The 127,561-nt window shown below is 32.3% G+C and overlaps 1 protein-coding gene across 1 annotated transcript; it reads left to right on the top strand.

Moving 5' to 3' along the window:
- The first annotated feature begins 14,444 nt into the window (after positions 1-14,444).
- Positions 14,445-117,266, top strand: LOC132733039 (dedicator of cytokinesis protein 9-like). The gene is made up of 53 exons (XM_060719617.1): positions 14,445-14,912; positions 28,018-28,140; positions 28,648-28,820; positions 29,906-29,978; positions 30,521-30,637; positions 31,203-31,334; positions 31,906-32,068; positions 34,368-34,438; positions 35,011-35,094; positions 36,114-36,269; positions 36,710-36,928; positions 37,583-37,785; positions 39,294-39,401; positions 42,549-42,634; positions 43,136-43,323; positions 44,787-44,852; positions 45,281-45,373; positions 49,874-50,034; positions 51,078-51,165; positions 51,547-51,720; positions 52,688-52,753; positions 58,077-58,192; positions 58,930-58,999; positions 59,272-59,475; positions 61,212-61,358; positions 61,620-61,703; positions 62,479-62,587; positions 65,880-65,894; positions 67,513-67,581; positions 70,331-70,509; positions 70,918-71,212; positions 72,051-72,084; positions 75,773-75,910; positions 76,764-76,832; positions 78,601-78,803; positions 83,114-83,229; positions 83,598-83,735; positions 84,385-84,441; positions 85,245-85,370; positions 86,075-86,188; positions 87,094-87,126; positions 91,957-92,172; positions 92,828-92,885; positions 93,301-93,315; positions 96,102-96,211; positions 101,005-101,127; positions 101,572-101,685; positions 103,557-103,703; positions 104,116-104,326; positions 105,258-105,448; positions 107,270-107,370; positions 107,917-108,055; positions 114,673-117,266. The coding sequence occupies exons 1-53, from the start codon at positions 14,628-14,630 to the stop codon at positions 114,763-114,765; spliced, it is 6,663 nt and encodes a 2,220-aa protein (XP_060575600.1). The 5' UTR covers positions 14,445-14,627; the 3' UTR covers positions 114,766-117,266.
- Positions 117,267-127,561: the final 10,295 nt, after the last annotated feature.

Below are 127,561 nucleotides of genomic sequence, written 5' to 3'. Positions count from 1 at the left end.
GGGAAAACTTAATTTTCAAGATGCGTTTCATGAATTGCAAATTGCAGACCAAGATCAAATGGCACAGAGTAATGGACCCCTGATCCTGATCTGCACTGGTCACATAGGTAGCCTCACTGCCAGCAGGCTTAAGGTTAACCAGTAATGATTTATGATTTTGGACTGGGCGTGTTCATTTAGAGCTAAGAGACAAAAGCAACAAATTCCGAAACAAGATAATATCACACAAAACATACAGATATTAAAAACATGATGTAGTTCCATGTTGATTATTTTATACTATCATCATAATAAATCTAAATACTGTGACGTATATTTGCTATTTCATTAAAAACATTAGATTTCTCTTTCGATAATTCCAGTCTACAGCAGAACAGCATGTCTGCCTATCCTAATGTTTATCATTGACTGTTTCCTGTCAATATTGATGGATGATACTGTATCTGTAAGGCCGCACCAAAATAGTATTTTATACAATTCAATTGGTTGATACATTTTATTTTTTCCAAGTTTTACTTTGTTTATTCATTAGACAGTAGATCAATGAGTGTCTTGTACAACAGTTTAATTTTTATTGTTTAGGAAACAACATGCACTTTTATTGTATACTATAATAATTGGATATTGAGAAATATTGATGAAATAAAATGTGTATTTTCATTTTCCGTATTTTCACTGTAAAAAATATTTTTCACTGCAGTGAAACATAATTTCCATTTTTCACTGGTGTCTTGCCAGACTATTTTCTTCTTAATTAATTCAGCCAATACACAAATTGAAAGGAGAAATCTTTAGAATTGTAAGGTCAAAAAAGAGAAAAGGTATATGATAAACGGAAAATTTGTGTTTTTTTATAAAAGAAAAATTCCAGCGACAACCCTGTGTGCTAGAAGTTATATTTGGTACTAAAACATAATTTTCCTTCGTGGAAGTCATTAGAAGGTTTGTGACCTTAAAAACTGTTTTAAATGATTGTTTTAAAGTGCATTGCAGTTTGATAAATTTTAAGATAATTTCTTTGAAAACTATAAATTATTTTTCCTTAATTAAACAGGTCCTGAAAAAAGTACTTTAGCAGACATTTTGGCCTGACTTTAATCATTGATGCCAAAAATATTTAGGAGTTTTTTGTCTGTGAATGGAAAACAAATACAAATTAATTCTGATTACTGCACGTAAGGCCAATGAACTTTTAGAGATATTCACTTGACACTTAGAATACGTCACTTGTTCACACTAAAAATTGGATTGCATATAACCATAAATGGCATTTTCTGTAAATTATCTCCCTTCTTATTTTATTTTTTATATTTTCATAATTTTTCTCTTAAACTATCTCATATATATCCATTTCAAACTTTAAGTACTTGTTGAAAATCTAGGCAAAAGTACTTTTTGAACAGTTTATCAGAATTATGCCCCCTTTTGTACTTTTCTTTAGCACAGAGAAAATTGGTGTACTGTTCCTTGGACAGCTCTTGTTAAATTATAGGTTTGTGTCCATTAGAAGGCTAAGGTAATGTCAATATTGGCATTAAAATTTGATTGAATTTTCCCAGAGGCATGTGCCACTTTGATGTATCTGTACTGTCCAATTTACTGCAGCTGGAGATACAGGTATTAGTGATGCTCCTGTATGGAAATACAAGTTAAAGAAAAAACGTTCTTTGTACATTGGTTTTTTTTTACGGAAATGTTACAAGTTTTGAAAAAAAGGAGGGGATGTTATGTGTGTTTCTTTTGATGGAAATTTTCCTACTTATTTGATGTTTATTTAAACATTAAATTATAAAATGAGACTGTAATTGACTGGTGGTTATGGGATGATATGGTGAATGCAAGAACAGGTGACTTTGTAGGAAAGAACAAGGGTTGAAATGTGGAAAATTATTATTCTAGATTAAAGAAAAATGTGATTTTATCTCATTGAAAAATAAAAATATTTGGAGTTTTAGACTTTATGATCTATGATGTTGAATTAAAAAATCATGAAATTATAAAAAAGGAGGTTTGTTTTTGCTGAAATATTCATATACACAAAGGATATTCATGTTGGTGCTTTAAATAAGATTGGATATCTTACAAAATGAATGGAAAACAAAGCCAAGTTACGACTGATGTAATATGATAAAGAGGATGTGTTAATTGTATTTATTTTTATGTTATTTGGTAAAAGAATAAAGGAATGTGTGTAAAAGTCATATTAGATGGTGAAATAAGAGTTCCTAAGGAGTTAATTTATGATTTTACTTTCAAGAAGTTAAAATGATCAGATTTTCTTATTGAAGCATAGTTGTTCAGTTGTGATTGAAAATCAACTATAGAAAGAAAAGATTTAATTTTTACAAACTCTGGCTCTACAATCAATACATATTTGTATGTGGCATGTCATTATGAAAGCTCATCTTTGATATTTCATAATACTTCATAATATTATACTTATTAAATTGACAGTAAAGGGTCTGACAAATTGAATTCAATTGCATTAATATAATTACTTCAATTTATTGATGATTTCATTTAAAGGATTTAAGATTGAAAAGATTCCTGTAAGTAATTCCTACATGTAGTACCATAACATGTGTAAGAATATATTGGACTCTCAACTGGGAAAACCCTACCCACTGTCATGATCCATTCTATGGAGAACCATTTAATAGGGTCTAAAATAAAATTTAACATTTACTATATATAGATAAATCTTGGTAATAAATTAATACATACTATGTAAATTATGGCAATATTTACAAATTTAAGGTAATTGTCTAATAGCACCTGCTTATCATTGAGTGTTTGATTATAAAAATCATACTTGATTTCTGTATCTGTTTACAACCTATTCATCTCAATATTTGTGAACAATGTAAATTGTTTGTTTATAAGTGTTCTAAAATCAGTTATTCTCTGCTTATACATTTGGCTGCAGGCACAACAATATATTTATAGCACAGATGAGAGCAAATATTCAAAGTTTCCATAGTAAGTGTTTGTGAGTAATCAAGATAAAATGAAACAGTATAAAAGGATTGATTGAACTATGAAATAATTTTGTTTGTTACAATTGAACAAATAATTAGCAACAAATGTTAATATTTTATCATTCTCATTCGTTATTTTAGATGATAAAATTGAATTATTGCATTAGAGATATGACTTGAAAACTGATGCAGCACCAGAGTCTTGGAAGATTGAAATGTAAATTAGGGGAGAATTGTAGTCAAGTGATTAAAGTGTCAGTCTCTCAAGCCAAAGATTTTAGGTTTGAACCCTACTCCTTGGGCCAAATGACCATGTCTCCTCATATGTTCCTTCAGCTAAGATAAGTTTTTTTCAATGATTTTCTTTGCTAAAAATGTACAACTCCAAACCCCAATACAATCACCTGGCATTTTAATTATCTTCATTGATCACATCATGTGAAATACCTTTTCATTGTTTATGAGAAGAAGTTGATTGTCACTTGTGGAGATAACCTGAATTTTAAGTTGGCAGGGTATTAATCTGTGTTAATTGATTTTTAATTGAATTCTGTAATTAGTCAGGCTTTTGATGGTAAAAGTCATATAGTGAGGTTTTTTTTGCATTTCAAAGAGTCCTTCAATTCATGATTATAAATAATTGACCCCTAGAGAGACACCCTTTAAATGTCCAGCCATAAACACCCAGATATTAATGGATTTTCCAACATAGATAGCCAATCCCTGTGTATATTTTCTCCCTGTACATCAGTGGCCTGATAAATTGCAATTTGGTTATGATTTGATGTTCCAGGAATATTTGTATTTCTGATAATTAAGTAATATTTATATGTAAACATCAAGAGGTTTGTAGAATCAATGAAAACTGTTTGCAAAATGTCAGAATTTAGAATCATGATTTTTCTATTTTTCGCCAGTCAGTTGCTGTGTATCTCATACATTAATATTTCAGATACTGCATTGATCTAGTATATTATGGATGTTATAGCCAGAAATGTCCAAAAATGTGATTTTTTTGTTGTTGCCTATTCTTCTTATGAATAGACTTTTCCTTCCTGTTTATTGTTTTCAAAAACAGTTAGGGTTTTTAAAGTGTTGATACTGTTTACGACTGTTTATATTGGTTTAATATGATCTTACTGGATTTTTAAAATGAAAAAGGAATTAATGTTTTTCTGTGATTTTTAAGAGAAAATGGTGAAAATTATGCATATTTAAATGGATTCTAGTCAAAAAATAAATGACATGAAAATGTGACTTTTTTCTGGAAGATAAAAGTTAAAGGTCATGGCATCTTTGAAAAGAAGGAAAGATGAAAAGAAAAAGAAGAAACTTTGTGATGCGGTAAGATTGTTTTAATGACTTATAATAGATTATTTCCACATGATTTTTGATGAAATTTTTGGTTTTATTTGGAGCAAAAGATGTACATGTACCAAGTGTTCATTATATAAGAAAGTTGCACCATTCTTTGATTGATATGAAAATTTCAATATTCTTTGATATGAAAGTTGTGCCATTCTTTGATTGATAAGAAATTGCCCCATTCCTTGATTGATATGAAAGTTAATTGCAACATTCTTTGATTGATAAGAAATTGCCCCATTCTTTGATTGATATGAAAATTGCCCCATTCTTTGATTGATATGAAAGTTAATTGCGACATTCTTTGATTGATATGAAAGTTGCAACATTCTTTGAAATGAAAAATGCTTGGGTATGCTCTGGATGGAAGACACCCAAAGGGCCAAAAGCATTGTTTTCTGGGACTTTACTGAAACTGTCTTGTTCAGCTTTCTCTTTCATTTTGTATTCACCAATATCAAATACAGGTTGATTATTGTTGTTTTTTTTCTTTAAAACTCTGTAGAAAATAGCAATCTTCTGTCTGGCAGAAGCAAAAAAAAGGCTCTAATTTCATTCTGCATTAGATGATTAATTCAAGATGGCAAAACTTTATGATTCCTAGCTGGCTGCTCAGTGTTTTTTTATTTCCTTCATTGTAAATTGATTAAATTATGCCATGTTTGTGCATATATGAAATTTGTCTGGTTCACATGGCTTTGGAGGCTTTCAGTTCAAGTTGTAACTTTATATGTTATTCAATAATCATGCATCTTTAAAAACCTGGATATTGTATGAATAAGGGGATATACAATTTATTTATAAATGTGTCAATGTGGAAGTTCCTTCTCAAAGGAATGGTATGTCTTTGAAATATGTTCTTCTTCTCTCTCTTACATTGTATATGAAATTGTTTTTGAATATTGTCTTAAAATGCGAGTTTAAAGAAAAATCATCTTCCTATCTGATGAAGATATGGTAGCATTTTGCAAAAATAGTTTTCTTTTCTAGGTCTTTGCAATGGTGTTATACATATAAATGTTTTCAAGAATTCACAGCAAAGTTATTTAGTTATGCTGTGCATAATTGTTGTTATTGCAATTAACCAAGTTACTTTTAAATGTCATTGCATCAACTAATGTGAATATTATGATATCAAATGTATACATATGGGAGCTCAGTCTAATATATCTATTTTTGTATGCACAGTCTACATGTAGTAACTTATATTTAATACTAAAGCTAAAGCATGAACATAATAGTGAGGCTGCATACTATACACAAAATTGTTGCCAGTATAGAACGAGCACCCCTACACACCCACCCCTGCACCCCCAAGCTACATGTAGCTTGCCAATTTCTTTAGACTTATAGCAAGCCTTACTAAAGTTTTTATTTTAAGGCTTTTGTATTTTGTTCGGGACAAAACCATTAAATTGAAAGAGACATCCACTTTCAACATCCAATGAGACAATTCTACAATATAGGTAGTTCGGAAAAATTATTTTGTGTCCATATAATCAGTGAAAATACATGTACAAAGGGTTCATGGTACATGTTTATAAAAGACAGTACAAATGTATTATCTCAAATGCAATTTGACTGTAGAGAGTTGTATATTATAATGAAAGGCCAAGGCACCATCTGTTATTTCAGGACCACTTAAATGATTCTGTATATATAAATAAATTGACCCTTGGATTAAACAAATATTGACTCAGTTTGCTTAGATGGTATACTTGAAATAGTGTGAAACATAGGTTGTAGTTCCATGCTTTTATACAAATGTTTTTGTCTGACATAGATTATTGTTGCTTTCATTAGAAATAGATAATTGCTACATTTCATTGTAGTAGTACAAAGCAGCATTATTAAGTTAAAAGAAAATGATAATGTTTTGAAATTTTTATTGGTTTAAACATATTTATTTAAGCTCTATTGCAAAACAAGTTCTTACAACTTTCTTACAACTTTATATACATTAATAATTTTTGAGTGTGCTTCCTGGAACCAACCCCTACTGATGTCATAAGAAGAAACATGGTCTTGAACCCTGGGTTTAGAGGTATACACCTTATCCAGTAGGCCACTGCTCCCCTTTTTTATTGCCTCTATGGATTCATCTTTTATTGAGAAATTTGATTACTCTCTGGTAATTTATTATATCCGTTCGGTTGCATGACTCTCTTCAAGAAGTAAGCATTTTGCTCTGATTTACAATCTTTTTGTCTGATACATAGATCAATAGTGTGTTATTATCATCATAAAATCGTCATACATATGAAGAAGATCTATTAGATCCTCACCCAAAAATCACGGAGGACAGTCTTTACAGCACTATGATTAGGTGATAGATTTTACTATATCTTCAAAGTCTGTGTTGTTGTGAAATGTCTGCACATTCTGACTTAATAATGAATTAATAATAGATTTGCATCATAATAGCAACATGTATATTTTCCAGTCATCCGCCCTCTACATTATGTCCCAGGGGTAAAAGTCTCATGAAAATGTTGTACTGCTTTATCAAGAAATTTTCCTATAGTTCCATATTATAGTTATTCTACATTGCAAAATTATTCAGAATTGGATGTATTACAGTTGTACATGGTTTTTATATGATAATAAATAGCTCCTGAAGTATTATTTTATATTAAATCAATTGTTGCAACTCTATGTAGCTTGACTTTTGGAGGAATTTTTTACTCATGCTGATGTGGTCTCTGGCATTTAATTACTGATTTGTTTAATGTAATATGGTTTTGTTTGTTTGTTTGAGTTGGTTTTACGTCACACTGACACAGTATAGGTCATTTGGTGACGTTCCAGCTTTACTGGTGGAGGAAGACCTCGGGTGCCCATCCGTGCATTATTTCAGGCACGAACGGGCACCTGAGTAGAACCACCGACATTCCATAAGCTAGCTGGATAGCTTCCTCACATGAAAGAATTCCAAAGTCCCTGTCGGGATTTGAACCCACAGCGGTGAGGGGCAAGTCGTTTGAAGTCAACAACCTTAACCACTTGGCCACTGACGCCCCATAGGTAATATGGTAGTTTAACTTGGTAATTTAACTTTTATCCTGCTGATGACAACTGAATTTATACCCAGAATGTGACCAGTACAGACCAATTAGATCAGCTGTCATTTGTCGGATCATGGTCTGCTCTGCTCACTACTTATTTTGAAATTTTACCTTAAAGTAATGAATAGTTTTGTCCTGAATTATCCATTTAAATTTTTTTAGCTTGGTAAGGGTTATAACTGAATAGTTTTACATAATGTATGCTCAACTCACAACAATAAATAATATAAATAAGTATTACAAGATACTGTATAAGTGGATATTTCTGTGTGTCGAAAAGTTTAAAATTTGAAATTCCAGATATTTTGCTTGAGGAAATATAAGCGAATCTTGCCAGGGTAGAATAAATGACAATGTTGGTTGATATTTTAGCTATAGGAAATTTTTGTGATTTTTGTCAATTCGCGAAATTTGCAAATATTTCCATGTCGCATTTAACGTAACCACTTATACAGTACTCAAAATAATTATGATACATAATATTAATAACAATAAAGAGCTATTGACCCTCGTTTTGAAAAAATGGATGAGAGTAATCTGTTATCTTATGACAAATGCAATTCATGTGATAAATGATGAAATATATAAATACTATTGTTATAGACTATTGGACATTGGTCATTAATATTCTACACAGTAAGATACTCTATATATTGTATGACATGACTAATTAATGGACAGATATCAGAAACAATGTTGCTGATTCAATTTCCTTTTTTGTTCATATTGATCCTTTATGTTAGTTAAGAAATCTTTATTAAATTATCTTCAATTGTAACAAATGGAAATGCCTCTATTTCTTTAGTGTTAGAAAAGTCCAAATAGTTGTATTATTAGTCTGTTTTGTTTGTAGACAGGTCTGTTTTGGTTGTAGACAGGTCTGTTTTGGTTGTAGATAGGTCTGTTTTTGTTGTAGATAGGTCTGTTTTGGTTGTAGATAGGTTTGTTTTTGTTGTAGATAGGTCTGTTTTGGTTGTAGGCAGGTCTGTTTTGGTTGAAGATAGGTCTGTTTTGGTTGTAGACAAGTCTGTTTTGGTTGTAGGTAGGTCTGTGCCCCTCACCGCTGTGGGTTCGAATCCCGACAGGGACTTTGGATTCTTTCATGTGAGGAAGCTATCCAGCTAGCTTACGGAACGTCGGTGGTTCTACTCAGGTGCCCGTTCGTGCCTGAAATAATGCACGGAAGGGCACCTGAGGTCTTCCTCCACCAGTAAAGCTGGAACGTCGCGATTATAATGACCTATACTGTGTCGATGTGACGTAAAACCCAAAACAAAAACACAAAAAAGGTAAGGTCTGTTTTGGTTGTAGAAGGTCTGTTTTGGTTGTTGAAGGTCTGTTTTGGTTGTAGAAAGTGTCTTAAATCAGATGCCGTTGTGAATCTGAACTCATTCCCTTTGCAGTTTTATAAAAGTCATAGGTTTCAGTAACAAGTTCATGTACATCCACAGATGCAAGAAACAATTCAAAGTAGCCATACACAATGTCATGCTGTTAATGTTACATTGTATAACCTTTTTCAACCCTTTAAAAATTTAAGTTTAAAAAAAAATAAAACTTAAGCAGGTATGAAATTGATGGGCATATTCACAGTAATTTATTTCTGGGAGTTTTGCCACCTCTGTATAGCAGACTTTGTTAGCAATTTCAAACTATTTATTTTGTTACCAGGTTGCAATTCATCTGTTAGCATGATATCTAGAGATTTACAGCTGAGGTATATATTATATTATAGTGAAAAAACTAAAACTTGTGCAGAAATTGATTGATTAGATTATTGAATGATTTAGAACACCTTTGAAAATAATAATTGTAGAATGGGTACCATGCATTGGATCAAAAGGAGAAAGCGTGCAAGCTGTGCTTCTGGTTCAGATAAACCTAATTTACAGTTTAAATGAAGCCAAAGAAAGTTAAAATAAACCTAATTTACAGTTTAAATGAAGCCAAAGAAAATTATATGTTTTAATGGACAATATGGTATGATTATATAGTGCAATTGTGTATGTGTGTGGGAGACTTCTAAGTTTGCCATTTATAAACTAGGTTAAAAAAATTGTACAACATTTTTTTTTCTTCCAGATCTGTCAAACAATTATATCATAATTCTTGAATGAATTTATTTTATTTTTCTTGAATTATTAAGACTGCATGTTGTTTTAAAGTCAGTGTCAAGTAAAAATATCCATAATGCACATTGATATGTGCTTAATTTTAAGATTCATGCATTTTCTTTCTAAATATATTAGGGTCTTAAAAATACAAGGTCTACAGTAGTGATATTTTTAGATGTACATAACTTAAAGTGACATAATAATGCCCATCCTTTCAATTTCATAATTTAATTTGCATGAACAATAAATAGGAAATTTCTTTATTAAATATTCATCTTATTTGCCTGTTACATTCAATTTATAAAAAGAGTGGGGCAGACTTTTAATATTTTAGGCAGATTTGAAATCTATCCTTTTTCAATATCAACTGTTGGTCAATCACTGGTATAACAGTCAATCTGAAATATATTGTTAATTCAGCTCAGTTTAATGACTGTATATAGAGGATATTCAAGTTTTTTCTATAAATACATGATTTATTTTCATCGAGTGGTATGAAAATAAATATTTCATGAGTGGCGGTAGCCACGAGTGAAATATGGTAATTTTCATGACACAAGATGAAAATAAATCATGTATTTATAGAAAAAACTTGAATTTTCTGTTTATTATATACATTTTTCTCTTTCTGGACATTAAAATTTGAAAGAATTTCCCTTGAATTTTGCGTACTGGCAGAATTTTAAAGAAAGTAGTCCGGCAAGACACCAGTGAAAATACGGAAAATATGTTTCACTGCAGTGAAAAATAAATTTTTACAGTGAAAATACGGAAAATGAAAATACGCATTTTATTTCATCAATATTTCTCAATATTTCATTTAAAAGTATATAATAAATATAAATATATGAGCATAAGTCACTTTAATAACTACCATAAAACATTGTTTAATTTGTCAGAGTTCTAGTCAGAGGATTAAAGCCTAGAATTACTTCCCATAGTTGGCAGCAGTTTTTTTGTCTCCGTTATAAGACTGAGGTTGGTTAGTAGAGTGATAGTTGCATGTCTGGAAATTCCATTGATCTCCCCCGAGCTGTTTGCTGTTTTCTGTGAGAAGTATCGTATGATGTTGGTACAAGTCCAAAACACTGTTTGAAATGATGCTAAATTATTGTTGCTAAATACATCAGTATACCAACAAAATATATCACAGTATAAGAACACGGTAATAATTGTGTTATATGTTTATTTATAGATTTGTTTATAGATTACATAATCTCTGAAAATAAAATATTATAAGGAAAAGAAAAAAATGCTTAAAAATTTTGGAATGTTTGGAAAACAAAATTTAATATCAGGGTAATATCATGGTACAAACTTAATGATCTTAAAAGTAAAATAAGAATTATGATATCTTCATTTACATGTTCATAGAGTTTTATATACATGTATACATTTCTGAAGACATGGAAATTAAGACATTAAAAAAATTCTGTTTCTCTTGTTTTTCAATCTCAGTATGTATCAGAATAGTGGGGAAAAAAAGGTAATTTTAATGTTTGACTACTGGAAAATTTTTACTTGGAAATGCAATTTTTTTGTAAAAGAGATTTTTTTTGACATATAGCCTGGCTAAAAAAAATATTTAAAGATTATATGTGGAAAATATCAGATCTTTGTTCACTCTGTTTATCAAGAATAATTATCTTAATTGTGAAAAATTAACCAAAATTGAAAAGCATTTAAATGCTATTTACCTCAATTTGAGCCTTATTATTAGCAAAAACACAAAAATCAATTAAATTCTTAATACCGGGTATATTTTATTATTATCTTTTGCCTATAATTCAGTCTTAGGTGCTGCAATTGACTGAATTACAAGAAATTCAAATAACATATCTTTAGGCTTTTGGACACAATGGATTGATACTGTTTGAGAATGTCAAAATTGCAAGTGTTTAAAATTGATTGCAATTCTATAAAATCATTTCCTCAAGGAAATCAGCAAATTATTATAGTATAATCTGTGCATGTTGTTAAATTAATATGCCGGTATATACATGTAATGTTATGAAACATGAAATTGAGATAATAAATGTTGAAAGCTTTCTTTTAAACACTGCAGGGTTTTTGATAAGGAACAAAACACACATTGTTGTAAATATGTTTTTACATTGTAATAGTAGTGGTTTCAAAATTTTCTTTGCAATTTGTTCTCTATTTTTTTATCTAAACCGTTTCATGAGAAGAATAATAATTTCTTTGTGCTGCTGTTGGCTTTATTATCATGTGTATTAGAGAGAATTATCTTAAAATTGTTGCAGTCGTAAAAAAATGCATGACACTGAAAGTCATTTATGTTTTTACAGTTATATTGTATTTATAATGAAAATGTTTGAAAGTCTGTGAAAAGATTTGAGCCGCGTCACAACAAAACCAGCATAATGGGTTTGCAACCAGTATGGATCAGGACCAGCCTGCGCATCTGTGCAGTCTGATCAGGATCCATGCTGTTTGCTATCAGTTTCTCTAGTTGTTATATTGTTTGTAAGCGAAGAGCATGGATCCTGATAAGACTGCGCGGATGCACAGGCTGGTCTGGATCCATGCTGGTCGCAAACACATTACGTTGGATTTGTCGTGACACGGCTCATTTAATAGATGGCTTTAATAATCTGTTTTAAACAGTACTGTCATTCAATCTGTTTTAATTTTTGCATCAAGAACAATTTTGCTTAATACCTTCTTCTACCATTACAATAATAATTCTTATAACAATGAATAAAATGCTGTTGCTTCACTGAAATTAATATAACCTTTTCAAGGGACACATGAACATACATGTAGTTGGTTAAGGCATCTGTACAAATTGAAAATAAAAGCAACAAAGTAAAGAAGGTTCAGGTAAGTGGCCAATGTGAAAGTGTTTGGAAACTATAACTAAACACCAGAAATAAACAGGTTGTGAGAAAATTAAAAGCATTTCTGGGGCATAATGGCCAAATCAAAAAAAGAAAAAAATATCATTCACATAAAATAGTTTCTTGTAGAAATGTTTTATCTAGGATGTTAAGAGAGTGTTCTTATACTTACTTAACATTGTTGTACTTGATTTATTTGTAAATAAAAAATCTTCTTTTTAGTCCCCTACCGGTTTACCGGAGGGGACTTTAGGTTTACCCTCCGTCCGTCTGTCCGTCCGTCAGTCCGTCTGTCCGTCCGTCAGTCCGTCCGTCAGTCCGTCCGTCCACAAAACTGGATCCCGCGATAATGCAAAAAGTACTGAAAATATTTTAATGAAACTTGATATATGGATAGATAGCAGTATGGAGATTATGCACGTCTTTTTCTTTTCTTCCTATGTTGAAAATTCTGGTTGCTATGGCAACAAATAGACTGAAAATATGGCAAATTTTACACATAACCTGGATCCCGCGATAACGCAAAAAGTACTGAAAATATTTTTATGAAACTTGATATATGGATAGATGGCAGTATGGAAATTATGCACGTCTTTTTCTTTTCTTCCTATGTTGAAAATTCTGGTTGCTATGGCAACAAATAGACTGAAAATATGGCAAATTTTACACATAACCTGGATCCCGCGATAACGCAAAAGTACTGAAAATATTTTTATGAAACTTGATATATGGATAGATGGCAGTATGGAGATTATGCACGTCTTTTTCTTTTCTTCCTATGTTGAAAATTCTGGTTGCTATGGCAACAAATAGACTGAAATTATGGCAAATTTTACACATAACCTGGATCCAGTGATAACATGAAAAGTACTGAAAATATGTTTATGAAACTTGACATATGGGTAGATGGCAGTATGGAAATTATGCACATCCTTTTTTTATCTTCCTATGTTGAAAATTCTGGTTGCTATGGCAACAAATAGACTGAATTTCGAGATTTCTGATTCTTGTTTTTAAGTTTTTTCACTATAAGTTCTTTATTTCTTAAGGTATTTTCTTCAAACTTTAAATATAAGTTGCTTGTCATCAACCACATCATATGTGACAAGCTTTACAACTCTAGCACAAAATTTATCAGAATTACCTCCCTTGAACTTAAAATTTTCATGAAAAAAACATTGTTTTTTTTCATAACTTCTTTTTCTGAATAGTATCTACTTCAAACTTCATATAAATGTTTCTTATTGTCACTCAACATTTGTGAGTGTTCAATACTCTAGCAAGACTATTTCCAGAATTATGCCCCTTTTGAACTTAGATTTTTTTTTGAGAAATTGGTAATTTTTACTCCAACTTCTTCAATCATGATAGGATTTTAAAAATGTTATATTTTGATAACATGGAATGTTTAAAAAATAACTTTAGAGTGTCCTTCAGTCTGTCTGTCTCACAGTACATAAAAACTGTTTCCTGTGATCACTTTTAAAGTACTTTTTCAACAAATTTACTTAAAATAGGAACCTAAGTGAATGGCCAATGGCCCTTCAGAATGTTGCTTGGGCTCTTACCGGTAGGGGACTTATGGATTGCTTGCAATACTATGTTAATTGCTTGTTTTTTCTGAAACCACTGCTTGGTAATATACAAAAAAAATATGTTTTAAGAATGAGAAGGGCAATATGAATTTTGTTTAGGTATAACCACTACCAGAAGCCGTCTTATCTGATAAATTGTATATGAAATAACAGGTCTTATTGTTCTCAAGGTAAAATTGATGATATTTCATGATGACTGCCACATAAATAAAGGAGTTGAACTACTTAATCTTTCTGGAATTTCTTTTCTGAAGAGCCACCCACCTTCTCTGGTTTCCTAATTGAAGAGCAACTATTTTTTTTGAAAAATGAAAATGGAGTGAATAGTTTTTATTTATGTTCATACAAAAGTAATCAGTGAAATTTGTATGATGTAATTAAATATCTGGTCTATAAAGGATAAAAAACAAAACAACATACAATTGGCAGGGATTCAGAGACTATGAAATTTGGGCGGTATGAACATTCAACACTTGTTTACCATTGTACGATGTTAATATTTCAAAGGTATATACTTCAACAAAACAGCTCGATGCTGGAAGGAAAATTAGATGCAATTTTCGACTAATTTATATATGTGATTGGATATGTAACAAGCCAGCTACTGTTATTAATAAGTGGGTAATAAATCAGCAGGAGAGAGAAAAAAATGAGGACGAAAATGGCTCTTGGTGATATAAACGAGCAGTCGATGAATAGATTGAATATTGGACCAGTGCATGGTTCTGATCTTGTTCCTTTGAAAAGGATTTATCAGTCGAGTATGACAAGTTATAATAAAAAACGGGAACGTAGGGAGCGACATATTAAACAAATGTTGAAACAGCGAGTACGTCAGGATACAGGTTTGAGTGGGATGACCTCAGCACTTTTCGAGCTTGCCGTAAACAGCACGGATATTATTGACTTTACTTTAGTGGAACTTTGGAGACAGGTAAAATACTAGTTCCTTAGTATAGTTTAAGCAATATAGTTAATCATGTTGGTATATAGTGGAGAAATAGGCAATATATTTTTAGTATGTAGATGGTGCCAAGATAAACATTTCAGAGTCTATAGAAACTTTAAGTGGTTGTATGATTTCAACAAATGCTTTGTTTACTGAAAATTTTCCTTATTTTCCCAAACAAGTAAAATGAAAAATTTCTTTTGTACATAAATATCTGAATGTATATTGTAAAAAATACAGCATGATGTACACTTTTGATATGTTAGGAAGAACATGTACGTATATTGGCATCTAGGGGTTTCATTTCTCTGTCCGTATAGGTTGGAGGTTACTCTATGTTCCATTACTCCAGTGATTGGAACCCCGATTTAGTAAACTCTTATGATCATGATGGGTTAAACAGTGGATGCAATACTCATGATGTCTCGACCCATAAAGGCAACCTCTGTGCCACAAGGGGCTCTTTATCATAAACATGAACAGCAGTATATAAATGTAATATAAAAACATTATTTCAGTGTAAGATATTAAAAGCTTCAAAATATCTTATTTATTTTTTGGTGTTTTACATAATTATGCTTTTGAAACCATTAGTTCTGACCTAATTGGTTAATTAATCATCTGCCCCTTTGGTATTAACTTAATTAGCTCTCCAGAACCGAGGCTGCTGGGCAGATTTACTTTATTTGGTATGTTATGCGTCCTTGTGAAAGTCACACTTGAATTTGCTCATGTTAAATTGTCTATTTCTACAGAACTTATTTATGGGTGATCACCAAACTTTGTCTGTAGCATTCTTGTGTAGTCTTTTATCAATTGCTTATATTAATTTGATTGGCCCCTTTTAGGGGTCTCTAGAGCTAAAAATAAAAACAAACCTTTAGACATCTTCTTCTACAGAACTAATTGATGGATGATCACCAAACTTTGTCTGTAGCATTCTTGTGTAGTCTTTTATCGAGTTTGCTCATATTAATTTGATTAGCCCCTTTTCGGAGCTGCTAAAGCCAAAAAATGAAAAACCTTTGAACATCATTAATTTTCCTACTGAAATAATTGATAGGTGATCACCAAATTTTGTAGCATTATTACATGTAGGTAGTCTTTTATCAAGTTTGCTCATATTGATTTCATTAGCCCCATTTAAGCTTAAGCTTAAATGTCCCCAGGTCATGGCATTTCTTCAAATTATTGTTTAAACATATTCTATGCTCAAATTTAATATTAGAAAATATTGACAATGGATAATTTCCAACACTGAAAAGCAGTTGTTTCTGGTGAGCGACTCAGGGCCATCATGGCCCTCTTGTTTAAATGTTGTTATCCAATTTTTATATCAAACTGCTCTTTAAGTAATGTCAGTTGTGAGTAAAATGTTTAAGTGCCTTTATAATATTTACACACTTGAAAAAGTGGTTCACTTATAAAATGCAAACAAAGAATTATATCAGTTTTGCTTAACATGAAGTGTTTACGATTTTGATTTTTAGTGTACAAGTTTTCTTCCTTTTCACATTTTTTGTAATTTTACAGTATATCAAAGCAACTTTAAATAAATGCATAAATGAATTTTACCACTAAGTCTTTTTCATTAATAAATGACATGCATGTTAGTTTTTGTAGTTGAAAATTTTTCAGTAAAGGTTTAAGTTTATTAGTATGCATTTAAAAACTTAAATTGGTCACGGGTGCAGCGCAGCCGCGCAACCAATTTAATTTTGTGAAAATGTACTAATAAATTTTAACCAGCTTAGTGTTTTTAATCATTTTTATAAACAGTCAGTTTACTAGAGTGATTAACAGTTTGCCGTTTTACCAAACTAAATGTGTTACGATTCATTTGAAATAATGCAATCCTATTGGACGAAAAATAATTTCAAACACTAATTAAGTTTAAAGACAATTATTTTCTCATTTTGTTTGCTTAAATAATAAATGTAAATGGACTTCTTTGAATATAATAGATCCGCCCAATCTTTATAACGGATGTGAAGGCTTACCTAGCTTTACGCTATTGATAAGGGTTACTGTTTTCTCAAACAAGGATTTGAGAAAAAAAAGAAATTATAAGATAAACATGTTACATATATCTTTTAAGAGTGTTGCTCAAACGCTTAATTCTTTAAAGAATGTGCATTGCTCTTACTAAGATTATTGAAGCAGCTATAAATAAATGTATATTTTTTGCTCACACATGCTGCCTATTTTATTTTTTTATATCAATTGTAAAGAGAATTTAAGAACTGAAAGTATCAATGAAATGTATATTTTGTATGATACAAGCCTGATAGATTGCAGTCTATTATGACTTGTTACATGGCAGTGATGTCAGTCAGTTATTCATCAAGATTAAGCACATTAAACAGGCTGTTGTTTTTCATCAACAGTTGGTTTTATTCATGATTTGAGATGATAGATAAATCAGACATAATTATGAAAAGAGGGAGTAAAGCTGCAAAAAGGAAGTGAGTGGAAAAAACAAGTGGCGTTCTTGTTTTAACCACTCACCTGTGAGAATCACTTTCATTCATAATTCTTGTGACAAGTGCTTTGTTGCTGATTGTTTCATAATTGTATAATTATGATACAAGAGATATGAGATGCTATAGTTTCTTACAGTGTTGTCAGTCATGATTATGTAAAACATATTTCTTTGTTTCTATGAGATTGCACTAAAATAGTTAACAATGGAAACTGTTTATTATGCCCCCCTTTGAAGAAGAGGGGGTATATTGTTTTGCTAATGTCGGTCTGTCTGTCGGTCCGTCGGTCTGTCCGTCGGTAGACCACATGGTTTCCGCTGATTATCTTGAAAAGTATTTATCACAAAGTCTTCATATTTCACATAGTGATTGGTCATAACTAGTAGATGACCCCTAATAATTTATGGGTCACTAGGTCAAAGGTCAAGGTCACAGGGACCTTAAATGTCAAAATGGTTTCCGCTGATTATTTTGAAAAGTATTTATCACAAAGTCTTCATATTTCACATAGTGATTGGTCATAACTAGTAGATGACCCCTATTGATTTTGGGGTCACTAGGTTAAAGGTCAAGGTCACAGGGACCTTAAATGTCAAAATGGTTTCCGCTGATTATCTTGAAAAGTATTTATCACAAAGTCTTCATATTTCACACAGTGATTGGTCATCACTAGTAGATGACCCCTAACGATTTAAGGGTCACTAGGTCAAAGGTCAAGGTCACTTGGGCCTTAAATGTCAAAATGGTTTCCGCTGATTATCTTGAAAAGTATGTATCACAAAGTCTTCATATTTCATACAGTGATTGGTCATAACTAGTAGATGACCCCTATTGATTTTGGGGTCACTAGGTCAAAGGTCAAGGTCACATGGTTAAATGTCAAGATGGTTTCCGCTGATTATCTTGAAAAGTATGTATCTCAAAGTCTTCATATTTCACATAGTGATTGGTCATCACTAGTAGATGACCCCTATTGATTTTGGAGTCACTAGGTCAAAGGTCAACCTTCGAAGAAGAGGGGGTATATTGTTTTGCTAATGTCGGTCTGTCTGTCGGTCCATCGGTCTGTCCGTCGGTAGACCACATGGTTTCCGCTGATTATCTTGAAAAGTATGTATCACAAAGTCTTCATATTTCACATAGTGATTGGTCATAACTATTAGATGACCCCTACTGATTTCGGGGTCACTAGGTCAAAGGTCAAGGTCACAGGGGCCTAAAATGTCAAAATGGTTTCCGCTGATTATCTTGAAAACTATTAATCACAAAGTCTTCATATTTCACACAGTGATTGGTCATAACTAGTAAATGACCCCTATTGATTTTGGGGTCACTAGGTCAAAGGTCAAGGTCACAGGGGCCTTAAATGTCAGAATGGTTTCCGCTGATTATCTTGAAAACTATTCATCACAAAGTCTTCATATTTCACATAGTGATTGGTCATAACTAGTAGATGACCCCTATTGATTTTGGGGTCACTATGTCAAAGGTCAAGGTCACAGGGGCCTTAAATGTCAGAATGGTTTCCGCTGATTATCTTGAAAAGTATTCATCACAAAGTCTTCATATTTCACATATTGATTGGTCATAACTAGTAGATGACCCCTATTGATTTTGGGGTCACTAGGTCAAAGGTCAAGGTCACAGGGGCCTTAAATGTCAAAATGGTTTCCGCTGATTATCTTGAAAAGTATTTATCACAAAGTCTTCATATTTCACACAGTGATTGGCCATCACTAGTAGATGACCCCTATTGATTTAAGGGTCACTAGGTCAAAGGTCAAGGTCACAGGGGCCTTAAATGTCAAAATGGTTTCCGCTGATTATCTTGAAAAGTATGTATCACAAAGTCTTCATATTTCACACAGTGATTGGTCATAACTAGTAGATGACCCCTATTGATTTTGGGGTCACTATGTCAAAGGTCAAGGTCACAGGGGCCTTAAAATGTCAAAATGGTTTCCGCTGATTATCTTGAAAAGTATTCATCACAAAGTCTTCATATTTCACATAGTGATTGGTCATAACTAGTAGATGACCCCTATTGATTTTGGGGTCACTAGGTCAAAGGTCAAGGTCACAGGGGCCTTGAATGTCAAAATGGTTTCCGCTGATTATCTTGAAAAGTATTCATCACAAAGTCTTCATATTTCACCTAGTTATTGGTCATAAGTAGTAGATGACCTCTATTGATTTAGGGTTCATTAGGTCAAAGGTAAATGTCACATGGGCCTTAAATGTCAATATGGTTTCTGTTGATTTTTCCATAATTGAACACTTCCATGTACCCTTTTTTGGCAAGTTTCTGTAATAAAAGTACCAATTATGTGAGTCAATGGCTAGAAAGGGGGGTATATGTGTCGTTCAACATTCTTGTTAATGTGGTGGTGGTGGTGTTTATTTTCAAAGAGTATCACAGCCGTAATCCACATTGAATTTACCAGAGCACTGTGAGTTCAGCCAAAGCATCCTTCCTTGGCAGGCTGGCAAGTAGTTTCCCAGTACAAGTTGCCTTCACTTTCACAAGGAACTGATTACTTTTGTTTGTTTAATTGGGTTTTACGTCACACCAACACATTATAGGTCATATGGCGATGTTCCAGCTTTACTGGTGGAGGAAGACCTCAGGTGCCCTTCCGTGCATTATTTCAGGCACGAACGGGAACCTGAGTAGAACCACCGATGTTCCGTAAGCTAGCTGAATAGCTTCCTCACATGAAAGAATCCAAAGTCCCTGTCAGGACTCGAACCCACAGCGGTGAGGGGCAAGTGGTTTGAAGTCAACGACCTTAACCATTTGGCCAGTCGGACGCCCACAACTGATTAATTCTGTACATAACAGAGCACTCAGGTACAGTGCAAATGACTGTAGAAAGGATTTCATGATTAATCACAAGGAAAGTGACATACACTGTCTGGGAATCAAACCCAGTTCTCCCGATACACTGAGTCCAATGCTTTACCTATTGAGCTACCAGACTGCAGAAGAAAAGTTTATTGTATTTATCAGGACTTTCAATAGTACTATAACATGTCTTATCTTCACCAAATAGATTTTGAATGCATTAATATACATTGTATATAACTGGCATAATATCGAAACAGTCAGTTCAGGTGCAATGTGTAGAAGATTTAAAATGCTGATTATTGGCATATAATAGCTGCGCCATAAAGTAAATTGCAGTGACCAATTATTAATACAATTTGTACAGTCTGTTCAGACATTTTTTTGGCTTCCTGATTTAACAAAACGTTGAAATCCAAGAAAACATACAAACACTGATGTATGATAAGTCCATGACATGAAAATTGGTTGACCATGATTGCCCGAATGGTAAAGGTTAATGCCCTTGATGGCAGCATCTCATGTGGTTCTACAGAAAGAGGATAATTTGATTATACTGGTATATCAAAATAAACTTGATTAATTTACAATCTCCTACTATCAAATATAAACAAGCGTAGACATTCCAGGTGTCATGATATAGGTAAATTAATACCTGAATGTATGTAGGAAATCACTCAAGGTTGTAATGTAAGACAACTTCTGTATTGTACAAGATCTTTTCCTGTGATAAATGACCATCATGTAATGTGATTAAATGTTTATAGGGACACTGTATTATCATTACATTATCATCAGCATCAATGAATCTTTAAAGTGAATTGGTCTATATTATAAACAGACAAGCCACACAAACACCAACATTCAGTATTTATTGCATATGTTTCGGCTATATGCCTTCGTCAGTGCAAAACATAATCATAACATAATTTTTTTTTTTTTTATGCCCCCGGGCATATAGTAATTGAACCATCCATCCGTCTGTCCGTACGAGGTTAACCTAGAACGGCAAGTTTGATTTTTCTTAAGTTCTACATGTACCAATGGCTTCTAAGTTTACACACTTACTAATCAATACAAAGTACATGATCTTGGCAAGTTACATTACTCTGGCTTTCATATTTACCAAGTTATTGCCCTTTTCAGCACTTAGAAAATGAAAAATGGTTAACCTAAAACGGCAAGTTGGAAATATCTTAAGTTCTATCCATACTAATGGCTTTATAATTTCCACACTTACTTAGCAATACAAAGTACATGATATTGCCAAGTTTTATAACTGTGTCATCCATATTTCCAGGTTATTTCCTTTTTTTCACTTTGAAAATAGGGCCTAATGTCTGGTTAACCTATTTCAGCATGTTGGATTTATCTTAAATTTCTCCTAATTGCTTAATTTCTTTAATGATATCTTTCATATTAAGTAGGTGGATACCTTTGATGGTCCTTCTAATTTTTTGTGGAGTAAGCTGTCTCTAGGGTCAAGGTCACTGGTTTAAAAAATAAGTATAAACATTTTTGCTCATACAGCCTTTATTTTTTAGTTGATGTCTTAGTTTAATACAAACATGCCAAGGGAGGTCCTCCTTCTTTGGGTGTAGTAAGGGGTGATTTGGGTCAAGGTCAATTTTACCAATGTCAAGGTCACCAATGTCAAGGTCACCAATGTTACAAATAGATTTTTACATTTTTACAGGTGTATTGACCTTATTCTATAGACAGATGTTATTTATAATTGATAGAAACATAAACTTTGATGGAGTTAGTGGTCAGTTGGGTCAAGGTCACCAGTGCTAAAAATAGATTTTTACACATTTGCTCATACAGCCTTTATTAAGTGACAGATATATTTTATATTTGGTAGGAAGATAACTTGCATGGTATTCATCCTTTTGATTGGGGTAGGGATCAGTGGGTCAAGGTCACTTGTGCTAAAAATAGTTTATACACTTTTGCCCATACAGCTTTTATTTATTGACAGATGTTATTTCATATTTGGTAGGAAGATAACTTGCATGGTATTCTTCCTTTGGATGGAGTAAGGGATCAGTTGGGTCAAGGTCACTTGTGCTAAAAATAAATTTTTACACTTTTGCCCATACAGCCTTTATTTATTGACAGATGTATTTCATATTTGGTAGGAAGATAACTTACATGGTATTCTTCTTTTGGATAGAGTTAGGGGTCAGTTTGGTCAAGGTCACCAGTGCTCAAAGTAGATTTTTACACTTTTGCCCATACAGCCTTTATTTAATGACAGATGTATTTCATATTTGGTAGGAATATTTTTCAACTTCACAAGTCAGAGCAATGACTTGGCAACTTAATTTTTTCACAATTACAAAATGCCATGACTTTGTCATAAGCTGATATATAACTTGTGTTTACAATTTTTTGGCAATTTTTCTGTCAATAACTGAGTGAATGGGTAAACATTTTTTTGAAATATTGCTACTGACAAGAATCTGAGCCGGGGGCATTTGTGTTTAACAAACACATTCTTGTTTTTGGTCTATTTTATGGAAGATCTGTTATACAATAAATAATTATGTTGATAATATTTACTATTTAGTATCATACCTTAAAACAAATCATGAAAGAATAATATATGAATGTTAATTAGTGCGAGATACATGATCTGATATGACATATCCATATATATATTGCAGGTGATAAACTGTTCTAGAGTAAAATATTATTATTTGTCATATAAATATTCATTAAAACTCTATTCATCACTTTGTTTCCAAGAAATGTTTCATAAGAGTATCCAAATGATATAATTTTTATCATTTTATCAATATTTGAAAATACTTGGAAAATGTGCCCATTGTAGACCAATCCACTTTAAGCTATATATTGATGGAATGTAACTATTACCTATCAATCAAGCGGCCATTTTTGTTCTGTCAGAATAATTTTAGCTTCTTTCTTTTTTTGAAACTTTTACTTCTGTTCCTGAAACAGCCTTGCAAAATTGCCAGTTTTAGACAATATGCCAGTCATGTGATTTTTTTTGTCTTTAGTAAAAAAAATGATCACTTGAATCTGGTTTATAGAATCATTTCATAGATAAATGTTATGAAAGGTAAAAAAAGATCGTTAAAATTTCATTGAACAAATTCAATAAAGAATTACAGTTGACAAATACATTAATTTTATGGATTTATAAATTATTTACCTGGAATTAAATTTTTACATGCCAGAATAAATTGGTGTTGCAGGAAGACAAAATTAATTTGAATAAAGAATGTTTAATAATAATAATAATAATACATTTTTAATAATAATAATTATAATTATAATGATTATAATAATAATAATCTAGTTTATATTGGCACTGTAAAATATTTATTCTTAGACAAATAAGCATAATGGTATAGGCCCTCTTGAATCCAAAACAATGAACATTTTCAAAAAACAGCAACAAAAAACAAAAACAAAAACAAAAAAAGTAAACTAAAAGTTGATTAATTCTTTGCTACAGGCAATTCAGTTTAAATGTTAGGATTCTGTCATCAAATTTAATTGTTAGTCAGTTGAAATATTTCCTTTAGGCAATGGTATTATGTCTGTTTCTTTATAAATGTAATTCAATGGTCAGAGTCTATGTTGGATTTAGAATAAATTGACATTGCATCATTCATGCCTGTACACCTACATCGGCTAGTCCTTACCTCTTCAGAAACTGCTTTTCTGTGTTGTCCTGTTGGCCCTGCCCATTGCTGTTTGTTTTAAAACATTAAACTGTCATATTTTAATTGGTGATGCTATCTTCTCTTCTGCTCCTTAATTCACCTGATTCATCTTTAATGTAATTTTCTTTTGTCCTAAATATTTACTGTTGTGTAGTCCCTCCAATTCTTCCTGCTGTACTTGACTTATTTTTTTACTTTTATGTATTCCTGTCATTTATTTTCTTGTCCAGTGCTGTCCTGTCCTGTTGCCCTATTCCTTTACCCAGTTCTGTTGTTTAGTCCAGTTGTCCAGGCCTGTTGTTTAGTCTACTTGTTTAGTCCTGTTGTCTTGACCTGTCCTGTTCTTTAATCTTTTTGCCCTGGGTCCTGGTGTCCAGTCCTGTTGTTTAATCTTTTTGCCCAGTCTTGGTGTCAGATCCGGTCCAGATGTCCTGCCCTGTCCTAACCTGTGGTCTGATCTGATTTGACCTGACCTATTCAATAACTAAGCTGTGTATCTTTTATAACACACAATTTTTCAAGTCAAGGCATTAAGAATTGTTATTACATTAACCACTATGGGTTAAAGCATGCTGTCTGCGTTTCTTGACACTTTCATGGTTCCCAGAAAAGCCTTTATAAAATATTGAATACACTACATTGAAATGCTCTGAAAATGGCAGTAAAATGTGGAGAGGTTGTAGAAAAGAGCGCTTCAGCTCTTGTAGATTCTAATTTTCTGAATTTTATGATGCGTTGACATTTCCTTTATTGGTTAAAATGTATTGACTTATTTTATAGAAAGATATAGATTAGATCCTAGTTAACATGAAACTATATACCTGTTTTACATCGTGAGTTTCATAGAGGAGTCTATTTTGAAATTTGTTGGTAGCAAATGTTATATGGTGTTAAAATTTCTATTTGTCATTCTTTTAAAGGGACTCCACTGAGTTTTTTTTTGACATGGAAATTGACTGGAAATAATCTTTCAAGAATAATGTTCCATTTGATGATAACTTTTTTTGTGCAAAATTTCATCATTCTCTCACTCATTCCATTTTTCCTGAATAATTATTCTTATTTTGTAAAATGACCCAAAACTCAAAAGCGTTGCAACGTTTTCATTCAAATCAGGATAAAAATAGCACAAAAATACAATTTTTTAATTTAACCTGGATATATATTTCTTAATTATCTTTTTCATATCTTTTTGTTTTAAGTGCCCCAGCTGATCTTTGTAGGAAATTAAAATTTATGTTTTTTGGCCTTTGGACCTGAGTGGAGTTCCTTTAAGAAAAATTTCAGCATATTTGCTAACTGAAGAGTGGACAGTGCAGACTGTGATCAAACAGCATGGATATGAAGGCTGATCTTGGTGTGCACTGATTGCATGGGTATATTCAGTTTCCGCCAGCAATCGACAAGCTTATTTTGGCCACACCCTGATCTTTAAAGTCACATACTAGTTCATGTGATCTGTGTAGTGTTAGTAAGTACTAAAGCCAATAGTAAAATTTGATACAGCAATTTGATATGTAAAACTGTATTAGATTGTAGTATAAGTATTTACCTATATAACTAGCCTAAAGTGGGCCAGTTTCAGCAATTTTACTGTAGTTATTTTTATATTAAGCTGATGATAAAAATGTCAAAAATGCTGGCTTTTTTCATACACTAGCAAATGTATAAGTCTAAATAGGTTTTAGTTCTAAATACAATGGATTATAAAAATCTTGATAATTTCTTTTAAAAATATTTTCTATTTATAATGTTTTTTCCAGGCATTTACACTATTGTGTTGTAAAAATTTTCTGTCTTGTTTAGTAAATTAATCATAAAAGTTTGGATATAAATTGTGGAGATATTTTGAAATAGGAAAAATGTTACAGGAAAATTATGGGGATATATTTATTATAACAGTAGGTATTTTAGTGAAAATATTTGCTGAGTTTATTTTAATGGAATGTTAATATGTATAATATATGTGTTATAATATATGTGTTATATGGGATAGAAGTGATGAAGTTGACCGCTAGCCAGTGACCTTATTAAATTCATCTCAAAATCATTTCTTTGGCTAATATTATACTCAGTTGAAATTGCACACAAAATTAACAATTTAATGACATCACTTAGGTGGCAGTTGCCTAGGGTGCGGACTTGGCAGCAAAAACTTAACAGGCTAACGGAGCCTCATTTACCATTGACTACATACGGTAATGGGGTGAAAGAATAAGATTGCGAACTCTGTAAGGTTGGGTAAAGGATATTCCAACTACCACAATGACCTTTCAACCAGCTACTTTTATGCATTAACAACTAAGCTGATTTGACAGAAACAGTTTTAAATATTTCTTAAAACACAAAAGTCATAATTGCTTTTATTTTTGTTGTGTTATTTACGTTTTATAAAGATTAAAACTAAGTACAAAACAGCGAATTTGTCTAATTTACTCATTTATGAGAGTTACTGTACGAACATGGAAATTGTACATTAATAATGTAAACATTAATATGAGTGATGCATAAATAAATATGAAAAATATGCAATTCAAATAAATGTCAAATTCATCTTTAAAGAACATATGTGACTCACATATTTCCTATGATGATTTTCAATGCAGAAATATTTGTTTATATAAATATTCAGCGATTTAGAGTTGCTGTTGAAGGAAACAGGTAATTGGTGTCCATCACCAGGGTCTGATTTTTGTATGAAGGAGAGACTCACATTGCTTCAGGTGTATGATGTTCACTGGTTCATGGCTGTGAGCCACAGCTGTAAGTTCAATCCCGACTAGTAAATATTTCCATGTCTCCCACTTGACTGCCCTCCGGTTTTTATGTGTCATATGTCTATAATGCTACAATATGTACAAAGATAAAACTTTCATCTAAAAAATGCTGCAGAGAAATATAATTGAGCCGTGTCATGACAAAACCAACATAATGGCTTTGCGACCAGCATGGATCCAGACCAGCCTGCGCATCCGCGCAGTCTGATCAGGATCCATGCTGTTCGCTTACAAACCCTATAGCAAGTAAGGAAACTGATAGCGAACAGCATGGATCCTGATCAGACTGCGCGGATGCGCAGGCTGGTCTGGATCCATGCTGGTCGCAAAGCCATTATGTTGGTTTTGTCATGACGCGGCTCATATTATGACATTTATGTGTAAAGAAACAAATTATGTGATAAAAATGTTTTATATAGTTTATGTCAGGTTCATGCCCTACCATTATTTAAGGATGTGAAAAGTCAGAGTTACTGTGACATGCTTAAGTGACTTGAGAGTATGAAAATTGTACTGAAATAAAATTGCAAAAATTGTAAATATGAAATGTTCTTTTTATGATTTATTTTGCATTGTGGTGTTCCAGGGGGTTTAACTTGTTGAGTTATGATTATCTCCCCTGACAGATGAATAATGTCCAGAGTTAGTATATTAATACATACTGAAGATGAAATCAGGATAATTACTTTAGAAAAAAAAACAACAACAACAAAACAACATGAAGATGAGTGACTATTGTCTATCCTCTAGGGTTTTCATTATTAACCGATTGGCGATCCAAACCATTGGTTAAAATGCTGCAGTTGTATATTTAAGTATCAACCTTGACCCTTGGCAAAATCGGTTGTTTTTTTTTTGAGCATCTGTTGCCTGAAAACCCTCTCCTTACAAAACAAAGTTAGTGCCTTTCAGAGCCCTTGTTAATTTAAAGTGGTCTTTGGCCTGATTCCCTCAGCTGGTAGGGAAATTCTACATCGTTTTGAAGAAAAATTAACATTTTGTTAATAACAATACTTATAAATACTTTTTGGAAATACAGGGGCGGGGAGGGTGGTATATTTTATTTAGGGAGGGAATGGGGCCGAATCTGAGCTGGAAATAATAACAAAAAAAAACACATGGAATGTCCGTCAGGGCCCAGACTTTAAAATTCAAAGTGCCATAAAAACATTTTAGAGCTACATTAAACTCACTTGAGGTTCTTCTAGAATAAGTTAGAAAAAAGAAAATTTAATGTTTGTTTATTGACATGGTTATATAACTTTTCCTCTGTTTATCTATTTTCAGAACCGTCCAAAACCAGTTGATCCGATAGATTATGAGACATATGTATTGAAGAACAAAGTACTCCTTCATAATGACCCGCATCGTGAATTGCTCATGTTCCCCTATGATGATGTACAAATTCCTGTAAGTATAAAATAAAATCCTAATTTGTGTACTACAGCAAAAGTCAGACATTTTATGAATACCTCTTTGAGAATACAGTGGAGCATCAAGTTGTCTGTGTACAGCAACATTATTGTCCTTCTGCCACAAATATAGCATTTTATTAAAGGATTTCAGAGATTAGATTTTTAGTAAGGAGGCTTTAATATGTCTTAACCTCAGCCTTTAAGGGTATACTTTGCTCATCCTTGAGTAAAATATTTTAATCACAGAAAATTGAAATCTTTAAAATTCATACTCAATAAATTGTCTAATTTGAATAAAAGAATGAATCAAAATAAGTATTGACAGCTGCGTTCCCTATTACAGGTCATGTTATGTTGGTCCTTTCTTAAAAAAATTGCCAGTTGTTTTAATGACACTATAATTATATTCATATTCTGACCACCTATAGTGTATAGAGTTTTTCTCAAATTTGATTTTTCTCAGAATATTAAAAATGTATCTTTTATTTTATTTTATTGACAGGCCCCGACTCCTGCCAAGAAGATCCGTACCGTTCATTCCACCGTCCCCAAACTGTCCAATGAGAAGTCAGGAAATCTTCTGGTTGACGAGTGTCTACATACGTACACAGACACTTGTCACATGGTCCAGTTTAAATATAGTAAATACTCTGGCGGTTACCAACAATTACCCAAGTAAGTGTAAAATTTAATGATGCCTGATAAATTAATTTAGCTTTCATATTTGCATGAAATTAAAATTTTATGTATTTTGGCTGTTGGACCACAATGCAGTTCCTTCAAGGTCAGTTCAGATAATGTGTTTAAAGCATGTGTATTGGCTTTGCACGGTTTTCGTGATTTAAAAGGAGTATTCTGGCAAACTAGACTAAAGTTCAAAATGCAATATTGACTTAATGCTTTCATTGTTTTTCAACATCTAAAATATCACTCACAGTCTTGCTTTATTATATCATAGCTTAATTGTACATAAACATCTCATATAATATAATTATGATTTAAATATATATATATAAATATAAATATTAGTATAAATATAATGCAAAATGAAAATCTGCCACATAAAAAACCACATCAGTAATAGTTTGTTTACATCTGTTTTCCATGAGATTTCATCATGAATAAATTGTGAAATCACAAATTGAGATTCAGAACTGAAGTTGTATTGTAACATGCAGTAGGCGTTTTCAACATCTTGATAAAGATTATAGAATAATATCTAACTTATATAATACAATACAGTCAAACCTTTGTTTAAATCTTATCATGCTGTATTTGTAATATGGACTTTGAATTGTAGAGTAGTCCATTAACTATTTAAAGAGATCTTGGTATCAAAATAATATCTAATAAAACTGTGTAGTCAGTAGTAAATGTCTCTCTGAACCTAAATTTGGTTTTCATCAAGTTTACCCAGTCAAAGGCAGACATCACTCCATGGTCTTTTAGTGTATAAAGCTACAAAATGTGCATACATTTATTCTAAAATTTATGTTGCAAGATCAAAATTGTGATAATTAGCAGGCACTGTATATGTATAGCGTTCAGTCTGTCCTGGCTCTAAAATGGCCATGCACATTATTGCCGATGTTTTTCAGAAAAATACATGAAATGAGAGCAAATGTGGTTCAGAACAGTTGAATATAAAGTCAGTTTACCTGTGAATAGCAAATATTTGATAATTTTAATGTTATTGTGTATTTAGTTGTTTGTTTATTTTTTTATGTTTTTATGTCAATTAATGTATTTGACTGTTTCAGCATAAGAAAACCAACCAATTTACCAGACCAGGTATTTGAGATAGACACAGAGATGGATGAGAGAGATGTTGAGGTATGTTGAGATATAAACTTTATTATTTTTCAGAATAGAGAGATTGATTTTACTCACCCACCGGTAGTATTGTCATCACACTTTGGTGAAGTTTTTGCGTGCAAGTTTGTATCTTCTAAACAATTAAAAGATTGGTTTGGTTTTCATACTCTTATTTAAGAGCATAATTGGAGGTCTTTATCCAAGGCCCATAACTCTATCACAAATTTTGATAGAATTATTGCCCTTTTGAACTTCAAAAATTGTACAATATCCAGGTTTTTGTTTTACTATCAAACACTTACAATAGTCAAGCACTCTGTGTTACTGACAGCTCTAATTTTGCTTTAGAAATTCTACAAACTCTAATGGAATCAGGGGAAAATGCAAATTTTGCTATAAAGAAATCTATGAAAATTGATGATCATATTATATAATCAAAGATATACATGTATTGAATTCTATTGGAGTATAACAAGAATGGTTTTCTATGTCTAAAACTATTTTTAAGAGTTATTTAAAAAACTTTAAAATTTTGTCTGTAATATAAATTTTATTTTCAGGACTCACTGAGTAGAAGTTATTCAAGTGCATCAGTAACTCAACCAATAATAACAAAGGCTGGTTGGTTATACAAAGGTCCTGAAAGTGGGAAAGATACTGTGATAAGTTTTACTAGGGTAAGAATAGGAGTTTTATCAATTCAAATTATAGTAGGGCTATGTGACAGCGTATATACTTATATGTTTTGCATGTATTTTCTTATTTAATGTCATATCTCATGAACCATTAAAGATATTTGCTTGTAACTTCACACACATGTCTTTGAGTTTATGATAGGAGGTGTCTAAGATCATAAACATAACATGAATTTTTACAAAATTATAGCCCTTTGTGAAAAAAAACTTAGTGGAAGTTTTACATGCAACATCAATCTTCAAAACTATTGAAGGTATTCACTTGATACTTAATACATGTATTTGAAATCATAGATAAAGGTCACTTACCAAGGCCAATAACTATGGCATGGAATTTGTCTGACTTATGAATGAAATATGGCTTTTTCTTAAATTACAAAATTATTTGGTCAATATCAATGAGTCAGAACTTTTTTTATATATTGCGTATGAAATGTTCTTGTTTGTTCATTTCTACATTAAACAAGGCTATTGTTGACTATTAAGCACGCAGACCCATTATGTTGGTTTTGTTGTGACGCGGCTCAATTATGATTTTAATTTGCAGCAATTTAAGAGAAGATATTTCTGCATCAAACAGCAAGGTGACCAGACTTATAGTTTAGAATTCTTCAAAGATGACAGGAAAAGTGAGGCAAAGGGTGTCATATTCCTTGACTGTGTCAACGAGATTGGCAAGGTATGATGATATTATCTTAACCTACCGTTTCAGGGGATGGGTAATTTTTGGGAAGCTTTTATTTTCTAGTCATTTTTTTTATTTCATAAAGCTTATTGGCCATTTTAGTCATCTTCATTTATTATTTTCTGCAGACCAGAATTTGTTACCACATAAGTTCATGCAGCCTGTGATTCGCCAGTTTAATATAAGGCACCTGTTGAATTTTGAAAGGAAACAAAAACTTTGTAAAACTATATTGTCTGTGTGTCATTGTTGAACAGGGAGTAGTGTTTTCATTAAAAAAAATTTCAAGACAGTCAAATTTTAATCCAAAACTGTCATTTTTGGTTTTATGACATACACTGTACAACAAATAATGTTTTGAGGCAACCAAAAGTCTACCGGTTATCTCATTTGAGCCTCTAAACCACCTCTTACTGCCCAACCTGAGAGAGTAACTTTATTATAATCAAACACCTGCTGTCAGCCTGTGTTTCTTTTATATAGGAAACAACAACAACAATACTGCAGCAGTGCTTGATTACTTTTAAAGGCATTATAAAATTACACTGTTGTCTCTTTGTTTCAGAATTCCAAGAAAGGGAAGCATACATTTGAGATAAAGACACCAGACAAGACGTACCTGTTTGCTGCGGAAAGTGAGGCCGAGATGGAAGACTGGATAAAAACTCTCGATAAAGTTCGAACGGCCGCTGAAACTCTCTCACAAGTCTCACTAGAGAGAGGAAGAGGTGCGGTCCTATTGGTTTATATAAAATCTGCATGGTGTGCGACAATAATCAGAATTTCATGATTATTTTTTAAAGATCCTGTATGTTTTGTGACTGATATTGTTACTGTGTGAATACCACACTTAAATATGTTATATAAAGTATTATATAGTATATAATAATGCAAATTAAACAATTTTCGAACATCGAAGAATATGTAAAATGTGTACTGCAAATATTTGTGCACATTATATTGAATCAATTAATTACATGCATTCTTTTCTTATTGGAAAGTTTGACCTAGAATTTTTAGAAAATAAATTTCAAATTACCTCCCTTTATTTACATGAAATGTTAACTTGGGTAATATCTTTATAAATAATGCGTATTGGAACTTACAAAATTGAGAAATCTTAATTTGAGCATCATATTTATGAAATAAAACCATGAATACATTGTGTTACAGGATCTTTAAATATCATATGATATAAATAAAGGAATATTTTCATTAATAAGCTGCAAGTGTATGTATATAGATAATCATGTTTCATACTAAGTAAGCAATGATTTAAGAATAATGATTTTAGAATAATGAATACTTGCAAAAAGTATAAATATGTAGTAGATCTTTTAGATATTTAGGAGATTTAATGATAAACAGCAATCTGCTTGCTTTTTTAGCTCACCTTGCACAAAGTGCAGGTGAGCTTTTAGGATGGCCAACCAAATGGCGTCCGTCGTCCGTCCACATTTTAAATATTCTAAGGACATCTTCTATGATACCGCAAGGCCAATGTTAATGAAACTTGGCAGGAATACTCTTTGTATGAAGCTCTATCAAGATTGTTCAAAGAATTCCATTTCATGCAGAACTCTGGTTGCCATGGCAACCGAAAGAAAAATCTTTAAATATCTTCTTTTAAAGAACCGTAAGAGCTAGAGCTTAGATATTTGGCATGAAACATCTTCTAATGAGTGTCTACCAAGTTTGTTCAAATAAAAGCCCTAGGGTCAAAATTGGCCCCGCCCCAGGGGGTCATTGATTTTCCCTTTATGCATATAGTAAAAACTTAAAAAATCTTCTTTTAAAGAACCCAAAGAGCTAGAGCTAAGATATTTGGCATGAAACATCTTCTAGTGAGTGTCTACCAAGTTTGTTCAAATAAAAGCCCTGGGGTCAAAATTGGCCCCGGCCCGGGGGGTCATTGATTTTCCCTATATGCATATAGTAAAAACTTAAAAAATCTTCTTTTAAAGAACCGTAAGAGCTAGAGCTTAGATATTTGGCATGAAACATCTTCTAGTGAATGTCTACCAAGTTTGTTCAAATAAAAGCCCTGGGGTCAAAATTGGCCCCGTCCCAGGGGGTCATAGATTTTCCCTATATGCATATAGTAAAAACTTAAAAAATCTTCTTTTAAAGAACCCAAAGAGCTAGAGCTAAGATATTTAGCATGAAACATCTTCTAATGAGTGTCTACCAAGTTTGTTCAAATAAAAGCCCTGGGGTCAAAATTGGCCCCGCCCCAGGGTCATTGATTTTCCCTATATGCATATAGTAAAAACTTAAAAAATCTTCTTTTAAAGAACTCAAAGAGCTAGAGCTAAGATATTTAGCATGAAACATGTTCTAATGGGTGTCTACCAAGTATGTTCAAATAAAAGCCCTGGGGTCAAAACTGGCCCGCCCCGGGGGTCATTGATTTTCCTTATATGTGTATAGCAAAAACTTAAAAAATCTTCTTTGAAAAAACCCAAATAGCTTGAGTTTAGATATTATACATGAAACATCTATATGTAAATATCTACAAAGTTTGTTCAAATAAAAGCCCGGGGTCAAAACTGGCCCTGCCCCAGGGGTGTCATTGTTTTTAAGTATATGTGTATAGTAAAAACTTAAAAAATCTTCTTTTAAAAAACCCAATGAGCTAGAACTTAGATGTTTAGCATGAAACATCTTATTGGTGTCTACCAAGTCTGTTCAAATAAAAGCCCTTGGGTAAAAATTGGCCGAGGGGGGGGGGCTATATACAGGTGAGCGACCTCAGGGCCATCATGGCCCTCTTGTTTTCTCATTCATCTATTTTAATATGATATTTTGTCACAAACTATTTTGTAAAGATAAATTCCATATTAAATTGATTTGGTTGAATGGATCCTATAGTGAGATTGAGGTAGCCTTCAGAATTGTCCCCCTACTATAAAGTTTTCAAATTAACTTATATTGTATTCCAAAAATAGATATAAAATATCTCAATACAAAAATGGCCAATAATCTTTTATAGTAGGTATAATAGATATATTTTTTTCTGTGTTTTAGATGAGATTTTCTCCCCTGGCAAAATAGATGATAAAGCAATAGAAAATATGGTTCATCCTGAATTAACAAAGGTAATGGCTGTTTTCATTAAACTATATTATTTATAGCTTGTCTATTTGAAGAATAGGGAGAGCTATTGTCATCAACCAGGCGTAAGTGTAGCAGTCACTCTTTAGTTTAGTTTTGGTCTGAAGTTGGTATCTCCAAAACTACTGAAGTGAATGATTGAAAATTTCACACATATGTTCTCTGTGACTATCTAACATGCTGAGCATAGGTCCCATAACTCTGAGTTACCTATTTACAGACTGTCAGAGTTATGCGCCTTTCCTTTTTGTCATGCATTGAGAATAGTCAAGTATGGCTTTTTTTTTATCAGGCCCACTTTTTAAGCTTTACCAAGCATCTTAGTTTATCATGCAATTATTTTTATTCCTCCAAATAGCCATGCAGTCATGTTCAGGCTTTATTCTGACACCAATGTGTAAATGTATAAGCTTGTCATGAAGCCTATTGTTATTTTATAGTGAGGTTATATATTATTTAGATTATTTACAATTTACTGTTAGATAATAAAAGAAAAGTGTTGATATAATTCTGCATGTTGTTTCTTTATAAACTTGAAGTTTTGGATTTGTTACAGTATGCCAAAGAATCAGAGTCCATGTTGTATAAGGCTAGACAAGATGGACGACAGAATCTCTTTAATCTATATGCCAACATGGCTGTAAGTATTTTAAACCTTTCCTTTTTGTTAAGAAATGATAGAGTATCTTAGTAAGTATAGTGACGTACTAGGATATAGGTGGAGATTCTGAGCAGTAAAGTAAGAGGAGCAACTGAGCAGGTTAGTGGGTGGAGCAACTGAGCAGGTTAGTGGGTGGAACAACTTAGCAGGTTAGTGGGCGGAGCAACTGAGCAGGTTAGTGGGTGGAGTAATTGAGCAGGTAAGAGGGTGGAGCAACTGAGCACTTAAGCAGGTAAATCAACTGAGCAGGTAAGTGGGTGGAGCTACTGAGCAGGTTAGTGGGTGGAGTAATTGAGCAGGTTAGAGGGTGGAGCAACTGTGTTTGTTAGTGGGTAGAGCAACTGAGCAGTTAAGTAGGTGAATCAGCTGAGCAGGTAAGTGGGTGGAGCAACTGAGCAAGTAAGTGGGTGGAGTTAATTAGTAGGTTACAGGGTGGAGCAATTTAGCAGGTTAGTTTGTGGAGCATCATTGTAGGTTTGTCTGAGGAGCATTAGAGTAGGTTAGTGGGAGGAGCATCATTGTAGGTTAGTTGGTGGAGCATTAGAGTCGGTTAGTGGGAGGAGCATTAGAGTAGGTTAGTGGGAGGAGCATTAGAGTAGGTTAGTGGGTGGAGCATTAGAGTAGGTTAGTGGGTGGAGCATTAGAGTAGGTTAGTGGGAGGAGCATTAAAGTAGGCTAATGGGTGGAGCATTATAACAGCATAGTAGTTGTAGCAGCAGTGTAAGTTGAAAGAGCAAATACAAATGTATGTTAAAAGAGTATTAAATTTTTTCCATTTGCAGAAAAAAAAAGTTAAAATAAGTAATTTTCAAAAAGATAAATGACATTTTTTTGTCACAATTATAAAACAATTCACAGAGAAAAGATGTTATCAAAGTTTACAGAGGAAATGTTTTTACCTACCTCTGCTAATTTTTGTCATTCTATTAGAAATCAGTGATATATATTTTTGTGTGCTGTATTCTGATTCAGATAAGCACTGATATTTTGTATTTCAGAAATATATAGATGATGAGGAAGAAGATGATATAGGGCCAGAGGTTGATGTTTATCCGAAACAGTTTGGCGAGAGATTTATGTTACGACTTTTAGATTTCCACCTCAAGTTACAGGTCAACCTCGCAGATGAAGGTCAAGGCAATAAACACTGTAATGTAAGTATGCTTTATAACATGACAAATATTTATAACCCCACCATATAAATGCTCTATGATTTTATATTCTTGAAGGACTTTCTTCTTAACATGTCCACCTGAACAAGGCAGTGTTTGAGATACTATGCCACCAAGAAGAGGAAGTTTGCTGTATTATTAATTTGTTATAAATATTCCTGACAAGTTATATGACTGTATATAAATGGTTATTTTCAATATAACCATCGCATAGCGGTTATATTCCAAACAACCATTTATATAGGGCCATATAACCTGTCAAAACTTTTATTTGTAATAAAAAAAGTATTGCTGTTTGCAATGTTGTATATTTAAAGTTATGCCCCTGGTTAAGCACTATTACTATAAAAGTCTATTTATCTTGATCTGGTTTATTTATTTAGCAGCATTTGTCAATATTATGTCTTTTATCATTATTATAGCCTGAACCATTTTTCCTGACCTTCACCTTGTATGATGCCAAAGATGGTAGGAAAATATCAGAAGACTTCCACATGGATCTCAATGAACCGGAGATAGAGAACATGGTACCTGCTGATATTGTGTCTGCTTCAGACAGACTACATACTGTCGAGGGAAAATCCTCAACACCGGAACTAAATGGCTTAGATGAAAAATGGCTACTTTCAAAGAAAAAACTGGTGATAATTTATATACAATAGATTTTATTCTGTGTGCTTTGTAATTTAATTACATGCTTTTTCTTATGACAATTTTCCATGATGTTTCATTACTCATTGCTATGGTTTTAAATCCAGCATTGGTGGCCTTAAACCTCTTGCACCTAACTGCTGTGAGGTCAAATCGCGACAGGTTCTTTGGATTCTTTCATGTGTGGAAGCTATCCAGCTGGCTTACAGAACATTAGTGGTTCTACTCATGTGCCCGTTCATTCCTGAAATAATGCACAGAAGGGCACTTGAGGTCTTCCTCCACAAATAAAACTGGAAAGTGGCCATATGACTTATACTGTGCTGGTGTGACATTAAACCAAAGATCAAGGAATTTATCCAACTGTCTGTGACTCCTTTAGTCTTCCCCCATGATTAAAGATGGAAAATCTCCATATGTCTCACACTTAACTTACTATTCTATGTAGATTTCTAACACAATTTTGCGAACTATTTCTTGATATTTTATTATTAGTTTTTATTTACTCATATTATATTGAACTCATTTTATTTCTTGTATTTACCTGAACTATTTTATGGATGCATAACTATTTGATTTATATTAAACAAGGGACTACTTTATTTAATTAATACTCGTTATGATATTTCATGTATTTTTTACAGGGACTATTTTCTGTGATACGACGACATTCAGAGATATACCTGTATGTGAAGATAGAGAAAGTCCTACAGGGCCCTATATCACAGTCGGTTGAGCCGTACTTGAAGGGTTCTGACCCTAAAACTGGCAGCAAAGTGTACAGGCAGATGAAACAGTTCTGTTCTCATATAGGACATCATAAAATGCCCTTTGCCTGGTCAGCCAGGTTAGTTACATATGCATATACTGTTGTAGGTTATATTAAATCTGTTGATAAAGTGATTTAATGAATGTTTCAATGGCAATGAACAAGGTAACTGTTAAATGGACAACATTTTTAAATTCAATGGATTTATTAGATAAGACAGTTTTCCTTGGAATTCTTTTGATTGGAGTGTAATAATTGAAATATTTAAAAAAAAAATCAAGCAAACAAACCAAAAAAAACTCAGAAAAAATGGAAATCATGTGTCAGTATTGAAAAGAAATATGGAAGAAAAATTCATTGGTGTTCTTTATACATAACATGCATTAAGTGAGCATTATTTTCATTTGTCAAAAAAAATACAGTTATGTACGAAATTATCATATGTTTTAATATGTTTCAGACGTCTTTTTTCAAATGCAGGTTCAACCAAACATAAACAGTAAAACAGTTTCTTCAGCCCAGCAATATCTATCCTACCTGATTTAAAGCAATACAAAAAAGCACTAAGTAATCCCTCATTGCACACAAACTTATATTTTTATATTTGTTGTTAGCCTAGTATTTTCCTTTTAAAGTTTTATACTATTACAAAGATACCTGTATATCATAGTTATCAGCAGTGTGTTATAAATAACGAGATATTAAATAAAATCCAAAAATATATGAGTTTATTTGTACTTCAGATGCTTGTGGCTGAAGGGGTCTTTGACTTGTTGATGCATTAGAATTTCAGCCATCCTTTAACCCTGCGTGATCGTAAGAGGCAACTAAAGGGTTTGAATTACTGGAGTCTATGCATCTCTTAGCTCGAGCATGTGTGATAAGGTTTTGACTCCCTGGTGTTGCTTAAAGTTTGTAACACCCAAGGTTAGCCAAACAAAAGCCAAAAAAAGTTGTCCTGTTATATTTGGTCAGTTTACCATAACCATTGTTGCAATATCAACATTCCATATCCCTGTATTTGAAGAATTTTCCCTCTGCTATTGCCATCAATAGTAAGGGTTTTAAATGATGTTGATTTCTCAGTTATCACTTTTCTTGATCAAAAAATAATTCATGAATCTAAAGTTTTTGTACAAAATTTGTTGTTATTGCCTTAGACTGATTTTGTTTTGCTCCAAAACCATTGCCCAATTAAATAATTATACCAACAACTATTACCTTGTATCCTTCATACTTTTGTTTCCATATAGAAAGAAACATCTTTTGTAAAACAAAATGAAAAATTGATCATGTGGAATAATTTACCCGAATTAAAAGACAAAGTGTTCCTATCCTAAAGAAATACATTACATGTTGGCTTGTTGTTCCATGGATCAAGGACATTCTTATTCTTTTCTCCATGAGAACAATATAATTTTTTCCAGGAAAGCAGTTGGGAAAGTGAACTGAATATATATTATATATTTCTTCCGTCATATAATAGCAGCAATGAATGGCTATTAACAAATCGTTGTACTTTAATTTAATAGACTTAACAACAGATTGTAGTAATTGTCTTATTAAGTGATTATTTATTGTTTCAGACCTCTAGCTACCAGCAGTTATGGCCCCTGTGAGTTACCAATTTACAAACAAGAAAGTTCTAAAATGTCAGAAGATGAGATTATTAAACATCTGCAAGATTTAAGAAGGTACTTTTTGTGATATTTTGACATTTCATGTAATCGAGACATTTATTTAGATATATGATATATAGTAGTAATTTGCCTGTTTATATAAATACTGTAGCATAGATAGATAGCTAACTGTGATTGAGAAATTACTCACCATGATTGAGTGTGTTTGAGAATTAACTCACCATGATTTAGTGTGCTTGAGAAATATCTAACCATGATTGAGAAATTACTCACCATGATTTATTGGATAGAGAAATTACTCACCATGATTTATTGGATAGAGAAATTACTCACCATGATTTATTGGATAGAGAAATTACTCACCATGATTTATTGGATAGAGAAATAACTAACCATGATTGAGATATTACCCACCATGATTGAGTGTAATCGAGAAATAGCTGTGATTGAGAAATTACTCACAATGATTTGAAATAACTGACTGTGATTCAGAAATATTTATAATTTATAGAATAATATTTTTCACTTCCTTTTCATTTTAAGTCAGTAAATATAAGATGAAACAGAATGAAACACATTGGTGTTACTTTCTGAAAATAAAAGAATTTTCAAGGAAATTAACATTCATTACATTGTTTATTAATGACCTTTTTCGGGTGTTTAACTAAAATGTTCACGTAGAGTTTTAGAAATTTACAAAAGCTGTTTATTTGACCGTAGTCTTAGGTACAAGTCACCTCCTGTGACACTACGACATAGGAAGACTACCGACGAATTCTTTTCTTTGAAGTAAGTTACCATGGCAACAGATATATAATTTCTAACTTTAACCCTTACAGCGCCCCCAGTGTCTAGAATGTTAAACTTTTTAATGTCAGTGTATGGCCGTGTCAGGCTGCACATTCTTTACAGTCTGTCCTGACACTATACAATACATTGATTAAAGTGACATTTTGCCCATTCAAGGCTATATAGTGATTAACAGATGAAAGTCAAAATAAGTTTTCATTTTTGCCATAATTCCTTATAATTGAATAATTTACTTTGCATAAACAATAAATAACTCACATATCTTAAGGAAATTTCTGTAAATATCCATTGGAACTCAACTGTAACGTTCAGTTAATAAGAAGAGTGGGCGGTCTTTATATTATATTATATATTTTTGGTTAATATTTTATCATAAAGCCTCTCCAATATCAGCCAATCTTTAAAATATATTAGTCAGTTCAGCTCAACTTGACAATGAAAAAATGAGCATAATGTCACTTTAAAAGCATCCAAATAATATAATGCTAAAACCCCTTTTTTAATCAAATTAAAATGTCTGTAACGTAATTAATGAAGTAAATTCAATAACAATCAGTGGTGAAAGGGTTATCTTGCTGTTCTTTCTCAAACATTTTGTGAAATTTTTATTATTTGGAGATATAATGCTACATGTATGGCATGTCTTGTATATTTTATAATCCCAAAATATTGCGACTTCATGTATATATGAGCTGCGTCACGACAAAACCAAAATATAATGCTACAACCTGTTTTTTAATCAAATTAAAATGTCTATTATGTAATTAATGAAGTCAGTTTAATAACAATCAGTGGTGAAAGGGTTTATCTTGCTGTTCTTTCTCAAACATTTTGTGAAATTTTTATTATTGGAGATATAATGCTACATGTATGGCATGTCTTGTATATTTTATAATCCCAAAATATTGCGACTTCATGTATATATGAGCTGCGTCACGACAAAACCATGCGACCAGCATGGATCCGGACCAGCCTGCGCATCCGCGCAGTCTGATCAGGATCCATGCTGTTTGCCATCAGTTTCTCTACTTGTAATAGGGTTTGTAAGCGAACAGCATGGATCTTGATCAGACTGCGGTGATGCGCTGGCTGGTCTGGCTCCATGCTGGTCGCAAATGTATTACGTTAGTTTTGTCGTGACGCGACTTCATGTATATAAATTGATATGCATGCTCTTTCAGATATTATATGTAAACATTTAAATTCTGTCTAAAACTTTTTGCTACATGATTTTTTGTTTAAATGGTTTTGTAATATGCAGTTCTTAGTCTTTTGAAATTTTAACAATGTTTAACAAAAAGAATCATTGTTTTAACATACATGTATAACTTGAAATGTTACTTGCATGGATAAAGTTTTTCTTTTCCTGATTTTTATGTATTTTCTCTTTAATTCATTCTTATTTGATTTAAGTAATACATAATCAATGGTTTTGTTTATGAATGAATAATTATGCATTGCATGTTATTAATTAAATTATAACATAAACCACAGCGCAGAATTGTAATAAAGCCATTTATCGCACACCCGTGCCGATTTTGCGACTTCGTAAATATGGTATTGCACGGCTGTGCATATATTTTGATGTGACGTCATTAGCGTTATACAAACATAGTGTAAAGACGCGCTAAATGTTAGCATTGTACTATAGGCGTGTCAATGAAAAATGACTCTTATTTCACTTTAAACGGTCTTTATTTTGGGTATGTGATAATTAGAATATTTAATTTGTGTAAGTTCATTACTGAATTTATTGCACTATCGCCAGAGGCTCGCATATTATAATTTTCTTCAACTCGTGCAATAAATTCAGTATTGAACTTACACTCATTCAATATCCTCTATTTAATAAAAGTTGATGTAACATCATTTATGCATTACAAAAAATAGCGTATAAGCATGCTTATGTTAACATTACACTATATGCGCAGCAATGAAAAATTACTCTTTTTTTCTGTAAACTGTTCTTATATTGGATATGTGGTAAATAAAATATTATATTTGTGAAGATTTGATACTAAATTGATTGAACTATTGAACTTATTATTGAACTTGTTGAATAAAACAAAATTTTGCTATCCAGAGGCTCGCATAATATGATTTTATTCAACTTGTTCAATAAATTCAGTATCAAATCTACACTCATTATTATTCTCTATATAATTGCAGGTGTTATTTTTTTATTGGTTTTTTTTAACTTTTTTTGCGTAAGAAAGTCAATTGCACAATTGTTACCAACTTATTTTTAGATGACATGTTACTGTAAACAGTGATTATTTGACATGTGATACCATTATTTTTTTCAAGACTTCTAGACCAATAATATATGTCCAAAATCATACACTCACACAGTTTTTATATATACATATATGATTTATTTTTTATTTTTAGACCAGAGAAACAGAGTAAATGGCAGACAATTCCTGGTGTATTGAAGATTAGTCTTACACCTTTAAAAGCTGATCAACCTTTAGAGAGTAAGTGTGCTGTCTTGTTTTATATATATTTGATGATCTCTTACTATTGTATGTTTGAATAGGGTACATGTATATTTTGTATCAAGAATTTGCAGAATTCACTAATCATGCTATGGGTTGAAATCATAAATTCAATACTGAAAGTTGTTTTAGAATAGTTTTTTTTTTGCCCAGTTGATTTTATCAATAGGCCACTCTGGTTGAGATCATAAATTTTGTACTGAAAGTTGTTTTAGAATAGTATTTTTGCCCAGTTTCTTTTATCAATAGGCCACTTTAATATTCCTTTATTTGCTTTCTTAATAAGAAAAAAAAATACAAAAACATTTCATTACCTAAAATATATGTGGTATGAAAAAAAGATATTTTCAAATTATCAACATTGTTATGATCTACAGTACTGAAGTAAGTACTTTTGATGAAGTTTTACATTGCTTGATGTATTTCCAGTATTTAGCAATTATTACCTTATTGAATTGTTTATTCCAAATTTTATTTCAGATACTGTGACATCATCTTATGTCCCTGTAAAACCATTCCCCAGTCCACCTATCCAGCCACCAGCTGTTGAGATAGAGGAGTTTATACCAGAGAAAGGACAGTTCAACAATCCACATAATTCTTATGTTAACAACATATATGTGTACCCTATCAGCCTTAAATATGGCAGTCAAAAAACGTTCACAAAGGTAAATATTCTAGTCCCGTGAGGTCATTTGTGAGCGAAAAACAGTCTTAGAAAGTGTTTCTGAAAGTAATATACTTTACATTGGAGAATCGAACCACCACAAACATTTATGTGAAGCTTTTAACTATCTGTGGGTATTTAAAACAGAAAGTGTGAGCAGCAGTTGTATGTTATAGTGTCTGCATTTCAGGGATTTAACTCACTAGTGTGTTGGAGCGTTAACGCTTGCAGAAATCATGATTACAATGTAGGAAAATATCGCTTTTTAGCTCGACTTTTCTATGAAAAGGGGAGCTATCCTACTCGCCCCGGCGTCGGCGTCACACCTTGGTTAAGTTTTTCGTACCACCCCACTTTATTTCAGAAGTATTACAAGTATGGCTTTGAAACTTACCATACTTGTTCACCATCATAACCTCCATCTACAGACAAGAGTACATAACTCTGTCAAGGTTTTTGACAGAATTATGGCCCTTTTTTGACTTAGAAAGTGTATTGAGCTTGGTTAAGTTTTTTGTACCACCTCACTTTATTTCAAAACCATTGGAGGTATTGCTTTGAAACTGACCATACTTGTTTACCATCACGACCTTCATCAACAGACAAGAGGACATAACTCTGTCAAGGTTTTTGACAGAATTATGCCCCTTTTTGACTTAGAAAATACATTGAATATGGGTAAAATCCACTTATTGCCTTAACCCTTTGAGATATTGCTTTGAAACTTTTAATGCTATTTCACATCATTACCCCCATCTGTACGCAAGAGAAGGTAACTCTGTCAAGGATTTGTTTTAAAAATTAAGGCCTTTTATCGACTTAGAATCTTGGTTAAGTTTTTAGTACCAGTCCACTTTTTGACTGAACTGTTTGAGATATTAATTTGAAAGTTGGAATACTTGTTTACAATCATGATTCCCAAACATGTCCAGGAGAAGGTAATTCTGTCAAAGATTTTATTTGAATTATGGCCCTTAACTGTCAATGTTTTGTATTATAGGCAAGCACTAAAAAACTTAAAAAATCTAAAAAAATTCATTCCTATCCACTTGTTCACTTTACCATAAATTATGTCATAATAAAATAATTCTTCACTAAATATCTTAATGCTCATGGCCATTGTTCACTTTAAAAATACAGAGATTCTTGTATTGCCTTTTACTGCAAAAACTTTTTTTATTGGCAAGCAATAAAAAAGTCGAGCGCGCTGTCTTACGGACAGCTCTTGTTTTCGCCAGTTCTTACATTTTTGTTTCATGATCATATATAAATCTGTGTGAAGAGATAATGAATTACACGTCTAAAAGTGCCTTTTTGTAGGTGAAAAGACAATGTATTAGAATTTATCATCCAAGCTTTTTGTCCGGTAAATACCAGAAGACAGTATTTAGTGTAGTGCTCATTCTCCAGACTTGAAAGTCAGATGACTGATTTTGCCTGATGTTTTACTTTATTTTATTACAGGCTAGAAATATAGCATGCTGTGTAGAGATAAGAGACTCTGATGATGACCATGTTGTTCCACTCAAGGTATGATTGTAAAATTGTAGAAATTATTGGACATTGTCTATAGTCCTTTTTTTTAAATTTATAAAATAATATAGCATTGAAATATACTCTTTATTCAAAAAGTAAAAATATATATTTCTGTTTAAGAAATTACTTGTTTGTTTAAAGAAATAACAGAACAGAATTTGATATATATAATTTAAGCAGTTTTTAGGTTATACTTTATTAAAAGATTAACCAAAGTATAATCAAATCACAATGATAAACCTTACTTGAAAATATTAAGCAGTTAGTTAATTAGCAATGAATTAGTTTATAAGCATTATAAGAATTACTTGTTTGTGTGTAATGGACATGAATCACCAGTATTGTTCCTTCATTTCTGTGAAGTGAAATCCTTGATACCTAGGAACTTTTAGAAAATGTTATTGTTTTTCAAATTATTTCAGAGCATTTATAGTAATAATGGGTCATCTGTGTTCACCAGTATAGCCAGCACAACTGTTCTACATCATAACCAAACACCAGAGTACCTGGAAGAGGTAGGAAACTTAATTCACATTCTAAGATTACAGACCATTATGAGCATGTGCACAACTTGAAATGTTGGTATTTTCTTCTCAAATTATGATTTCACAATGGAAACAGAAATCAGGCTGTCAACCAATTCCTATATTCCTATAAAACTTCTATATTTTGGGTCGGAATCCTATATTTTAAAAAGCCTCCTATTTTTCCTATATTCTCCTATATTTTGAATATTTTTCCTATATTTTTATGCCACCGCAGCATCTGCGATGCGGTGGCATATAGCGATTCACCTGTGTGTGTGTTTGTTTGTGTGTGTGTGTGTTATATAGATTATATAGTGAACTTAAAAAATCTTCTTGTGAAAAACCACTAGTCCAATTTCAACCAAACTTGGCAGGATTGATCCTTGGGTGAAGGGGTTCCAAAGTTGTTCAAAGAATTTCATTCCATGCAGAAATCTGGTTGCCATGGCAACCAAAAGGAATTATAAGAATAAATTAAAAAAATCTTCTTGTAAAGACCCAAAAGGCCTAGAGCTTAGATATTTTGCATAAGGCATTGTCTGGTAGACCTCTACCAAGATTGTTCAAATTAAAGCCCTGGGGTCAAAATCGGCCCCGCCCCGGGGGTCATTGATTTTCACTATATGACATATAGTAAAAACTTAAAAAACCTTCCTGTAAAGACCAAAAAGGCCTAGAGCTTAGATTTTTTGCATAAGGCATTGTCTGGTAGACCTTTACCAAGATTGTTCAAATTATAGCCCTGGGGTTATAATCGGCCCCGCCCCGTGGCAACCAAAAGGAATTATAAGAATAAATTTAAAAAATCTTCTTGTAAAGACCCAAAAGGCCTAGAGCTTAGATATTTTGCATAAGGCATTGTCTGGTAGACCTCTACCAAGATTGTTCAAATTATAGCCCTGGGGTCAAAATCGGCCCCGCCCCGGGGGTCATTGCTTTTCACTATATGTACATATAGTAAAAACTTAAAATACCTTCTTGCAAAGACCCAAAAGGCCTAGAGCTTAGATATTTTGCATAAGGCATTGTCTGGTAGACCTCTACCCAGATTATTCAAATTATAGCCCTTGGGTCAAAATCGGCCCCGCCGGGGGGTCATTAGTTTTCCTTATATGTATCTTCAATATATACTTATAGTAAAAAATCTTATTGTCTTTATTAGAGCTTTAATATTTTTTAAATGATATCATCTATAGGAACTCTACCAAAGTTGTTCAAATTTTGCCTCTAGTGTCAAAATTAGCCCCGCCCAGGGGGCCATAGGTTTTCCTTATATGTATATTATCCTGATGAAGGTCATTATATGACCGAAACCGGTAGATAAATAAATTTACGTAAACTCACTCTGGTGTTCCTGACGTGTTGTTCTTCATCCTCTCCTTGATTACTTAGTTTATATATATATATAGTAAAAAAATAAAAAAATATATTTTTATCTGAAGGTACAAGGCATAGAGCTTTGATGTTTGCTATATAATATCATCTATAGGTCCTCTTCCAAAGTTGTTCAATTATTCCCCTGGTGTCAAAATTGGCCCTGCCCGGGGGCAGTGATTCTCATTATGTACACATAGTAAAAACAGAAAATTAAACAAATGTTTTCTTAATGGGAGAAAGCTACAGCTTAGATATTTGACTTGAAATGTTGTTCGGTGGACCTGTATCAAGATTGTTTTGAATGAAACCCTTGGGTCCAAAATTTTGCCTTGCCCAAGGGGACAGTGACCTACTTTCTTGTCCTTTGATGTACAGCAATGAAATTTTGACCATGTGCACAGTTTTAGTTGTAAAATTGAATTTTGATATCAGGTGACCTAGATTTTGATGATGTGACCTACTTTCTTGTCCTTTGATGTACAGCTATGAAATTTGAACCATGTGCACAGATTAAGACGTAAAGTGAACTTTGATTTCAGCTGACCTAGATTTTGACAAAGTGTCTTACTGTTCTTTGATGTAGTCATGAAATTTAGGCTGTGTGAAATATGACCTTCACCACCAAATTCACTAGACTCGAGTGCATTGATATATTCCTACTCTGATCTTTTATTGAGTTAACAACAGATTTAACCACTAATCTGATTATAAGAATAAGATAGGTCAGGGATCTATGCATTATGACAATCTTCAAAATTGTATAGAAACAAAAAAAAAATCTGTTCCAACACTTCTATTTAGTGTTGTATTAATGCGGTGGCATAGCATTTTTCTCAAATGCAATCTTGTTTTAAAAATATATTGCCGAGGAATTCAAAGAGATTTAAATTTTGGTACTGCTTTTGGCCTTTTGTATTTTACAGGTAAGAGAATGTGTATGCCTGCATCAGCATCACATTACTATGCTCAAGGCTGTTGTGCTCCACATAGCAATCTGCATGGTCACCATGAAAAGCAGTGCATCAGTATGTCAACTTTATTTCAGGTGACCATTCAAATGATGGTCATGCATTGCTGTTACTTTCTGCCGGGATGCTGATGCTGTGGTTCAAAGCTAATGCAGGCTGTCCACTGTGTCCCTAAGATTCCTAAAAAAATCCTAATTTTTTCAGTTTGGCTAAAATTCCTAAAATATGAAAAATTCAAAGGGAATTCCTTAAGAAGCCCTATTTATTCACTGAAATTCCTCATTTTTTTATCTTTTGTTATAAACATACTTATAACTTGTAACCCTGTCAAAATAATCACGGACATAACTAAGTCAACCATATTTTGAACATGGTCAAAAATGATTTGGCCATGATTTGCCAACACAAAATTGATGACATTGAAATGGTTTCGTTTTAACTAAAAGTTACTTTGACTATGTCAGTAACATTGCTATTTCATAATCAAAGCAGTTGTTGATAATCATGTTGACAGCAAAAATACTACCATATCATGGTCCTGAAACTCAAATCATAACCATAAGAGTCCACTTATTCTGGAATATTTTGACACTTTTTTGCCAACTCCAGATATCTTGAATTTTATGTTTGTTCATTTTATCCAAATTTCTGAAGTGGTCCATTTATATCATATCATATTGAAAAGTGATCATTATGAAGCTGTTGTAACACAATCTTAATTAAAAACATGTATAGATAGTGGTCAAAAATTAATGTACAATTTGTTTACTCACAACTCTTTTATTTAAATCTGCATTATATCAAAACAACATTGTAAAGTACTGAATGGGTTAACATAGACTTTGAAAAATTAATTCTTTCCCTCATACTTATTTATCCTTTTCTATGTCTTTGTAGTAGAAATTGCTTATTTTGCCACAAAGTTTTCAATTTCATTCAATTCTTGTTCTTTCATTCATCTGGTACAATTTAGGAAAATGTAGACTCATATAATTTATTACACTCAAAAATAATTTGGCAGTTCAGTAATATAATGCTCATTTCCAATTACAATGTACACACATTTTGCAATTATGTGATCTAGATAAACTGCAATTGAATGGTCTGTGTGATGAACTTTTTTGTTGTGCAATTCTTTGTGTTGATTATAGATGCTTCCCATTTATTCAAATGACTGTACTAAGGCAAATGCCTTTTTACTTCATACTTGTACAAAAAAATTCATTTGTCCATATTCGAAAGCTGCATTGTGCAAGAATTTCACTGTATAAGAATTCCTTTTAGACACTTGTGGTTATAACATTGCCAAAACAAAGGTAAAACATGTTCTTTTTGACATGTTCAGCTAGTTTAAAAAATATGGTTTGAACATGATTTGACTAAGACCATTTCGGCAGGGGAGGCCACACTGGTAGCACCTTTGCTCTAACTAAACTAGAACATTATTTGTGAGTTACTTTTGTGTCAAATATGCAGAGATTAGCCCTCATCATGGTCCTTTGGGACCTGAGTTTATTTAGTTATAAAATTGCAAATTTTAGCCCTAAAATTTCTATTATGTATCCTAACATTCCTAATTTTAGCCCTAAAATTTCTGAAATATTACCGTAAAATTTGCCCTAATTTTATGTTGGAAGGTGCTGGACAGTCTGCTAATGATGTCCTTCACTTATACGGTAGACATTTTATTGTAGAAACAGCATGTGTAAAAGTAAGAATAATTTACATTTATATAAGCATTGGTAAGTTAAACAATTTAAGTTGAAAACTCCTATTTTTTGCCTCAAAATGGTCCAAAAACTCCTATATTTCCTGCAAAAATATTCCTATATTCCTCCTTTATTTTGGATAAGACCTGGTTGACAGCCTGAGAAATGCACTAGAATTTTTTTATTTTGAAACTGGCAAACAACCCGGACTAACTTCAGGTGTATTTCGATATGTCCCAAAATCTGTTAGTATTTTTTATTATGGTTTCTAGTCCTTAAAGCAGCATGTCTCCAGATTCATGTTAATTTTTATGACTCATTTAGAGGCATGCAGCTTTAAGGCAAGTGGATAACTTTCTTGAAATATTCTGGTTCATCTGGAAGCATGCAGCTTTAAGACAAGATAACTACAGTACGTATGTATTCCCTTACAGGTGAAGATTGCATTACCACCATTGATAAATGAGAAACATCATATCTTATTCCGGTTTTACCACGTTAGTTGTGAGGGGTCAAAAGGTTCTACGAAGAAGAAGGATGGTATTGAGATGCCAGTAGGGTATGCCTGGATTCCACTGCTTCATTCCAGTGGAAGGTAGGTGTCTGTCCATGTATATGTCGAAGTTTGACTGCAAAATTGCAGTAACTTCAATGAAATAAAGAAAGACTTAAAACAGTTTTGCAGTCAACCCTAGATTTATATTATTAAGAGCTATTTTAGTTATGGATGATGTTTGATATCAGTAATAAAGAAATAAATCTATGGTTTTGACCAAATGGTGAACATTTTGGGATGAGAATGTTAGACTTACTGACAGCATTGGTTAAAACCCACCAGGGGTTAACCACTTTTACCTTGACCAAGAAATATTAACACTTCTTGCTAAGTACTGATAAGTTAAAGGAACAGATACAAAATCATGTCTATAGGCTTATAACTTCATACACAAACTTAAAAAATTGATGTAAACAAAGAAATCTATTCAGTTAAAGAATCATAGAGGATCATGCATGTTGTCTGTGAATTAGGAAGTCTGACCTTAAAATGTAATGTCACCTCAAAATGTAACTTGACCTCAAAATGTTGTTTATTTCCATTTGATAGAAAGACTAGGAATGCTATATTTGTCTTAAAGAACCTTTATGTTGTAATTAAATTGATTTACAGGAATATTTAAAACAGTTATCCCCCTTACCCTGCTGAGTTTATGCAATGGACTGTCCCCTTTGAAATTTGGAAGTACTTATTATAGGTTTTTAGGGGTTTTAGTATTGAAATGATAAAACATCAGTATAGAACTAGGTAGGATGATACTGACCACAGGAGCTTGAAATTCTATCAATAATTGCTCTAAAGTCCTGTTAAAAAAATCCATCAATTAATATTTAAAAAAAAAAACACTTTTTTTACTACATGTATATAGGTATGGATTTTTTTAATCAGGCTTTAGAGCTATCATTGATAGAATTTCAAGCTCCTGTGCACTGACACAGACAGGCTAGGCCAGTCCTTATTCCTGCTAGCAATTAAAGGGTTACGGTTGGTAGGTGTTCAAAATATAAATATATTTACAGCTTTTGTTAAGCTACTAGTATACATCTTGTGTTTAACTAAGAAAATCATTTTGATTGTTTCAGAGTTGAGGTAGGGGAGAAGACTCTGTCAGTGGCAGCAAATCTTCCAGCGAGATATTTATCACTTGATCATCATGGTGGTGGTAGAAGTGTAAGATATTATTTTATATATGCTACCAATTTTCATAAGTCAAATTTGAAACTGCACACCTCATGAAGGGGGAATCATGTTTATAAAAATTGAAGACTTAAGAAAAAATGTATAAAACATATTTAAATATTCACTTAAAGTTTAATATTTAATAACTTAATCTTTTTATCACAAGTCATCTATAACAGGCTACATACTTCACTGCTCTCCACTTTGTATATTCATTGAATTGTTTTCCTTCACTTGCATTATTGCCAAAGTTAAATTTTAATGAACAGACTTTATTTTGGTGGTATGTCTCTTCATATATAAAGCTTTCTCATTTGTGAGTTACAATGCTATAAGTTGTATATAAAATTTCTATCTGTTTTCTTTACCCAGAGTTCTTCAACAGATGTAAAGATGGTTGACAGTGGTAAACCATTGTTCAAGATAAAGTTACAGCTCAACTCTACAATCTACACAACAGACCAGCATTTACATACATTCTTCTTTCACTGTCAGAAAATGCTGGGGTCGCCATCACCAGGCCATGACAGTTTGAATAAACTAAAGGTACAAATATACATTTTAATGTAATACTTTAATGTAATACTTTATTCTAGAAAGAAAAACAAGTGTAAGAATTCGCAAGTATATGATTGGTAGATTTTGAAAAATTTCAATTCAATCTGGCCAGTAGGAAAACTGCATTCAAAGACTGGTTTCAAATTATGGTTCTGAAATTTCCAAAAATTGACTGTGTAACTAATTGATCTTATATACTTTGTACACAAGGTTTTAAAAGATTGATTTATAATAAAGCTGGTGTAACACTCTTGTGGTTTAATGCAGAAAGTAAATTAAATGAACTTGATTTCTTTTAATCTTTTAAAAAGGATATGTTGTTACAGTATCACAAGATACAATAGAAGTATAGAGTATTGTTTGCTTATATAACTTCTCATAACTTGAACCCTCTTTATAAATTGTCTTGTTTAGTTAGTCTATAAAAAGATGCTTCTTGAGGGCATATACTAATAATCAAATAACAAGCTATATAAATCTACATTTCTGTCTTCCAACATTTATGTAACAGTTCTTTAGTTAACAGGTAAAGTTGTGTTTAATTTCGGTTAAAATAAGTTCTTTTTTTATTCAATATGAGTAAAGGACATGTTACATTAAGCTTTGAAAATTATCTGTTAATTAAGCTTGAAAAAGCTTGTATTATAATTTGGGCAAGGGCATTGCACATTTAAGGCACTAATAACATTGCTACATGAACAATGTATGGAATACAGTCACTTGATTAATTCTGTAAAGAAACCATAAGTTTTAATGACTTGATTTTGTCTACATTTATGTATAGAATTTAGCAAGATATGGTTATATCAATACTTGGATAAAGAAAAAAGGAATACTATAAAGTGTCTAGACCTCCAATATATCACTTAAATACTGTTTAAAATGTATTCGGTTTTAAATCAAATTATGCCTATTGTTCAGTATTTTATACAATATTATCAAATTAAACATTTAGGTGTTTGAAAAAGTTGCCAATGTAGCAGACACTGTGGAGCAAACTTACGTTCTTAATGCTGTAAAGGTATAACATAGGTGTAACATGTAGTTTTATACAGCCAGGAATATTTATACACCAGAAAATATATTTACCTATAGACCCAGTCATAAGTCAAGTGGGTCTCAATGTAAAAGGTTTTGAAGACTTTCCCCATTCTAGGTCCTTTTCCTAGAATGGCATTGATTAGATGTATGTAGATGTTATGGAACCATGGTTGGAAGCACTTGTGGCCGAGGGGTTGCCTTAAAGGTCATTGTGCATTTTAATCAGAATGAATCAGAATTGCAGCCACCGTTTATCTCTCCATGATGTAAGAGGCAACTAAAATGGGTTTGAATAATGCCTAGGTCACAAATAAAACGGGCGCCGTCCGATTAAACGATTTTTATAAAATCGGCAGATTTTTTGTTGTCGTGGACGCCGGGCGATTTTAAATCTGATACCTTGCGTGGTCATGAATGAAACAGTCGTCGGGCGATTTTTGCCGAGTAGATTTTACAGAAAGAATTGAACGGATCAGGCGGTCGCCGCCCGATGTCCGTACGGAGCCTGTGCGATTTAAAAGTGAATCGGACGGTTGCCGCGCGGGCGCCGGGCGACAATGACTTTACATTTAATGACATTCTAGATAAATCAGCTAGTTGTAATTATGCCAGCAAAGACGTCAGCTGCCAAAGCCAAGGGGAAGGCCAAGGAGTTGGTCCGTGTTGTTGACAACGAGTCACCAACGACCAGTATCGAGGCCGTAGAAGGCGAAATTCAATCAGACATTCGCATGGACATTGAAGAAAGAATTCATGTTTACTAGTATTCAAAAGAAATTCACAAATATATTTTTGAGGCAATTACAACTTCTTCAAGTTGAAATTACAACAAACACAAGCAGCCCGGTCGCCGGATGACAAAACGATGACCGCCCGGTGCCTGTACATCAATCGTCCGGGTACCGGGCAATAATCGTTTGACTACTTGTCTCTATTCAGGCACCGGGCGGGGCCCGGCCGATGTCCGCCCGGACTTCTCTTAAATTGGACGCTGTTTTAGTAGAACAAAAAATCGCCCGATCAAAAAAATCATCGACCGGTCGCCGCCCGGCGATCGAACGATGTCCGCTCGATGATATTTATACTCAGTGACCCCAAAAATTATCGTCCGGCCGCCGTTAGCTTTTAAGTATTACTTAAAACTCGAAGGCGCCCGCCCGATGAGCAAAATTTTCAGCTGCTGCCGTCCGATAGTCACTGCCGCCAGACGGACGCCGGCCGATATTGCGATTTTTTGGAGAAACAGACGCCGCCCGGCGGCATTTTCTTATTTGTGACCTAGGCTTAACTGGAGTCTATGAATCTCATAGCTCCAGCAGGTGAGGTGGTTTAACCCCTGATGTTGCTTTATGTTTTGTAACATCTGAGGTTAGCCATGTATCTAGGAAATGGGTAGCTTTGTCATGTTGTGAAAGAATGGGGTAATTTATTGTTCAATCAATAAATACATTGACTTGGTGTAAACAATATTTATTTCTTCTATCATATTTACAAAAAATATTACAATATATAAATTGCATCCAGGATACATTGACTTATGGCTGGGTAATGAGCAAATTTCATCATGGCAGTTATCATCATCATGATCATGATCACCATCATCATCATCATCATCATCATTTTTGTGCCCCCACTATAGGTGGCATTTAGATTTACCCTTGTCCATTCGTCTGTCCGTCCGTCCATCCATCCATCTGTCCGTCCATTCTCTTTTGTGTCGCACGTAGCTCAAAAAGTAATTGACCTAGAGTCATGAAACCTTCCAGGAATGTTAATCAGCATGTGAAGTTGTGCACCTGGGTATTTTCATGTGGACATATTTAGTATTTTTAGAGTTATTGCCCTTGAATTAGTAAAAATTTCCAATTTTCAACTTGTGTCGAATGTAACTTAAAAAGTATTTGACCTAGAATCATGAAACCTATAAAGAATGTTGCTCAGCATGTGTAGTTGTGCACCTGGGTATTTTCATGTGGATATTTTTTGTATTTTTAATGTTTTTGCCCTTGACCGCCTCCGTGGTCGAGGGGTTAGACTCGATGACTTCTAATCCAGTTACCTCTCTGGCGTGGGTTCGAACCCCGGGAGATGCTTTGGTTTAACGCTGAAAAAGGTAGTCTAGAACTGGTGTTACTCTCAAGGAACGATGGGTAGGAAACTACCCGCTTATATGACTGAAATACTGTTTGGAAAAGGCCTAAAATGAAACAAACAAACAAAACTTAGTAAAAATTTCCAATTTTCATCTTGTGTCGCACGTAACTAAAAAAGTATTTGACCAATAGTCATGAAACCTTACAAGAATGTTGCTCAGCATGTGTAGTTGTGCACCTGGGTATTTTGGTGTGGATATTATTAGTATTTTTAGAGTTATTGCCCTTGACTTAGTAAATATTTCCAATTTTCATCTTGTGTCGCACATAACTGAAAAAGTATTTGACCTAGAGTCATGAAACCTTACAAGATTGTTGCTCAGCATGTGTAGTTGTGCACCTGGGTATTTTCATGTGGATATTATTAGTATCTTTAGAGTTATTGCCCTTGACTTAGTAAAAATTTACAATATTCAACTTGTGTTGCGCGTAACTCAAAAAGTATTTTCCTGTAGGCCTGAAAGTTTACAAGAATGTTGGTCAGCATGTGTACTTATGCACCTTGGGGATTTCTTTTGGATTTATTCAGTATTTGTAGTATTTGTCCTTTACTTGATAAAATATTTTTAGTTTTCAACTTGAGCACATGTAGCCAAAAAAAACAAAAATTGACCTAGAGACATAAGATTGACAAATTGGTGAGGTGTGAGGGCACCCGTGTCCTATGGACACATTTCTAGTTATGATCATCATCAATATCATTATCATTTTTATTATTCTAATTTTTCATAAAATTTATAGGTGAAGGGAATAATTGCCTCTGGTATAATAAATAAGTAGTGATGTACATGTAGTATTGTTTTAATACTCAAAATAGAATATTACTTTTGAAATTATGTATGCTTTACTTAGATTGCTAGAATTTGATCTATTTTGATACAAGTTTCGGATTTGCTTTAATCTGTACACAATTTATAAATTTTCTCCATATTAATTTCCTAAATAAATTTTGGATCAACCATAGGTTGGGTGTTGAATGTTGATGATGTTGAATTTAATTATAATATTTTAGATACAACTAGACATTTGAAGTTGTTCTAAATTACATTTGCTATTATTACAATGACAAAAAGTTATCATTATGAAAACAGTGCGTGGAACAAGCTTTGTTAAACATTTTAAGCTCATCTAATTAAAAGAAAAATTTGAGCTATTATGATTGCTGTGTAGTTGTTGACATGGTCGTTGTTGTCGGAATGATTATGAAAGCTATATTCAAAGTTATGACCTTTCTTAATCAAAATGATCTATTAAGAAAAAAGATTTCAAAATAATCAAAGTTTAACATGAAACTTGTAATTCTTCATTATCAGAACAAAAGTTGTAAGACAAGGGGCATAATTCTGAAATTAAAATATTTAGGAGTTATGCCCCTTTTTAACTAAGAATACTTTTGATACTCATTGCCCTAAAAGTATGAGTGTTAGCACTGCATGTGGTGCTCTTGTTTAAGAATTTAATGATTGAAAATTTTGGATTTTTTGTGTGCTTTATTTAATAAAAGTGAAATGGTATTAATAATAAAAGTTGGAAATATTATTAATTAGGCTAAAAGAGGGAATTTTTCATTTTTTCCTTGAGTAAAATAAAAAACAGAAAAAAAACAAACAAATAAAACTAACTGAATTTTACTCCTTGAAATAATGTATTTAAACATTCACCATGCTGTTATACATGAAACATTATTCACCTGGCTTGGTTAGTAAAAGGCTTAAGCTTTCTTATTCAGGAGCTTATTAATGAATTTCACAGTAAAAAAAACACAACAGAAATGGTGCATAAGTATTTGCTTCTGGGTATTTATGCTTGCATTGAAAATACTGCATACCAAAATTGTCCTCTTTAGAGCTAGCTTTTAAGAAGACAGGCTTAAGTCACAAGAATAGAGCCATATCAGCCAAGCCTTCTTTAATCTGATCTATCTATAAACTGTTTTGTACTCTATTTGAGTATTTCCATATTGAAATCCATAGAAATAACAAATTTCTAAAATATTAAACAGGGCAAGTTCATTTTACAACTTTAGGGGGGTAAAAATTTAAATCATAGATATTGAACTTACATACTTGGTCAGTACTATGCCATGTACATATGTATGTGTATTGTTAATATAAAGATGGTTTAATTTGAAAGGAGTTCAGTGGTTACAGCTATGCTACTGTTTAAAAATTTGCTTCTTTTCGAAATGATTGAAAATGAAGGATATTACATATAATTTTCATATACATGTAAAATTGTATCAATAATTCACCTGTGGTAAACTCTTTCTCACAATATATATTACATATATTTAAGTTTATCATCTTCTAATAGTATTTTTGTACTTTCCCTCCTTTCCTTGAATAAATTACACTATTAACATGTATTTGCCAACAATGACACATATTTTGTGGAAAAATGGGATTATTTTTGTATATATTTTACAAATTTTGTCTTGCACATCCTAAGATTTGCCTAAAGTATTACAATGATATTTTTTCTATGGTCATTTGATAAATTATGTTGAGGGTAATTGAAGTTTAAGTTGATTACCAATTATTGACATACAACTCAAATATTACCACATTATTTGAAATGTTACCACACTCTTTCAAACATTTTCCCACCATTTCAAATATCATCTACCAATTCACTTCATGATTTACTACTCTGTTTCAAATATCACCATATCACTTTTAACTTTACCACATTATTTGAAATATCTTAATATTAATTCAATTTTTACATCACTATATCAGATATTATAACATCTCATCAAATATGATCACACTATATCATATATTTCTACATCACTTCAGAATTTAACCATACTGTATCAAATATAATAAAATCCCTTTAAAGTTTTACAACACTATTTCAAATATTATATCTTTGTTCAACTTTTACCACACCATTTTAAATTTTACAATATCATTTAAATTGTACCATACTATTTCAAATGTTACCACATCATTTCAAGATATTACCACACAATATCAAAATTTACCACATCACTTTAAAAATTTTGCCACATTACTGTAAGATTATCACATCATTCAGAATATAACCAAATTATTTAAAATATTACCACATCCCTACAATGCCTGCTAAACTATCTTATATTTTACCATCCATTATATAATAAGGTAAATTATATAATATATATTACAGTCCCTTCATGCAGTAGATGTCAGTGCATATATACAGTTCCTACCCACCATTCTGAACATGCTGTTTAAACTTGTAGCCAATACACAAAGTGAAGACATTTCCATGAATGCTGTCAGGTAAAATTTATACTTACTAATACCATTATCTGTACCTTTTCAACTTCTTCACATTCATGCAAATCAATATTATTCCTAAAATGGATGCTATGTTTAAAAACTTGGCACATAGCTTTACATTTTGCTGTTTAAGATCAGTTTATAATTACAGCAACTGATTGGTTGATTCTCATTTAAAATTGTCCAATAGTAGTGTTCTGTATTTTAACCAATCACATTTTAGAAGTTTTTCAAATATTTATTTACCTACTTTTGAATTGTCCAACAGCAGTGCAACATTTTTTTAACCTGCCACATGCATGCATTTGAGAGGACGTATGTCCTAAATTACTGCTTAATTAAGTATAATAATACTGAAATTCCTTTAACTCTAGATGAACTATTCCAAATTTCATATAAAAATTAGGCAAGTCCATTGTACAAGATATGCAGGGGTAAGATCTTGTCTAAATATTGTATTTCACATTGTATATCATAGTTTTAGTATCATATGAGCCGCGTCACGACAAAACCAACATATTGCGTATCCGCGCAGTCTGATCAAGATCCATGCTGTTCGCTTACCAACTCTATTACAAGTAGAGAAACTGATAGCGAACAGCATGGATCCTGATCAGACTGCCCAGATGCGCAGGCTGGTCTGGATCCATGCTGGTAGCAAACGCACTATGTTGGTTTTGTCGCGACGTGGCTCAATTATGATGTCTTAATGTGATATATGAATGTCTATATTTCAGGGTTGTTATCCACATCGTGTCAGAAGTACAGGATGCTGAGAAGTTAGAAATGTTGGAAAAATATGTGAAGGTAAGTTACTACTATTTTACATAAAGAAATCATGAAAATAGTTTAAAACACAAAATGTGTTTGCAGAAAAAAACATTTGAACATTAGAAAGTAACAGAAGTATATCCTGCACAAACTGTTGAATTGTAAAATTATTACGAAGCATTTTTTTTCACAGCCATGATGTCAATCTTAGTTAGTTCTGAATTTAGGCTAAATCATCCCTTCATATAATTATAATATAGCAAATTTGACAGACGTCAAACATTTTTACTGTATTGTGTCATTTTCAGTTCATATTCCGTGCAGAGCCTGTTCCAAAAGGCAGTAAACATAAGACAGTACACGAGGAGCTGGCAAAAAGTCTGACAATGATTTTACGGCCTGCCAACGCAGATCAGGTGGTGGTGGTGAAGTTCCTGAACAACTCGTGGTTCTTCTTTGAAATACTTATCAAGAGTATGACCCAGTATCTAATTGATGGTGAGAGAGTCAAGGTAAATAACATGATAACTATAGTCTGTTTCTTTGTATTGTGTATAAAGGGTATAAATCTATATCTTATGAAATATTTTGATAAAATGTATCAACAGTAAAGTTATATTGGTTCCATTATTATATGGTTGATTCCCAAAAAAGTTGCAACATAAAATGTCTCTTTCATTTAATACACATGAATAATGTATGTAAACAGAATAAAATGTTATTTTGCTGTTTTAAGTAGGGTTTTATCCGTTTAGCAAAGATTTTTGTGCATGCGCCATTCGCCTTTAAAGCAATAAATTACCATATTTATTTCATACAAGCATTTTGGAAGTATACTTTTTAAAATTCAAACAATAATTTTTGCATCAGATATATAGCTTTATATACTTTAATCATTAGGAAATGTCCATGAGGTAGCTTGCAACATTTAATCTAAACTAAGCTGATTACTGACATTATATGAAAGTTTATTGAAGAAATGAAAATGAATGGGAAAAAAAATAGGAGAATCTCTTGTGTGATAAATGAAACCATATTTTCTGTAAATATTTCAGATATTGATAAAAATAGTAGGAATGTTTCATTTGATAATTCTTAATAAAATGTTCCTTCAAAAAAAAAAATTGATAAGAGTTTTAAAGTGATTTAGTATGAACATTTATATGATGAATAAAAATATTAGCAGCGTCATGACAAAACCACCATAATGTGTTTGCGACCAGCATGGATCCAGACCAGCCTGCGCATCCACGCAGTCTGATCAGGATCCATGCTGTTCGCTAACCAACCCTTTTACAAGTAGAGAAACTGATAGCGAACAGCATGGATCCTGATCAGACTGCGCGGATGCGCAGGCTGGTCTGGATCCATGCTGGTCGCAAACCCATTATGTTGGTTTTGTCGTGACGCGGCTCATATTTTGTTCTTGAACAATTTATTATTTGCTATATAAAGATTAGCCACATTAGATAATGTATCTAACTTTTACAACAATATGCATGTATGATTCTTTCATTTTAAATTTTAACCTTGTAACAAGTTCAGACCAAGATCAGCCTGTGATGGTGTGACCGAGTGGTTAACATGTCAGATAAGTAATCTAAGGATTGCTGACCAAGTGGGTTCAAACCCTGTCAGGGGCAAGCTGTTGTTTCCTTAACCCTTTCGCTGCCAGAGGGTTATTGTTTTATTGATCACCTATTTGCCAGAGGGTTTTCTAAGAAATTACTATATCATTAATTAATATAATTATTATTATCTATTATTAGTATTATATTTATTATATATGTTTCCAAATCTGTGAGTTTAATAATAATCATTGTCGATGGTATAATTTTCTTTATATTTATTATTATTTTTATTATAATTATTATTAATTTATTATTATTACTATTATTATAATAGAAACGGCTAAAGCCGTCCATATGGCAAATACGCCGAAAATAACAGGGACGGCATGAGCCGTCCCTATGGCAGTGAAAGGGTTAAGCAAGAAATTCTACATTCACTGTTTAGTACCGGTTGGTTCCAGGAACAGATTCGAAAGTGTTTCAAAAGGCATATTGCTTCCAATGCAATCTAACTAAAATAAAATAAGATCAGCCAGTGCATTCATTCCATCTGATTATGGTGGGCACTTTTTGCTATTATGTACCCCCTAAAATAATAATTAAGATTGAAAGATTGTTAGGTCTATTGAAGATCTTTATTGTGTTAAGGGTTTGATATAACCTTTTTTTCTCTTCAGATGCCGAGAAATGAGAGATTTTCCAGTGATTACCAGTTTAAGTTACAAACTTTGATACAGACTATAACACCATACATAACCAGTAAATACAAGGAGGCTCATAGGGAGACAAGAAATGCAAACTTCAGTCTTGCTTACTTTGTCAAAGTATGTTGAAATAGAGTATAACAAAAATTAGAAGACAATTTTTTTCCAATTTTAGAAATTTTCAAATTTAGCCTTTTTGATCATAGAAAATAAAAAGAAGAACCAAAAAGAAAGCTAGTGTTATGAAAAATAGTTAATACAAAAAAAACATAAGATGGCAAAACAATTACACATACATTTGTTTTACCAAAAAATGAACATGAATGTCAAGATTACAGTTTTGGTCAAATGATTTTAACTGATATGTTTTGTGTATTACAGATGTGTTTCACATTGATGGACAGAGGTGTTGTGTTCCAACTCATTTCTCATCATTTACTTAGCTTTGCTGTAGTTGAACATAGGGTAAATATTTAAACTCATACCTGTATCATGTTCATTAACCCTTTGAATTATTTGTACCTTAGTTACAGGAATGATTTATATGTCACCAGTTTATAACCAGAAATGCTTGCACATTCTAACCTGACTTTATACTGTACCTTAATTTAACAAGGACATAACAAAATCATGCCCGAGATTTTTGTCTATACAGTCAAACCTGTGTTAAAGACCATGTGTAAGTAAAGACCACCCTGTTAATTAAAGCCACTGCTCAACAACACTTTGTGTGAGTCACCTGCAAAATAAAGACCACTTGTCTAGAAAGGCCATGCTTGGTATCTCCTTTAGGTGACCTTTGTCAACAGTTTTGATTGTATATGGGATGGTAAAAGCTAAATGCTTAATATATATTTTTATCATAAAGTTTCTGGTATCTTCCTTAATTCAAAAAAGAACAAATCCATTTTACAATATTACAAGTAACAGAGCTAAAACCTTACTACTGAGGTTTGATTTTTACAAGGGACTTTGGATTCTTTTTATGAAAAAATGCATAATTGAAAACCTAAGATCTTTCTTTTTCAGGAAAGCTGGAAAGTCACCATCTTACCTTTTACAGTATTACAAAATGTACTTCAAACCCAACAAATGAAAAGTGTTAGCTGACTCTCATATATGTTTTTAAGTTTTTATATGTAATTCTTTTACATTCAGAGAAATAATGTTTCTGAGTTGTAGATGACTGAATATTCATTTTAAACAATGCTCACACTGAATTTTCTATTTTTATTTTCAGATGCTACATGAATTTAAGTTTGAGTTTCTACGAATCATCAGCAGTCATGAACATTACATTCCTTTATCATTACCACTAATGAGGAGGGGCCTTATTAAATCATACAAAGGTAAATATCTCTTCTCTCATTTGTCAGTACAAAAAAAAGTTAAAAAGTTCATAGTAAACAAGAGTTTTAGAATAACAAATGTTTTGGGTAATTTTTTGGGGCTTGGCAGTAGAAGTGTTAAATTATTTGCTACTGACAAAATGGTTTTGGAAAAATTAAACAACAGGTTGATGTTTTATTTTTGGTATTAACTCTTAAATATGAAAATGATATTGAAATAGGAGGTATGACTTTAACAGGTTATTTGGCACATAATTTTACCAGGTTATTTGACACATGATTTTGTCAGGGTATTTGGCACATGATTCTTCCAGATTATTTGGCACATGATTTTAACAGGTTATTTGGCACATGATTTTCAAGGTTATTTGGCATTACTTGGCACACAATTTGCTAGGTTATTTGGCACATGATTTTACCAGGTTATTTGACACATGTTTTTACCAGGTTATTTGACACATGATTTTGCCATGTCATTTGGCACATGATTTTGCCAGGTTATTTGGCACATGATTTTACCAGGTTATTTGGCACATGATTTTGCCATGTCATTTGGCACATGATTTTGCCAGGTTATTTGGCACATGATTTTACCAGGTTATTTGACACATGGTTTTGCCATGTCATTTGGCACATGATTTTACCAGGTTATTTGGCACATAATTTTGCCAAGTCATTTGGCATATAATTTTTGCCAGGTCATTTGGCACATAATTTTTGCCAGGTTATTTGGCACATAATTTTTGCCAGGTTATTTTCATCTTTGCTGCCTAATACAATTCTGTACATTGTGCTGCTAAACCTGAGTCTTCAAAGCTCTATTATAGTTAAGAATCATAAGTTCACGATATTCAAACTAGGACATTTTTATTATGTTAATAGTATGGTAATGGTTGTCATTAATTAGGCCGGAGAAATAAGTATTAAAGATGCTCCACTGAGGTCAAAAGGGCTAAGAATATAATGTTTGAAATTCTTACAAAGTTCAAGTGGGTTATTTAGAATGGAGATTTCTTTTCTTAAAAGATATACTCAGAATTCAATTGAAAATCAATTTTGTGTTTGATTCACAGCCTTATTTGAGGTAAAAGCATTTAAAGGCCTTTCAAGTTTTGGTCATTTTGCAAAATTACAATGATTTTTCTTGAAAAATAGAAAAATAGGTTGAGCAAATGATCTAGAATTTTGCACACAGGTTATTGGTCCAAACTTTCATCAAAAGTACACAAATCTTAAAAAACATTTCCAATCTTGTCATGTCAAAATACCTCAGGGAGTTTCTTTAATACAATATAAAGAGTAGGGAAAAAGTTAATGAATTTTAAATTGTTACAATATATTTTGTTCGAATAAATTTTACTATGAAAACTATACTTGTATATTTCCATTATTATGCATATTTTTTATGATTGCATTTAACATTTAAACATACCAAATATTCATATATTTATTTACTTACAAATGTATAAATAACTTCATATGAAAATGCACATAATTAATTAACATGCATTAAAAGTGTAATAAACGGCTGCCACAGAATTATTGCTATATCAAATTTATATACTTCTTGTTTACAAACAACATGACTAGAATGTTAACACATCAGCAGCATTACTAAATTGTTAGCATATCTCTGATAAAACAATATAACATCATAGGTTCAAATATTTTCGAAGTTGTCATTTGTTTGAGTTTTTTAATCCTTGCTTTTTTCTCATACATACTAAATGTGACTGATATTATTAACTGTAAGTTAATTGTACCATAAGTCAATTGTACCATAAGTCATTTCCAGACTGTGTCTCTTTATTCTACCTTACTGATTTTTAATGGAAATTTTTATTCTCAGACTGTGTCTTTATATTTAAACACATTGTGACATAAAAATTAATTCTATATTTTTCAGAAAAACTGTATTTAATTTGTTTACAAGTTATTTTGACTTCTTCCTTTGGAACTTGCACTTTGCTACATGCTTATGTTGTTAAAAAATAATTTGTTGCTTTAAAACTGCTTTTACTCTAAAGTTTGAAACTATTTTAGCTGTCCAGCTATTTCATAAGCAATTAAAGATTGTGATACATGTTAATATATAGTAATACTGGTTTGATTGAAAATAATGTTGACCTTTGGCATGTGAGAAGGTCAAGATTATTTTTGGAATCATTAAGACTACATAATGACATAACACATGTATTTTGATGTTGAATTATATACCCTTAATTTTGTTAAAATTGATAGCTTTGTGTTTAATATTTCATAATACTGAAAACATTGACAAAAAAAATCAATATGTGGCGACATGGCCAAGTGGTTAACGCATCAGACTAGTAATCTAATGATCGCTAGCCGCATGGGTTCAAACCCCGTCAAGGACAAGTCGTTGTTTCCTTAGGCAAGAAACTTTACACTCATTGTTCAGTACTGGTTGGTTACAGGAACAGATTCGAAAGTGTTTCTATAAGCTTATAGCTTCCTACACAATCGAACTAAAATAAATTCTGTATTAACCAAATAAAAATCAGTGAGTTTGATTATGATATGTTTACATCCTGCCTAACCAGTAGCCGCCCACATCTATAACCTTGAATCCAGGGACTTCTGATTTTTTCATGTGAGGAAGCTATCCATCTGGCTTACAAAACCTTGGTGGTTCTTCTCAGGTGCCTGTTTGTGCCTGAAGTAATACACGGAAGGGCACCTGAGTTTTTCCTCCACCAAACCTTAACTGTGTTGGGTGTGAAGTAAAACCAAAGACTCAAATAGGTTTCACCTTTTGACTTTGTGTCTAGTATTTTGTAGGCCATATATCTTCCGTATTTCTTTGGAGTGTTTCATGTTGAGGTATTGTGTTACAAAATAGGTCATTACTTTTGGGAGTAAATGATCATTAATTAAATTACCAATTAAAGAAATTCATTCAAACATATATATTTTGATGTCAAGTTCATATATAATTCGATATATATATTGTATATATAATTATTTTTTACTGTGTTAAATGAAGAATAAGGGTATATAATTCAGCACCTTGATTTTTCTTTTATTTCCCCTTGCAATTATTGTCGAATGCGGTTATTAAAATTCATTAACACTGTTACATGAAAGGAATTTAATACACCCTTTTCATTAATCATCTTTATTTTTTTCCAGCTTTTGTAACTCAATATCATTATATTTTAGGCTTTTCATTATTTCTCTCTTTCTTGCATTCATATTTTTTGTCTTGAATGTTATAATCATGAAAAATGTGAACACTTTGCCTACTTGTTTTATACACACTGTTCAACAGACATCAAGCTTGAAGGTAAAATGTTTTATGCACTTTTTTTCCTGACAATTTAAGTTTTGTCGTCTGCTTGGAAAGCTTAATTTCTTGGTAGCACTTCCTGTTTCTAATTTCTTTATCTCCATCTGTGGAGAGCTTGTTACTGTAAAATGGTTGTGACTTGATGAAGAATGGGACACAACCAGTTTTTGATACCAAGCTTTCAGCCTTGTTTCCTTGGAAACTCTTTTTTTGTTTCCCTCTTCTTATTTTGACAAGCTTTAAATCTGCAAGTGCTTGGTGTGAAATGGTTTGTAGCTCTTAACAGTAAAACATACAGCAGTTTTGCACCAACTCTTTCAGACATTTTTATTTTATTAATTCTTAAATTCTTTTTTGTTGTTTCTAGCATTTTGTTAACTTTTATTTCCAGATGTCTTGTCTTGAAAATGCCTTAAGCACTGTTGCATTTCTGCATATTTCTTACACTTTGAATATTGTGATTTAGTAAGGCACATAGGTTAGGTATATATTGTTCTAATACCCTATACATGTATTTTGTTTATTACAAAATTAGTTGTTTGAGGGGGGAACACACATAAATCAGAGTTTATTTCACAAAGACAACATACATATTATATATAAACAGTTAAGCAGTTATTATAATGTAGTGATATTATATATAACATTTGCCTTTGTAATCAGTTTTGTGTTATGCATTATTATTTTATCATGATTACATTGTATTATGCTTTTTAATATGCTTTAACTACTATCATCATCACTATCATCATCATCATCATCATCAAGATCACCATCACTTTCAATAACATTTTTGTGAATATAATTATCATCAACATATCATAAGCATAATATGTTCATTACCATTGCCCATCATAATCATCATCATCATCATCATCATCATCATCATCATGGCAGAGTGGTTAAGGTCTTTGACTTCAAACCATTGCTGTGGGTTTAGATCCCACAAAAGTCTTTTAATTATTCCATGTGAGGAAGCTATCCAGCTAGCTTATCTAAATGCATGAAATAAGGTCTTCCTTCACCAGTTAAGCTGGAAAGTCTTCATATGACCTTCACAGTGTTGGTGTGACCAAAAAAAAATCATAAAAATTAAACTTCATTGCTCCACTTGACAATATATGTGATAGAAATATAGATTTTTAATTAGTTCTTAGCTGGACTATTCAAAGAAAAGGGAGGAGAGTTGTTGTCAGCGTCACACTTCAGTAAAGTTTTTGCGTGCAAGTTTAATATTAGTTGGTATCTCCAAAACTACTGAAGGGAATTTAAACTTCACATACTTGTTTTCTGCGATCATCCAATATATTAGGTTATGCCCTTAAATTCTTACTGTCAAGCACTGAGAATAGTTGAGGGTACTGTTTATGGACAGCTCTTGCTAAATATGTGTAGTAATTTTATTATCACAAGTGCATGTCCACACCATTGCTTTGCATGGAATTTGCCATTTTGAATGATTTTCCATCAAATTTACTAATTGATTATAAATTGATGATAAATGCTGATTGTTAATTACATTGCATTCTTTTGATTGTTAACTAAATTGCATTCTTTGACATTCTAGAAATGGCAAAAGATATACATGTACATGTAGTATGCTTTTATTAAATAGATCCTTCTAAGAATGACCAATCAGAATTTGTTATTCAACCAGATGTAGAACTAATATTCAATTGCTATGGTGATAAATTGTTTTGTTGCTATTTAACTTTATGCTGATTTATTATTAGTTCTTTCATGAAGTCATTATCATGTGTGTAATGAATCTCATTTTCTGTATAAAGAATATGTTTGATTTAAATGTAATTCTGTTTCATTCTATAAATAGATATAATGAAATTTTTGTTCTATAAATAGATATAATGAAATTTTTGTTCTATAAATAGATATAATGAAATTTTTGTTCTATAAATAGATATATTAGTGAAGTACATTTCCTATAATTAGAAAAATACTAAAGGACTTTTTCCTTTTGCATATATTTGCATAAAAATCAACAATATTTCACAATACAACAGAATGATAATGATTTCAACAATTAATGCATTTTGATGTGATTTTGCTTTTTAGCTGCATGGCTTGTTTTGGCCGATTTTATCTAAAGGGGATACTTTATCAAATATTAAAGTAACCAGTCAGGTTTTAGTATGTAATTACATTGTAATTGCATTAATATTGAAAATTAGTTATATTTACACATTTGAGGAACATTTACTCATGTTTAGTTATTTTTGAGACCTCAACTTGTAATTTTGACATCATTTGCCTGATTTCTTTCAAATGGTCATGTTCAAACATACAAGATGAGAGAGAAAAAAACCAATTTTAATTGAAGCCAATAATTTCAGAGTTTCAAGTTCCTGATTTTAGAAATACTCATATTTCCTGACAAATTGATTTTGTTTTTATTAGAACTAACCAATAAAGTGTCCCCTTGAGATATATAATTTTTTTTGTATGTTTTAATACAGTCATTGTTTGCATAAGGTTATTTGATTTATATTTATGTTTTATTTGCATAATATAGATAGTATTAGCTAATTTAAATTAATATCGAAATTTTAATTAATGTTTATTGAAATTTATCCGTGTTTGATATTAAATAGGGTCATTCAAAAGCCTAGGAAAAATTAATTTAATACTTTGTGGAAAAGACAAAGTATGCTTTCTTAGTGTATTTATTAATTTCCTTTGATATTTTTAAACTTAAAAGTCATTTAAAATCAAAGCTATATTTAGATTTTCATTGATGGACATGAACAGTGAAATAGCTTTCGATTTGCTAGAGTTCTGCTTGAAATAAGATATGGAAGGATAACTTAGAGTCAATGTACACTTAATAAAGCTAGCAACTTTGTAACATTAAAGTGGCGGCATGGCCAAGTGGTTAACGCTTCGGACTAGTAATCTAATGATCGCTAGCCGCATTGGTTCAAACCCTGACAGGGGCAAGTGGTTGTTTCCTTGAGCAAGAAAATTTACACTCATTGCTCAGTACTGGTTGGTCCCAGGAACGGATTCGAAAGTGCGTTTATAAGCTTATAGCTTCCTGCACAATCGAACTGAAATAAATTCTGTATAAACCAACATTGTAGCAACAAATTTTATAGTATAGCTAAATCAGACAAATGAATGCCTTACATTTTCATGAATGCCTTGTAATTGATTGAGAAAGAAGTGAACTTACATTTTGTATGGTAGATTTGGTATGATTTTAAAATTCAGATATCTATCGAATATTTTACTAAAGTTGGAGTGAACATAGGAAAAAATAAATCATTACACATTTCTAGATAAGAACTTTAGTTTACACCTGTAAGAACTTTAGTTTACACCAGTCCTGTAAGTTACTTATAGTGTGATTTCAGTTCCTACATTCTTAAATTGTTAAGTGCACTTAACAATTATACCGGTAGTTATTTTTTTTTTTAGTAATTATACAGTTTTATTTAGGATACAGGGTGATTTAACCCTTCACCTGCTGTAACTGTTTAGCCCTACCTAGGCCCTAAGCATGCATATCTGAGCAATCTGAACAGGCTCTATACTGTTCGCTTACAAACTTAAAATTTTAAAGCAACTTTTAGTTTTTATTTTCTATCGGAAAAACAATTCTGTGTTGTTTCAAAGTAAATATTTCAATAAAATAATATCTTGGAAATGTACCTCATATCAAAGTTAAGCCCTATTCAAAACAGCATCCTGAGAGCTATTTAAAACGCGCCAGGGATGTTAACTTTGTTTCTAAAAATAGCAGATCAGGGAACAAATTGTCTGCTTTACTAATTTAAATACAGAGAGTGGACAGGTAGATTAGAGGTATCGAGGGATTTCTTCATTGTTTATGTATTTTGTCATCGGCAAGATTCATTTTCCACCTTAATTCTTTTGATTTGACAATTATATGAAATGATTTATCCAAAAATAACATATTTAACCATAAGAAAAGCTGAAGGGCGATTTAGATAATTAAAAAAAATATTGATAATGGACAGGTACAAAAATGGATGATGAGCAAGTCTATTTTATGAAATTCACCAGGTTAAGGGTTATGATATTATAATGGTTGAGATATGAGTTGTTTATTATCACCTAAACACAATAAAGCCATTTATTAAAAACGAAATTACACTAATGTAATAACACTTTGATGTGACATCATTTGCGTTATATACAAACATAGTGTTAAAGTGCACTAATGTTAGCGTTACACTATAGGCGTGTCATTGAAAACTGACTCTTTTTAACTGTAAACCGTTCCTATTTTAGATATGTGATAAAAAGATATATCTGTGTAGATTTAATACTAAATTTATTGAACTCGTTAAAATAAAAAGAATATGATTTTATTCAACTCGTCCAATAAATTTAGTATTAAATCTACACTCATTTAATATCCTGTATGTTATAATATGATGTGATATTTACAGATCTGAAGAGTGACTACACACTATCAGAGGAATATCGTAAAACTCATTACCTGCCAGGTCTGATTCTACAAGAGCTTAAAATGGCGCTAAATGAGTCAAAAGAAACACGTAGATGTGCAATAAATGTTCTCAGAGACCAGTTTGCGAAACATGCCTTTGATGACAGATACTCCAAACCTGTAAGTGTTTAGTCAGAATACTAAGCAGATTCATTAAAATAAATTTTGTAAAGCTTATTTGCTGTCGACTGTTATTTTAACTTCTAAATTTGTTACAGGAATATTGAAGTTTGGTAAGATCTTCAGGCAAATTGTACATGTGCTTGATCTGTTTAATGTATACATGTTGTTATTATCAGATTGTTTAGATTTAATTTCAACAAATATAAGGGCTGTTTTGACAATGGATTCAAATCTCATTTTCCACTACATGTGTAGGTGCTTGAAAGTTTTGACTGTGTTAATTTGCGTGCTTTTTATTCAACATGCTAGTATGATTCATTCATTAATTAATTCATTCATTCATTCATTCATTTATTCATTCATTCACTCATTCATTCATTCATTCATTCTTAATAAAAATTACAGGCCCTTCAAGGTCGTATCGCCGCCCTTTACCTACCATTGATATCAGTACTCCTGGAGAACAAACATCGTCTTATTAAGTCAGATGACAACAAATCTCCGAAACATGCAGCACCGTCTGCACCGGGTTCAGTGGTGAACGGAGACGTCGGTTCCAGTAAAAGCGAAAGCAAACCGTCATCGGTATCAGCCGGACACACGCCTCAAAGCAAGCATCGCAGCGTGATATCAATGCCACAACCCACAGAACCTTCCAAACGTGACTCTTCTGTTTTTGATATGATCGCAGGCACTAAAAGTGAGTTTTGTGGAAATTTATTATGCGTGGTTTTTAATTTTGCTGTTTTAATTGCAGTGACTTTGTGACATTCTATTGATATTTCACTGTAAGAGAAAAATGTTATAGAAAGCATGTTGATGTATGTATATATAGTAAATTTTCAAAATTTTGGGATATACTTAATTTTTGGTTATACAGCATGGTTAAGTTTATTTAGAGCAGTAAACTGTATGATTGTTGTTTTCATACTGTACAGTTTAGTAGAGAATGTCATGTGTGGATTTTAAGCTTTAAAATTTAAAAAACAAACAAACAAAAAACGAAGAATAAAAATATATGATCAGTTTTGTTAAAAGACTGGATTTAAATGGTAATCATTTAATGGGAGCAGCTTTAGTAATTTACCTGTGGTGATTTATGACTATTAGAAATGACTTAGATTTCAGGATTTTGGATGGAGAATGTTGTAAATTATGTATAATACTTTATAAATATAATGGAACCATTTCTTTCAAACATTTATTATTATCAAAAACCACTAAAGATATTCTTATGAAACTTCACATGTGTCTTGAGGTTTAATTGTACAACATTTACCAAGAACCATAACTCTAGCATTGATTTTCACTGAATTTTTCCCCTTTGAGAATTTCACACTGTCAAGCACTCAAGAGAAGTTTAATATGCTGTCAGCCGATGATGGAGAATTTTGAATTGTTCTTATATTCAAGCAGGTGATGCTTTACGGATACATAGCCTATGTAGGGTGTAATCCTAATTTTATATATGAAATTTGGACATCATATATATTTGCTATGTATATTATATCATAGAAAAATGTTTAATTATTTTGCAGTACCTTATGGAAAAGGTAGAATACATCATAGTCAGTATTTCTTTTGCTACTTTAAATCTATCCTTTATAATTCTGTATTGATATAACCAAGTCACAAACTAGCGTATTAATTCGGGCTTTTGGTACTCGGCTGTCTGTACTGTGTTGTGTTTTGAATGAGAGAGATTGGAATGTTTTTACTTGTGTTCTCTTGTAAATTTGTTTGAACGATTAAACATTGCAGAATGAGTTTAGAAAAATTTATAAATATAGATTTATCACAATTTTGCTAAATATGGAATTCTAAAACAGTTTAATATATTATCATGATTCATGTTTACAGGTTACTGCAAAATCATTATTATTTGTGGGGAACTAATTTACGTGATTTTTCATGGCTAGGTCAATCCACTAGCACAAGATCTAACAAAATTTCATTTTGACTGCTATAAAATTATTTTTCATCACATTATTTACATTTTGGAAAAATAAACAGCCGATGAATTTTAGAACTCACAAAAATGTTCTTGATGACAAAACCACGAAAATTTAATGACCATGAATTTAAGCAAATTCTCAGTATTTAAGACAATGTGATCTTTTTCCTGATGTCAGCAAGCAGCTGTATGTAAATTAAATGTAAATCTGAATGTTTAAATATTTTTTTATAAACAGAAAATTTAAAATTAGTAAAATGACCATTGAAAGCTTAAGTTAAAAAAATGTAATTTTAATTGAATTGTTATCAAGAGAATACAGTTTAACATTTTAATCTCTCTTTCAACTTTTCTTATATCATAAAACACATTGTATGTCATCTATACAGTCAGATCTGTGAAATTCTTTGATATGTGCTATGATAAAGAAAGAAAATATTAACCATGGTGGTCTCGGTGGCTGAGTAGTGTTGCTGAATTTGAATCATTTGCTCTTCACAGCAGCGGGTCTGAACCCTGACATTTTAAAAGTCTATCTACTGATGTTATTAAATGAGCCGTGTCACGTCAAAACCAACATAGTGCGTTTGCAACCAGCATGGATCCAGACCAGCCTGCGCATCCGCGCAGTCTGATCAGGATCCATGCTGTTTGCTTACCAACTCTATTACAAGTAGAGAAACTGATAACGAACAGCATGGATCCTGATCAGACTGCGCGGAAGGGCCAGGCTGGTCTGTATCCATGCTGGTTGCAAACGCACTATGTTAGTTTTGTCATGGCGCGGCTCAAATGTACTTGTTGCTTGCTTGTGCCTGCAGCTCAAAAGAACTTTGGATGTGGCGATGTGACCAAGTGTTTAAAGAGTCACATTAGTAATGTAAGGATTGCTGGCCACTTTTGTTCAAATGTGGTCTGAGGCAAGCCATTGTTTTCGTGAGCAAGAAACTATACAAATTTTGCTTATTACTGGTTGTTTCCAGGAACAGATTGTTTCAATAAGCTTATAGCTTCCAACACAATTAAACTAAAATAGATTTAGTATAAACTAAAAGAACTTTGCAGTGTTGACTTTCTGAGGTTCTTTGATTTACAGTAAAAGAGAGCAGTCAATGCAACCTGCCAGTAATTAAACACAAATTACATTTAGATTTTATATAGACCTGAATTCCTAGAGATCTGACTGTACAGTGATATATTTTTCATATTTTTCATTAATAAAGATGATATATTCACATGGATATCACATTTGTGTATTGTAAAATGTACAATTTATAGCTATATCACATTTTATTTAACTTCTTATATAAGCAGTAACCACGTATTATTTCACTATGTATCGAAGTTAGCTATTTCACTATGTATGGAAGTTACCTGACAATTTTTACTGGAATTATGAAATAAATTTATGTATAGATAATTAATCAATAACAACACAATAACATACTGGAAATGGAGAAATTTTTAAAATTAATGGTTGTATAAAAAACATAAACTATAGTTGCATAATTATGTACATGCATTTTGATACTTATGCATGATCGATGCTATGATATTGTAAGATTTTTTTCAATCTTTGAAATAAACTAATGCAATTTCTTTGAATCTTTGAAAATGAACTGATAATTTATTCTTTAATCTTATATTGAACTAAATATTTTAAATGAACTCTTGAAAAAAATTAGATTCTTACCTAAATTGATCCGATTCTTCTTGTTTATTTATAGATTTAGTTTTAATTTTGGTTTTGGGATATAATTATATGTAAGGACTTGTATGAAATAAATTATAGATATATAGTTGGAGATAGACTAGTTTCATGGTAAGTCATATAATTATGGTGCTAAGTGGTTAATAAAGTCACTACATGCTTTGGCAAGACAGGTGTCTTAGTCTGTATGCTTAAACTAGAACCAACGGTAGGCTTTTAGTATTTAGCAATGTTTATTATCTTTTTTTCCTTTAAAAGTTAGTTTAATTTGAAATAGATGTAACAAGAGTATTTGAAATAGATATTAGCAGCACAGTATTATTCGAAATGATATATTTTGGAAATTATATTTATATAATTTTATGTTTAGATTCCTATATATATATATGTTTTTTTTTTGGTGTGCGATAAGGTTTAACATAAATGAATAATTATACATACAGGTGCATGTAAACAGACTTATTATTTTAGAATTTAGATGTTAAATCGATTGTTTAGTGTCTTAAAATATAATATCTAAAATATTGTGTTTAGGTCATCTTGTAGAAATTTGAAGTCTAAAGGACCAGGTTCGTCCTCCTCACTGGCTAGCTAGGGTCATCAACAGACACAAAGACAGACACTAGTAAAGAGAAAGACAAAGGTCACTCAAGGTCAGTACAGTTTAAAGAAGTTTACATCTTTCATTTTATTGTCTAATGCAAGCATTCTTGTAAGATTATAATAATCAAGTTTAATTTGATATTATTTGGTTTTAAATAATTGGATAAATCACAAATTTTGGTGTTGGAAGTTTTCACTCCGGATCACAGCAGTAAGCCACATTGGCTTTACGAGGGCACAATTGAGTAACCACATCATTCCTGGGCTACCAGTACACCTACTAACTTCTAGTTGCCTTCTTTTTCACAAGGAACTGATACCTTCTGTACATACTAGAGCAAAGGTTCGGTGCAAATGACCATAGAAAGGATTTCATGATCAATCACAACAAATTGACCTGCACCGTCTAGGAATCAAACCAGGATCGCCCAATTCACAGTCCAACACTATTGAGTTTTGTTGTTTATTGTGTGATCAAATGATACCAAGGTCAAGGACAGACTTTATGGGAATTTATCACAAATATGTTATTCTGAGTGATTGAAGATGATAAATATGTAATGTATTGCACAATAAACAACATAAATGTATTTGTGTTTTATATGAATTGGGACACCATTATAGAATAATATATAAAAATATAAAACCAGAATTATATCAATTGGTCGACAGTTATAAAATTTAAGATAAATATTTAAAGAACCAAATCATGTTAAATTGGTTAATAAGTGATTAAGTTCTAATTGACTGATACCTAATATTAGTAACTATAAATCCCTTTGTCTGCTTTTCATTCTTTTGCTCTAATGTGGTTAGAAAAATTTTTGCACAGCTTGAAGGGAAGTCAGAGTGCGTCATCATTTAGTGATGTCATATTGGTGTATCAGTATTGCTTTTTCTTAAACATGATATTAAATTTATCTGTGAAACAAATGTTATCATGTTAGATTATATTTAATACATGTATCAAACTGACTTTTGTTTATTTACAGACAAAGTTCCATCACCACCCTTACACCAGGTGTCACGCAGTCATCACCTAAAGTTTACCAGTATCAAAAACTCGATGTCACAGAAATCAAAGATCTCCTAGTGTGCTTCCTACATATTCTCAATATCTACCTGTGGAGATTTTTTTTATACAGTTTGTAAATCCCTTGAAAAAATAACCCCTGCAAATAAAACCACTCTTGTAACCTTCTTGATAAAATTTTTCCCAAAATAGTGGGGAGCCGAATAAACCATTTTCTTTCCACAAGTGACTGTATAAACTTCTCAATGAAAAATCAAAATTCCTGGGAGGGTTTTAACACAAGTTGAGGGGGGTGTTATTCAAGCCACCCCCCTTAACCATGGCCCAAAGGAGGGACAAGACATAATAGGTAAATATTTAGTATTAACAGCTACGGACGACTAAATTCACCCATCAACTGTCAGACGAAAAAAAAAACACTGCTTTTCTGTCGGTCCAATCATGGTCTGCATTCTTTTATTAGTCGTACAATGTTTAAAATTTTCAAGAGATGGGGGGATTTTGTCTGAATTGAAAAAGGTCAATCCATTAATACTAGAATGGTGGGGGGTAAATCTGTGAAAGATACAGCTAATATCTCAGGTTTTTGCCATCATTTAAACCAGGGTCAGGTTTTACTCTGAACAAGACCTTTACTAAAGACAACTTGGGGGACCCTTTGATAAAAACTCTTAACCCAAACCCTTAAATATCTTAAAAGGGCTTCCATCTTTCAAACCGGACATAACCATTTTTCTTTTTGGAAAAATTTTTTTTGAGTACAGACTGAAAGGAAGACGCAGCCCTGATGGATAAACATAAAAATCCGTTGATATTTGGGCGGGAGGGGAGAATTTTTGTTTCTGCAGCCCAAAGGTTAACTTTACAAACTTTCAAGATTTCAAACTTCTTTTCTGTGTGGAATTTAATTAAATGAGTGCATCACATGTTTACAAAATAATTTGAATTACAGATATACTGCTGGGATGGTTCAACAACTCGTCAGAATATGATATAGTGGACTTCTTCTCATTATTAGAGTAAGTTTTTACATTTCTTGTTGAGGTTTTGTGACAATATTTACTCAGAAGTTAGTAAGTAAGTAAGACTATGAAAGCAAGTAAGGAAGCAAGGAAACAAGCAAAGTCTTTATTTACTGAGGGTATACATTTGGTTACCCAATTTTACATGTAGGCCTCAAAAACATAATTTACAAATATACAAAAAAAATAGAAATTGATTTAACTGTTATTGGAAATGCAAATGTGATGTTTAAAAGGACAGAAAAAATGTCTAACCTGTCATGTGTCTGTATAAAATGCTTTTTTTGCTGACATATGATTTTCATACTTCTTAATTTTTTTTATAAATGAATTATGACATTTTCAACTTTTTTGATGTTTACCAGGTTTATTGGTTTTTCATGTAGTATGTGTTTATTTCTAGTTTTAATTACATGTATTGTTATTCATATTTATATGTAATTGTTTACTTATATTGATGATTCTAAGTTAGTTATGTCAAAACAAAGATTTAGAGGTCTATCACTTATATTGGTAGTTTGTTGGGTTTTAATTGAGTATAATTGGAGTTTGAAATAATATGGAATGCAATATTTCATGTTTTTTTGGCTTCTGTAACTTTTTTTGGATATTTTGTTCAATACAGACTTCTAAAGTAATATAAATTTATTATAAATTAATAAGGTATTAAGTTAGAAAGTAAGTAATTAAATTTTATTAGAGTGACATTGTGTTATGTACAATATAGGGTACAATATAGAAAAAATACATATAACAAATTACAACATCCTACCACGTTCAGCCTATATGTCTCTTCAAACTACAGTAAAAACTCTGAAAACCGGACCCTCTGAAAACCGGAATCCTCTGAAAACCGGACCATTTTAAAAGTCCCGTATTTTCTCCGTATATGTTCATTGAAAAAAAATCCTCTGAATACCGGAACCTCTGAATTCCGAAAACCGGACGATTTTCTATGGTTTCTAATGCTAAACATGCATAAAAGATCCTCTGAAAACCGGACAGCAATTTAAAGTGTCAACTTTCTGTGTACTTTAATGTAGATCTTAACACAATCTCACATGTTCAAATTCCAGGTAATGGTCATCTCCATTTATATATGCAGGTGTGAAAACACTTGTCAGTGTATGTCAATTAAATTATAGCTCATTCATCATATTTGTGTCTTTCCTCCTTGAGATATGATTTTTCAAAAATGCTTTTAATGTGTTATAAATGTTTTTTTTAATATAAAATGACTAAAAGAGTTGGGAATCTTTTTTTTAAATGATTCCTGTTTTGCTTTAAATTTTGATCTTGAAGTAATCTTTGTTTTGATATCAATTATATACAAAAATTGTAATACTTAAAAAATTCCATTAATTACATATTTCAAAGCTAATGAAAAAGATATTATGATATATTTCAGACAATATGGTGTTTTAATTTCTGATTTTCTGAATTATATTCATTTTGCATTAAAGATCACTTAAAACATTTATTGCAAAATGAAATTATAATATAACTTATATATATAATATAACCAAAGGGTTGAAAAGTAAATACAAAATGATTGAACAAAGTCATTGTTCAAACACATCATAATTATCAATGAATGTATAAAACCTCTGAAAACCGGAATCCTCTGAAAACCGGACTTTTGGTCAAGTCCGGACAGGGTCCGGTTTTCAGAGTTTTTACTGTATATGCAATTCATGAATGTGATTTACAGTTAGTTCAATAGGAAGTATTATATCTCTACCATTTTATACTATGTTTATTTCAGACTATGTTTAGATCATTTTAAGTATCTAGGAAAGAAGAAGATAGTAACACTGAGTGTTATAGGTGACAGTAGTATGGGACGTAAAGGACATTCATTACCGAACCGGAAGTCGGCTCAAATACCAATTCCCAACGGCAGCCTTCCACCAACCTTACGCAGTGTCAGCCAATATGGGGATTACCCTCCAGACGCCGTGTTTCACAGTATGTAGAAAATTTATTTACTGACCTCTCTGTGTATGTCATAGTACCAAATAACTGACCCTTTTTACTAACATTCTATCATAAGCTTTTAATGCAAAGAAATTGTTTTACTTCAATGTATTAGTGACTTCATAAGTTTTAAAAATGGAAAGGAATTGCTTCTTATAACTTTGTATCAAAATGTAATGCAACTGACAGTTTGAGACCTCAGTGCAGTAACTGGTTTACTCCATATATAATTTAGTTGGAGTTAATTCGTTATTGCGCTAAGTTTACAAAATTTATGCTCATTGATAATATGCAGCAAATAGTGGAGACTTCAACTCTTGAGTCTTCAAGTCCCAAGGTAAAAGCCCTGCATGGTCAGATTATAAAATACCCATTAAACGCCTCACACACTGTGAGGTGGACATATCAAATGCTATTTTGTTGCCAAAAACAAAACCACTGTACACTGACTGTGTAGTGCAAAGCCAAATAAAAGGTAAAACATGGCTCATTTTCCCAATCCTCTGTATTCAGCGCAGGTTTGGCTTCTAGAGATTTTACTGGCCACTAACTAATAAATATCATGCACTGTTGTTACACGTTTGTTTGTTAACTTTGTGGCAAAGATTAATATTAGAAATTTTCATTTGCTATTGTTAATTCATTAAAAAGATTTTGCACAAATTTTAACATACTACATGTATATGAATGTAAACTTTTTCATTTTTTGTTTAGCCTTCCCCTGAAAAAATAGGTAATTTTGAGAGGCAAAAATCTCTTCATGTTAAAGTGTTTGCTTTCATTTCGCATTTTTAATGGTTCTTTTTATAATTAAAGATTTGTAAGAAAAATATCTTTTTTTTTTACTTCCAAAATATATATCTTGTAGTGGAATTGTGCATGGTTTATTGCTCAAATGAGCAGGAATAAAATCATGAATGATTTATTTTAAAGCATTTGAATGATAAATCGTAACACACTCCTTTTTTGTGCCATGCATATCTCATGCAATAATGCACTTAACTATCCTACCTGTTTGATAAGGGAATAGATTGAAGCCAGTGTCTATTCTAGGAGGGGGGATGGGGGGATTCACCAATTTTTTTGGAATCCCCCCCCCCCCAATTTTTTCAGAGGCAAGGGGGAAATTTTACATAGAGAAAGAAGGCAAAAGATCAACAAGTGTAATGAATTCTCATTTTTCCATAAAAATCACCCCTGTTTTTCGAATCCTAGAATAGAGACTGGAAGCTTGTTAGAATTTTTTATGTATTCATTATGATAAAAAGATCACAAACCAACACAGGTTATCAAAACCTGTTTCACTATATATATATTAATAAGTTTTATTTACTGTAGTAAGACTTTTCAATAGTCCATCTTAAAATGTCACAGGAAGTTTGTTTTTATTGTGCTAGTATGCTTGCCAAAGTGGGTAAGAGAAGATCAGTGTAAGACGAATGACAGTAATGAACATGGTAACATATCTCACACCCCTCGTTCACCCTGCTTTACCCCTAAACCTGCTGAATTTGTGAAATGAACTTGCCCAACTTTGAATTTGGAAGAGTTCATTCAAAGTTTAAGGGATTTAAATATCAAAATACGAAAGTTAAGCTGTGAAAAGTATAGAACCTGGTCAGACTGCACAGATTTCAAATTGTAATGTTCCTGTAATAGATAACACTACACAGATGGACTCAACGTTCATGTTAGGTAACAGCAGTTTCAGGGTTTAAGCAGGTGCAAGTTAAACTTGTTCTTTATTTTGGAATGAAGTGTGTCAGCGGACTAGCGCTCAGTAAGTCATAGGCTGGCAAAATACATGAAGTAATTTGTAATCCTTGACTGAAGTCGTGCTGAATATTCTTCTAAATTGAGGGGGACAGGTTGTTTGCTGTGATAACATTGGTTTATATATGAGCAGCGTCACGACAAAACCAACAAAGTGCATTTGCGACCAGCATGGATTCAGACCAGCCTGCGCATCCGCGTAGGCTGATCAGGATCCATGCTGTTCGCTATCAGTTTCTGTACTTGTAATAGAGTTGGTAAGCGAACAGCATGGATCCTGATCAGACTACCAGTGTTCGAAATTAGCAGTAGTCCTATAGCCCCTGACTACTAAATTTCTCCTCGGGCTACCAACTTTTCACAGTAACAAGCCCGACCAGGCTACTGTATTTTCAGAGGCAATATAAACAACTGTTTTGAACAAATGATTTGTGCTAGTGAAATGTCTTTTGGGCTAGTGAATATTCCAATCTGGTAGTCCAACCAGTCTAGTGGATTCAAATCCTAATTTCTTACACTGGACTGCGTGGATGCGCAGGCTGGTCTGGATCCATGCTGGTCGCAAATCCATTATGTTGGTTTTGTTATGGCGCGGCTCATTTGTCACAGATGGCTTAACTTTTGATTTTGAATTCTGAACCATGTTTAGAAGATATCACATGGTCTCTTTTACTTCTTTAAAGAATGGAAAAAAACTGAAGTCACGGTGCATATCCATATCGGTACCCTCTTTGCGAAATCTGCTGAAACGGTACCCTCTCTGAACATGCACAGGTCATCGTTAATCGTTAAGTGTGTATGTAATACTTTTTACTTTTATGTAAATATTACATACTTAACGATTAACGCAAATAAAAGCATATATGTCGTGCTTTGAGGGTACCTATGTGTTAAATAATGAGAGGGTACCTGTGATATAAAAATTCAAATGAAGAGAGGTAGCCCGTGCCGCTGCAAAACCGAAAGTAGGGTGTTTTTATGAATTTTAGATTTATTTTTGACAATATACTGCCATTTGTCCGAAGATGATATGTATATGAACATATTAAATATGTATGATGCATATATAATCAAGCCACAGGTTCATTTCAGCCCGAAAAATATATCGAGGTGATGGGCGAAGCAAGACATGTCGATTTTTTGTAGCTTATTGTGAAGTTGCAGTAAATGAAAATCGGGCACATGACAAATCAGTACATAAATAAAAACATCCTAGTGTTCCGTAGTATACATCTTTTCTACGTGACATACCTCCTTTCCTTATTACAATGAAATTTTACTGGATTGGTATCCATCACTGGTTTGTTTTTAGCAGAGAATGACCTGTGCATGTTCAGAGAGGGTACCGTTTCAGCAGATTTCGCAAAGAGGGTACCGATATGGATATGCACCGTGGAAGTGGCTAGATTATAAGCACAAGTCTGTGGTTTTAAGAAATAGCTGCATACGATCCTGAACTCTTCAGGTTTGGATTAAGCTGGAACTTTTTTGCACCTAGCAACATGCTTAAGTTCTGCAGAACTTTTTTTTAAAATCTATTTTGCTGTTTCTTCTTCCTAAATTTGTGTGTGTATTCTAAAATTTATGTTTAAAGGGAACAGAAGTAGAAAGTATCCAACCAGAAACAAATCATCAGATTACATTGGATAAACTAAACACTATTTCATTAAATAAAACAAGCACTATTTCACTTAATTCATGGTCTTAAGTTGATTTACTTATTTGACTTTACAATGTTGCATTTAGTAACTTTGTTTGTTCAAGTCTTAGTTGTTGTGTTGTTTTTTTAATGTTCAAAAATTCTGTATAACAGAATCACATACTTTCATTATTGTTATAAATTTTATACATTCTGTAAAATAGAATACTATCACTAATGGCATTGTAACTGAATTTGTTTATTATTTTTTTCACACATTGATATTTCTAAATTTTGTCATAAAGACCTACATTACCACATTGTTATAGTCCCTGACTCAGATTTACTTCATTATCTATATACATGTACCGTACTTGAATCTTTATGAATTTTTTTTTATTTTTTAATTGAAAAGAAAAGATTCTGTTAGCATATAGAAGAGTCTCTTTCCAAGATGTATGTTTATATTGTTGACTTTGAGTCACCACTACTTATTTTAATCTTTGTAAAGGCCATAAATTCTTTCTCAAGAGGAAGCCACTACTCTGCTTGCTTACAAGAGACCCTGACTTAAGCGTGCCTGCGTGCGCCTCGAGTAAAACAAAGGATGTACACTGTTTCTGGGTCTTCCTTCTGGTGAAGCTGGAATATAGTAGAAAAACTTAAAATCTGTATTTTAATCAATCATGTTGCATGAATTTCTTATAGAAAAATTATTTTATTTTTAACTAACAGGCAAAATTTTGACAAAAGAATGTTATTTGTTCATTTTTTTTGTAATTCTTTGAAAATCTATAAACTTTATAAAGCTACCTTGTTATACATGAGCAACTCTGATCATTTCCCTTTGCTATATGTATGATTTATTGACATACATGTAATATTTCAGTGACCACCTCGTCGGAAGCTGATGCATTGATGCGAGCTTTATCCGAGGCAAACATGGCAACAGAGACAGGCCTCATTATATTAGATGTCCTTGTGGTATACACAGACAAATTTAAGGTTACTATAATAATTTATATCATTCTAGTACAAATGAATCTTCTTGTAATTATTTATATATTAACTGTTACATGTATTTAACAAGATATTACAAAAAATTTCTCAGTACAAACCTGTTTTCTTTTCCACATATGATTTACAACTTCTTCGGAACAGAACTTAACTTCCTTGGAAGTCAACAGTATAAATCTCTCTTTTACCATTGTTATGAAAGGCTTATTTTATGATTTGATTTGAATTTTTATTGATCAGTTATATTGATAAAGTAAGTAAATGTGATGTCAAAGGTTAAGTGTAGGAATTGTTTTACAAGCACTTTTCAAAGAAATCAGTTGATTTTAAAACAATTCTTTCTCTTTTTACTTCAGAATGAGTTGGCGCATAGAGATGGTGATAACACATTAATGGAAACAGTGTTTGATTTATACTTATCCTTCCTGAAAACTAGCCAATCAGAAACCTTACAGAAACATGTGTTTGCTGTATGGAGAAGCTTTATTAGAAAGGTATGGTAGTGTTTATTTTGTAATTTTAAATACATATATTACATCACCATATTTTTATAAAGCCGTCCAGTTAGCTCAATAAGTAATGTGTTTGACTGTGAATCAAGCGACCCGAGTTCGATTCCCAGATGGTGCAGGTCACTTTAGTTGTGGTTGATCATGTAATCCTTTCTATGGTCATTCCTGCTGTTTCTCTGCTCTAGCATTTACTGAAGTTTCAGTTCCTTGCGAAAGTGAAGGCAACTGGTACTTGTAAACTGCTTGACAGCTTGTCTAGGAACATAAAGCTAGTGTATTGAAGATTGATAGTCACTGACTTCAAATGCTAACAAAAATCAACACATTATGAAAAATATCATTGACTCAGTAATTATTCTGTCGCCTGATAAATGAGAGATATTTTATGTTAAGGTGATTCCGCTTTGTCAGCCATATTTGTTTTCACAAAGTCTGTCCAAAGTGAAAGTAGGCCAAAATTCATATACTAACAAAGCTCACATTGTAATATGATGAGCCATTTGTAATCCCACAGACAACTCTTGATGTATTTAATGAAATTTAGAATTTTAGACAATATATAGGAAGAACATGTATACTTCTAATTGATTTTGAAAATTCTTAACTTATTTGTTTTTTGTTTTTTTTTCAGTTTCCAAATGTTTTATTCAAGGGAGATGCGACTCTTTGTGGAAAGCTATGTTATGAGGTAAGTGTAATGTTTTATTGTAAAGAATCTTTAACTAAACTGCATAAAAATAAAAAGCTAAATATTTCATAATGCATTGATAAACTTATTGTGTATAGATTTGTATGTAATTTGATGAAGAAGTAAAGGTTATAAGTTGGAAAGAAAGGATGAAACATACACTTCTTGCAAAATATTGGTGTTATGTCCAGCAAGATATTCTTTTGAATTACTTCTTCAAATCAGATAGATACTCAATGGTCAAATGGTTAAGTTTTCTGGCCACAACAGATTATTGCTGATTTTCATGTTTGAAAATTGTGTTTAAAAGTAAATATATTGTGAAGTGAACAAAGAAAATAATTTACACATTGCAAACAGAGCTTACAATACACAATATTACCAAAAAGTGGTCAAAATATGCAAAAATAGCCCTTATTGCAGTACAACTGTTGTAGGGTATCAATGTATAAGTACTTGCCAGGAAGAAATGTTAAAAAAATTAACAAGAGTTCAAGGTTAGCACCTGATATTTTGCAGCAAAATTTATCCAACAATCTGGTCATAATGAAACCCCTTGTACATTTCTGGATGAAATGTAGGCTACTATAGAGGGTCATTCTACCACAATGCTTTTCTGCCCTTGAAATAATGCAAAGCCAAGTACCTGTTATTGTCCTTCATACAAAATGCTATACAGTCATCATGTTACTCACCTGAAAATCAAATCAAAATGAATGTAACCTTTAAGTTACAGCTTTAACTTTATCAGTGCAACACAGGTTTTATTCAAATATGAAATAAATCTATTGTTTTTATTCCAGGTTTTGAAATGTTGTAACTGTAGATTAAAGTCTACCAGAAAGGAAGCCTGCATTCTCTTGTATAACTTGATGAAAGCTAACTTTGAGTTCAGTAAAAAGAAATCATTCACACGTGTTCATCTACAGGTAGGCTGCCACAAAGTGGCACTTTATTGAAATTGTTTTTGAAATTCAGTCTTAGTGGACCTTTTCAGTGTTTACAGTTTTATGTAAATTGGCAGATGGTGACTGGCCCTTTTGCTACACTTGAATTATACATAGTCATTGGTTGACTTGGTTTTCACAAAGAACACATTGTTTTGTTTATGATACTGTTTTGCATGAGTTGTTGACCTAGCAATGAATAGAGAAGAAAATTTTCATTTCCAAAAACCTGGAAAGGTCCATTTGGTTGATTGTTATATATGAGGGAATTACCTGAACACCTTGCTTGAAAATTATTGACGTAGCCATTGACCGAAAGTCACATAAAGATCATCTTTGACTAGTAATCTAAGGATTGCCTAGCTGTGTGGGTTCAAACCCCATCATCAGCAAGACGTTGTTTCTTTGAGCAAGACACTTATTGCTCAGTACTTTGTGGTTCCAGGGACGGTTTCAAAAGTGTGTCTATAAGCTTATAGCTTCCTGCACAATCAAACTAAAATATATTCTGAGTGTCTAAACTAAGATCATGGCACCACTCAAACATGTATATTAAGTTGTTATATACATGTATAATATAAATTTTGGTTATATGAATTTTGCTAAAAATTTAACAAATAAGATCAAGTTAACTTAATTAAAAAATGTTTTGGGTATTTATCATTAATTGTTGTTGTTTTTTCTAGGTGATTATATCTGTTGCCCAGTTGATAGGAAATGTTGTAACCCTTAGCAACTACAGGTTTCAGGAGAGTCTCGCACTTATCAACAGCTACGCAAATTCTGATAAAACCATGAACGTAAGTAAACCTTGAATTAAACTTTAAGTTTAAGTAGAGGAATTGATAAATAGGACTTAGTAGTGCTATGTTAAAGCAGCATGGTTTCAAGCAGCATACCTCCAGATCCATTCTAATGCTGTATGACAATTTAGAAAGTAATTTCGAAATAAAAAATATTTGTCAAGTGAACATAATGAGCTAAATTTACGGAATGAATGATCAACATAGAATCTTTAATTGCTATAATTATGTCAAAAATATACCAAAAGAAGCCCGTACTTTAGTAATGACATAGATATATTGATAACAGTTGTAATTTATGATGTGGATTGAGAATATTTGTATTTATTTCTCAAAATCTTAATATGTAACTTGTTAAGTTAGATCTTAAAAAAAAAAATTGTACATCTGGAGGCATGTAGCTGAAATGCTTGTTTTGAAGTAAATGAACACACAACTTCTGCTTTCAATAGAGAAACTTTGGCCTACCTACGGAAATGAAGTTCATCTATTTGGCAGTTGCTGATTGTATTTATAAGCCTATGATTAATATGAACTACATGTCAAGGCAATGAATCGGTACCAATGGTTTAGATAATCAGTTTAGTGTGCCGTAAATTATTTGAGAATGTATAAATATTTGGTATTATTGTTTTAATAGGATATATTTTATGTTGAGGGGACGGGGACATGCAAATAAATCAAGATGTAGAAGATGACATTTTTTGTGTTGATTTCTTTAATATTTTACTAACCATCATATTGAAGCTTTTTCAAAGAATAGATAGTGTCTACATTTCAAAAACCTTGAAATTTGGTGCTTTTACTAATTTGTATTGCTGTGCACAAGTTTATTTGTTCTTGAAATTCTGATATGTTAGTAACATTACCTGAATTTTTTCACCTTTGTTAACCCCTTACAGGTGTCGTATGTGTTTCAAATGTTTGAACAACAGGTAGTAAATCTGTTATAATTGCATCGTGAATAATTTATCTGCTTTGTCAACCTTCTCCTTGCATTTCTCTTCCCTGTTTTACTTTCCAAATTTATACTTATGTATGGTTGATGATGTTTAATATCATTACCATAGTAACTGGCATAAGTATACTTACTTGAACAAAATTGAGCATCCCCGCAGTCTGATCAGGATCCATGCTGTTCGCTTACAGACCTTATAACAAGTAGAGAAATTGATAGTGAACAGCATGGATCCTGATTAGACTGCGCGGATGCGCAGGCTGGTCTGGATCCATACTGGTCGCAAACGCACTATGTTGGTTTTGTCGTGACGTGGTTCAAATTCTTTTTAATACATAAGATTTTCACCAAATGATATTGATGAGTTTTTATAAGTATACTTTTTAACACTGTATTTGTTGACGTTTGTATCTTTTGTAATGATATTTTTGCTATAAATCGAATTACCAGTTCATCCTTATTTAATGATTACTTGAGTCTGCACACTAAGCTTAATGGGGAGTGCAACAGATTTGTAATATAGGGGTCACTGGTTCAAACCTTGGATGAGGTGAAATTTTTTAGTGACCACTTATCTTGGACATATATGATTAAGCTGATCTAAAGGATTTAACTGAGCTGACCATTTAACTATACATGTAGATTTAAATTACGTTTTCACTCTTTATTCCTCTTATTCCCATTGGCTTTTATGATTGAGGAAACACACTTTCTTCAATCAAATTTTTATTTCACGCTTCTTTTTATGATGATGAAATGTATTAATGGAAGTGACCTTTTACCTTTATGCTCTTTTATCTTCTTTCATGACTTTATACAGCAGATATGGCCATCTTTTTTTTTTTTTTTTCCAGGTCTTATTATAAAATGGTCTATGTGAACTTTTTCTCTATGCACATAATTCTTGATGTACTGATTACCAGTGTGTTAGGAACTATTCAGTCTTAATAAAACTACATGTATGTTTAAAAACATCTGAAGCACGTTTATTTCAAGAAAATTGAAAGAAATAGCAAGAAAAATGAAAGTTCATTAACAGTTGTGTATAAAAACATTTTTACAAACCACTGAATATTTTCTGATTTGTTTTTCTATAATAAGTAACATTTGGTAATCAGTATTAAACTTTAAAACATCATAAATATGGAGACTTATCATGGTTGCACTCATACTTTTTCTTAAATGAGGTATAGAAAAGGACTTTCCTATTTATATGTGCATGTATTTACTCTGTACAAACACAAATAATTATAAGTATGGTAGTAAAAAATGAAACTGACATTTTACATATTTTTTGCTAGACATGGATAATGTGAAAGAAAATGACACTACAAACCTTCCCATCCTTTGTACACAAGATAATGAATTTGTCTAGTATGAATCAGTGTATAAACATACAGTCCTAATCTACATGGATACCACTTCCCTTCACCGTATTCCATTTCCTTTCACCAAAGACTTATATAAGATGGAAATTTAGCAGAGAGAAGTTTTTTTTATAATTATTGAACCAGTATGTAAAAGTTTTAACATATCTCAAATACTGTATCATTAATTGTCCTGGATGCTCAATAAAACTACTTGAAATCTAAGGACTAAATGTAATAAACCCTTACCACTGGTATAAAGCAAGGGCAGCCTGCACATCTGTGCAATCTGATCAGGGTGTGACCAACTTAAAATTTTATTTTCAATATCTAATCTAAAAATTGATGTTCAGTTCCAAAAAATGGAAGTGAAACAAAAAGAACAGAGAAAAACAGAATCCATTATAATAAAAATCCCAACAAGGTAAAATTGAAAATGTTGGAGACTTGGTTTGATTGAGCCTGTTCATGGATGGTAGTGGTAATTACAAGCTGCCACCCATGTCCCCCTAGCACCGACTGTAAGTTGATTAAGTATATTCAACAGGTTATTGGATAGGGAATATCAAGAAAGTGCATTGAAGATTTACAGTAATGAAATTTTGATGTTGAGATTATTTTATTAAAATGACTACATGTTTAATTTAGCTGCCTATATATGGCTCTGATTACGAGGTAAGTTGTTACAAATATATTTCTTGGTGTTTTATTCTAATCAAGTATTTAGTTTTGATACTTGGAAAAAAATCACATGCTATGCCATAATTTTGGTAACAAAATTATACACTGCATGGTCTTATTATTATAAAATATCATTTAAACTATAGTATGTCAAAAAATTTGTGTATACTTGCTTAACTAAATGTCAATAAAAATGGATTATATTCCATTATTCATGTAACTATGTCACGAAAGATAGAAATGAATTTATTCCATTATTCATGTATATGCCATGAAGATTAAAAACAAATTTTATTCCATTATTCATGTATGTCATGAAAAATAATAACAAATTTTATTCCATTATTCATGTATGTCATGAAAAATAATAACAAATTTTATTCCATTATTCATGTATGTCATAAAGAATAAAAACGAATTTTATTCCATTGAATTTTATTCCATTATTCCTGTATGTCATAAAGAATAGAAACTTATTTTATTCCATTATTCCTGTATGTCATGAAAAATTAAAACATTTAAATCGTGGTATACTAGTTTAGATAAACATTTAATCCACATTATGACTGTCTTGAATAGACTAACTTTTTAGATTAGTGTAGACCATTAAAAAAAAATTAACATGTAAACAAGGTTATGTCATGGAAAGTTAAACATCTAAACTAATATGTTTATAGTGTGGATATTTAAGAGTGTGTACATGTGCCAAGGAAAATAATAAATAACCTTGTTAATTATGCCTCGGAAAACTTCTTAAATTCTATTATTCTACGGAATGATGTTTCTTGTTAAAGGGACTCCACTGAGGTTTTTTCAACATGGCAGGACAAGAAATATTTTTCAGAGACTTTTGTATCATTTGATGTAGGTCTGGACCAATAACTTGTGTCATTCGCTCCCCGTCACCTCACTTTTCCAGATTAATAATTTTTAATATGCAAAATGACCCAATCTGACTCAGAATCGAACATAAAAATTAATTTTATATTTAACTCTAAGTATATTTCTTTACTATCTTTTGCAGATTTTTTTCCTTTTAAGTGCTCAATTTGATTTTTGTAAGATTTTCAAATTTTATGTTTTTAGGCTTTTTGACCTTAGTGAAGTACCTTTAACAAACTGTATATGCAATGTAAAATTATATCTTAAAGCAACTGCTTGTCATTGAAAACTAAATTATTAAACCACCATGATCATGTGATGGAATTATGCTCATTTAAAGGATTATATTCTCTATAACTTAAATTGAAAATTGAAAAAAAAAGTAAGCGAGCAAAACAAAAAAGGAAATTGCTTTTACACTTAACGATTTGTAGTGGTTACTGTATATGCCAGTATGACCTGGTGCAGACCAAGACCAGTAGGCACATATGTGCTGTAGATCATGGCTTACACTGTTGGCTATTCAATTATAAAATGAATTTTGTAATTTTCTCTAAAAATGATGAATGGTTTTGTCTAGATTGTAAGGTAGACAAGTCTATATAAGATTTTTAGGGTGGTAAGGGTTTATGATTAATAATCCTCTCAACTTCTTTCTTAATTTCTTGATCATCTGTATGAACATCAGTTCTTTCTAAAATCATATCTGCTTTTTCTGTTGTCACCGTTTTCTGTTCTTTTTCTAGTTGGGGATGACTTGTTTGGTATGCCTTCACAAATCATTTATACAGTGATATTTATAAAAAATGGAAATTAAGTTGTTGTGTTTCTTTTTTGTTCCATTTTTTTTATTTAAAGAAATACTCCTACAAATAATATCTCACAAACCCCAGAGATACTAAAGGTCCAATTCCTTAGATACTTATACTTGAGGTAACTCACAAAACAATGTTAAAAAATGAGGTCAAATTCTGGAGTTACTTGAGGTCAAATCCCAAAGTCACTTGAGGTGTCAAATTCCAGAGCTACTTGAGGTCAAATTCCAGAGCTACTTGAAGTCAAATCCCAGAGTATCTTGAGGTCGAATTCTGGAGTAACTTGAGGTCAAATCCCAAAATTACTTGAGGTCAAACCCGAGAGTATCTTGAGGTCAAATCTCAAAGTAACTTAAGGTCAGATTCCAGAGTTACAAAAGATCAAACCCTAGAGTTACTTATAGTCAAATACCAGAATTACTTAAGGTCAAATCCCAGAGTTACTTAGGGTCAAATCCCAGAGAAACTTGGACCAGATGGTCACATGTAATATGTTCAGCTTAATAATTAAGTTTTGATTTTTTGTGTATTTGTGTTTAGTTGTTTTATGTGTTTCAAAAATCATTGGCATTTTTTAATATTACACAATCATGTACATTGACAGATTTGTATGTTACTTTTCTTTTGTTATATGAAATAATGTTTTTGCATCAATATTTGGTTACATTATTCTTGCATTCAAATAATTTTCCACTGTGTAATTCAGTTATACTTTAAGCACACCGGAATGATACTACTGGTGATTCTATGTACATGTGTTGTTCTTGTTGTTGCAAAATTTAGGCTAAGTTTGATTTTAAGATAAAATGTACCGGAAAGCTATGACTTTACTAACAAAGCAAACATTGTTTTATATCTTCTTCTGTTTCATCAAGCATATCTCATTTGTCACTTAATAAAATATAGTTAATATACCTTCATCACTACCATATTCTTCAATTTCTTTGATAGCCGCCACATGGTCATACTTTTAGCATAGGTTTGTCTTCAATTAAAAATTGAAAACAATTAAAATTTGAAAATTTTCACATTTAATGAGTAAATTGTTAATTTTGTTTGCAGAAAACCAAGTTTTCACATGAGGTTAAGGATCTCACTAAGCGTATAAAGACTGTAATGATGGCCACGGCCCAGATGAAGGAGCACGAGGGTGATCCGGAAATGTTGATCGACTTACAGTACAGTCTGGCAAACTCATATGCCAGTACACCGGAATTACGGAAAACATGGCTAGAATCAATGGCAAGAATACACACAAGATTTGGTAACCATTCTGAGGCAAGTTTTACAAATATATATGTATCATTTCATTAATTTACAGGTTGTAGGGGTCTCAGCTTGGACTTTGTTGGAGTGGTTTTAGTGTTGTTCTTTTTTTTTGATACCTACTCCTATAATGTATAACATATGATTTTTTAATGAACAAAGGTAATCATATTAATTTCATGCTTTAAGAAAGCTTGAAATTAATAAAGCATTTAAGCTCTTTAACTAGTGGAATAAAATTTCTTTGGGTTTATTTTGTCATAATTAACTGGATCCAAGTTGTATTAAGAAATGTTGTCTAGCTATTTTTAAGAAGATTTACACTGTAGAAAATGAAATACAACCACTGCGTTGCATAAATTTTTTAGATGATTTGAGCTGCGTCATGACAAAACCAACAAAGTGCGTTTGCGACCAGCATGGATCCAGACCAGCCTGCGCATCCGCGCAGTCTGATCTGGATCCATGCTGTTCGCTTACAAGCTCAATAACAAGTAGAGAAACTGAAAGCGAACCACTTGGATCCTGATCAGACTGTGCGGATGCGCAGGCTGGTCTGGATCCATGCTGGTCGCAAACCCATTATGTTGGTTTTGTTGTGACGCGGCTCATTTATGAAATATAAACAATTTTCTTTGTAAACAAAAGTTTGGTTTTATTCTTGTAGGCTGCTCATTGTTATGTACATATAGCTGCGCTGGTAGCAGAATACCTGAAGAAAAGAGGTGAGTTTTAGACCTGTATAACATTAAACTTTTGATTAATAAACAGTTTTTACCATATATTCCATAATATTCTATCATAGGTTAGTTTCATTGTTAGAAGTGGCATAAATATAACTTGTTACATTAGACATGAATACCAGCAATGGAAATTATGAAAAGAATATATACGGCAGATCTCGGGACTAAAAGCTTTAATATTATTTTACTCTAGCTGATACAGATTGCTACCTTTGGTCAAATTGAGACGTTTTTGCATAGGAAACCAATTATGAGCTACTAAGCACTAAAAATAGTTGGATTTGATGTTCATTCGGCAGTTATTACTTTTATGGCCTCATTATAATATATTTTGAGCTGAATTTTTTTGCGAGTTAAAATTATGTTTTATATCTTTTTTTCTATTGCAAACAAATAGGAAAAATTAAATCAAGTAAGTTTGATGCCCAGTTGTCAATGTTGTTTGTTCTCTTTTCTTATTATTCTTTTGTTTGAACATTGTCCCCATTTCTTGTTGTGCATTTTTACATTGTTCCATTTATCAATATTGTAGTTTTTTTTTTCTGTTGTACAATATTACATTTGACCCCATTTTTTTCAGCTTACCATAGCATATCATGCTCATGGTGGGCTTTTGTGATCTCTGTCTGTCTGCCCAGTCCACATTTTTCCAATGGAAATTGTTTCCTATTTCATGGATAATTCATAAAAATGTTACTTGACTGACTCCCCGTTGTAAACTTGTTAAAATCTGTGTATATTTTGCATAACTACAATTGTCATTGCAACAAGGGATGTCTTTAAGAATATTCTTGTCATAAACAGTTTGTCTGGTTTTGATAGGATTTCACAAAAATGTTTATAGATTTCTTTAATATTACCAAGATTTTTTAGGGTATTCTGTGGCCGAGTGGTTTAAGGTTGTTGACTTTAAACCACTTGAACCTCGCCTCTTTGTGTTCGAATTACGACAGGGACTTTGGATTTCTTTCATATGAGACAGCTATCAAGCTAGCTTACGGAACATTAGTGGTTCTACTTGGGTGCATGTTCGTACCTGAAATAATGCACGAAGGGCCAACTAAAGTCTTCCTCCAACTGTAAAGCTGGAAAGACGCCATACAACCTGTACTATGTTATGCGATAAAAAATCCAAACCAAAAAAACTCAACAACAAAAAATAAAAACAGATCTTTTAAATGTTAAGGATTTGTCAGAAAGTGTAGCAGGGTCTAGTTCTCTTGCATACATCATACTCTGGTGAGTGATTCCTGTATTGACAGCAAGCAGTTTAATGCTGGCCTCTTTTATCATATTTTTATTGTTGTTTACATTTGCATTTCTATTCAATGTTTTGATTGCTGAACATTTTTGTAATGCCCTTTATTTTTCAATGATCATTTTCTTACTGTGCATTTGACCTTTGGCAATATTCTGGATATTTTTTATATGTTTGAAGTTTTAGCATTACTCGGCACAGAGCTTTTGAGCAATAATTATTGCTTTACATAAACAGATAATTGAAATAAACAAAGTTTGAAAGAATTTTTATAGAGATACTCGGTAACTTGGCAAATGTGGGATTTCTTGGCAAATGTGGGATTTCCCCCATCAATTTCAGGGAAGCAATTACAACTTGGTAAATATATCAATAATAAGTGCATATGGTTGATCACTCCTTCATGAAGGTTAGTGCACTGTGAAGCTGTAACAGTCAAAGTTTGTTTTTTACTTGGGGATTAGATGGGAAAAACATCATTGGAGTATTGATGGAGATTTGAACCATGGTGGGAATGGGGGAGGGGTTTTTTGTGATGGGTTTGAAGTCTTGGCATAGCATGTTTCCTAATGGCTGCATCAAAAGATTTCTGTTAAAGAACAATGCCTCTCAAAATCATGAATATTTGATGCATGGGTGATTATTTTTCAAATCTTATGAATTTCTTTGTTTACATTTTAAGCTAAAATAAAAATTATTTGAAGCAGTGAGGGCATTACGAAGAACAAGGTCAAAGAATTGATAATGTTAAGTTTTTATATAGGTATAAAATCATTGCAGCAGTAAATACAGGCCTATGCCACTAGTATAGAGCCGGTTCAGTCTGCACATTCTTGCAATCTGGCCTACCATTCGCTTCTGAATTTAGCATTTTTTTTTATCAAAATGTCTCATATTTACAATAGACACCGTGAATGCCAATAAAGATACCCCGGAACCATGGCAAATGTTAGTTTTTCCCTGCTAATCCTGGAGTACAGCCATACTTTTTTAGTTTAAACTTTTTAGATATATTGATAATAACCTCATCATGGTAATTGCTCTATTGTGAACATTGCCGCATTTTGAAGCTAAAATGTTTAAAGACGTTTAATGTACCACAGAATTAGATGGGGAAAACCCACATTTGTCTAGTTCCGGATAACATCTATTTAAATAAGTATGACAAATACATGATACGAGGTAAGTATGATTAAAGTTTATGAAACAAAAACTTTGAAATTAGCTTATCTCAATATTTGAAGCAAAGCTTTAATGGTTTGTCTTTATTGTGCATGAGTTTTGATAACATTTTTCTTGCATTGTTATTGTTAATTTTACTTTTTAAACTTAGTTATTTTAGGCTTTAGGCATTTTTTCTCAAAGGAGTACTTAGTGGTACTTAACCTATTGTTTTCCCAATTGTTCTTTTAGTGTAAGACATGTTATAGCCACCTAAGATTATTAGAATAAAAGTTTTACTGTTATTTCCTTTATGTGAGGTGGGTGGGGATGTTGCTAGTGTCTCAAGTTAAGATGCATGAATAAGATGTACAAAGAAAAAAATATATAAAAAAGTAATAAAATTTAGCTAAAAATATAACTGTTATGTATGTAAGATTATTACTGATAAAGTAGTGTAAATTCAAGCTTCAAGGAAAATTTCAGACTTTCTTACATGTCTAAAAATTGTTCTATGAGTGAAAAAAATCAACAACAACTTAGTCAAATTTTATGGAATAAAACAGAGTGACTACATGCAAACAAACTAAATTTACTCGACTGAATAAAAAAAATTGTTGTCAAGATTCCTTATAGTTTTCGTAACACGAACCCTGAAAACTTGTTCTGATTCTTTTTTGCTGTGATATTGATATACATGTACATAGTTAGATTTAGGTTAACCTGGTGTATATATACATGTAGTTCTGTTTGTTATCATTCTAAACATGTGATTACAGATGCGTTTCCTCAGGGTTGTACAGCATTTAAACTGATTTCTCCGAATGTAGAGAAGGAAGAGTCAGGTATCAAAGATGACTCTGGAATGCAGGACGTTCAATATACAGAGGTAAGTCTGATATTAAATCTCTTGGATTGATAATAGACAGACCTAAATTAATTGTCTGGATCATTACATCATACTTATTTAGCAGTGTAAACATGTAAGGGTTATATCCTTTTTCTTAATGCATCCTCTGCCTTGCATTTCTTGCTATGTTTCGATTTATGTATTTTCAGTAATGTCCCATCTTAGCTATGTGAACAATTTTCACAGGCATATCAAAACTTCAAAATGTTGATCATGTTTTATAAAAGAACAGTTTTTAGCTCACCAGAGCCGAACGCTCAGGGTGAGCTATTAGTATCAAAGGGGGATGCTCCGGCGTCCGTCGTCATGCGTCAACAATCGTCTTCTTCTCTGAAACTACTGGGCAGATTTACTTCAAATTTGGTCTGTAGCATCCTTGTGACAGTCACACTTGAATTTGCTGATGTCATTCCAATTGGCCCCTTTTAGGGGTCAGCAGAACTAAAAATAGAAAAACCTTTAAACATCTTCTTCTACAGAACTAATTGATGGATGATTACCAAACTTTGTCTGTAGCATTCTTGGGTAGTCTTTTATTAGCTCACCTGAGCATGCTCAGGGTGAGCTTTTAGGATCGATGATTGTCCGTCGTCCGTCCGTCGTCCGTTCACATTTTGTTGTTAACACTCTAGCGGTCGCATTTTTGCCTCAATCATCATCAAACTTGGTCAGGATGCTTATCTAGTTGATAGCTCGGATGAGTTCGAACATGGGTCATCTCGGATGAAAAACTAGGTCACAAGAGCAAAAAATAGAAAAACCTTGTTAACACTCTAGAGGTCACATTTTTGCCTCAATCATCATCAAGCTTGGTCAGGATGTTTGTCTAGGTGATAGCTATGATGAGTTCAAACATGGGTCATCTTGGATGAAAAAGTAGGTCACCGGAGCTAAAAATAGAAAAACCTTGTTAACAATCTAGCGGTCACATTTTTGCATCAATCATCATCAAACTTGGTCAGGATGCTTGTCTAGGTGATAGCTTGGATGAGTTCGAACATGGGTCATCTCGGATGAAAAACTAGGTCACTGGAGCTAAAAATAGAAAAAACCTTGTTAACACTCCAGCGGTCACATTTTTGCCTCAATCATTCATCAAACTTGGTCAGGATGCTTATCTAGTTGATAGCTAGGATGAGTTCGAACATGGGTCATCTCGGATGAAAAACTAGGTCACAAGAGCTAAAAATAGAAAAACCTTGTTAACACTCTAGAGGTCACAATTTTGCCTCAATCATCATCAAACTTGGTCGTGATGTTTGTCTAGGTGATAGCTTGGATGAGTTCGAACATGGGTCATCTCGGATGAAAAAGTAGGTCACCGGAGCTAAAAATAGAAAAACCTTGTTAACACTCTAGCGGTCACATTTTGGCATCAATCATCATCAAACTTTGTCAGGAAGCTTGTCTAGGTGATAACTCGGATGAGTTCGAACATGGGTCATCTCGGATGAAAAAGTAGGTCACTGGAGCTAAAAATAGAAAAACCTTGTTAACACTCCAGCGGTCACATTTTTTGCATCAATCATCATCAAACTTGGTCAAGATGCTTGTCTAGGTGATAACTTGGATGAGTCCGAACATGGGTAATCCTGGATGAAAAAATAGGTCACCTGAGCTAAAAATAGAAAAACCTTGTTAACACTCTAGAGGTCACATTTTTGCCTCAATCATCATCAAACTTGGTCAGGATGCTTTTCTAGGTGATAGCTCGGATGAGTTCGAACATGGGTCATCTCGGATGAAAAAGTAGGTGACTGGAGCTAAAAATAGAAAAACTTTGTTAACACACTAGCGGTCACATTTTTGCCTCAATCATCATCAAACTTGGTCAGGATGCTTGTCTAGGTGATAGCTTGCATGAGTTTGAACATGGGTCATCTCAGATAAAAAACTAGGTCACCGGAGCTAAAAATAGAAAAACCTTGTTAACACTCCAGCGGTCACATTTTTGCCTCAATCATTATCAAACTTGGTCAGGATGCTTATCTAGTTGATAGCTCGGATGAGTTCGAACATGGGTCATCTGGGATGAAAAACTAGGTCACAAGAGCTAAAAATAGAAAAACCTTGTTAACACTCTAGCGGTCACAATTTTTGCCTCAATCATCATCAAAACTTGGTCAGGATGTTTGTCTAGGTAATCGCTCGGATGAGTTCAAACATGGGTTATCTCGGAGGGAAAACTAGGTCACAGGAGCTAAAAATAGAAAAATCTTGATACTGTTTTGATCCAAATATCCTGTAAATTGGTCTGAAAGTTTGTTTTGATGATTTCTAAGTCAAGTTCGAACATGGGTCATCTTGGATGAAAAACTAGGTCACACCGCCCAAATATGGAAAAACCTTGTTAACATTCTAGTGGTCACATTTTCGACTCAATTATCATCAAACTTGGTCAGGATGCTTGTCTAGGTAATTGCTTGGATGAGTTCAAAATCGCATGTGAAACTAGGTCACCGGAGCTAAAAATAGAAAAATCTTGTTAACACTCTAGTTGCTACTGTTTTGATCTAAGTATCCTGGAAATTGGTCTGAAAGTTTGTTTTGATGATTTCTAGGACAAGTTTGAATATGGGTCACCTGGGTAAAAAACTAGGTCACACTGCTCAAATATGGATAATCCTTGTTAACACTGTAGTGGTCACATTTTTGACTCACCTATCATGAGACTTGGTCAGAATGCTTGTCTAGGTAATTGTTTGGATGAGTTTGATGGGTCAGGTGAGCGATCTAGGGCCATCATGGCCCTCTTGTCAAGTTTACTCATATTAATTTGATAGGCCCCTTTTAGGGGTCTCTAGGGCTAAAAATAGAAAAAACCTTTAAACATCTTCTTCTACAGAACTAATTGATGGATGATCACCAAACTTTGTCTGTAGCATTCTTGGGTACTCTTTTATCAAGTTTGCTCATATGAATTTGATTGGCCCCTTTTAGGGGCCGTTAAAGCTAAAAATAGAAAAACCTTTAAACGTCTATTTCTACAGAACTAATTGATGGATTATCACCAAACTTTGTCTGTAGCATTCTTAGGTAGTCTTTTATCAAGTTTGCTCATATTAATTTGATTGGCCCCTTTTAGGGGTCTCTAGGGCTAAAAATAGAAAAACCTTTAAACATCTTCTCCTACAGAACTAATTGATGGATGATCACCAAACTTTGTCTGTAGCATTCTTGGGTAGTGTTTTATCAAGTTTGCTCATATGAATTTGATTGTCCCCTTTTAGGGGCCACTAAACCTAAAAATAGAAATACCTTTAAATGTCTATTTCTAGAGAACTAATTGATGGATGATCACCAAACTTTGTCTGTAGCATTGTTGGGTAGTCTTTTATCAAGTTCGCTAATATTATTTTGATTGGCCCCTTTAAGGGGTCTCTAGGGCTAAAAATAGAAAAACCTTTAAACATCTCCTACAGAACTAATGGATGGAGGATCACCAAATTATGTCAACAGCATTCTCGGGTAGTGTTTTATCAAGTTTGCTCATATCAATTTGATTGGCCCCTTTAGGGGCCACTAAAGCTAAAAATAGAAATACTGTCAAATGTCTATTTCTAGAGAACTAATTGATGGATGATCACCAAACCTTGTCTGTAGCATTCTTGGGTTGTCTTTTATCAAGTTTGCTAATATTATTTTGATTGGCCCCATTTAGGGGCCGCAAAAGCTAAAAATAGAAATACCTTTAAATGTCTATTTCTACAGAACTAATTGATGAATGATCACCAAACTTTGTCTGTAGCATTTTTGGGTAATCTTTTATCAAGTTTGCTCACATTAATTTGATTGGCCCCTTTAAGGGGCCGCTAAAGCTAAAAATAGAAAAACCTTTAAACATCACCTACTTTAGAACCAATTGATGGATGATCACCAAACTTTGTCTGTCGCATTCTTGGTACTCTTTTATCAAGTTTACTTATATTAATTTGATTAGCCCCTTTTAGGGACCACTTAAGCTTAAAATAGAAAAAACCTTTGAACATCATTTCTTACTGAAATAATTGATCGATGATCACCAAACTTTGTAGCATTCTTAGGTAGTCTTTTATCAAGTTTGCTCATATTAATTTGATTAGCCCTGTTTAAGCTAAAGCTTAAATGCCCCAGGTCATGGCATTTCTTCAAATATTGTTTAAGCATATTCTATGCTCAAGTTTGATATGAGAATATATTGACATTCCAACACTGAAAAGCAGTTGTTTCTGGTGAGCGACTCAGGGCCATCATGGCCCTCTTGTTTAATTTTTAATTAAAGACAAAATATATCAGTATTAGTTTACTTAAATTGAGTGTCCACAATAAAGTCTGGTACTCCTGGAAATGCAGGTTTGGATGTTTTTACTGAAGATGAATAAATAAATTCTTGCCCCTTGTTTGCCGAGGGGTTGCCTTTACCTGTTGAGGCTTTAGAATTGCAGCCACCATTTAACCGTGTGCGACGGTAAGACTAAGTGGGTTTCAATAACTGGAGTCATGCATCTCTTAGTTCCAGCTGTTGAGGTGGTTATGCTCACTGGTGTTGATTTAAGTTTGTAATACCAGAGGTTAGCCAAAATCATCTTTACTGTTTTGGCGCCATATAGCCTAAAATGTGTAAAACTAAACAAAACCAAACTCATTTCAATCCTAATATGCATACCATTGCTTTGAGTTTGGTTAGGTTGGTAGGGAAAGATTGTTCTAAGATGCACAGAAGGGCTGCATTGTGTTAATGAAACATTTTTATGATTTTAACAGTTTGTACACCTTTATTTCATATTTTACAGGAAACTCTGGTGACCTACATGGAGGAGGCTGTAGAGTGTTTTGAGAAAGCAGAAAGATATGAAGTTTTAGGAGACGTCTATAAACTAATTATACCTATGTATGAAAAATCTAGAGAATTTGAGGTATATTGTTTATGTAACAGCGTGCTAAATGTTTGAATTTCATTAATGGAAACAGATTACAAACAGATATTATTGAAAGTTCTTTTGTATCAATATGGGATCATGCAGCTTCTTATCAACTACATGTATAGTTAAATAATGGATTGCCATGTGACTGCTGTCAACCAATGAAAACATTAAAATTAAGTTAAAGCTGGAATTAAAAATGGTCATGGTTTAGTGGATTTTGTAGTTAACCCTCTGGATCACAGCAGTAAGCCACTTAAAATTCACTAGAGCACAGTTCAGCCACCACATTGTTCCTCAGATGGCTGTCAAGCAGTTTACTTGTATTCCTTTCACTTTTGCAAAGAACTGATCAGATAAACTTCCGTAAAAAAAAATAAAAACACATGTTAAATGATTTACATATTTATATAATACAGTTACTAACTTTATTTATAGAAATTGGCAGAAAGTTACAATATTCTGTCAGGTGCTTATAACAAAGTCGTAGAAGTGATGCAGTCTGGGAAACGTCTACTAGGAACATACTTTAGGGTGGCCTTCTTCGGACAGGTAAACAAACATAAAAAAATTTAAAATGTTTTTTTAAACAGTTTTGGATAGAGATTTTATGTTGATTTTTTAGCACAAGTAAGAAGTAAAATGAATATACATAGCTCCATAGACTAAAGAAAATCCATGTGTAAATCCTGTTTAGAAATTTGAAATATTTATGTTTCTCGATTCTTTAAAATACAGATTCTTGAGGTATGTAAACAAAATGTTAAAACCTTTTTTTTCCCAAAAAATGTTTATGTTCTTTTGATTGCAATCAGTTCATTGTTTATCTTTGTTAGAACAGATTTTCTTTTTTATAACATTTATGAAAAATGTTCACAAAGCTTTATTTTCAATATTCATTTTTTAGTAAATCAAATTTTTGTAAGTTTACCATTTTTGCAAAAGTACTGGTAAGTTATTTTAGGTTCTGAGCAAATATCTGTGAGCAAATATTGGTAAGTTATTTCTGGTTCTGAGCAAATATTGGTAATTTATTTTAGATTCTGAGCAAATATCAGTAAGTTATTTTAGGTTCTGAGCAAATATCAGTTAGTTATTTTAGGTTCTGAGCAAATATTGGTAAGTTATTTTAGGTTTTGAGCAAATATCAGTAAGTTATTTTAGGTTCTGAGCAATATCAGTAAGTTATTTTAGGTTTTGAGCAAATATCAGTTATTTTAGGTTCAGAGCAAATATTGGTAAGGTATTTTAGGTTCTGAGCAAATATCAGTAAGTTATTTTAGGTTCTGAGCAAATATCAGTTAGTTATTTTAGGTTCTGAGCAAATATCAGTAAGTTATTTTAGGTTCTGAGCAAATATCAGTAAGTTAATTTAGGTTCTGAGCAAATATCAGTTAGTTATTTTAGGTTCTGAGCAAATATCAGTTAGTTATTTTAGGTTCTGAGCAAATATCAGTTAGTTATTTTAGGTTCTGAGCAAATATCAGTAAGTTAATTTAGGTTCTGAGCAAATATCAGTAAGTTATTTTAGGTTCTGAGCAAATATCAGTAAGTTAATTTAGGTTCTGAGCAAATATTAGTCAGTTATTTTAGGTTTTGAGCAAATATCAGTAAGTTAATTTAGGTTCTGAGCAAATATCAGTAAGTTAATTTAGGTTCTGAGCAAATATCAGTCAGTTATTTTAGGTTTTGAGCAAATATCAGTAAGTTAATTTAGGTTCTGAGCAAAGATCATTAAGTTATTTTAGGTTCTGAGCAAATATTTTATTAATTAAGTTATATTTGAATTAATTATAATAACACTTATCTGTCTAAGAAATTAAAACTGATACATGTTATATTTAGTCTTTATCCTGTACAATGTCAATTGAATAGATTCTAAGTTATTGATGTTGAGGCTTAAATGGGCTTTCCCTAGGGACATATAACTGAGTGTAATTGACTGTGTTTTTCAAACAAAGGAAATGTGTTTCCTTGAAAGTTGCCAGTGACAATAGATACATCTGTACAAGTTATCGTACAGGTACACATTCGGACATCTTGTTTGACTGTGGCAGACTCTTTACTCTTTAGAATAGTAATTTTAAATACTTGAATTGTTAAAAAACTGCAAATTTTTTTCAAAATTTTTTAAAGCAGGACAAGTCCTTTTTAACAAACGTTTAGCAGGAAAATATGTGTTTATGGTTAGTGTGTACATAATAAAAGGTCTGTGGTACTACCCAGGTGCTCACCTGTCCCTGAAAACCATTCTACAACTGATGGGATGAAACTAAGTTCCCGAAAACCATTCTACAGCCGATAAGATAAAACTAAGGTCTTACTGCACCAGTATAAGTGAAATATCATCGTATGACCTTCACAATGTCAACGTAATGTAAAACTTAACTGGAGAAAATAGGAAACGTCTTGCATATTTTCAGTCATTTTTCGATGACGAGGACCAGAAACAATACATTTACAAGGAACCAAAAGTAACCAGTCTAGGTGAGCTGTGTGACAGACTGAAAACCATGTACGAGGGTAAATACGGCAAAGATAACGTCAAACTTATAAAAGACTCTAAAACTGTAAGTACAAGAAGTTGTGTCAGCTTGTTTGAGAATAGAGTAGATGGTTAGGGTATCTTATTACATTATTCATAATGCAAGGTTAAAAATTCTGACACTGATGTTTCAAAAATAAATGTCTGTTTGAATGTTCATAAAATATTTTTGTTTTGGTTTTCCTAAATTTTCTTCATTTCACCACTTAGAAAGTATTGTTTGCTTTTTCACATTGAATAAAGAGGATGTTTTGTAATAAGTTAAATTTTGACATATACTTTTTTCCTGATATTAATAAAGCTATATGTGTGTTTAAATGGATTTTTTCTCTGGGATATGCCTTTTATTTACTATCCATAATGATAAAAGTCAGGTACTGTCTTCTCTTACTGCTTTTTTTAGAAATGTACAAAAGTCATAAATATCTAAATTTCAGGTGGACCCTAATGACTTAGACAACAAATATGCCTATATACAAGTAACACATGTGACACCATTCTTCAAGGAGAAAGAGTTACAGAGACGTCTGACAGACTTCGAGAAGAACAATAATGTTTACTCGTTCATGTATGAGACACCTTTTACAAAAGTGGGAAAATCACACGGTGAAATACATGAACAGTTCAAAAGGAGAACAGTACTTCTGAGTAATAATTATGTTTATATTTGTGCCACTTTCGCATACTTTGTAATATAATGAAACTTATACCAAAACAACACATGACAATACATGCCATACACAGAATTTGGAACCATGATCTGTATTTTAGGTTCTTTTCAGGTCAATTATTGTAACAAGAAAGAAACATTCAGCTCAAACATATTTTATTTATAAATTTTACATAGCATGAATACAATAATTAACAGCATGTTAGGATTGTACAGGAAGCCATGAAAGCATATAAATTATCCAAGTAAAAAAAACCAATTTCCTTTGTTAAATCATGACAAGGGTTCTAAAAGAAAAACTGTTTGTCTTCAAAGACAGTGTTTTACATTTCCAGTTTACATGTTTGTATATTTTGACATGATTGCCTATTTTTAGTAATAAACTCATTATAATACCAAAAAAAAAATTGATTGAAACAACAAATTTATTATAAGGAATAAGTTACATGTACATTAAATGTAAAATTTCTTAGGAACAGAGTTACATAGGGAAATTAGTGTTGGTTTTTTAGAACAAAGGTTTGTTGATTTAAACCTTGGAGATGTTTTTGGTGACAAATGTTATTATTTTGTCATCCATCACCAATCGATGTGGAAAACAGGAAACAAAAAGTTGGCAGTATTAAAAATTTGAGTGTAACATCAACTTAAATATGTTCAATATATGTTAAAAAGCAAAACAAAAACAGGATGTTCTTGCAGATTTCCTAAGTATTTCTGTTTATAACAAAATACAAGCTGCCTAGCTTTCATTTGACATCACATTTTTTTATTCTTGTAAAAAAGCAATTAATCTGCAAACAAAGAGGTAAATGGATTTTAATTTTACACGGTTAACCGTGATTATGTTTGTAGAATGATAGTAATTTTAACAAAGTATTCTATAAGTAAATCTTATATTTATTTTAGCAACCCATTCTTTTCCCTTTGTTAAAAAGAGGATAGAAGTTAACCATAAAACGGAGTGCATTTTGAGTCCTCTAGAGGTGGCCATTGACGAGATGAATGCCAAGGTTGCAGATTTACGAGAGGTTGTCGATCTTGCCATGCCAGACATGAAAAAATTACAGCTCAAATTACAAGGCTCTGTTAGTGCTCAGGTATCCATAAAAACATCTTATTAATTTATTTAATGTCTAGATCAAAAGGAAAAATTAAGAAACATTGGAAATTGTGTACTAATATGTTATTAGCTCACCAGAGCCGAAGGCTCAGTGTGAGCTATTAGTATCAAAAGGGGATACTCCAGCGTCCGTCGTCATGCGTCAACAATCGTCTTCTTCTCTTAAACTGCTGGGCAGATTTACTTCAAATTTGGTCTGTAGCATCCTTGTGACAGTCACACTTGAATTTGCTCATGTCATTTCAATTGGCCCCTTTTAGGGGTCAACAGAGCTAAAAATAGAAAAACCTTTAAACACTACAGAACTAATTGATGGATGATCACCAAACTTTGTCTGTATCATTCTTGGGTAGTCTTTAATCAAGTTTGCTCATATTAATTTGATTGGCCCCTTTTAGGGGTATCTAGGGCTAAAAATAGAAAACCCTTTAAACGTCTTCTTCTACAGAACTAATTGATGGATGATCACCAAACTTTGTCTGTATCATTCTTGGGTAGTCTTTTATCAAGTTTGCTCATATTATTGTGATTGGCCCCTTTTAGGGGCAACTAAAGCTAAAAATAGAAATACCTTTAAACATCTATTTCTACAGAACTAAATGATAGATGATCACCATATTTTGTCTGCAGCATTCTTGGGTAGTCTTTTATCAAATTTGCTCATATTAATTTGATTGGCCCCTTTTAGGGGTCTCTAGAGCTAAAAATAGAAAGAAACCTTTAAACGTCTTCTTCTACAGAACTAATTGATGAATGATCACCAAATTTTGTCTGTATCATTCTTGGGTAGTCTTTTATCAAATTTGCTCATATTAATTTGATTGGCCCCTTTTAGGGGTCTCTAGAGCTAAAAATAGAAAGAAACCTTTAAATGTCTTCTTCTACAGAACTAATTGATGAATGATCACCAAATTTTGTCTGTAGCATTCATAGATAGTCTTTTATCAAGTTTGATCATATTAATTTGATTGGCCCCTTTTAGGGGCTGCTAAAGCTTAAAATAGAAATACCTTTAAATGTCTATTTCTACAGAACTAATTGATGGATGATCACCAAACTTTGTCTGTAGCATTCTTGGGTATGCTTTTATCAATTTTGCTCATATTAATTTGATCAGCCCCTTTTAGGGGCCTCTAAAGCCAAAAAAAGAAAAAACCTTTGAACATCATTTCCTACTGAAATAATTGATAGATGATCACCAAACTTTGTAGCATTATTAGGTAGTCTTTTATCAAGTTTGCTCATATTAATTTGATTGGCTCAAATTTAATATTAGAAAATTTTGACAATGGATAATTTCCAACACTGAAAAGCAGTTGTTTCTGGTGAGCGACTCAGGGCCATCATGGCCCTCTTGTTTTGAATTCCTTGATTGTGGGCAATTTATTGCAAATACCATAGGTGTATGAATATAATTAAGTTAACCTGAAAAAATATATTGCAAAAATCTTCACACAGTATATACATGTATATCTGAAGATATACAGTACCTTTGGAACTAAAATTTGTGTCCATGGTAACTTATTTACAAGAACATAAACATTGCAAATAAGCTGAGCTATGTTCTATCATCAGTTGTGAACTTGACATGGCCTTGAGTTGATAAAACTTTTTTCTTCAACTTTGTATCAAATCTCAGGATTTTCATTGGTTTGTGTACCAGTTTTTGACACCAATTAAATACCTAAATCTGAGAAAATTAACTTCTTATATCCTTGAACCCAGATGCAGTACCGGTAATTTGTCTTCCCTTTCATCTATATATGATTAACACTAGTATTGTTATATGTTTGTTCAGGTTCATGCTGGACCCTTAGCTTATGCAGAAGCATTCCTGTCAGAAGATAAAGTCAGTATATATCCAGCGGAGAGATGTGAAGCTCTGAAGAGTAAATTCAGGTACTGTACACACATGCTTCTACATCACTTTGATTTAAAAAGGAATATATGAGCCGCGTCATGACAAAACCAATGTAATGGGTTTGCGACCAGCATGGATCCAGACCAGCCTGTGCATCTGCGCAGTCTGATCAGGATCCATGCTGTTCGCTATCAGTTTCTCTACTTGTAATAGGGCTTGTAAGCGAACAGAATGGATCCTGATCAGACTGCGCGGATGCACAGGCTGGTCTGGATCCATGCTGGTCGCAAACACACTATGTTGGTTATGTTGTGAAGCAGCTCATATGGTATTTTAGACAGGTGGGTTAGTGGGTTTGTGCCTCTGTTCAGAAGAGGTTTATTTATATTATGTTTTATGGGGATAGCACAGGATGTACCTGTATATACATAAATTTAAAATGACATTGCTTATAAGACTTAAAACCTAACTGGTAAATCAAACAGAACGGAACAAGTAAACACACTTAACTTACTTAAATTCTCTTTGATTAAATAATGTTGGCATCACAGTTTGATAAACTGCATTATACTCTCCATTTACAGGGATTTTGTTAATGTTTGCAATGATGGACTAGATTTAAACGCCAAGTTGATAACAACGGAGCAGAAGGAGTATCACGAGTCATTGAAGACGGGCTTTAACGATATTGTGAGCAGATTATCAAAAATGTTTGGAGAAACGGTAAGAAAGTGTGATGTTATCATGTGTGCATGCTTCGTTATATATGTAGGAATATATCAAAGTTTGTGATGTTTTTCGTAATTATTGCATGATTTTAACTTTTCACATTATAGAAGTAGAAACCATATTTTTATGCTCCTCGAATTTTGCAATTAATCATAAAGTTGCCAGTTTATCCTTTCGGTCACACTTACTGAATATTTTTTTCTGGGCACCTGAATTGATTGCCAGATACTTGTGATATATGGTGTGTGTTGGTATATTCCATGGACCGATACCCTTGTGTGGGATTTCATGTAAATAGGGTCAAGGTCATTGTCACAGAGGCTAAAAATAGATTTTCCTACATTTGGTCATAGTAAGGCCATGTTTTGAGCTTTGTCAAAGAAATATTTTGGAAAATTCATTAGTAATACAGATATTCTAGTTTTTATTTTATTCAATCACATATCCTGTTACATGCAATATATCTTTGACTTATACTACAGACACATTATAGTTTAGATTGCCATTACAAAATCAATATTAAATTATTAACATTCCTTATAAAAATCTGTAAGATTTTATTTGATATATAGATGGTTTTATTTATTTAATTTTTTTTTTTTTTTTGGGGGGGGGGGGTTATGTCTCATCAAAGAAAGCTTTATTTATGGTTCAATGTGAATGACAAAATAAAATAACTGATTTCTTTTTTAAACCATCTGAATTTGTATAAACTAAAAAATAACTTTTTTTTCTTTCTTTTTTTTTTGTAATTAATATATATCTAATCATTGTTGTATTTAATGTATTTGATTTTAGGTACTAAAAACCTAGGTTTGTTCTATCATTACATTAAAGCAGTAGTTAACAGCTTTATTTTTGTGGTAATACAGTCAAACTTGTTGTTGGGGTTTAATATTAAATATATACAAAAGCTTGATTAAATTTACCTCGATGAAATAAACCAGTCATATTATATAAATTTACCACAGTGAAATAAATCAGTCAGATTATTGAAATTTACCACAGTGGATGGTAAGCTAGCCCAGATTGTTAAAATTTAAATTTGCCAGTGTGTATATAAGGCCTGACTTATTATTGAAATTTACCACTGTGGATGTAGGCAATCATATAATTGCAAAATCACAGTGCAGAAATATATATATATATCTCCCTTGATAATTATGTAGATTTCAGAATTTTAAATATACATAAGTTCATACATAGGTTATGGTGTTGAATTTATCCTCGTATTTTAATTTTCTAGCTTTACAGGGTATATTTAGAATAAGGTGATAAACAAATTAGGAATATTGCTTGCTAGTTTATGCAGGTTACTGGTGTGTGATGGTTTTTAAGTATTGATTTGTCATTTGTAATGATTTATTTACTGAGCCACTTGGGCAGAGTGGTTAAGGTTGTTGACTTAAAAACCTCTTGCCTCTCACCGCTGTGATTTTGAATCCCACTAGGAACTACTCATGTGCCTGTTTGCGCACGGACGGGCACCCGAGGTCTTCCTCAACAAGTAATGATGCCATATGACTGTTGTTGTGACAAAATCCCAACCAAAAGAGAGAAAAAACAACCTTTTTGGAAACAGGGTCTTATTAGAATTTTATGCAGAACTGACTGTTTATTTTAAATGGTCATATTTTAGGCAAAGTTTACAGAACAAATACATTATCTTAAATGTCCTTTATGGTCATGATTTTAGGCAAAGTAATTTATAACAGAACAAATACTTCATGAATGTCTTTTAAGGCAAGGTCTGTTGACATTATGGTAACTATCTAAAATGTCTTAGACTATGGTTATGATCCAAATCTGAGTTATTAGACAAATCTGTTTTTGTGGTCATGGTCATTGGTCTTTAAATGGGCATGGTTATTTGTTATGTCTCTTTAGCTCGACTATTCGAAGAATATGAGAGCTATTGTAGTCGCCCCGGCGTCGGCGTCAGCGTCCGCGTCTGCGTTGGTTAAAGTTTTTTGTAAAGTCAAATATCTCAATTATTACTTGAGATATTCAATTGAAACTTACAATACTTATTTATAGTAACAAGGTACATCAGGTTGACAAGTTGGATAACTCTGCCTACAATATTGACAGAATTATGCCCCCTTTTTACTTAGAAATTTTGGTTAAAGTTTTTTGTAAAGTCAAATATCTCAATTATTGCTTGAGATATTCAATTGAAACTTAAAATACTTATTTATAGTAACAAGGTACATCAGATTGACAAGTTAGATAACTCTGCCTACAATATTGACAGAATTATGCCCCTTTTTAACTTAGAAATTTTGGTAAAAGTTTTTTGTAAAGTCAAATATCTCAATTATTGCTTGAGATATTCAATTGAAACTTACAATACTTATTTATAGTAACAAGGTACATCAGATTGACAAGTTGGATAACTCTGCCTACAATATTGACAGAATTATGCCCCTTTTCAACTTTTGGTTAAAGTTTTTATGTAAAGTCGAATATCTCAATCATTGCTTGAGATATTCAATTGAAATTTAAAATACTTTTTATAGTAACAATGTACATCAGTTTGCAAAATTGCATAACTCTGCCTGCAATATTTGCAGAATTATTTGCCCATTTGAAACTTAGAAATTTTGGTTAAAGGTTAAGGTCTTCAAAGATATTTACTTGAAACTTTACACACGCACTAAAGGTCATAATTGGAGGGTCATAATTGTATGTCACTGACCAAGTTCCATAACTCTACTCGCATTTAGGCTGATTCATCTCCCCTTTTCTACTTAGTCTCTAGGTTAATGTTTACATGCAAGTTTTACATATCTCAATAACTATTAAAGATATTTATTTAAAACTTCACATATGCATTTAGGGTCATAATTGTAGGTCACTGACAAACATCCTTAATTCTATCTTGCATTTAGGCTGATTTTTCTCCCCTTCTTCAGCTTAGAAATTCATGGTAATGTTTTGCTTGTAAACTGTTCATAGTAAAGTTTTGCTTGTAAGCTGTTAACTCAGTAACTTCTGAAGGGTTTGTGCCTTTTTTGGGACAATTTTATGCATTCATAATAATAAAGCAGTGATTTACTTGATAAAACATCTTAATAACAAGCCTTTGTACCTTTTCTGTCAAATGTATGTATTCATAGGTAATTAGTATTATTATACTCAATAAAACACCCTTGTGACATTACCTTCCAAATTGTCAAGCCAATACTGTATAATTAGACTCTCCCTAAGGCCTATGACATGAATTTATAAAAAAAAATTAGCCCTTTTGTGAACTTAAAAAATTTAACATTATCAAGACTCTTTTACTATAATCAAGCACTTAGAATAGTCGAGCGTGCTGTCCTACCGACAGCTCTTGTTATATATGTTATGTCTTTTTATATATTTATGGTTATGGTCATGTTTTATTGCCATGCTGGTCTGGATCCATGCTGGTCATGTTGGTTTTGTCATGACGCGGCTCATTAATGTCTATCATGGTTCAAGTTTTAATCATAAAGGATTTTCATGTGAAATCAATTTATGTAAACTGAATATTGTGGATTTTATGGACAGGGTTGACTGTATTTTTTAAATGTCTATTATACAGACAAGTTGCTGGTAGGTAAAATTGTATATATTTTTTGCTGTGCTTCCTAAAACACTAAAATTAACATGTGACTATAGTTTTATAATTAATATCTAAAATCCCTATCTGAATACATTAGTGTAATAGAAATGACTACAGAATAGGGGGTGGGGGTGTCCTTTCTAGTTTGACTATTCGACACACTTTGGTTAAGTTTTTGCATGCAAGTTGGTACCTCCAAAACTATTGAAGGGGATGTTCTTTGTGATAATTATCCATGATGGGAACAGATCTGGGTCACCTTTTCCCTTTTCTGACTGTCAAGAACTGTGTTAGACTATGTGATGAAAAAATGGGTTTTATATGGTTAACTAAAGTGCTGAGATTAAATGAAAGACCTCTTTTCTGTTAGGGCATCTAAGGTTAATAGGACATCTAAGGTTAATTATATTGCTGTTTATAACAAGAGCTTGGGCATGACTTGCAAAGAACAGGTTAGCTTGGATTAATTTTTTTAAAATTTTTCCTTGTTTAAGTTTGTTAAAGGGAGGAAGAGGGTTATAGGTTAACGCATATGATACACTATTTTAGCATTAAATTGGTAAAATTGTAAGACAGAAACTTTCATGTGTGATATTCCAGTTTTGTGCCATATTAAAACAGTTAAAATTAATAGTCTTATTGAAATCTTAATTAAAGAGTTCAGGGGTTACTGTATAGTTTCCCATTATTGCCCCCTGAGTCATGCGTGTTTGTGATCACCGTCTTAGTTTGAAGTGTATGATACAGTAAAATATTGTTGAGTACTTTATTGATAATTATGATAGTAGTTTATATAACACATATGATTTAGTTTTTAGCTGGACTATACGAAGTATATGGAGAGCTGTCCTACTCGCCTCGGCGTCCGCGTCCAGATTTCAGATTAAAGTTTTTGTGCAGTAAAATATTTTTCACTGTAACTTTGTCATTTCTTAAGGTATCAACTTGAAACTTCAAATATATGTTCCTTATCATCAACCACATCTTATGTGACAAGGTTCATAACTTTAGTACCAATATTTTCAGATTTATCTTCCCTTGAACTTAGAACTTTCCTTAAAAAATACTTTTTTTTACTGTTATTTCTTCTTGGATCAACCTCATACTTCAAATATATGTACCTTATCATCATCCACATCTTATGTGACAAGGTTCATTACTCTAGCACCAATATTTTCAGATTTATCTCCCCTTGAACTTAGAATTTTCCTTAAAAAATATTATTTTTTACTGTTACTTATTTATTTCTAAAGGGATCAACTTCATACTTCAAATATATGTACCTTATCATCATCCACATCTTATGTGACAAGGTTCATAACTCTAGCACCAATATTGCAAGAATTATCTCCCCATAAACTTAGATTTTTTTACTAGAAAAATGTTATTTTTTACTATAACTTTTTTAGTTTTAAAGGTATCTACCTCAAACTTCAAATACTTATTCCTTATCATCAATTACATTTTATGTGACAATGTTCATAACTCTTGAAGCAATATTTACAGATTTATCTCTCTTTGAACTTAGGATTTTCTTTAAGAAATATTATAACTTCTTTACTTTTTAAGGTATCTACTTCAAACTTCAAATATATATTTCTTATCATTACACACATGTTGTGTGACAAGGTTCATAACTCTAGCGTGACTATTTCTAGAATTATTCCCCTTGATCTTGGAATTTATGTTAACAAATGTTATTTTTTTACTATAACTTAATACATAATTATACATAATTGATTTTTCTTTCATAGTTTTATCCTCCTTACTGCGTCCAGTATTTTATGAGTTGAGCTTCGCTGTCTCCTGTGACAGCTCTTGTTATGTTTATTTACAATACATTATTTACGCCTAGTCTTTTGTTTTCATTTATGTAGTTTAAATAGTACAACTAATTTAGTTTATAGTTTATGAAAATGAAATTTATAGAAATATTGTATGTAGAAATTTAGATAGTATAAATAAATATATAATCTTCTACTGTATAGAAGAGATATTCAATGTATAATTCTCCTGAATAGGAAATATATTTTATTTAAGACCTATCTACATTACATATATTTAGTTTTCATTTACCATATGAAGTTTACAGTATTATTAAAACTTTATCTCATAGTTTATTACGGTCAATACATGTTATATAGTCCATTTTCAATCTTGTTTATTTCATTGGTTTAGATACTCATTTAGGGATTTGAACAGCTAAATATTTGTAAGATGCTGTTGCAATATTTAGAACTTTTTAATACATTCCATAATCTTATTGGTATAGTTATAAATACTCTGTACTTAAAATATAATAGCCAAAATTGTTTCTATTTTTAGTAACAATGTGCTTAGAATTAGTAACAAACGTCATAAAGCGTAGCCGGTTATTTTTAGTACTTTAATAGATAGATTTTTTATATGAAATGTTCTGATGAAGAAAACTAGTAGACAACCATAAAATATTGCAAACTTGCCCTGGTGTTGACGTGTATTACTCTTTATTTTGAACTTGCATTGGTTGATTAAAATATAATAATATAGCATAATTTGTAAAAAAGCCTTGGAGCAAAATGGCACAAATGTAATGCATATGCTTTAAGTAGGTACTACATGGTGAGGCCAGCTCTGACCAGGCTGTATACATGTACATGTTGTTTTATTTTGTGCTTGAAACACCCCTATAGTTACCAATAGTGCAAATTCAGGCTAAGATAGGACCATTGTGTAAAATCGTCAGAAAAAGTGCTCCATCTAAAAAAAAAAAAAATGTTTTTGTTTTTCTAATCACAGTTGACTGATGTTCAGTAAGCTTTCATCTGCTTGTGGATCATTGTCAACATTAAATTAACTTGATTTTTTCATGTTGCTGTAAGCTGTAACAAATAATTCAAAGTTATTTCATTATATATATTTTTTTTTACTGTTTCTTTGTGTTTCAAGATTGATATACTCATATTAAATAAAAACTGTTATAAAGATTATGTTGCTGTTATTTACATGTTAAAAACAATATATATCATATATATTACAGATCCTGACGAAAGACATGGAAGGTCAGCAGCGGGGGTCAATGTCTGTGTTTAACCTTGTGACTGGCCCAGGATCAGGGTCAAGTGTGGCATGAACCCAGCCAAAGCCAGGAACCTTGTCATAACCTAGAATAAACCTTGAATTAAAGATCTGATATAAATTCTGTCAATGTTTGGATTCAGTTGAATTTCAATTTAGCTGGCATCCAGTATGATTTTTAAACCATGCCAAAACTGGATTAAGTTGGATTTATACTGGATTTTAAAGCTGGGCACTAGTAGATCTTTGAAAAGCATGAGGGCTGAGCTCTTATAGTACTTGATCTGTGTTAAAACTGGGATCAAAAAGGATGTTTAAAGTGGGAATTCAACAAGTCTTGAACATGGATAAAGCTGCCATTGACCCTGCTTGTATACGTCGTACAACACCTATAGTAAGCTAAGATTGAGAAGGACTAGGATATTGGTTCATAACATGCAGCAAACATAGCTATAGTGTCATTGTTTAATCAATTTTTCCCTCCTAACCATTTGCATGCCATATTGAATATTTGAAATTTGCGGGTATATTTTGACAGTTTCCATAGATATAATTATAGTCTTCATATGTAATAGATGTGCTGTAGTAATTTTGATCGAAGGACTTATCAGAGTATGTGATATCGGAATGTTTTAAAACGACATTCAAAGGCATTGATGATGTAATTTTGGTCATTATTTTAACATGTGATATGTTATACTAGTAAATTAACATGTATGTTACTTCTTTTTACATTGTTGCATGTATACATGTATTTAAGTTTAGACATTTTTGTGGAGTTTTAACTTAACATTTTTTTTTGTTATCAATTTTTTTTTTTTTTTTTTTTTATGTGTATGATCAAAATGTTATATCAGATATTTTCATCCGAAAATCTGGCAACATTTTAATGAATTTATCGATGCTGCTTGAAGTCACTGGATAGTTTGACAGGCCTTCCTTCTATATACATATTTATCAAGATATTTGGTGAGTTAGTACCTTCTGTGAATCCCGACATTTTGCAGGAGTTTCAAGTCAATAGGGTCAAGGTCATTGAGGAACTGTTGGGATCATAGGCTTTCAAAGATTTTTTTTTTGCACTGTTCAAATGAAAAATATGAGTTTATGAACCAGGTTTTCAATGTTGAAAATTTGCAGAGTTGCCAGAAGATTCCTTTAGGATTTTGCAAATTCCTCATTGTCTGTACTGTAGATTAGCTTTTGGGTTAACCGTTTCCTAGAGTCAAGGTCACTGTTACTAAAAATAGAATAATGATTTCTAGTTTGAGAAGATGGTTTCATGGCATTGAAATGGTTCTTGTTTAAGTATACTATACAGATTCTTCATAAGAAAATCATTAAAAAAATATTTCAGAAGGATTTTGTTGCCTTCTTGCAATATCTGACTGAGAAAATCTTTGATTTATTGTTAAGAATATTTCAGATATTTTAGTGATAAAGTTATTTGCATTTATTAACATTTTTTTGTGACAACCAGTCATTTTGCCATGTTATATTATTTAATATTAATGATATTATCTATAAATAATTATACCTGTTATTAGCTAGCAAGTGTGTTAAAACTAGTTTACTTTATGTATAAGAAATATAATTTATCCAAACATTGTCATTTTCATAATAATTATTTTTATTCCATATATGATGTTATAATAATATAATTGCTATAGTAACTTCAAAAACAAAAATATAATCAGGTTGCAGTTCTGGTTATGAGTATGAGCTTCAGTAAGGTATGCCTATGTTCTGTCACAAGTAGAACTAGCTTAATAAATAAATCAGGCATGGTACAGTTAAACATTATGACATTTTATACCATCAAGTTTAAATAACTATTCTTAAAGGGCACAGCGGTTTATTGACATGACAGACCTGGAAATATTTTTTTGATATTTGTGAACCAATTGATGTAGGTCTGGGCAAATAACTTGTGTGCAATTCTTAAGGTCATTTCCTCACCTCATTTTTACAGAATTATAATTTTTACTGTGATTTTGACCCCAAAGTAAAAAACATTTCAACGCTTTTCAATCAAATCTGGCTAAGAATTGGACAAATTATTGATTTTCAATTTAACTTTCGAGTTTATATTTCTTTCTTTTCCATGATTGCAGATTTTTCCATTTTAGATGCTTCTATTACTATGTCTTAAGATTTTCAAATTTTATGATTTTAGGCATTTTGACCTCAGTGGAGTTCCTTTAAACTAACATTATGACTTCTTCTAAGTATCAAGTTTAAAAAATAATGAACATTTGTTGTGTTTTAATGCAAATGCATGATCTATGTTTATTCATAAAATGTTAGAAATTTATTATTCATTATCTTTTCCATTAAGCATCAGATCATATTTCGGCATGAATATGGTGTTAAAATTTTTAAATAAGATGATATTTATTGTCATGGTGTAGATATGCTCATTTACCTTTAAGAAGGGAAGTTGGAAAAGTGTTTATGTTTAATAGGATACTGAAGTAAGTTGCTGAATTGTAGGGTTATCAAAAAAAGTTCACAATGAGTAAATAACGCTTGTGCTAAAACTGTTGGATAGTTTTTTTTATAGTTTTGGCCGTTACAAAAAAAAAGAATTTGAAGCAGAAAGAGGGAGATATGGAGATGCTGAGGTTTGTAAAAAAATTACCCTACAAAGACATAGATCTGTGATATTTTTGTTGCAAATTGCCTTTCTTTGATTTATGTTAAATGGCTGAAGTATGCCTGTATATTTTATTATAGTTTTGTGAATACATTTTAACTTAGTGTGTGTACATGTATACATGTATATATGTATATATATAATTATGCATTTGTATTAAATAAGCTATATAGATTTTTGCTTCTTTTGCATAATAATGTACGAGTATATATATTTAAAGGTAACCAAACTAGCAATATCAAGGAGAATTAATGCTGAAACTTATTATATGTATGTTTGTTTTGAACTTGTTAAATTGTAAAAAAATTCATGATAGAATGTATAGCGGGCAAAGGTATCAAAACATGTCTATATGTGTTCCATGTTCTGTCTTATATACAATTGTATATGATGATATAAAACCAGTTCCTTTTGTGTATGATTCCTCCTTGAAATGGTGGGTAAAGGTGTTTCAAGATTTATTTTATCAGAGCTTAAGTGTATGAGTATTTTAAGTTTATACTATAACCAAGATTGTGTCTTTTCTTGTTAACCCTTTAACCTCCTGACTTTGTGTAATGGGTTTGTCCTGCATTGAATTTGGAACAGTTCATTTGAATTTTAAGTGATTTCAGGATTTCATAAACAAATATTTGAAAGTTGAGCAACAAACAAAAATAGAGCGGGCAATTTGCACATCATAAGGCTGGCCTGGTTTTAAAAACCCGGGGAAAAGGGAAATAAACGGGTCCGTTTCGGGACGTTTGAGGGCTCAAGTTACACTCTTTTATAGAAGTGACAAATATTTTACCAGAATTACCGATTAATGAAAATTTATATCTGTGGTTTTAATAATGGACAACATTTGCCTCATTAAAACATTTGTTTCATTTAAGTTTCATGATTGCAATATTTGATGTTTGGTAAATTATACTATAGTGTGAGTTACTGTCATTTTGCCCCATTCACTTATTATGAGGGGCAAATGAGGTCTTTCTTTACCAATGAAGCTGACAACTTCTCGCTGTCAAATGATTTTAACAGTGTCTGTGTAACTTAAAACCAAGATTCTGTATAATTTAAAAACAGTCAAACAAATATTTGTAATGTACTTAACAGAATTTTATACAGTAAGGAAGATTAATTTCTGTGAAAACTTCAAGGGCTTTTATTGTATTACATAAGAAATAAGTAAATCATCTGATTGAGGTCTGACAGAATACAGTACATAAAAATGTCAACTAAATACTACCATACTAGATATTACTGTATAGAATTATACAGTACATGATAAATATGAACTAACTATTATGGTAAAGTTGGTGGACTTAAAAGAATAATATACAACAGTTTTGTCAGTAACTCATAGTAAGAATACCATTATCATATACAGACCACACAAAAAAATGGCTTTTGATTATGTTTCATGCAAAGTAAACAAAATGTTTTTGTTTTTTTTGTTGTTTGTTTTGCCTTGAAGAAATTGTTGTAAATGTATTGCCTATTATACATTACTGTTAGTAACTGATTTATGTAATGTTCACTTTATATCTTTGCAGAAAAATAAAGAAATTTTGATACTTATTTATTTATAGTCTTTGTTTCTTACACTCTTTGGGGTCATTTAAATAGAATGATCCTGTTGACTTCAGTTTAATAAGTTGCCATGGTAACAAGTATACATCTATCATCCTTGTCAGGCTAATGTAGAAAAACAACAAAGGGAAATTTTACTCAAAGTCAATGGAAAGAGTTATAATTTTCTTTAAATCATGCTAGAGTTATGAATGACCTTCTAGAAAATTGTTTTTGTGTAAATAAATTATAGAATTTTCATCCCCTTGACATTTTTGCAGTGTCAGTCCTTCAGTTGACTGTTGTTGTTGTTCTTTCCTTCCTACCTTGTTAACACTTTATGTCTGGTCCTTTAAATTCGTTATCTATGGTTACATTCTGAAATAATTTGCAATCACACAGAAAAAATTGTCATGCGAATGACCCTTGTCTAGCTCAAAGGTCATGGTCACACTGACTTTAAATTATATTTTATCAAAGTGCACCGATGGTTCTGTTAGTTCAACAGTTCAGTCATTCCTGGATGGCTTTTTTAAATAAGTATGCATAATGTGTTGGACATGATAAAGGCATATTTTGCACAAGAAGCCAGTGCCTTGCTCAAAGCTCAAGGTCACATTAGTCTTATACGTTCAAATTCATATGGATTTTTAAAACAAGTGCATTGATGGTTGTGTCCACTCAACAATTGTGCCATATATGGATTGATTTTAAAATACCTTGGCATTAATATATTGGACATCATGTATTGCGCATAATAGTCAGATCTTAAAGGTCATGGCCACATATGTACTCTTAAGGCAAAGTCATGATGTGAAGTTTTTCACAAAAGTGCATACATAAATGTGTCTGATTCTGTTTATTCCTGGATGGATTTTAGAATAATTTGGCATGAATGTATTTGCTATAATGATAACCTGTCAGAAACAAGACTCGTGTATCCGTCTATGTCATAAATTTACATTCAAAGTCTTAATAAGATTTTAAACAGATGGTTGTGTTTCGTTGATGATTTTGTCATTTGGGAATGGATTTTGAAACAAGTGGTAAGCAGATTAAGTTAATGTGTGGCACATTAAAACAAGGTTTGAAACCCAAAAGTCAAGGTCTTACCATGTATTGGTTGGATGTCAAAAGATCATGTTCCATAACTGAGTCCAATTGGAGGGCAGTTGTCTATTCCCAATGACCGGTCTTGTTTCCTTCTATAGCACCTGGTCCATGTAAGGGCTACTTCCACTCAGGAAAAAACTTGCAAAATCATGCAGTGTTCCCCTAAAATAAAACTTTTTTTCCTTCCCCTGTTGCAAAAATAACATGCTTGTTCCCGCCAAAATTGCAGACCCTTCTCCTATTTGTAAGAAAAAAGCTCTGCATTCAGTTTTGGTGGATATTCTCCTTGCATGTAAAACTTTAACCAGAAATCTCAAAGGGCTTTAAGTCATTAAGTCAAAAGCCAGGCAATAATTATGGGTCTTGGCTGTAGACCTTCTGCTATGAACCACAAAAATTTATGTGAAGTGTCAACTGAACACCTTAATTTGGTTCAAAGATAAATCTTGCATACATGTATGTAGTAGTCTGATGTACTTGCGCCGTGTATTTAGATCATGGATGTTGCAGAGAAGGCAAAAAACAGTGATCTCCGTCGTTGCTGACTCAATAAGACGTTCTGGTCATTTGCATGGATATAGAATTATGCGACAGCGATGCTTAGCCAATGGATTAAGAGTTCGAATCCAAGATATTGCTACCATCCTACGTATATGTGATCTTATGGATAAGCACGATCTAATTGATCAAAATATTATTTCAACCACTGAATTTGGTGTATCGCAAACCTATTTATCATTAAATCGACTGTGTATAAACTTAGATAGTGTTCATAAGCACGGGGTACCCATATAGATACGCTGATCCAGATGTGCCCAATAACAGCATATATGAAAGAGAAAATAGGTTAATCACAGGGTAAGATTTCAACTTATTTCTACTCTCTGACTTTTCTCTATGATTTAATGCCCATTTTTGTTCCGGATTTTTATGCAGTCTTCATCGAGAAATTCTTTCCATCGTATAGGTTCTGATGTGAAAAACATGTACCTTAACGGGCTCGAAATACAGTTTTTTATGAAATCTTAGCACCGAACTATGCTTAACATTTAAACAAATATTTACTGAAACATTTATTGAGATTTGGCTCCAAACGAAGGAATCACCGGTCAAAATTCCAACTGAGCTCCATATGTGCTAAGGTGCATGATATATAATCATCAACATGATTACGGCCACTTCCATAAAGCAATTAATGTGGAATTATTTTTTGTAACATATTTAATTAAAACTGAGCTTCAATAACATCATCTATAAAGAAAAAGACATTCAGCATACTAAAAAGATTGATTGTACCTGTATTTGGAATTCCATGATTATTTCAAACGTTTAAAACAGTTATAAAAATGATGTTTGGGGAAGTAAAATACGCCCCTGTGACTTGTTTCATTAAAATTATTTCAAATTATTCAACACTTTGGTACAATATTCATACCGTACAGTCAAATGTGAAGACAACCGTTCAACGTACCGACAGCCGTACTAGTATACATGTACATGCATACACATGCTGGCCAATATTCCTGTAATTTTTCATGACTACATGTAGGTCAAATAAATTTTTTGCTTAGCGTTGAAAATTGCGAATTTATACTTTATACTAAGTCAAGTGCAATATCTTTAAGGTGATTCTGCTTTGTCAGCCATGTTTGTTTTCACTATGTGGGTCCAAAGTGAAAGTAGGCCAAAATTCATATAACAAAAAAGCTCACATTGTTATATGATGAGCCATTTGCAAGTACGCTTCCAGTTCTATGTTTTAAAGACTATTTTAAACAAAAATAAAAATGATAACAATAAGAATATTTACCTTGAATGTGCTACATTTCTGAAGACCAAAAACATTCTGTTGCAAAGTTTTAAGCACATTTCATGAATGGCAAAACCCTTTTTAAAGTCTGTTTTTGCCTACAAAAGCTTTTTTTTGCAGAAAATACAAAAAAAAACTTAAAAAAACATAAATCTTAGGAGAGTAGTTTATCTGACCTTGAAAAAACATGGCCACCATGACATGTGTAAAAAAGTAGTACCATGAAAATAAACATCATTTACCTATTTCTTGTGTACATGACAAACAGACACACTTCACTGTTACACATAAAAAAGTTTAGATTTTAAAGTTCGATTGTGTTATCATTTTAATTGAAGTTCATAAGGCTATAAATGATGATTGTTTTCTTGCACTACTTTTTTACAAAAAATAATGGAGGCCATGTGCTTAGAAGGACATGAGATATGGATTTATTTGGAGTTAAGTTTTGAAAGATTTTTGTATTTGCTGCAAAAAATAGCTTTTGTAGGCACTAAAACAGACTTAAAAAAGGATTTTGCCATTCATAAAAGGTGCATAAAACTTTGCAACAGAATGTTTTTGGTCTTCAGAAATGTAGCACATTCAAGGTAAATATTCTTATTGTTATCATTTTTATTTTTGTTTATAATTGTCCTTAAAATGTTAACCTGGCAGTGTACTTTCAAATGGTTCATCATTTTAAAATAAGAGCTTTGTTGTTATATGAATTTTGGCCTACTTTCACTTTGGACAGACTTTGTGAAAACAAACATGGCTGACAAAGCGGAATCACCTTAACAAAACTGAATTAATCCACACGCAAAATCCCAGCTGCACAGCTTTACATGTTGATCAACATTCCTGTGAAGTTTGTTGATTTTAGCTCAAGTACTTTTAGAGGTACACGTGACACAACATTTTGGAATATTTTCACTAAGTCAAGTGAAATTAATCTACAAATTCTGAATAGATATAAAATAAAAAAGCAAACCTTCAGGTACACATCTACACATGCTTACAAACATTTCTAAAAAGTTTTATGACTCTAGGTCAAATATTGTGGGGAACGCGCAACACAAGTCGAAAATTTCAAGTTTTTACTTAGTCAAGGGCAATAACTTTACAAATAAAATAAATAAATTTAATGAAAAATATTTAACTCAAATCTTTTTGTGGATGTACATTTTAAGGGAGCAAACTTTATCACAGAATTTGAATATTATTATCTTATTTTAATTATCTGTTACTATTTTTTTTGTTCGCCAGTGTTATCAATTTGATCAAATTATGAACTTAAAGACATTTTCTACAGTTTTATGAAAAATTAATCCTTTCATAGAATTTTCTAAATTTTTTGTATGATGAGTGAAATTTAATGACGAATTTAAAAATAAAAAGAAAAATATATGTTGACGTGTTGGATTTCTTGTAAAATGGCAGTTTCCATGGTAACCGTATATCTAAAAACTGTCAAAATAGCCTAACGTTGTGTTATAACGAATAGAAAATGTATAAGATAGCTTAAAACACACAACGAGCATTGTTTTATGCAAAGATAATCTTATCTAATGATTCTGTATGAAACAAATGATAATCTGAACATATTTCTTTAAAAAATGAGTTTTCCATGTTCCTCAACCGAACAAAAAATGAGAAAAATAAACATGAATTCTGAGAATAATTAGAGATAATTTTATTGAAAAAAGTGTTTCATAGGATTTTCTAATTTTTTTATATGTTGTGTAAAATTTAATGACAAATTCAAAAAGAAAAAGAAAAAAAATATATGTTGGCGTGTTGGATTTTTTGAAAAATGGCAGTTTCAATGGTAACCGTATATCTCAAAATTGTCAAAATAGCCAAACTGTGTTATAAAAATGGTAACCGTATATCTCAAAATTGTCAAAATAGCCAAACTGTGTTATAAAAATATATAAAATAGCTTATTACACTCACAATAAACATAATTTCATACAGAGCTTGCTTTATCTTAGGGTTCTGTATAAAACAAACGATAATTGGAACATATTTCTTCAAAAAAATAAGTTTTCATGCTTTTTAACTAAACAAAAAATGAGAACAATAAACATGAATTCTGTAAAAAATTAAAGCTATCAAGAAATTTCTTTCATAGAATTTTCTTCATTTGATATATCAAGTTACATTTGATGGTGGATTCATAAATAGAAAATAAATATATATGTTGACGTGTTTGTTTTTTGTAAACGGGCTGTTTCCATGGTTACCGCATATGCCAACTGTCAAAATTACCACGCTTTCTTAAGAAATATCAGTGTTATACTAAATGTATTGTCAAATATACAACAAAAACATTTAATAAAAATTTCTTTTTCTTTTGATGTTATATTAAGTAAATGATACTGAATATCTTTTTAAAACATATCTACAGTAGGGCCATATTATTTTTTTCACTCGACTAACTGTAGGAGCCGTAGTCCAGTGGTAGGACGCGCGCTTAGGGATCGAGAGGTCACGGGTTCGAACCCCACTAGGGGCACTGCTAATTTCCTTGAGCAAGAAATGTACCTGCGATTGCTTCACTTCACCCAGGTGTAAATTGGTACCTGCGAGGGTGGTATAAATCCGTTGCGCCAAAGTGTCGGCTGCACTAAGCGGAGTTAAAAGACTCCCCAGGGAGATTGATAGATAGATACCAGTAGCCCGATGACCAGGGGTAATAGCTGTAAAGTCGGTGAACGTGCGTAAGCATGAAACTTAGACTATAAAATGCAATTACTTTTTGTGCCCCCACGTTAGTGGCGGGCATTTAGATTTACCCTTGTCCGTCCGTCCGTCCTTCCGTCCGTCCTTCCGTCCGTCCGTCCGTTCACTTTTGTGTCGCACGTAACTCAAAAAGCATTTGACCTAGAGTCATGAAACTTTACAGGAATGTTGTTCAGCATGTGTTGTTGTGCACCTGGGTATTTTCGTCAGGATATTTTTAGTATTTTCAGAGTTATTGCCCTTGACTTAGTAAAATTTTGCAATTTTCAACTTGTGTCGCATGTAACTCAAAAAGTATTTGACCTAGAGTCATGAAACTTTACAGGAATGTTGATCAGCATGTGTAGTTGCGCACCTGGGTATTTTCGTCTGGATATTTTAAGTATTTTCAGAGTTATTGCCCTTGACTTAGTAAAATTTTGCAATTTTCAACATGTGTCGCACGTAACTCAAAAAGTATTTGACCTAGAGTCATGTTACTTTACTGGAATGTTGTTCAGCATGTGCAGTTGTGCACCAGGGTATTTTCGTCTGGATATTTTTAGTATTTTCAGAGTTATTGCCCTTGACTTAGTAAAATTTTGCAATTTTCAACTTGTGTCGCAAGTTACTCAAAAAGGATTTGACATAGTCATTAAACCTTATGGGCAGGTTGCTCAGCATATTTAGATTTGCACCTGGGGTTTCGCTTGTGGATTTATCAAGTATTTGTAGAGTTATTTCCCTTGACTTAGTAAAAAGATTGACAGAACAGTGGCGCGGTGGGGGCACCCGTGTCCTATTTCTAGTTTTACTTTACTTACTAACATACCCGAACAGTAAGCAAGTATTCATAAATTTACAAAGAAAATAATGAAATTAGGAACATTTCTCAGATATTAATTTTGTTTTTTTATTCAACACTTTTAAAATATATCATTTTAAACTTCTTTGCCCAGATGTCTGCCAGTAATCAAGTCGCGACGCTGTCACGCACTTTCGTCACTATACCACAAGTGGGTGGGGTAACGCGCGCAGAATTATCACCAATGCTGTCGTACTAATGCTTGGAGAAATCCTTTATGTGATGTTGTCTAAACGTCCTCTTATTCTTTTGAACCGATCTCCTTTTGAACATTTAGAAATATCTATTCTGTATTATTTACTCATTATTTGCTTATAGCCGAAATTTAAACACTTACCCGAATACTATTCAACTTGACCTTCATTTGAAGAGTAATTATCCGTGATTATCTTTCTTGTATTGGAAGCGCATAACGATGCGCACAGAAAACTACCGAAAACATCTTTAAATTATGAACTTAAACTGCTTCGAAGACCGCCTCCGTGGTCGAGAGGTTAGAGTCGATGACTTCTAATCCAGTTACCTCTCCAGCGTGGGTTCGATCCCCGGGAGATGCTTTGGTAGTTTAGCACGTAGGAAGGTAGTCTAGTACCTGTGTAACTCTCCAGGTTAGGAAACTACTCGCCTATAGATATGACTGAAATACTGTTGGGAAAAAGCGTAACATGAAACAAACAAACAAAAGACTGCTTCGAAGGAAGTGTAGGCAGAATCAATAACACAAAACAGTGTACCCAGTATCTTGATTTTTTAGCTCACCTGAGCATGCTCAGGGTGAGCTTTTAGGATCGATGATTGTCCGTCGTCCGTCCACATTTAGTTGTTAACACTCTAGCGGTCGCATTTTTGCCTCAATCATCATCAAACTTTGTCAGGACGCTTGTCTAGTTGATAGCTCGGATGAGTTCGAACATGGGTCATCTCGGATGAAAAAACTAAGTCACCGGAGCTAAAAATAGAAAAATCTTGTTAACACTCTAGCAGTCACATTTTTGCCACAATCATCATCAAACTTGGTCAAGATGCTTGTATAGTTGATAGCTCGGATGAGTTCGAACATGGGTTATCTCGGATGAAAAACTAGGTCACCGAAGCTAAAATAGAAAAACCTTGTTACACTCTAGCGGTCACATATTTTGCCTCAATCATCATCAAACTGGGTCAGGATGCTTGTCTAGGTGATAGCTTGGATGAGTTCGAACATGGGTCATCCTTGATGAAAAACTAGGTCACAGGAGCTAAAAATAGAAAAATCTTGTTAACATTCTAGTGGTCACAATTTTGACTCAATTGTCATCAAACTTGGTCAGGAAACTTGTCTAGGCAATTGCCCTCGGACATGGGTCAACTCGGATGAAAAACTAGGTCACAGGAGCTAAAAATAGAAAAATCTTAACTCTCTAGTGGCTACTGTTTTTATCCAAATACCAAATAAGTAAATTGGTCTTAAAGTTTGTTTTGATGATTTCTAAGTCAAGTTCGAGCATGGATCATCTCGGATGAAAAACTAGGTCACACCGCCCAAATATGGAAAAACCTTGTTAACACTCTAGTGGTCACATTTTTGACTCGATTATCATCAAACTTGGTCAGGATGCTTGTCTAGGTAATTGCTCGGATGAGTTCGAAATCGCACGTGAAACTAGGTCTGGGAGCTAAAAATAGAAAAATCTTGTAAACACTCTAGTTGCTACTGTTTTGATCCAAGTATCCTGGAAATTGGTCTGAAAGTTTGTTTTGATGATTTCTAGGTCAAGTTTGAATATGGGTCACCTGGGTAAAAAAACTAGGTCACACTGCTCAAATATGGATAATCCTTCTTAACACTGTAGTGGTCACATTTTTGACTCACCTGTCATGAAACTTGGTCAGAATGCTCGTCTAGGTAATTGTTCGGATGAGTTTGATGGGTCAGGTGAGCGATCTAGGGCCATCATGGCCCTCTTGTTTAGATTGTACGCAGTATCATAATGTCTATTTCCTGTAAAAAGTTCGTTTTAATACATTTTCGTACAAAGAAAAAATAACAAAGATTGAAAATATATTCAGAAATAGATTCTACAATAAACTAACTTCCATTTGTCTGAAGCTTTCAGTTTAATCGACAATTTCTGTAACATTTCAACGCCGGTGTACGCAGAATCCAA

Source organism: Ruditapes philippinarum, unplaced genomic scaffold, assembly GCF_026571515.1.
Source record: "Ruditapes philippinarum isolate M1 unplaced genomic scaffold, ASM2657151v2 ctg1116_1_1_1_1, whole genome shotgun sequence".
NCBI lineage: Eukaryota > Metazoa > Mollusca > Bivalvia > Venerida > Veneridae > Ruditapes > Ruditapes philippinarum.
Note: the sequence above shows the minus strand (reverse complement) of the source record. Positions and strands in the feature narration are given on the sequence as shown.

Bases quoted from the DNA above. Each gene is read 5' to 3' on its own strand.
- LOC132733039 (XM_060719617.1), top strand. From the start codon at position 14,628: ATGAGGACGAAAATGGCTCTTGGTGATATAAACGAGCAGTCGATGAAT. The intron at 76,833-78,600 runs GTAAGTTTTTAC...TGTTTATTTCAG, and splicing joins GACTTCTTCTCATTATTAGA to ACTATGTTTAGATCATTTTA. The intron at 103,704-104,115 runs GTAAGTACAAGA...TCTAAATTTCAG, and splicing joins TTATAAAAGACTCTAAAACT to GTGGACCCTAATGACTTAGA.